This window comes from Mercurialis annua, linkage group LG3, assembly GCF_937616625.2.
Source record: "Mercurialis annua linkage group LG3, ddMerAnnu1.2, whole genome shotgun sequence".
NCBI lineage: Eukaryota > Viridiplantae > Streptophyta > Magnoliopsida > Malpighiales > Euphorbiaceae > Mercurialis > Mercurialis annua.
In genome coordinates this window covers 4402569-4545711 of record NC_065572.1, presented here as the reverse complement: position 1 = coordinate 4545711, position 143143 = coordinate 4402569, and the positions used below count along the sequence as shown (strand labels likewise).

General features: G+C 31.9%; 15 protein-coding genes and 1 non-coding gene across 18 annotated transcripts; 3 read left to right on the top strand and 13 right to left on the bottom strand.

The window, feature by feature from the left end:
- The first annotated feature begins 2473 nt into the window (after positions 1 to 2473).
- LOC130014761 (germin-like protein subfamily 1 member 13) lies at positions 2474 to 3646 on the top strand. The gene is made up of 2 exons (XM_056104988.1): positions 2474 to 2638; positions 3231 to 3646. Exons 1-2 carry the CDS (start codon positions 2515 to 2517, stop codon positions 3644 to 3646), a joined length of 540 nt encoding a protein of 179 aa, XP_055960963.1. The 5' UTR covers positions 2474 to 2514.
- A 2777-nt stretch (positions 3647 to 6423) lies between these two features.
- On the bottom strand, positions 6424 to 7645 carry LOC130015232 (uncharacterized). The gene is made up of 2 exons (XM_056104987.1): positions 7051 to 7645; positions 6424 to 6730 (listed from the first exon to the last, which is right to left on the bottom strand). Exons 1-2 carry the CDS (start codon positions 7643 to 7645, stop codon positions 6696 to 6698), a joined length of 630 nt encoding a protein of 209 aa, XP_055960962.1. The 3' UTR covers positions 6424 to 6695.
- Positions 7646 to 7728: 83 nt separating this feature from the next.
- On the top strand, positions 7729 to 15857 carry LOC130015332 (uncharacterized). The gene is made up of 2 exons (XM_056105205.1): positions 7729 to 15635; positions 15772 to 15857. Exon 1 carries the CDS (start codon positions 9358 to 9360, stop codon positions 14827 to 14829), a length of 5472 nt encoding a protein of 1823 aa, XP_055961180.1. The 5' UTR covers positions 7729 to 9357; the 3' UTR covers positions 14830 to 15635; positions 15772 to 15857.
- On the bottom strand, positions 9952 to 10058 carry LOC126676010 (small nucleolar RNA R71). The gene has a single exon (XR_007640188.1). It is a non-coding gene; the product is annotated as a small nucleolar RNA R71 (small nucleolar RNA).
- Positions 15858 to 26805: 10948 nt separating the features above from the next.
- On the top strand, positions 26806 to 28664 carry LOC126674398 (germin-like protein subfamily 1 member 13). Its single transcript, XM_050368843.2, has 2 exons — positions 26806 to 26975; positions 28067 to 28664. Exons 1-2 carry the CDS (start codon positions 26852 to 26854, stop codon positions 28612 to 28614), a joined length of 672 nt encoding a protein of 223 aa, XP_050224800.1. The 5' UTR covers positions 26806 to 26851; the 3' UTR covers positions 28615 to 28664.
- Positions 28665 to 33193: 4529 nt separating this feature from the next.
- Positions 33194 to 35348, bottom strand: LOC126675084 (pentatricopeptide repeat-containing protein At5g18390, mitochondrial). Of its 2 annotated transcripts, none has more exons than XM_050369662.1 (2): positions 33797 to 35348; positions 33194 to 33507 (listed from the first exon to the last, which is right to left on the bottom strand). In XM_050369662.1, exon 1 carries the CDS (start codon positions 35285 to 35287, stop codon positions 33908 to 33910), a length of 1380 nt encoding a protein of 459 aa, XP_050225619.1. In that variant the 5' UTR covers positions 35288 to 35348; the 3' UTR covers positions 33194 to 33507; positions 33797 to 33907. The 2 variants fall into 2 exon arrangements, with proteins under 2 accessions (XP_050225619.1, XP_050225618.1); XM_050369661.2 differs by lacking the exon at positions 33194 to 33507 and adding an exon at positions 33516 to 33662.
- A 3251-nt stretch (positions 35349 to 38599) lies between these two features.
- On the bottom strand, positions 38600 to 46467 carry LOC126672085 (probable UDP-N-acetylglucosamine--peptide N-acetylglucosaminyltransferase SEC). Its single transcript, XM_050365985.2, has 27 exons — positions 46115 to 46467; positions 45413 to 45558; positions 45229 to 45327; positions 45059 to 45109; positions 44851 to 44967; positions 44639 to 44695; positions 44042 to 44161; positions 43506 to 43568; positions 43323 to 43401; positions 42836 to 42945; positions 42659 to 42712; positions 42507 to 42574; positions 42292 to 42394; positions 41965 to 42167; positions 41666 to 41762; positions 41408 to 41479; positions 41227 to 41303; positions 40944 to 41142; positions 40664 to 40831; positions 40367 to 40477; positions 40198 to 40284; positions 39951 to 40078; positions 39774 to 39856; positions 39482 to 39587; positions 39254 to 39400; positions 38970 to 39090; positions 38600 to 38875 (listed from the first exon to the last, which is right to left on the bottom strand). Exons 1-27 carry the CDS (start codon positions 46263 to 46265, stop codon positions 38762 to 38764), a joined length of 2931 nt encoding a protein of 976 aa, XP_050221942.1. The 5' UTR covers positions 46266 to 46467; the 3' UTR covers positions 38600 to 38761.
- Positions 46468 to 48451: 1984 nt separating this feature from the next.
- Positions 48452 to 52906, bottom strand: LOC126675153 (probable leucine-rich repeat receptor-like protein kinase At5g63930). The gene is made up of 2 exons (XM_050369754.2): positions 49694 to 52906; positions 48452 to 49058 (listed from the first exon to the last, which is right to left on the bottom strand). The coding sequence occupies exons 1-2, from the start codon at positions 52617 to 52619 to the stop codon at positions 48610 to 48612; spliced, it is 3375 nt and encodes a 1124-aa protein (XP_050225711.1). The 5' UTR covers positions 52620 to 52906; the 3' UTR covers positions 48452 to 48609.
- A 6698-nt stretch (positions 52907 to 59604) lies between these two features.
- LOC126673071 (protein PIR) lies at positions 59605 to 74772 on the bottom strand. 2 transcript variants are annotated; one of them, XM_050367037.1, is made up of 30 exons: positions 74437 to 74771; positions 74275 to 74347; positions 73992 to 74056; positions 73793 to 73870; positions 73148 to 73267; positions 72973 to 73043; positions 72655 to 72747; positions 72152 to 72221; positions 71190 to 71254; positions 70780 to 70975; positions 70489 to 70640; positions 69779 to 69872; positions 69436 to 69651; positions 69140 to 69351; positions 68751 to 68889; positions 68016 to 68184; positions 67676 to 67752; positions 67156 to 67326; positions 66476 to 66552; positions 66295 to 66397; positions 65365 to 65484; positions 64928 to 65071; positions 64314 to 64463; positions 64075 to 64218; positions 63390 to 63477; positions 62850 to 62977; positions 62095 to 62302; positions 60797 to 60969; positions 60437 to 60643; positions 59605 to 60107 (listed from the first exon to the last, which is right to left on the bottom strand). In XM_050367037.1, the coding sequence occupies exons 1-30, from the start codon at positions 74488 to 74490 to the stop codon at positions 59913 to 59915; spliced, it is 3852 nt and encodes a 1283-aa protein (XP_050222994.1). In that variant the 5' UTR covers positions 74491 to 74771; the 3' UTR covers positions 59605 to 59912. The 2 variants fall into 2 exon arrangements, with proteins under 2 accessions (XP_050222994.1, XP_055960933.1); XM_056104958.1 differs by lacking the exons at positions 59605 to 60107; positions 60797 to 60969 and having other exon boundaries at positions 60478 to 60643; positions 74437 to 74772.
- Positions 74773 to 75555: 783 nt separating this feature from the next.
- LOC126673481 (uncharacterized) lies at positions 75556 to 82933 on the bottom strand. Its single transcript, XM_050367637.2, has 13 exons — positions 82498 to 82933; positions 82253 to 82424; positions 81460 to 81677; positions 81115 to 81178; positions 80523 to 80595; positions 79988 to 80065; positions 79412 to 79569; positions 78845 to 79013; positions 78135 to 78600; positions 77509 to 77928; positions 77030 to 77233; positions 76739 to 76872; positions 75556 to 76169 (listed from the first exon to the last, which is right to left on the bottom strand). Exons 1-13 carry the CDS (start codon positions 82894 to 82896, stop codon positions 75995 to 75997), a joined length of 2730 nt encoding a protein of 909 aa, XP_050223594.1. The 5' UTR covers positions 82897 to 82933; the 3' UTR covers positions 75556 to 75994.
- A 2927-nt stretch (positions 82934 to 85860) lies between these two features.
- LOC126671018 (two-component response regulator 24-like) lies at positions 85861 to 87217 on the bottom strand. The gene is made up of 2 exons (XM_050364709.2): positions 86954 to 87217; positions 85861 to 86206 (listed from the first exon to the last, which is right to left on the bottom strand). The coding sequence occupies exons 1-2, from the start codon at positions 87215 to 87217 to the stop codon at positions 85919 to 85921; spliced, it is 552 nt and encodes a 183-aa protein (XP_050220666.1). The 3' UTR covers positions 85861 to 85918.
- Positions 87218 to 88053: 836 nt separating this feature from the next.
- LOC126674059 (GDSL esterase/lipase At5g33370-like) lies at positions 88054 to 91632 on the bottom strand. Its single transcript, XM_050368431.2, has 5 exons — positions 91335 to 91632; positions 91119 to 91246; positions 90434 to 90676; positions 90096 to 90348; positions 88054 to 88535 (listed from the first exon to the last, which is right to left on the bottom strand). Exons 1-5 carry the CDS (start codon positions 91564 to 91566, stop codon positions 88303 to 88305), a joined length of 1089 nt encoding a protein of 362 aa, XP_050224388.1. The 5' UTR covers positions 91567 to 91632; the 3' UTR covers positions 88054 to 88302.
- A 2072-nt stretch (positions 91633 to 93704) lies between these two features.
- On the bottom strand, positions 93705 to 96401 carry LOC126674058 (GDSL esterase/lipase At5g33370-like). Its single transcript, XM_050368430.2, has 5 exons — positions 95977 to 96401; positions 95473 to 95600; positions 95155 to 95397; positions 94190 to 94442; positions 93705 to 94071 (listed from the first exon to the last, which is right to left on the bottom strand). The coding sequence occupies exons 1-5, from the start codon at positions 96215 to 96217 to the stop codon at positions 93839 to 93841; spliced, it is 1098 nt and encodes a 365-aa protein (XP_050224387.1). The 5' UTR covers positions 96218 to 96401; the 3' UTR covers positions 93705 to 93838.
- Positions 96402 to 97106: 705 nt separating this feature from the next.
- Positions 97107 to 101385, bottom strand: LOC126674057 (GDSL esterase/lipase At5g33370-like). The gene is made up of 5 exons (XM_050368429.2): positions 101074 to 101385; positions 100845 to 100972; positions 99516 to 99758; positions 98752 to 99004; positions 97107 to 97575 (listed from the first exon to the last, which is right to left on the bottom strand). Exons 1-5 carry the CDS (start codon positions 101321 to 101323, stop codon positions 97343 to 97345), a joined length of 1107 nt encoding a protein of 368 aa, XP_050224386.1. The 5' UTR covers positions 101324 to 101385; the 3' UTR covers positions 97107 to 97342.
- A 3057-nt stretch (positions 101386 to 104442) lies between these two features.
- LOC126675312 (GDSL esterase/lipase At5g33370-like) lies at positions 104443 to 107703 on the bottom strand. Its single transcript, XM_050369934.2, has 5 exons — positions 107405 to 107703; positions 107154 to 107281; positions 106691 to 106933; positions 105819 to 106071; positions 104443 to 104808 (listed from the first exon to the last, which is right to left on the bottom strand). The coding sequence occupies exons 1-5, from the start codon at positions 107646 to 107648 to the stop codon at positions 104576 to 104578; spliced, it is 1101 nt and encodes a 366-aa protein (XP_050225891.1). The 5' UTR covers positions 107649 to 107703; the 3' UTR covers positions 104443 to 104575.
- Positions 107704 to 124404: 16701 nt separating this feature from the next.
- On the bottom strand, positions 124405 to 127274 carry LOC126674276 (GDSL esterase/lipase LTL1-like). Its single transcript, XM_050368704.2, has 5 exons — positions 126966 to 127274; positions 126719 to 126846; positions 126297 to 126539; positions 125630 to 125882; positions 124405 to 124847 (listed from the first exon to the last, which is right to left on the bottom strand). Exons 1-5 carry the CDS (start codon positions 127201 to 127203, stop codon positions 124615 to 124617), a joined length of 1095 nt encoding a protein of 364 aa, XP_050224661.1. The 5' UTR covers positions 127204 to 127274; the 3' UTR covers positions 124405 to 124614.
- Between the last annotated feature and the right edge of the window lie 15869 nt (positions 127275 to 143143).

The following is a 143143-nucleotide window of genomic DNA, read 5'->3' as shown; positions in this document are numbered from 1 at the left end:
ATAAAGATTTTTTTTATTTAACTTAGCAACGTGCCCAAATCTGAAGTAGAATATTTAAATCGTGTATGTTATTTAAAAAAAAACATTTTAAAATAAAATATATAATCTCATGACTTTTTAAAATTTATCTTTTGTATAATTATATCTATTGAATGAAAATTATTATAGGAGATTCAAAAAAGAAAAATATCTTCAAAAATGCAGAATCAAATTTGTTTTTAAAACTTCAAATTAGAATTATATTTTTATGATGATGTTGTTAATTAGAAAATAGTAAAATACAATTATAATTAGAAATAAATTTCAAATTGATCTTACTGAATATATATTTTTTTATCTAAAATCAGAATATATATAGGGCTATAATTAATAAAAAAAAATGATGTAAAAAGAGACATGAATTTTGTTATAATATGGTAAAAGAAGCAGCCAAGTAAAGTGGATGACATTCATCTATAAAAATATTTACACAATCAAATATGAAATCTTTGTTAAGATATATTTAACAATAAAGTCAATTATAAATATATTCATCCTGTTGTTAGTCCAATCAATTAAATAAGTTTAATTAATCTCAACTTCACTTTCAATTAATCTTTTTAAAATAGCTAAGTACTGCTCCATTCTTCGAATACAATACACCTTAACCTTGTTGGCATATCCAGAGATTTCGTATTTACTAGCTAGCTAGTACGCTGAAGTCTGAACCACATAAAACCTGTCGAACATTTTAATGGAAAATATTTATGGTGTATTTGGTTTTAGTAAATCTTTTTATAAAAAAATTTAACTGGGTTCGATTTATTTAGAAATTAATTTTATAACTACATGTTTCAAAGTTTATAGCATATCATGTTATGTCTATTTCCAATAATTACTAAATAAATTATTATTCTGAGGTTCTCATATCTACCAATCAATTCACACTTTCTTATTTCATGTTTAAAAATCAAAGAATATGATTCTCTAGTTTTATTTCTGTCATATTTAGTCTCTCATTTGCTTTAGTCAACCGAGTCATAAAAACTTAATTAAAAAAATTAATTTTCAATTCTTTAAATATATTTTTGACACAAATATAGATAAAAATTATAAATTTATTAAATTCAATGGCTTCATAAATTAAGTTTATTTAACTTTTACTTTTCTTATTTTTATCATTTCATTTTAAATCTAAAAATTAACTAGAGAAATTATTATTTTTCCAAAAAATTAAAATATTAATAAATATTAAAAATTAAGTGAAGGCTAAATATCATAATATTTTTTTTTTAGATATATTAAAAATATAAATTCAAGAATTAGATAAACAGAAGAACTAAACTATTCACATAAATAAAAATTAAAATTAAAATTATGTTTTTTTAATTTTCAAATAAAAAGGCAATAGTGTGATTTGTGAGTAATGATACATGTGGAGACCTAAAGTAATTTTGTTCATTTATTTATATATGAAATGAATTTTACAGTGATTCTGTCATTATCACCTACCAGTCTATTAACAACTCCGATTACTTTAGTACAATAATGCTTTTTTTCTAAAAAAAAAATCCTTTTCTTTTTCAATTAAATTTTCCTGGAAAACTTCTAGGTAAAATTATATGGAAGTTTTTTTTCTGCATTTTCTTTTACTCTTGGTTGTTTTAATGTGTTTATATATTTATTTGTGTTAAATAGATTTCGATATCTTTAAAAATAATTATTTTTATGATAAATTAGTTAAATATTAAATAAAATTTACATGAACTGATTATATAATTTTAATTATTTTAATAAATTTAAAGAAAAAATTATTTGAAAACATATTATACATTTATGTATTTATTATACTCGCAAATCTTATAATGATTGAAAGTTCAGTTTCGCTTTTTGATTAAAAAAGTCAATTTTCCTCTCAATATTTTTTCAATTAAAATGAGTATGCGGGAGTAATAAATATAGAATTTTACTGATCAATTAAGAAGTAACTCATGAAAAGTAATTGAGACTAACTGCTCAAATTGAAAAGTAGAGAGATTTTTAGGTAGACTCAGTCTACCACGTCATCCGTGGACTAACCTATTATATTATGACATGTCATTAAAATGATGGCCCTATCGTAATTTTGTTTATTACTTATTTACACTTTTGAATAGAAATATTACGATAGGGCCATTATTTTAACGACGTGTCATAATATGATAGGTTAGTCCACGGATGACGTGATAGACTGAGTCTACCTAAGAATTTCTCTTGAAAAGTAATTCAAATGAGAAAAAAAAAAGGTCTAAGGAAGGAAAAAACATAAACATGACTACTTCAATAGGTGAAAATGCAGTGATGTAATGAAAATGAAAAAGAAAATCAAACAAATTTAGATGACTTGGCTAATTGAGATTTAATAATTAGCAAAATGGCTTGAATTGTTCTGTGATTTTTACCTATAAATAGCCATGCAAGGCTTCTCATATCTCTCACTAAACCAAACAATTAGCTTACTAAATATTAATTATAGTGTTCATCTTATAATTAAGAATGAAAAGTGTTCAATTTATGGCTTCATTCTTTCTCTTGGCTTCGGCTTTCTCATTTGCCTTGGCCTCCGATCCTAGCCCTCTCCAAGACTTCTGTGTGGCCGTAGATGAGCCCAAGAATGCTGGTATACCAACTTTTTTTTTTATTTTTAAGATAAATTACTATTGTATTTATGAAATTAGGCCAAATTTTTAAAAATTCATTGTTTTTTCTTACTGTTAAGTATTAGAAAACTAAATTCTCCGTGTAAGGAGGTTTCATTTATATAAAATCAAAATATTAAGATTTTTTAATTTCTCAGGAAATAATAATTTTAATTTAATATAGATTTATATTTTATTAGCTGGTACTAATTTTATATTAGTGATAAAGATTTACTTGCTTTTATATAGTCTCTTCTATTATTGATTTAGACAGTTTTAGAAACACCTTCAATACATAAGTCAAACAAAGTTCATCTGAGGCGAAAAAATTCTCTAAAAATAATTTAGACATTATGCTCCGTCAATTTTATAAGTTGAAACAATTTATATATTTATTCCAATTTATAAAATTGACGGACCAAAATGTTCAAATAGTTTTTTAGAAATATATTTAATAAAATGGATAACATTACGAACATAAAAATAATTTTGCATTTATTAAATTATGGTATCTTTAAGTTCGTATTTTGGCATATATTTGCATGAAATGTAACAAATAACGTTCTCATGCAGTGTTTGTGAATGGGAAATTCTGCAAGAACCCAGCTCAAGTTGTTGCCGAAGATTTCTTCTTTCCTGGACTAAACATTCCAAGAGATACTTCAAATAAAAATGGAGTCAATGTGACTCTCCTGAATGTAGATCAAATAGCAGGACTCAACACCCTCGGCATTTCTCTTGCTCGTCTCGACTACGCACCAAACGGTGGCTTAAACCCGCCCCACACGCACCCACGCGCCACCGAAATCCTTGTAGTGATGCAAGGAACTCTATATGTTGGCTTCGTTACATCAAACCCTAACCGTCTTATCTCGAAAGTTTTATACCCCGGAGATGTATTGAATTTGGCAAAAACAGATTTGATTCTCATTCACTTGCAAAGAGAAGTTACATCAGCTTTTATACTCAAGCTGCTACTGATTACCTAGCTCACACGCACAGCACATTCCTAACTGAATATGACAGCTGGCAACATGCCATAAGCATAAAAATAACTAACTTCTAACTAATTACTTAGCTAAGAAGCTACACAGCCTAAACATGCAGAAAGCATGTTCTGTTGATAGTCCCCCTCAAGCTGGAGCATGCAAGTCTTGGATGCTCAGCTTGGATATAGAAGCTTTAAACACTTGAGGAGATAGAGGCTTTGTCAGAAAATCAGCCAATTGATTCTGAGAAGAGACCGGAAGTAAGTGCAGCAATTTGGACTGAATTTTCTGGCGAACTATGTGACAATCAATTTCCAGGTGTTTAGTTCTTTCGTGAAATACAGGATTATGAGCAATGTGTATTGCAGATTGGTTGTCACAAAACATTAATGCAGGCTGAGAATGATGGACATTCAAATCTTGCAAAAGATAAGAAAGCCATTGAAGTTCACATGTAGCAGTGGCTAAGGCACGATACTCAGCTTCAGAAGAGCTTTTTGAGACAGTAGCTTGTTTCTTGGATTTCCAAGAGACCAGAGAAGATCCCAAGAAAATACAATAACCTGTGACAGACCGTCTGGTGGATGGACAAGATGCCCAATCAGAATCTGAAAAACCCTTAAGAAGTAAAGAATTCTGTGAAGAGAAGAAAATTCCTTGACCAGGGGAGCTTTTGAGATATCTGAGAAGGCGATGAACTGCTTGAAGGTGAAGAGCAGTTGGTTTATCCATAAACTGACTCAGCTGTTGAACAGCAAAGCAAATGTCTGGCCTGGTTGAGCAAAGGTATATCAATCTGCCAATTAATCTTCTGTAGATTGAAACATCAGGGAGCATTTCTGATTCTTGATGCAAATTGACTGAAGAGACCATAGGAGATGGAGCTGGTTTAGATCCCAAGAAGCCAGTATCTTGTAATAGGTCTAAAGTATATTTTCTTTGGCACAAATTGATGCCTTTAGATGAGCGTGCTATCTCCAATCCTAAAAAGAACTTTAGAACTCCAATATCCTTGATCTTAAACTGCTCATGAAGAAATTTCTTGACTGAATTGATTTCTTCCATATTGTCACCAGCCAATATAATGTCATCAACATACACTAACAGTGCAGTGAAAGAAGTTTGATTGTGCTTAATGAACAAACTTGAATCAGCATGAGCCTGTTTGTAACCAAATTGAGTGAGAGCAGTGGTCAATTTAATATTCCATTCTCTGCTTGCCTGTTTCAGACCATAGAGTGACTTTTGTAGCTTGCACACTTGGTTAGGGGCAGAAGAAACATATCCTTGAGGTAACTGCATATAGATTTCTTCATGGAGATCTCCATGTAAGAAGGCATTATTTATGTCAAGTTGGTGTAAAAACCAGTTCTTGGAAGCAGCAACAGAAAGCATGACTCTGATGGTAGCCATCTTAGCTACTGGTGAGAAGGTGTCTAGGTAGTCAATGCCTGCTTGTTGAGTATACCCTTTGGCAACTAATCTTGCCTTGTGTCTGTCAATTGAGCCATCAGGCTTATATTTCAATTTGTAAACCCACTTGCACCCTATAGCCTTCTTGTCTTTGGGTAAAGAAGTGAGAACCCATGTGTTATTCTGCTGTAATGCAAATAACTCAGACTGCATAGCAGCCTTCCAGGAATCAGATTGAATGGCCTCATTGTAAGATTTTGGTTCAGATGTAGCAGAAATTTGCACAGAAAAACATCTTTGAGATGAGGAAAGTTTATCATAAGATAAAACTGAATTGATGCTATGAGGGGTGGAATCAGTAGGTTTGAAAACATAAGGTTGTTTTAAAGTGCATTGGTAGTTTTTAAGAAAGGATGGTGCAAATCTCTGTCTGTGAGATTGTCTGACCTCAACTAAAGGTTGGTCAGGGAGAGAATTGGTTGATGAGTGATCTGTTGTAGGTTGGTTTGAAAGATTAGACTGGCTTGAAAGAGGTGAAGTTGGAGCAGTAGGTAAAGAAGTGTTAACAGGTAAAGAAGCAGGTATATTAACAATGTCATCATCATAAAACATATTTGAATTAGAAGATGAAATGTCTGTGGAAACAACAGATTTTGAAAAAGGAAAAATGTTTTCATGAAAAATCACATTACGAGATAAAAAAATATGTTTAGTTGTAAGATCATACAACTTAAAACCTTTTGTTGTTGCTGAAAAACCAATGAAAATATTTTCTGATGCTCTAGCATCAAATTTGCTGCGCATGTGATCAATAGTAGATGCATATGCAAGACAACCAAATGTTTTTAAATTTATGTATGTTGGTACCTTGTTATATAGAAGTTGGTATGGGGTTTTATTTTCAATGATTGGAGAAGGAATGCGGTTGATTAAGTAAACTGCATGAGATATGCAATCAGACCAAAAAATGACAGGAAGAGAGGCTTGAAAAAGAAGTGATCTGGCCACATTAAGAATATGTTGATGTTTCCTTTCTACCACACTATTTTGTTGTGGTGTGTATACACATGTGGTTTGATGCACAATTCCTTTAGAATTGTAGAATACTGGCATATTGAACTCTAGACCATTGTCTGTTCTTATGCACTTTACTTTTGTATCAAACTGGGTTTGAACATATGAGACAAAATTTTGAATGAGAGTTTGGACTTCTGACTTTAGTTTCATCATGTAAATCCAAGTATATCTGGTCTTATCATCCACAATTGATAAGAAGTATTTATGTCCATAATGAGATGCTGTTTTGAAAGGACCCCATATGTCCATATGTAAAAGATCAAACTCTTTATTAACAATGGAAACACTAACAGGAAAGGACAATTTTCTTTGTTTAGACAAATGACAGATTTTACAATGATCAATAGAAGTTTTTGGAACACAAGAATCAATATTGTGTATAGCATCTAATCTAGGATTTGATAAATGTCCTAGTCTAAAATGCCAAAGTTTTGAGATATCAGCAGATGAGTTGTTATTGGAAATTGCAGCAGAGGTGATATTTTGAGTAGAACTAGGAACAACAGATTTGGAATGTGGAAATGAAGGCTGAGTCAAGAAGTATAAGCCATGTTCCTTTTTAGCTAAACCAATCCTCCTCGAGGTGTTGGTGTCCTGAATGAAACAATTGTTAGAATGTAAGAGTATGTAGTATTGTTTTGAATCTGTCAATTTACTTGCTGATATCAGATTGAAAGAAAAAGTAGGTACATACATGACATTTTGAAGAATGAAGAAAGGTGATAAGGTTACAGTACCAACATGTGAAACTTTAACTCTTTGGTTGTTAGGCAAATGCACAAAACAATTTGAAACAATTTTATAACTTGAAAAATACTCTAATGAGCATATAATATGATCTGTAGCTCCACTGTCTACAATCCATCTATCATGTTTCAAACAAGTTTTTATAAAGCAGGACATAGAGAGTATACCTGAATTGTTGCCTGCTGGATTGAAATTGGTTGAGAAAGTATTTGCAGAAGCATGTACATTGTTATCCTGGTTCAGCAGACTCATCAATTGCATATACTGCTCAGTAGTTAACTGCATATTTTGGGCCATTGAATCATTATTGGTGTTCATAGGAGCTGAATAGGATCTGTTCATATCCATATTCACTGAGGATGGATAAGATGAATAAGGAGTGTTTGAAACATGCTGTTCATTCTCTACAGCACTGTCCACTTGATTAGTATAAGCAGTTTTTCCTTTGAATTTTGACTTAAATCCAGGAGGGAAACCATGTTTCCTGTAACATCTGTCCACTGAATGACCTGATAAACCACAATGAGTGCATTTGTACTGACTAGTTGTAGCTGTGAACTTCTTGAAGCTGCTGTTACCATCAGCCTTCTTAAAATTGCTGTTAGCATTTGAACTGGAAGCTTGATCAGTAACAGAATTCCCAGGGCTTGTGTTAGTATAGAAAACATTAGGCTCAATTAGTTTTGGCAACATCCCTGAAACTTGTCTCTCATGTTGACTAGCCAGGGAGAAGACTTTGTTTATGGTTGGCAAAGGTTCCATATCAAAATCTGAGACCTAAAAGTAGCAAAGTTTTCATTCAAACCTTTAAGAAACTTGATGACAGTATCATTATCTTTATATGATAGGAGTGAAATTACTCCTATATTACCGTTGTTTTACGAGTTATTTACGTGTGTTTAGTGATCTTTTTTATGCATATTAGGTCTCATTTCTTTGTTGAGCGTTTCAGGTACTACCACGTAGATTTCACGGAGTTTAGGACCTAATCGGAGCAATACGGTGAAGTCTAAGCAAGATCGGAGTTGGATAGGCGTTTCGAGTTAGTGTCGGAGCTGTTTCTGAGAGTTTGGCTGAGGGAAGATGGAAGGCACGATGGAACCAACGTGCCTCGCATCGTGCCTCCAGTCTTATACATGTTTTGTTGGAAGGCGAGATGGTAGGCACGATGGAGGCATCGTGCCTCGCATCGTGCCTTAGGAAAATGTGTGCTGAAATTGCAAGGCACGATGGCTTCAACGCGCCTCGCAACGCGCCTTCCATCGTGCCTGTCTGCTGAGTTGTCCAAAAATTACGTTTTGGTCCGATCTTTCATTCCGATTCTAAAATTATGAAAGGGCGACTTCGGGACTTCACCAAAATACGAGTCTAAAGCTGACAGCGGGTATATATAGTGGATTTTACAGCATAATTAGGGTTCGCTTAGTTCGTTTACCATTCTATTAGACTAAAAACACTAGATTAGCTTTATTTTCAGTATTAGTTCATCGTTCTTCGATTTGATTACTCTTTGAGCTGGATTTTATTCTTCGATATTATATTGGGATTTTTATGCGATTAAGGTACGATAATTCAGAGAGATCTTTTTCATTGATTATCTTATCAATTATGAATTCTATATATTATATTGTTGGTTTATCTTTGATCATGAGTAACTAAACCCATTGTCGGGGATTATTGATTGAATTTATGCTTAATTAATTAATTGGTTTATTGGGTTTTTGTTATAATTGCGTATTAATTACTGTTCTTAATGCTTAGTTTAATTTGATCACTTAAACTATTGGCTTGTGTTTTAATTGTAACTTGAGAGAGTTGAATTAAAATAGACCGTGTAATCAATAACACAGGAGTTAACAACACGAGAGTGAATTAGCGAATGTGTGTTCTTTAGGTTTGCTTAACAAACATCAATCAATTAATTATTTAGGTTAATTATAACACGAGAGTGAGTAGTTGCCTATTAATTGTTTAATTGACTGTTTTTGCCTGTAGCGGCTTGAGAGAGAGCTATAGGTGCCTTAGATCAGCCTGAACCGCAATTTGATAACGAAATCCATAAACCATGAGATTAATGGCATAAAGTAGATTAATAATCCCTGATCTTTCTCATTATTGTTTAAATCCTATTTAATTTACAGCCTCAGTTTACTTTATTCTTTAATTGTTTAATCTAACTTTTAAATTCACTTACTTCAATCCAAATTATCTTTTTAACTATCCGAATCGAGTCTCCTAATTGGTTGTCTTTAGAAGCTTTCTCTGTGGGTACGATATCCGGACTTTACAGTCTATATTACGAGTTGACACTGTACGCTTGCAGTATTTTGCCAACAAGTTTTTGGCGCCGTTGCCGGGGAAAGCTTATCTTTAACAACTAAGTTAGGATAGCTTGGCTTGTTTTAGTTTTTATTTTTCTGTTTTACGCGTGTGGTTTGTTGATTGTGTTGTTTCAGGTACCCTTATCATAGTGTATGCACAATACACGACGCAAAGGACTACCGCTAGAACCGTTTCAGCAAGACCTCACTACCTTTGAGCGCAGTGTCAGAAAATCAAAACACTCTCCTCAAAGGAACCTTAATATGGCTAACGATGATGATGTTCCTCCTGGATTCAACAATGTGGGTGATAACAGAGTGATCCCGCAGGATCCAAATCAGCAGAATGCACAAGGCCAGAACAATGATGGGCAGAGAGCGCCAACCTTGATGGAATTCTTTCAGCCAAATGTGGGCAACACTACTCATGGCTACTTTGCTCATCCTGTGCGAACGCCTCACTATGAAATCAAGACGAGTTTCATTCAGCTCTTAGAGGCTCGTTGTCAGTTCTATGGTCTGCCTACTGAAGACCCAAATGCACATCTTGCAAACTTCCTAGAGGTGTGTAGTACATTCAAGCTCAGTAACATGACTGAAGATGAAGTATTGTTGCGCTTATTCTCATTTTCTCTGAGGGATAGAGCAAAACAATGGATTCATGCATTACCTAGAGAGGGGATCGATACTTGGCCAGATTTGGCAAAAGCTTTCATGAGCAAATATTTCTCCATGGCCAAGACTGCAAAGCTGACAAGGGATATTATGCTCTATCAGCAAAACGATGGAGAATCGATTCATGAAGCGTGGGAGCGATACAAGGAGATGCAGAGGAAAGTTCCCCATCATCACATCACCAGGGAAAATCTGATCCAGAACTTCTATAATGGGTCCACTGAGTTGGGGAGAAGCGCTATAGATGTAGCTGCAGGCGGGTCACTGATGAGGAAGACAACTGATGAAGCATTCGCTTTATTAGATGAGATGGCCATGAATGGGTGTACTTGGCCGAATGAAAGGGCAAGAGTACCTGCGCAGAAAGGACTAATGGCAGTCACTGCTGATCCGGCTGTGGAGAATCTGAAAGCAAAGAATGCTGCACTGCAAGCTCAGGTTGACATTCTTATGAGGCAGGCTGCAGGGATGACTATGGGGAATGTTGCTGCAGTTCAGAGTAGCTGTGAAGTATGTGGCGATCCTACCCATGTGGCAAATGACTGCTATGTGATGGGACAGGGCTCCAATGAGCAGGTCAATTTTGTGGGAGGACAGAGGCAGGGCAATGATCCTTATGCTGCTACTTACAATCCAGGATGGAGGAATCACCCAAATTTCTCATGGAAGGATAATGGGGGTAATGCCAACAATCAGGCAGGTCCAACTTTTCAAGGAGGACAAAGGCCACAACAGAATCAAGGCAACTTCCAGAATCAAGGGAACTTCCAGAATCAGGGGAATTTCCAACATCAAAATAATAGGCCACAGCATCCACCTGGCTTTCAGCAGGGAGAGTCGCTCCACAGCAAGATTGATAAGATGATGGAGATGATGATGAAGAAGGATGCAGAGACGCAGCAAACGTTCAAGAATCATGCTGCTACTATTCATAACCTTGAGGTGCAGAACCAGCAGATGGCTAAGGCCCTGCAGAACCGAAATCAAGGGGGTTTACCATCCACTACCGAGGAAAACCCCAGAGAGCATCTCAAGGCTATTGAATTGAGGAGTGGGAAGGCATTGGATGATCCATATGCAGTGAGTGCGACAGCAGAGGCGGAAAAGGGACAGTGTGAGGGTGGTGAGCCTGAAAAGGTAGTCACTAAGCCACCTCCACCACCTCCTTTTGTGCCAAAGGTGCCATTCCCACATAGAGTGAAGAAGCCAAAAGACACTTGGAAGTTTCATCAGTTCTTAGAAACTTTCAAGAAGCTACAGATCAACATCAGCTTGGCAGACGCACTGAGAGAGATGCCACACTACGCCAAGTTCCTGAAAGACATCATCACCAACAAGCGTAGTTGGGAAGCAGAGGGCACAGTACCTATGACAGAGAACTGCAGCTCAATCATACTGAGCAATCTACCGACGAAGCTCAAGGACCCAGGGAGTTTTACTATTCCTTGTACTATTGGTCATATGCAGTCTGTCAATTGTTTGTGTGATTTAGGCGCCAGTATTAATTTGATGCCCTTATCCCTGTTTCGTAGTATGTTTGGTGATCAGCAGGTACAGGCTACACCGATGATGCTACAGTTGGCGGATCACTCTCTGAAGAAGCCACATGGGATTGTGGAGGATGTCTTAGTTAAGGTCAACAAATTCATATTCCCTGTGGATTTTGTTGTCCTTGACTATGCAGCTGACAAGGAGTGCCCGATGATTTTGGGGCGACCATTCATGAACACAGGCAGAGCTCTTATCGATGTTCATGATGGCAAGCTGACTTTGAGGATTGGGGATGAAAGCGTCGAGTTTGACATGAAGAGAATCACACGCCATCCAAATCCTGAAGATGAGTGTATGCGGGTAGACTTGGTAGATGAGCTAGTGCGAGAGCAACTAGAAGGAGACGGATCCAACATGAATGATGATCTGGATCAAGAGAAGGATTGTGTATACAGTCTTGATCTTGTGCCAGAAGAGGAAGCATGGATTGAGGAGCCAGTCACCGAACCGTTGATGAAGAGCAAGCACATCACTCCTCCTTCATCAGAAAGGCCACCTAAGGTGGAGCTCAAGACTCTACCTGCACATCTTCGGTATGCTTTCTTGGGAGCTGACAGCACGTTACCTATCATTATCAGCAATAAGCTTACCAAGAAGCACGAGCAGAGGGTCATCGATGTAGTCAAGGGACGTATCTTGGCTATAGGGTGGCAGATATCCGATATCAGAGGGATCAGCCCATCAGTAGTGATGCATCGGATCCATCTCGAGGATGAGTCTAAGGCATCTGCACAGAGACAAAGACGGCTGAATCCTAACATGAAGGAAGTAGTTCACAAGGAGATTGTGAAGCTACTGGACGCGGGCATAATCTATCCTATTTCAGACAGTGCATGGGTGAGCCCGATTCAGTGTGTGCCTAAGAAAGGCGGTATGACAGTCGTAGAGAACGACAAGGGTGAGCAGATCTCTACTCGCACGGTTACTGGGTGGCGGGTATGCATAGACTACAGGAAGCTGAACGCAGAGACAAGGAAGGATCACTTCCCACTTCCTTTTATTGATCAGATGCTAGAGCGGGTGGCAGGACATGCATTCTACTGTTTTCTTGATGGTTACTCTGGGTACAACCAGATTATTATTTTTCCAGAGGACCAAGAGAAGACTACATTCACCTGCCCATATGGCACTTTTGCTTATCGCCGTATGCCGTTTGGTCTCTGCAATGCACCTGCAACGTTTCAGAGGTGCATGACTTCGATCTTCAATGATATGATTGAAGACATTATGGAGGTGTTCATGGATGACTTTTCAGTTTTCGGTGATTCTTTCGAGCGGTGTCTTCATAACTTAGACCGAGTCCTGCAGAGATGTGAGGAGACTAATCTGGTTCTTAACTGGGAGAAATGCCACTTCATGGTGGAAGAGGGCATTGTTTTGGGGCATAAGGTCTCGAAAGAGGGTATAGAGGTTGACCGAGCAAAGACTGAGGTGATCGAGAAGCTGCCACCTCCACTCACAGTGAAGGGAGTTCGTGCCTTTCTAGGCCATGCAGGGTTTTATCGACGCTTCATAAAAGACTTTTCCTCTATAGCGCGTCCTTTGACCAACTTACTGGTCAAGGATGTGCCTTTTGTGTTTACTGATGCCTGTTTAGTTTCTTTTCTCAGGTTAAAGGAAGCACTTGTCACTGCCCCAGTCATCTCCAGTCCAGATTGGGATCTGCCATTCGAGCTTATGTGTGATGCGAGTGACCAGGCTTTAGGGTGCGTTCTGGGGCAAAGGAAGGAGAAGAAGCTGCACGTGATCTACTATGCAAGTCGTACCTTGGCAGGAGCCCAGCTGAATTACACCACTACAGAGAAAGAGATGTTGGCTGTAGTATTTGCACTAGATAAATTTAGGCCGTATCTGCTTGGCTCAAAGATTATCATATACACAGACCATGCTGCACTTCGATATCTTTTTGCCAAGCAAGATGCCAAGCCTAGGTTGATTCGATGGGTGTTGCTCCTGCAAGAGTTTGACTTGGAGATTAGAGACAAGCGAGGCACAGAGAATGTGGTAGCTGACCACTTGTCGAGGCTAGAGGTTCCTGAGCCAGTGATAGCAGGCGAGGTCATCAATGAGCGGTTTCCTGATGAGGCTCTTATGCTCATTAAGGAAACGATGAATCCATGGTATGCTGACTTCGCCAATTACCTCTCTGCCAACATCATGCCATCTGACTTGAGCAGTCATCAGCGCAAGAAATTCATGTCGGATGTCCGGCGTTATCTATGGGATGAGCCATACTTGTTCAAGGTTTGTGCAGATGGTATGATAAGGAGATGTGTTGCAGAGGAGGAGATGTTGCCTATTATGACCCAGTGTCATTCTTCTGATTATGCGGGTCACTACGGTTCAGCCAGGACGGCAGCACGTGTGTTAGAGAGTGGTTTCTTCTGGCCTACACTATTCAGTGATGTCAGAGATTTTGTGCAGCATTGTGATAGGTGCCAGCGGACGGGCAATATTTCGAGACGGGATGAGATGCCTCTTTCTTCTATTCAAGAGGTTGAGATTTTTGACGTCTGGGGCATTGATTTCATGGGACCGTTCCCTATGTCATACGGGAACCAGTACATCTTGGTTTGTGTCGACTATGTGTCGAAGTGGGTGGAAGCTGCTGCTTTGCCTACTAATGATGGAAAGGTAGTACTGAAGTTCCTGAAGAAGCTCATCAATAGATTTGGGGTGCCACGTGCTATCATCAGTGATGGAGGTTCACATTTCTGCAACAGACAGTTTGATGCACTGATGAAGAAGTACAACGTCTACCATAGAGTGGCGACTCCTTATCATCCACAGACTAGTGGACAGGTTGAGGTGTCGAATAGAGAGCTGAAGCGCATCCTTGAGAAGATCGTGAATAGCACACGCAAAGATTGGTCTCTGAAGCTGGATGATGCGCTATGGGCATATCGAACGGCATTCAAAACGCCAATTGGTATGTCCCCCTACAGATTGGTCTATGGGAAGGCGTGTCACTTGCCTGTAGAGTTGGAGCATCGAGCTTACTGGGCTCTTAAAGAGCTGAATTTTGATCCGAGAATGTCTAAGGAGAAGCGTCTATTGCAGCTGAATGAGCTTGATGAGTTCCGGCTGACGGCATATGAGAATGCTAAGCTCTATAAAGAAAAGACCAAGAAATGGCATGATGCTCATATTGTACCTAAAAAGTTTACAGCAGGCAGTTATGTGCTACTGTATAACTCTCGCTTGCGTCTTTTCCCTGGAAAGCTGAAATCAAGATGGAGTGGACCATTCCAAGTGCAACATGTTGCTGATCATGGTGCCATTGAGCTGAAAAACGCTAATGGTGAGACCTTCAAAGTTAATGGACAAAGGTGCAAGCCGTACCTAGGACCGTTGACTGACGAAGGAAGGGAGTGCTTCACTCTCACTACTCCAAACTGATCCAGGTGATTCACGGTCAACGCTAGTGACCTTAAACAAGCATATTTGGAAGCAATTCCATACTCTATCTTTATTTTTGCTTTTTAGTTTATTTTGTTGATTTTACCTTAATTCGTAGTTTTATGTTATTTTTATTAGTTTTTGCATTGTTTTATTTTCATTTTATTAGTTCAGATTGATTCCGGGGTGTTCGTGATTTTTGATGTGCAGGTTCGAGTCTTTTGCGTGCAAAATATGTCGTTTTTCGGCAGCTGCAGCAGGAGGCGCGTTGGAAGGCGCGCTGGAAGCAACGCGCCTCGCAACGCGCCCCTTTGTAAGATGGGAAGGGCGCGATGGCTTCAACGCGCCTCGCAACGCGCAAGCCATCGCGCCTCCCTGCTGTATAAAAAAAAAATATATATAGAGGCGCGATGGGTTCAACGCGCCTCCCATCGCGCCTCCCATCGCGCCTCTTTAAAAAATTGTGCATCTGGACAGTTTTGTGGGCAAATTCATTATTTTTTTCCTTACTTCTTCAAGCCGAATTAGAAAGCCATTCCATCATATCATTCTCACTGAATTACAGTTTCATTTTTCTCTTTACACCCATCCTTTTCTTAACATCCCCACCACATTACAAAGCATTTCAGCCCTTCCCACATTCCCCTCACCCACGTTCATCAATTTTCACCATGCCAAAAACCAAAAATGCCAATTATCCTGAGAGTTATGAGCCGAGCGACCAAGAGACGGATAATGACAGCCCCCCACATGCTCCGATAGTTCCATTGACAAGGGGGAGGTCACGGGCAGCGTCATCCAGTCAGGTTCCGCAAGTTGATATCTCCGATCAGTTTGATGCTCCCTTTGCGATCTACACTGAATCAGAGGGTGCTCGGTTTGGTAAACTTCAAAGTAGAGATTTTACTGATGCCAAGATTATGTGTCGTGTGGCTTTGACAGGTTTAGGCATCGAGGAGGAGATTCGTCGTTATCTGAACATATGGGGATTGCAGGGACTTGAGGATAGTCCACATGACTCGTATAAGGAGATTACCTATGAGTTTCTGACGACTCTTAGGAAACACAGTGATGGACTGAAGTTCAGGTTGCATGGGATAGAGTATGTCGTCAATCAGGAGCTGTTGCGGCGTGTTTTTCACATGGGAGTGGGTGGTGTTTGCGCAGCACCTAGTGATTTTGACTATGCAGGGTTTTGGTTGGAGATTACTGGGACTGACGACTATCAGGTGAGCAATGCCAAGAGTAGTTTGATCAGAGATGCTCCACTGCAGATTGTGTACAAGTGGTATGCCGAGAGTGTCTGCGGGAAGAAGGAGTCGACCAAGGTGTCGAAGGATGAGTTAGTTGCGTTGTATGCCTTGGTACATCCGGATGAGCTAAAGCTGAATATGCCATTCCGTATCCTGCATATGTTGTTTGAGATGGCGAAACCGCCAGGAGAATACAAGCGAGTGATAGGAATGGGGAATATCATTTATGCGTTGGCGAGACACTTCAGAGCATTCTCGCAGATAGAGGTGAATCGGATGACACTAGTAGAGGCTGAAGTGATGGATTTGAGGTATCTCAAAGCAGCCAACTTGGCTACTGACACAGCGATTATCCCTTGGTTTGACAGACGTACATTTATTAGGCGGGGGATGGGTCAGAACCCCGTAGTTGAGGAAGAGGAGGCTGCAGTCGATGCAGCAGCTGAGGTGCAGCAGAATGAAGTACCAGCGCAGGATCTTGAGCAACAGCCGGAGTTACCTGTGAGTCGGATTATGGAGCGACGATTGACAGCGATGGAGCAACGCCAGCAGCGCCATATTGCAGCTATGGAGAGGCGACAGCAGCGGATGTGGGCATCTCAGCAGATTCATGAGCGCTACTTGAGGGATTACCTGCGAGCTTCACATCCGGAGGGTGATTATCCATCACCAGTCCACGAGCCATCACCACCTCCGGAGGACATCTAGAGTTTTTTCTCTTTTTCTCCCTTTTTCACTTTTTGAGCTTTATTTTATATTTATCTTTGTTTTAGTGCATTGGGGACAATGCATGATTTTGTGTGAGGGTGGGGAGAAAACATTCTGTTATTCTGTCTTTCTTGTGCTGTGTCTTGTTTTATGTTTTGTCTTTATTTTAGGTGTGTCTTTATGTTTATGTCTGTAGTAGTCTATGGTCGTGAACCTTATTATCTACTCATGTTTGATGTTTGTTTAGTCCTAAATAGCCTAATGATAATGGTAATGTCATGATTTCAGAATTATTAGCATTTTTCTTTCCCCTACGTGATGAATAAGTTAGATGTGCTTTTGATTGTTGACAACAATTGGAGAATGTAGTTAAGTGTTTCGTACTTGATTTTTATGACATGGGTCACTGCGACTAGGGTGAAAATTCGAGTTTAATGAAATGCTTGTAATTTGATAATTGTTGTGAAATTTGGCATGTGAATTAGGATTGAGCAACGGTGCAAATTGTTGAAAACGTGAGTAAATTCTACAAATGTTTGATTTTGTAAATTACATGGTGAACACACGACTAATTTTGTGAGATTTTGAGCCTATGGAGCATACATCTTTTATGCTTATTTTTCTTGTTGTGTGGTTTGAAGCATGTCTATATTCTCTAGAACTTGCCTGTTTTCCGTCGTCACATTGCACGGTTACGTTGAAAAACATACAGATGATAAATGGCATTTAGGATTCACCTTTTCTTTAGACCACTTAAATAGCCTACCCTTTTACTTTTAGTTTACCCAAGTTGAGCCTTAGCCTTATTTTTGTTTATTTACACAATTTACACACATTTTATATTTTCTCATCTTTCCACTTTCTACCTTGATTGATTTGGCAAATTGACTGACATTGCAGGAAACTAGTGTGAGGATGTAGTAACATCCTAGCTCGTGATTTTTTTTGTTTGATGATCTCTTGATTTTTGTGATTATTAGTGTCTATTGGAGTAAAAAAAAAAAAAAAAAAAAAAATATATACGGGAAGCAAAAGCGTTGAAAAAAAAATGTATAAAAAGAAAAAAAAAAATCAGAATATTGAGTTTAAAAGAAAAAAAGGACATGTTGAAAAAGGAAAAAAATAAAAAATTTGAAAAAATTGAGAATTCGAGGAAATAAAAGAAGCGAATGAGAGATTGTATATTTAGAGAGCTAATGTGATTAATTTTCTGGTTTCCTTTGATCTATGTTGGTTTGTTAAGTCATGTTTACCCTTTCTTTTACCTTGTACCATACCCTTGCCTAAGCCCCATTACAACCCGAACAAAGTCCATTTTGATTTGTGTTTTTGACTCGACTGAGTAGTGGAATGATGGATTGCAGGCAAGCTTATGGTAGGATTAGAATGTTTCAATTTTGAGTGCTAATTTTTGAACCCTTAAACACATGAGTGTTAGAGTGTACCTTGTGAGTTATTTTGCCATGTGATTTTACGATTCAAGCATTGTTGTTTTTGCTCATAGGACTAAAACGTTTACTACCTTTGTTTTTGGTGAGTTTGCATGCTTTGTTGAACAATACGTATTAGGTTCGAGTATGAGTGAACTTGTTTGAGTATTCTTGGTGGCATTGATTCATGTCGTAATTTTAAGTAAGTTGGCTTGGTTTATATTCTCTTTGTGTTGTCGGTTTTAAAAGCACGATTTAATTGATTCGTCACTATAGGGGTTTGAAAAATGTTAATTTCTCGGTGATTATTGACATTCTATTTGATTTGGGCTATAGCATGATTCGTTTCTTGCTTGAGGACAAGCAAAGGTAAGTGTGAGGATGTTTGATAGGAGTGAAATTACTCCTATATTACCGTTGTTTTACGAGTTATTTACGTGTGTTTAGTGATCTTTTTTATGCATATTAGGTCTCATTTCTTTGTTGAGCGTTTCAGGTACTACCACGTAGATTTCACGGAGTTTAGGACCTAATCGGAGCAATACGGTGAAGTCTAAGCAAGATCGGAGTTGGATAGGCGTTTCGAGTTAGTGTCGGAGCTGTTTCTGAGAGTTTGGCTGAGGGAAGATGGAAGGCACGATGGAACCAACGTGCCTCGCATCGTGCCTCCAGTCTTATACATGTTTTGTTGGAAGGCGAGATGGTAGGCACGATGGAGGCATCGTGCCTCGCATCGTGCCTTAGGAAAATGTGTGCTGAAATTGCAAGGCACGATGGCTTCAACGCGCCTCGCAACGCGCCTTCCATCGTGCCTGTCTGCTGAGTTGTCCAAAAATTACGTTTTGGTCCGATCTTTCATTCCGATTCTAAAATTATGAAAGGGCGACTTCGGGACTTCACCAAAATACGAGTCTAAAGCTGACAGCGGGTATATATAGTGGATTTTACAGCATAATTAGGGTTCGCTTAGTTCGTTTACCATTCTATTAGACTAAAAACACTAGATTAGCTTTATTTTCAGTATTAGTTCATCGTTCTTCGATTTGATTACTCTTTGAGCTGGATTTTATTCTTCGATATTATATTGGGATTTTTATGCGATTAAGGTACGATAATTCAGAGAGATCTTTTTCATTGATTATCTTATCAATTATGAATTCTATATATTATATTGTTGGTTTATCTTTGATCATGAGTAACTAAACCCATTGTCGGGGATTATTGATTGAATTTATGCTTAATTAATTAATTGGTTTATTGGGTTTTTGTTATAATTGCGTATTAATTACTGTTCTTAATGCTTAGTTTAATTTGATCACTTAAACTATTGGCTTGTGTTTTAATTGTAACTTGAGAGAGTTGAATTAAAATAGACCGTGTAATCAATAACACAGGAGTTAACAACACGAGAGTGAATTAGCGAATGTGTGTTCTTTAGGTTTGCTTAACAAACATCAATCAATTAATTATTTAGGTTAATTATAACACGAGAGTGAGTAGTTGCCTATTAATTGTTTAATTGACTGTTTTTGCCTGTAGCGGCTTGAGAGAGAGCTATAGGTGCCTTAGATCAGCCTGAACCGCAATTTGATAACGAAATCCATAAACCATGAGATTAATGGCATAAAGTAGATTAATAATCCCTGATCTTTCTCATTATTGTTTAAATCCTATTTAATTTACAGCCTCAGTTTACTTTATTCTTTAATTGTTTAATCTAACTTTTAAATTCACTTACTTCAATCCAAATTATCTTTTTAACTATCCGAATCGAGTCTCCTAATTGGTTGTCTTTAGAAGCTTTCTCTGTGGGTACGATATCCGGACTTTACAGTCTATATTACGAGTTGACACTGTACGCTTGCAGTATTTTGCCAACATTATACACCTTCAATCTATCAAAAACACCACATTTGCATTGTGGATCACAAGCACAACCAGGAATAGGCCTCAAGTTAACCAGTTCATCCCACATTTCCTTCAAATGTGTGAAATACTCAACTACAGTCAAAGAATTTTGCTTAAAACCATTAAGTTCTTCCTGAATATCAGACACACGATATGCATCTCCCAAAGAGAATCTAGACTCTAAATCAGTCCAAGCATCTAAGGCTGCATCAATCCATTCTATGCTTTTACTAATAGTAGGAGAAACAGAGTTTTGAATCCAAGACATTACCAGATTGTTGCTCCTCTCCCACACAGAATACGGAGGATTATCCTTAGCTGGAACTGGAATCGATCCATCAACAAAACGCATCTTATTCTTTGCCAAAAGAGCTCGTTTCAAAGATCTTGCCCAGGAATGGTAATTAGGACCATTCAAAACTAGACTAACAAGAATGAGAGCAGGATTCTCATTAGGATGAATATAGTATGGGCTTGAAGGATTTTCCTCTTGCCTCCAAGCATTTTGTGCAGTATTGTTTGTCATTTTCAAAAGAAAAGGATAGATTCAGAATCGCAATGAACAGGAGAACAATAATCTGTAATTTGTTCTTGAAATGAATGAGAAAATCAAAGAGAATTGACAGAATCAGGCTGTTTGTTTCCTGAGAAAAGAAGAGAAAAAATAACTGCCAAGAAAAATCAGAGAGAGCTTTTTATGCTCTGATACCATATTGAATTTGGCAAAAACAGATTTGATTCTCATTCACTTGCAAAGAGAAGTTACATCAGCTTTTATACTCAAGCTGCTACTGATTACCTAGCTCACACGCACAGCACATTCCTAACTGAATATGACAGCTGGCAACATGCCATAAGCATAAAAATAACTAACTTCTAACTAATTACTTAGCTAAGAAGCTACACAGCCTAAACATGCAGAAAGCATGTTCTGTTGATAAGATGTGTTTGTGTTTCCGGTCGGTTTGATTCACTTCCAGTTCAATCTCGCAAAAACCGACGCGGTTGCATTTGCCGGGTTGAGCAGCCAGAATCCAGGAGTCATCACAATAGCTAATGCAGTTTTTGCGCCAAATCCTCCTATTAATCCTGATGTTCTTGCTAAAGCTTTCCAAGTGGATAAGAAAATTGTTTTGGATATTCAAAAGAAGTTGACTGCAAATTAAACAATTCTAAGGACGACATGAAATAGACCGTTACTACCTGCTATACTATATATATTAATGAATAAAATAGTAGTAGTCTTGAAGACTCTGCTAAGCTTTATCTTGATTTCATTATGTCCATGTATTGCCATCGGCAAAGCAAAGTTGCAAACCATTTAAAATTCAATAAAATTGCGTTTTCTATGTGTTTTGATATTTCATTTGACAAGAACTTAAAAATCGTTTATTAAGAGATGAATATTGGGGTAGGACAAATGAATTTATATATCTAATTTTATACTTAGTTTGTTTTATGTATCCTGAGTAAAATATCTGATAGTTGGATTCGACAAGTTTATGCTAAATGATTAAAAAAGATCAAAAAAAAAATTCATATATGTAAATCTTTTAATTTTATCTAATTTGTCTTGAAAAAGCAGGATTTCATTTCAATTATTGTCAACTCTAAAATGGCACGCGATTTTGCTTATATGACGCCTATGTGACGCTGACTTGGCATGACACACATATGCGAACATGGCAAATGTTAGATTAAAAGTGCAAATAAGTTCTGAGATTTTTTTAAAAGAATATATACACCCTTAAATTTTAAATCGTTTCAACTTAATTTTTAAATTTAATTAAAAAATAACTCATTCAAATCTAAATAAATTTATTAAAAAAATTCCAATCGTTTCTTAATTTTTTTATCGTGGAAAGAACATGTTTTGTTTTTTCCATTGGAAGAACAATAGCCGGAAAAAAATTCCGGCAGTAGTGGTGTTGGGGGCGATCTGAAAAAATTGAGGGGGCGGAAAACGGTTACGATAAAAAATTAAGAAACAATTGGAATTTTTTTAATTAATTAATTTAAATTTATAATGGGTTATTTTTTTAATTAAATTTAAAAAAAAAGTTGAAACGATTTAAATTTGAGGGTGTAAATATTTTTTAAAAAGTCTAAAAAATTTAGCCCTAATGCTTTAAAACCTAGTCTTTTCCATGGTGCATATTTTCACTTTTAACCTATTTGCACTTTTACGTCTATTTGCACTTTTAACCTAGTCTTTACCATGTTGCATGTGTGTGATGTCGCTTCCTTCAGCACCATATAAGCAAAATCGCGTGTTATCTTAGAGTTGGACTTTACTGAAACCAAATCTTGCATTTTAAGATAAATTAGATAAAATTTGAATTTTTGTGCAGAACGTTTTTCAAAAATTTGACCTTTTTTTTAATCATTTGGCCATAAATTTATAATATGTATCAATAATATTCAAGCAACAAATTTGTTGATTTTTATAAAAAAACACTCTTTTATTTCTAATCTTTCATAACTCTCATAAACTGAAGAACGGAATAGTAATTCAAAGAGATCTATAGCTACTATTTGATAAAGCAGTATACAATTTGATATGTCGCTAAAATTAGAATTTCTAGTAGTGCATAATGTTAGGAACCGGTTAATATCCACCTTTACTATTGAGTTTTATATCATCTTATTTTTAACAATATTTGCATTTGAGAGCTTCTTAATATATTATTTGAAATACATGTTGTCCTTTTAAATATAAAGCGCCGTTATTTTATGTCAATTGGACAATGTTTTTGTAATTCCGTTTATAGATGAATCATTAGTATATAAGATAGATAGTTAAGTAACAATTTGAATTTAAAATATTTATTAAAAATCAAGTGAAATAAAACAAATACTAATGATATAAAGATTCTATGATTTGCTTAGCCGTTTTGTTATAATATAGTAAAAGAAGCAGCCAAACAAAGTGGATGACATTCATCAATAAAGATATTTGTAGAAGCAAATATGAAATCTTTGTCGAATATATACTTAGCAATAAAATTAAAAAGTCAACTATAAATATATTGAGCCTGTTGTTAGTCCAATCAGTTAATTAAGTTTAATTAATTAATTAATCTCAACTTCACTTTCAATTAATCTTTTTAAGAGCCAGCTATATTCTCCAAATATACCCACCTTAACCTTGTTGGGATATACCCGATAATAAACTATTTATGATATTGAACCAAATAGTGTCCTTTAGTCGAATATTTGAAGCAAAAATTCAAAAATTCTTTATTTAGTTTAATACCTTTTTAGAACTTATTTAATTTGTAAAATAAATTTATCTAGTAATTCATTTGATATATGCATCATCAATTATATTTAAAAGTTAAAAGAAAATATATTTTTTTGGATAAATAGTTAAAAAAGAATTAATAAATAATTTTATAAGTAAATCAAACACAACTATAATCACTTACAAATGAATTGCATAATTATTTATAATTCATTTGAAGACGTATTTTGAGTTAAATTGTCAAAAAAATATTAAATTTAGGAACAGTGTTTAATTCATAAAACTTAAAGGCTATAGCTCATGAGTACATTTATTAGACTTATAAAATACTCCCTCCGTTTTATATATATAAAAAAGATATTTATATTTTAAGTTTTCCTAAAATATATAAATAATAGTTTCAATGAATATCTTGATTCTAGCCAATCAAAATTTATTAATTAAATAAATTTTGAGACTATTTTTTAAACTTCATAAAAAAGATTATGACATTAATGATATTTTTTAAATCATATGCAATTCAAAAAGTGTCAAAAAACTATATATCTATCGACCGAGTGAATATCTATTAATCCAAAAATATAAAATCACAAAAATAACAATTATATACTGATCAAACCGGTTGATGTTATATAAATATGGTCCATATAGACCGGAATCTAACAAAAATAATTCATTAAATATATAGAAAATTCTTCTATTTCAATATAATCAAAAATGTATTTATTTTTGAATGTGTTTTCTAATTTTAAATTGTTTAATTTATAAAAAAATAATATCTTAATTTACTTATTCAACTATTTTCATTTTTTTATTATTAAAAAAAGTATAGAGAGATGTAATGCATTTGATTTAGCTAAAAAATATAAAAATAAAGGTCTATATATTATTTATTAAAAAAAAAAATAAGATGCAAAAAGATATAATCAATTAAAATGAAACATATATAGTAGGCCTAATCACTCAAAAACCCCTCACCTTTAAACTTTTTTTCAATTCCACCCCGACGTTGAAAATTTGTCAATTTTACCCACTTTTGAATTTTCCGTTTTCAATTGTACCCCAATATTTTAATTTTTGTTAATTTTTTTACTTAAATGATGAAATCATTCAATTAATTAAGTCTAAACATGAAATTAAATTCTTTTTTATTCAAAAAAGTACAAATACGTCCTTTATTTTAAAAAACTAACTAAAAAGCATAATCAAATTAACACTAATTTAAATTCTTAATTAATTTAACTAAATTTAAATAAATTTTAAAAATATACAATTAATATATGCGAGACATGGAGAATGTTTTAAACAAATTTCCAAACGCAAAAGACGTTAATTTAATTTTTCAGGATACAATTGAAAAACAAAAATGAAAAATAGGGTAAAACTGACAAATTTTCAACGTCAGGGTATGATTGAAAAGGGGCTAAAAGGTCGGGGGTTTTTAAGACATTAGGCCTATATAGTATTACTATCACGACTAGTTCTCATAGAAGACCTAGCTATTTAGCTATGTTTTTTCCAGAGTTATCACCTACCATTACCAATCAATTAACAACTCCAATTGCTTTACTACGATTATGCTTATTTAAATAATTTTCCTTTTATTCGTAAAAAAATTCCTTTTTTTCCTTTTTATTATTGGAGGAAAAAATAAAATTAACGCTTGTAAACAAAATTAATTCTATAATTTTAGCAGTATATTATCTAATATACATAATATTTGTGTTATGGTTCATTGTTTGTTCATAATTTTCCTTTTCAATTAAACGTTAATAAGGAAACTTCTGAGTAAAACTTGGATGTTTTCTTTTACTTTGTTTCTATTTTGTCCTTGTTTTAATGTATTTTCTTAACCAAAGCAGTTTTGATTATCTCATCTTTTTTAGAATAGATTATCTCATTTATTATTTATTATTTATTCATCTCTCACTTGGCTTTATCTTACTTCCTCCGTCCCATAAAGATAAAAAAAAGTAGCTCTTTCACAAGAATTAAAAAATTAGTTAAGTATAGGTAATTTGAGATAATTTTTCTAAATTGTCATTTTAATTTCTTCAAGTAAATCATAATAAATTAGTGATTCACACAACCCAAAGCCACTATATAAATATTAGCCAATAGAATTTTAGATGTATAAAAAGAATACATTGAAACTTTAAATCAATTAATGTTGATATAAGGGTATTTTAATAATTTTATAGTTAACTAACACTACTTTTTCTATATTTGTGGGACAAAAAAGTAGCTACTTTTTCTATCTTTACGGGACGGAGGGAGTAATAATTAATTTGATAAAAAAATTCTGACTCTTTCATCTTCAAATATTTTTAGTGTTCCTCTTGAATTTAAAATCATTAACTATAAATTTAACTCCCTCTATTAATCCAATTCCAAATTATCAAATATCAATCTAGAATCGTTGGATGATTAAACCATTTGTCGCTTTGATCAATATATATAAAAACTTTATTGACCCTTAGAGTATTAGGTCCAATGACAAAAACTCGAATTAAAACCCATCTATCACAAAATTAATTAATTTGTAGTAAAGACTAAAATAATATTAAAAAAATCACGAATTTTATATGTTTTTTTATTTTAATCACGAGGTCTAAATTTTGTCATTTTTATACACGACCTACCACTTTTTTCCAAATTCACACACGGTACTGAGGTGTCACGGTTACATTGTTGAAATTCACGGAGGTGTAGGTCATTTTATACCAATGAATGAGTGCCATCTCAACGTCGTGTATAAATTTGAAAGAAAAAAATGATAATTTGTGCATGAAAATAAAAAAAATTAAAACTGCGTGATTAAAATGAAAAACATGTAAAGTTTTTTTTTTATAAATAAAAAAAAACATGTAAAGTTCGTGATATTTTTTGACATTAATTCTAAAGACTATTAACTTGTTTTTATTAGTCACTCGACTATCTCTTAATTGTTCAATACGAGAGTAATCCATATCAAAAATATATCACTAAATAATTGTAATTTTTCCATCTCATTTTAGAAGTTTTTCATATTATATATTAAATCAAAAACACGATAGAAGTCACGTGTTAAAGTCAATACAATATAATTAAGTAAACAATTTCTTTGATTAAGAAATAATTCATGAAAAAGTAGTTCAGAATATAACTACTCAAATTGAAAAGTAATTCAGAATGTAACTACTCAAAGTGAAAAGTAATTCAATGGAAGAAAAAAAAGGGTAAGAAAATTATTAAGAAAACAAGGGCATGACTAGTTCTATAGGTGAAAATACAGTGATGTAATGAAAAGAAGAAAAAATATAAAATCAAACAAATTTGGATGACTTGGTTAATTGAGCTATAATAATTAGCTAAATGACATTGAACTATTCTGTGATTTTTACCTATAAATAGTCATGCAAGGCTTCTCACATCTCTCACTAAACAAACAATTAGCTTACTAAATATTACTAATTACAGTCTTAATCTTAATTATAAGAATGAAAAGTATTCAATTTCTTGCTTATTTCTTCCTCTTGGCTTTGGCGTTTCCATTTGCCTTGGCCTCCGATCCTAGCCCTCTCCAAGACTTCTGTGTTGCTGTAGATGAACCCAAGAATGCTGGTATAATAAGCTCACTTGCTATCATTTTTTTTAAGGCCAAATGTCTTAAAAAGGCCAGACCTTTCATAAAAGTTTCACAAAAGTCCTGACCTTTCAATTTTGTTGATTTTGGCCAAAAACAAATTATTTGGTTTCAATTATGGCCAACTCTCAATTTGATTTCAATTTGCCTATGTGGAGCTTATGTGACGCCTATGTGGCATGCCAAATATTGAAAGGTCAGGACTTTTGTGAAACCAAATAATCCATTTTTGGCCAAAATCGACAAAATTGAAAGGTCATGACTTTTTTGAAACCAAATAATCAATTTTTGGCCAAAATCGACAAAATTGAAAGGTCAGGACATTTGTGAAACTTTTGTAAAAGGTTTGGCCTTTTTACAACATTTGGCCTTTTTTTAATGAAATTATGTCATTTTTTTGTTTTTTGTTTGACAAAATGAATTAATCTACAGATTAAGAATTAATTATAGTATATATCGTGATTTTAAACCTTACCAATTTGATTAACATTTTGTACTTATTTGCAAATATATCAAGTAAGATTAAATTTCTACACATGAATATACAACATTGTGCACATCATCATGGCAGATTTAGTTGAATTGTGGGTATATTTGACAAAGATAAAAAAAAATCATAGATCAAAATGATAAAGTTTAAAGAACGTGTATTAGCAAATTATCTATACTTGTAGGCAGATTATAAGTTTATTTTGCATTGTTTTTTCCCAAATTTTATAAAAAATCGTAATTTTTCCTTAATTAAGAAAAAACAGAAAATATCTAATTCAGTAAAAAAAATATATTTTTAATCTGTTAAAAAAATTGCCTTTTATGTTAAAAAGCTCTGATTATTCTATACTAGTATAAAAGGCAAATAAAGACGTACGTACCAAAAAAAAACTATAGTATTGCCTCTTCTATTATCAATTAGGGTCAGTTTTAGAAACAACTTAAATATAAATACATAAACCAAAGTTTGTTTATATATTTATTTTTTTGATGTATACCAAAGTTTATTTATTGTTTCTGTAATTTCTTATTCTAGCATATATTTGCATGATACGTAATAACGAACATTTCAATGCAGTGTTTGTGAATGGGAAATTCTGCAAGAACCCAGCTCAAGTTGTTGCTGAAGATTTCTTCTTTCCTGGACTAAACATTCCAAGAGATACTTCATCAAATAAAAATGGAGTCAATGTGACACTCCTAAATGTAGATCAAATAGCAGGACTCAATACTCTCGGCATTTCGCTTGCTCGTCTTGATTACGCACCAAACGGCGGCTTAAACCCGCCCCACACGCACCCACGCGCCACCGAAATCCTTGTAGTGATGCAAGGAACTCTATATGTTGGCTTCGTTACATCAAACCCTAACCGTCTTATCTCGAAAGTTTTATACCCCGGAGATGTTTTTGTGTTTCCGGTCGGTTTGATTCACTTCCAGTTCAATCTCGCAAAAACCGACGCGGTTGCATTTGCCGGGTTGAGCAGCCAGAATCCAGGAGTCATCACAATAGCTAATGCAGTTTTTGCGCCAAATCCTCCTATTAATCCTGATGTTCTTGCTAAAGCCTTCCAGTTGGATAAGAATATTGTTTTGGATATTCAAAAGAAGTTGACTGCAAATTAAACAATTATAAGGACGACAAAATGCATGAAATAGACCGTTACTATTTTATATATTAGTGAATAAATAGTAGTAGTCTTGAAGACTCTGCTAAGCTTGATCTTGATTTTATTATGTCATTGTATTGCCATTGGCATATAATTTATATTTCAAATAAAATTGTGTTTTTTATATGTATGTCTTGATATAATTAGAAATTAAGAAAATTGTTTATTTTAGGGTTAATTAAATGCATTACTGATACTTTTTTTTGACAGTCGAATAATCTTCCAATAATAATACAGTTACAAGTGTAAGAATTTAGAAATGATATAATCCATTTCTAATAACCTGACATGAAACAAGATATAAATCTTAATTCGCAAATCGTCTTACAAAATAAAATTACAATTACAACTAAATAGTTTTAAATTGGTATATAGATTGATTTCCATAAATTTTTGTTTAGTGGAAGGGACACGTAATTCGACATATAAATCTTAGATTCAATTTTCCACTTCACAAATGAAAAAAAAGACATAATTAATGTGGCAACATAATCTTAGTATATACTTCAGCCGATTGACACATCAACTTATGTTAACGTATTTTCATTTTAAATAAAAAAATATGAATGTAATGTTAAATAATAATTCAATTTTAGGTATCAATTTACTATATGAGAAAAAAATTTAGACACCACCCAATTATTTAATCTCTGTATTTCTTTTTTAGAATAAAAAGTAAAGTGGCTTCCCACGGTTTTACCGGCATAAACCTTCAAAAATGGTGATAGTTGCACTATTATAGGCTTAATTATTTAAAACCCCTCTATTTTTATCCCTTTTTACAAATATATCCTGACGTATGAATTTCTCCAATTTTACCCTAATTCGTCATTTTATGTTTCAATTGTACTTCAAAGTATTAAATTGATCTATTTTCACTTATAAAAAAATTTAAAATAATCTTTTATTTTTTATATTATTAATAATATTAGGATCTAATCGAAATATAAGCTAAAAATGAAAAATTATTTTAAACTTTTTTCTAAGTGAAAAAAGGTCAATTTAATACTTTGGGATACAATTGAAACACAAAAGGGTAAATTAGGGTAAAATTGGAAAAATTCCTACGTCAGTGTATATTTACAAAAGCGGCTAAAGAGGGGGGAGGGGAGTTTGAGTGATTAGGCCAACTATTATATACCAAATTTGCAATTTAGATTTGTTAATTTAACTGTAAAGTCACCTGTAGAGAATTTCGTCATTCATGAACTGAATCAATTATCTTAAAGCACATCATTAAGTATATAAAAATTATATTAATATCATTATTTTAATGATATATTTTAAAATGATTAGTTAAGTTCACAGATAATGTAGTAAATAAGTCTATCTAAAAATTATAATTCAGATGTTATTAGCGTTGGATAACAAATTGCTAAATTGGAGAGATTAATTGATTAAAATAAAATAAATTTAAATTTATTAATTATAAAGATAAATCAAAGAACTAAAATATTTTTTTATCAATTATATTTTTTATTTTTTATGTAATACTTAGATTATGTCAAAAAAAAATGCAATTACCACAAGGCACAAACTAAACAAATTGACATGATTTTCTGTAAAAGGCTTAAGGTATAAATAAGTCCTTCAATTTTTGATGAAAGAATGTCTACGTCTTTAAATTCTAACTCGGTTCAACCCGACCTTTAAACTTATAATATTGTTGCAAATAATTTGTTACTTTAATGGGGGAAAAACAAGTTAGTCCAAAAGGAATAATTTGCACTGATGTTATAAATTTAAGAGCCGAGTTGCACGGACTTAAAATTTTAAGATATAAATATTCTTTCATAAAAGTTTAAAGGTGTATATATGCACCCTCTATAAATTTAATTAAAAATTAAATTTGATTCAAATATAACAAATAATTACTGTTGAAATATAAGAGTAAGTAATATTTTAAATTTAATGAATAATTTTAAAAAATAAATTTTTAGTTGCTAATAATAATTTCTAAATCACCATACCGACTGGTTGGGCTAAATTAATTGAAACCAATTATTATTTATAAAGTCCGATTATATGTTAATTTTTGGATATAAAAAGAGACTCGGCAAGTTTTATCTATAGTCATGGTCAACGTCGAATCCTATTGGGCATTGAACCATGCAAAGCGCTGAACTTTCATTAAAGAGAAAATTAGGTAAAACATTCTATTTTTTAAAATAATTATAAATTATACCTCAACAAGAAAAAAATAGAAAAAATACTTCACTTTTTTAGCATTTTTATTTTTTTACTCTATAGTCTTTTTTTATTATAATAATACTTATTTCTTATTATTTTTTACTCTAAGTATTTTAATTTTACTCTAACTCTTTTTTTTCTCAGATTTACTTCTCCCTCTCTCTCTCTCCCTCTCTCTTCTTCTTCTCCATTTATTCTTCTTTTTCATTTTCTTCTTTTTTTTCTTCATTTTTTTCTTCTTTATCATGTCGCTGTCGTTCCTTCAACGATCCGCCATTGCTCCGTCTTCGCTCCGCCGTCGATTCGCCGTTCTTCCATATTTTAGCGATTTTTTTCTTAAATTGTGCTGATTATTACGATTTATTTTATCTTTCAGATCTAAAAAAATTGTTCTTGAATCTTTTCAGTTTAAGATCTGAGAATCTGCATTAAAAACGATTTTTCTGATAAAAAAACGATTTTCTGCAAAAAAACGATTTTTTGCTGAAAACAGCGTCTGATTATCATATCGTTATCACTATGACGTTATCATATCATTATCATAACACTGTAGAGAATAACAATTTTCTGTCAAGAAAAGTGTTTGATTATCATATCGATATCATTAGCATTAGCATGTCTGTATCATAACGTTATCATATCAGTATCATAACATTATGCGATTATAATAATAGTACGCTAAGATTTATGATAATAGTATGATAAGATTATGATATAGTTATAATAAAGTACGTTATTATAATGTTATAATAATATTATGATATTGTTATGATAAAGTATATTATGATAATATTATGATAATAGTATGATAAGGTTATGATAAATGGTTACGATATAATTATGATAAAGTACGTCATGATAATATTATGATAATATTTTATGATACTGTTATGATAAAGTATAATATGATAATGTTATAATAATTTTTATAAAAATAGGTTATGATAATAGTATGACAAAGTTAATAATAATAGTATGATAACGTGCGAAAGATAATTTTTTACAAAAACATTATGATAACGAGATGATAATGTCACTGCTGCTTTATGATAATATTATGAAAAAAATTGTCTTTTTACAAATCGTCTTTTTTTTTTGCATATTTTTAAATCAAAAACTAAAATAATCATTTTTTAATTAATTTCAAGCCGAAATTAACATAAATTATTAAGAAAAAAATATTAATAATCTGTATATTTTTCTTTAATATAAAAGATAAAAAAAATAAAGCAGGTATAAAATTATTACTAAATTAAATAAAAGTTAGAAGTTTAAAAGTTGAATTGAAAAAGGAAAAGAAAAATAAAGAGAAAGAGAGAAAGAGTAAAAGAAAGTTATGTCAGATTATGTCATAGTGTGTGAAAAAAAAGTATTATATAGCTAGAGTAAAGTTATAAATATATAGATACAGAGAGTAAAATAATAAAAGAGCTAAAATTGTGAAGTAATTTTGTTAACTTTTCCTTATTGAGGTATACAGCCCTATTATTTTTTTATTTTATGTAAATTCCTAAGTAGTCCTACATTAAATTGGGTGGTAGAAGCGGATAACCTACTAATGAAACTCCTTGGAAATAAATATAAAATCGCATGATTTCTTGACATAGTTTGTTCTAATTTTACTTGAGCAATGACTATTAATTAACACCAAATTTTGATTAAAAAAAGGATTAAAGGATACTTTAGTTGTTTGACATTGAACCTGTCCAAATTGAAGAAAATTAATCAGATGCAAGCAATGAGACTAAGTTTATAATACTGTCATCTCTACAAATAGTCATCCCTATATACAGATAGTATACTAGATTACTATACCACCAAATACCAAGTCATCTCTATATACAATATCTCCCGAAAGGACGGAAAAATGACACCATTCATAAATATATTTCATCCATTGGCCAAACAAATAGATAGACACTTCACAACAATTACATATGTTAAGATATGTAGTTTTTTTATTAAAAAAAATCACAATTAATATTCTTATTTAATTAAATAATGGCCTTCTGCAAAACTAATAAATGAAAAAAATAAAATTTATTGAAACTAAAATAATAAATAAGAGCATATAATTGACTATCTATAGTTTAGAGCAATATATGTTCAAATAGTGCCTACTGCCTGGTACTTACTAATTCGGAATGGAGAAAGTACAAATTAAATCAATTTTCATATAGAAATTCAGACCATCAGTTATGAAGATGGCCATGTTCCAAAGATAGTTTCAGATAAAGAAAATCTCGACGTTTGGGATTTTTTTCATGGCGAAAGATAAATGCAGAATTGTATCATCTTCACACATAAAGGATTAAGAAACATAAGAAACATTTCACAGGCTTCCATAAAGAAACTAGATGGATAATTTTATTAGGAGGCAATTTTCAGATAACATAGGTGACAGCTTCTGCAAAAATATAGGCTAATTTAGCAACTCAGCAACCAAAATGCGCTTGTTCCTAATGCAAAATTTACTCCACAAAGCAACAACACTAGCAGGGATTCAAGAAATTAAGGTTGCTGTTTTTTCTTACAGCTTTCCTCCGCATTCCTAGCCGCTACCCTCGATGCTAGACGCTTCCAAGATATCTGTTTGCTATCAATGGCATCAAACCTGTTGAGACGAGCTCCTATAATTAGAGCTCCTACAGTCCATCACCTGAAAAGATACGAATTTATCATGTGACTAATCAAATTGTGGGATATCAGCACACAAGTGCTTATGTGAGTATATCATCCGCATGAACTCATGCTCACATTTGAGCTATAAAAAAGAAGACTCAAAATCCTATTCCAATAATGAGACTGAATCACCTACAGTATAAGATAGTTTATAAAATTGAGTAAGTTTAAATGAGGCTACTAATTAGTAATTAAGCATCTCTATATAACGAATAAAGAACTAAATAACATCAAAGTGCAAAAACCAACAAAAAACAAGCATATACCTTCTCAAAGTCGGCCAATGTTCAGTCTCAGGCATCATTTCTACCAGCAATCAGCTCAAAGTAGTACCTTTTGACCAAAGAGTGAGATCAATGCTCTTCAAGTTGCTATAATCATAAGCCAGAAACGGACACTTCCAATTGTTCAATCCTCTTAGCCAAATCATGTTTCCCACAATTCTTCAACCCATCGGCAACCATATCAAAACACCTTGAAATCGGCGTCAAACCTATCTCTGTCATCTCAAACAGATAATTAGCAGCTTCAACATATTTCCCTCCACGTCCACACATAGTAATCAACATGGTATAAACAGGCCTATTCGGAGGATGGCCCTTCACCTTCATTTCACCGAAAAAACAAAACGCGTCATCAAACAGCCCTTTCCTACACATTCCCTTAATAATTGCCGCATATAAACCAGGAAACGGCTTATGTCCATCTTCAATCGAATTATTCAACAACCTAAAAGCCACATCAATCTTCCCAACTTTCGAAACAGCCGGAATCAAAATCTTATAAGTATTAATATCAGCAGCAAATCCACATTTACACAAATTATAATACACATCAACGCAAAAATCAACCTCCCCAGTAGAATTACAAATCGATTCAATCAACGCATTAAACGTATGAACATCTGGTACGCAACCCTCGGTACTCATTTTCGATACCATTTCTTTAGCAGACTCAAAACACCCCGCATTAACCAACCCTTCAATCAACAAATCCCGACCTCGAACAGGCGGATTAAACCCGTTTTTACTCATCTCCTCTAAAAAAACCCGAGCTTCACTAAACTTCCCGTTCGAGCACCACCCATTAACAAGCACACCATAAGTGTTCTTATTAGGAACTAAACCTTTCCTAATCAATCTCCTAACTAAAGCATAAGCACCATGAAATAATTTCACTTCACAGAGAGCAAAAAGCAATGAATTATAAACATCAACAGTCTGATCACAGTTTAAGCCGTTACATCTATTAAAAACCTCAACAGCTTGATCAATTAAGCCGTGTTTACCGTACTCTTCGATAATAAAACACACCGTTTCACCGGAAAGGGTAAATTGGGGATTATGAGTTTTCAACTGGGTGATCAGCTTCCACATTGAAGTGTAGCGTTTTGATTTAACTAGGGTTTTGATGAGCTCTTCGTATTCGAGGGAGGTTGGGGTGTAATAGGCGCGTGACCAGTTGAAGAAGCGGAGAGACTCGGAGGGGGAGGCGGAGCAGGCGCGGAGGACGCGGTAGACGAGCTCGGAGTTGACTTGGATGTGGAGGCGGTTGAGAGTGCGTTCTGGGTAGAAATCGCGGCGGACTACGTTTGTTATGTGGTGGATTAGGGCGAAGTAGGCGTCCTTTTCGTTGTTGGTTTGGGTGGAGGAGGTTAGGGTTTTTAAGTGGCGGAGGTGTTGTAAGGTGGTGGTTTTAGAGAGGGTGAAGAGGGAAGCACGACGGAGCATTTCGTGTTCACTGGTCGGAAAGCGCATGAAAACCGTTAACTAAAAGGATATTGTTTTTCCATTACGGGACACTGGACTATAAATGAAGAGTGTTTATCTCAACGGTTGATAATACGAGCCGATGTGTAAATTTTTAATTATTATTTATTTTTTTATTATTAAAAACTCTACAGAGCTAGCGCACACGAGTAGTTTGGTGTTACAGGACTAAATCGTCCATCGGTCTAAATAAACAAAAACTAAGGTGCTGTTTGATAAAACTGAAAATTAAGTGCTGAAAATTAAGTGCTGAATTTTAAGTGCTGAATATAATAATTGCTGAATCTTTTAAATGCTGAATTAAATAAGTCTGTTTGATAACTATAAATATCAAAAAGTATAAAAATGATTTATTTTACCTATTTGACCTTTCAACATTAGTTATTTCGAATCTAAATATTAAATCTATTATAAATTACAACTCTTAAAAGTATAAATAAATAATACACGAAAAAACACGTAAATTTAATGACCAAATTTATATCAAAAATTAGATACCATAATAAAATTACTATTACAATAAATATTTAAACTCTCCTGTTTATCAACTCATTTGCAATTTGATCTCTTAAATTCGCCATAAACATTTGATCTATTCGTCTTTGTGTTCCTTCTTGCATAACATTATTGTTAGCTCCTTGAAAAATCACCTCCTCTCTATCAAATTGCTCAAAAAAATCATCTGTAATATTCATTTTGCGTAGATAGTTATGCACAGAAACACAGGCAATAACAATGTTTCTTTGCACAGCAAATGAGTATGATGGCATTGTCTTCAAAATAGGAAATCTTGCTTTTAAAACTCCAAAAGATCGCTCAATAACATTTCTTAATCTAGCATGGGCATGATTAAAAATTTCTTCTTTTGTTCTAGCACGATCGTTTCGAAAATCTGACAACCAATATCGTGTGTTACGATAAGGAGCCATAAATCCTCTAGTGTTTGGATAGGCAGCATCACATAAATAATATTTATCTAAACAAAAAATAAAAAAAATTGTTTTGCCTCTGGAACTCTCTGTTACATTATAAAGTTAATATTAAATATTTTATCTAACTATTTTAATAATTAAAAGGATATATTAAATTAATTGATACCTTTATGTATTCATCCCATTCTTCAGGACTCCAAGTAACTGTATTTGTTACAGGATCAAATCCATGTCCGCTTTTTCCTACTATATTCGACCATATAGTATATTTTCCCTTCAAGTAGTTCCATTGATTTTTCATTTGTTTTTGATTTAACTTGAGATTTCTTTTCTCTTCAAGTGATTTTATAATTTTTAGCCAAGAATCCTTTTTCAAACTACTCCCTTATTTTCCAGCTTCACTTACTTGTTCAATGCATAAATCTAAAAATAATTTAACTAATGTAGGGTCCTTCCAATTAGCTCTATTAGAATCATCAGACGCCATTCCTATATATAAAATAATTTTAGCAATGTAATTATCAATTACGAAAAATAAAAAAATTAGATAATATAGTATCGAAATACATTGAAAAAGATAACAGTTTAATGCTCTATCAAAATTTAATAAAAATGAGACTCAAATTGACATTTAACAGATAACAGAAGGTGTTGCCCAAGGGCCAAGCTCACCATGAAATTCAAATATTAGACATACTGCAAGCTCTAGACTATATTGTATTCTAAAAATTCAATTCTTAGGTGAGAAGTTTCATATATATCATGGAAAATGTTACGTAAACCCTTTATGAGTGACTCTTTGTATTCTATTATCAAATAAAATATATTATACATGTTATTTGAAAATCTATAAATCTTTATTATCTGAGTATGAACTGTTTTCTTTTATGTAAATATGTACTTTTAATGTAAATATGTACTGATCAAATGTTTGTTTATATGCACTATCAAATTTATACAAGAGTATTAATTTTTTAGTTATCATTAAGCTTGCAGTAATAATTTTTTTTGACAGTAAAGTATTTTTTTTGACAGTACTTTAAATTTCCTTCAAACTTCAATGATAGCTCACCACAATTGTGCTGGATATAAAACAATAAAAGAACAAAATTTGACAGTAAAGTATTTTTTGCATTTAATTGAATTATGAGAGTGCCCATTTATAGTCTCATAAAGAACTGATAACAACTAAAATATCTCACCTAATCAGAAATATTCATGGAATCAGATTTTATTTTAACTAACAATTACCAAGATTCTAGGAATAAATAGAAAGACAATCCAAGACTGGTTCAAAGCACCATCAATTACGAATCCCACTTCAACAAATTAAACTTGTTGAGTAAAATTGATTTTCCAAAGCTATCATCAGTTGTAGAAGTAATGATATTAAAAATCTCAATAATTTGAATTATGATTTTATCTTTTGATAAAAAGACTTGAAGAAAGTTTAAAGATTTGTTTCTCAAATTAGCAACTCACGTTATATAGCAGAGCTAACAAAAAATAGGGTTTTGATTTACAAAGAAAGGATATATGGTAATTATTATAAAACTACAAGGACAGGTAAGTCAATTTCATAATTAGCTTTTTAAAATGTGTGGCTTAGCGTGTTCAGTAGATATTTTAAGTCAAAAATTTCAGCTTATTATTTTCAGCACTTTTCAACTTAATTGAATAATTTAAGTCAATTTATTTTTGGTTATCAAACCAGCTTAATACAATTAAGTGCTGAAAAAATTAAATTAAGTCAAAAATAAGGTTATCAAACAGGCCCTAACTCTAATATAAATTTATTTAATTATTTATTTTATTTTTAATAATTTATTTAATTATTTAATTAAGTAAAGCATGAGTTCCTTGTTTAAAGTTCAAGGATATTCTATATGTATAAATTTGCACTTGAACTTAAGAATGTGAACAATTAAAGCATTAATTGTGTTTCTTAAACTACGTGAAAAGGAGAAAGCGGACTATTATTTTAAAACGGAGAGAGTAATTTTTATTGTGGAAAGCTAAATTCATTTTCCTTAAGCTCATGTAACTCGTTAGCTTTGGATGCGGTCCCTGTACCTTGCCTATTTTAATCCATAAGGAGCATCCCCGCAAACGTATTCATTTTGTTTAATGTGAAGGGTAATTGGTTTAAAATTAAAGAGTATTATCTGTAATTAATAAAAATTTAAAAACCGGACCTTTACTCTGTTACGCTTTTGTTTACCCACATAGAGAAGCAACAACATAGCCACCAGCACATTCTGCCCAGAAACCTCAGCACGCACTCGGGCACTCCAATCCTCCATCATGATAAGTACAGCAGCCATTGGTTTTACATTTCCCATCCTCTAACCTGATGTGATCAAGAAAATAGATAAAATGCATAATTTTCTGCATTGACAATAATGATAACCAAGCACATCACACTTTGATCATCTGAATAGTTTTAACCCATGTATACTTTCCTAAATAATCTATAATTTTCTCTTGCTTTTATCTACAATGCCGACTATTCTCTCACTCTCACTCTGTTTTATCTATCACAAGGGAACTCCAAATCGTTTTCAGTCACTTTAAAGTGTTGCGGCTGCTGGCCAGAACAATGGATGTTCCACATTTTGAAATACGCCCTCTCCAGATTTTGAACCTGCAAGATGACCGCAGGAAGATTATCACCCCCATTAAGAGTGAAGCCGAACAAATAAGACATCATTAAGAATAGATTACTTGATTGGGCTTACCCATCGCGCTGCGTCAAACAGAGGACAGGTCATACGGACCGCCTTCAGTTTATTGGTAAGAGCCTGAAGCTTCGGCCGATTCAATGCCAGGGACACTGCTCTCTCTTCATATTCCTTCATGCTGCCGTAACATAATGTAACAAATCAATCAAGTTGATACATGCAGCAGTAAACATTCAAAAAATGTGTTTAGAGCTAGCTTGTGCATATTATAAACCATAAAACGCTAGAATCGAACTAGCCAGCATTCGATCAACATGCATACGGGGATTTAAACAGCCTACCTGCTAACAATCATCTCATCCCCAAGTCCAGTAGCAAGACATAGTGAGCCAGCAACCCTTGTAGCCATTTTCTCAAGAGGCAGTGTCACCATGGGTAAACCAGCCCATAGAATATCTGTCCCTGTGGTATGCGCATTACATAATGGCCTGAAAGAAAAATCAAACCATCATGGATGAAAAAAATGACTACATTGAAAGAGAGGAACAAGAAGAGCAAGGCAGTATTACGTGTCAAGGAACAGATCTGCTAAAGCACTGCGCCTTATATGTTCTTGTTTCATGGCAACATCCGTGAAGATGATTTGCTCCGGCTGCACTCCTTGTGCAATAGCATCTGGAAGAAAATGTACGTAACTTCAGTCTATAAAAGTATGAAAAAAGAAAAGGTGTTTGGTCTCTGCCTTCACTCAGCAAAGGCCATGATGGGAACTTAACAAAATCCTAGGCACGGTTAGTTACAAAGTTGACAATACTGTACCAAGTTGTCTTAGAAAAACAACTTAAAAGATATATTACATACATGAGCGCAGCCTCATTTCGCCTGCAGCTGGGAATCTAAGTAGCCACAGTGCACTGTTCGGTACACGTTTGAGAATATTGCACCTAAAAAATTCAACCATCCAGACAACAAATTAGGTACTTGAAAGTGTATCATTCCATATATGAAAAAAGGATTTTGAAGCCATCTTTATAGTACCATGTGTTAAAAATTTCAGGATCCATTTTGTACAATTGGTTGAAGCATGCAAATATAAATTTATCTTCTGGAAGACCATAATCAGATCTCTTGTGTTGGCATGTTGGATCCAAAACATCCAAATTTTTCTAAAAAACAAAGCACAGTTCCAAATATTAGGGAGTCAAAACTGAAACAGCATAAAATCTCATCAAAAGAATAGAGGAACAAATAGATCTCTTTTCCAGCAAGATCTTTAAAGACTAACCTGTTTGTAATCATTCACAAAATAGCAATGGGGCATGTGAATAAGCTTTTCTGAATAAATATGTGAATACCGTGTAGGAGAAACAAACTGAGAGCAGAGAGCACACTATATCAGACAATGAAAAACACAACTGAAAAGAGTTAGAAACAGAGTCAGATTTATCTCCCACCTCATCAGTAACCAAATAATCAATGTACGTTGCCCCTGTTGTCCCAGGAAATCCCATATATGACACTTGGATGGGAGCAGGCTGCATGGCAAATATTTCATTTCTTGCACCCTGCATAATATCATAGATGAAATAGAGTTAAGAGGATGGTAAAAAAAACTAACGAACGGAGAAATTACCCCAATTGAAGACATGACAAAAATAGACTACAGGACACATTTAACAATATACATGACCTCGTAAACCATCACAAAAAATAAGATAAAAAGATTGGGGAATAATTTTTAACAAATATACCTTGGTGTAACCATTAAGGTTGATAAGGATCTGTATTTTATCCTCATTAATCAGTTTAGCGATAGTATCTGCTGACATGGCAGAAACTTCTACGAAGTGCTCAGTTTCAGACTGAATACGCTGCCTCCATTCAGTACCATCATTTGGACTCAAGGCATAACAGAAAACCTGCACAAATTTTGTTGGCTCTTAACACCCTATTCCAAAATGAATAACAAATGCATGATCACAAGTGACAATTTTCCAACCAACAAACACAGATATATTGTCATTAACAAACCTCCACATATTCTCTGTTGTGCATGCCAAATACAGATCCCATAAGATGTGACAAGGGATGATTGCCAAAGTCACTGCTGACATAACCAATCCTAAGTCTATCACCACGCTTGTGCCGTATAGGAATTTGCGGAGGATGTTTGAACGAAGAAAGTCCAAAACGAGATGCAATAATGGAGCAATGGGCTGCATATTTACGGCTTTAAGAAGGAAAACGAAAAATCAGAATGAAATGGCTTAGTCATACAGATTAACTATATTCCAGTCTAAGTAGATAATCTTACCTGATTTCAAGAGCTAGCATTGGATCGATGGGATAGGCGATGGCATGAAAAGGTTGCACACTAGGAAGAACAGACATCTGAAATCATAAGAAAGATCAACTTCATTCCGACAATAGCAGAGATAAAAAAAATTGAATCCAAAAAGCCTGTGAAGAACACTGTATAAGATCATAACTCTTACATTAATCTGCCTCTGGATAATTCCTTCAACTTCAGTAAACATCTTATCGCGGTCTTCCCAACAGCAGACACACTACAAAATGCACCCGCATAGATGTCAGAGACAGTGTACGCATGTATTCTATGCATTATGTAAATGATTTCCCTTCAGAGATCGTCTAGTTCACTCAAAAAGCAACTTAACTGCCAAATACTAAGAGGACGCCATGTACAAAAACAAGATACAGAAATTGAAAAACATGCTGCATTATGGTTGAACCTGTAATGTGTGCAGAAGGTTACAAGTCGCTTCAGGAAAATCCGGTCGAAGTAGCAATGCTTGCCTATAGCTCTTCACAGCAGCCTCTACATGTCCACTGCGTATCTCATGATTTAATGATTAATAAAACAAAATATAATTCTATTAAAAAAAATGCTCCTATACAATCTAGATTAGTAATTGAGTTTACCCCACAGACTGGGAATAGTACTGTACAGATGAAAAGCATTTACACTATCTAATAGAGACATCACAAAATGAAAAAAATAAGAAAGTATCCGAGGAGTCCAACAACATACCTGTCTTTATAAGCTGAAGCCAAATTTGCATGAGCTTCAGCCATAGTTGGCCTGATGTTGATAGCACGTCCGTAATCCTGAATTGCGTCATTTACTCTACCAATTTCCTTATATGTATTGCCCCTGTTTACAAGTCCATCAGCTGCCAGGGGATCAATGCGAAGAACCTCATTGTAGCAAGATATAGCATCCGCATAATTTCCCTGTCACGATTTTTAAGAAGATAAATGAATATTAAGGGGAGAAGAACTTAACAAGAATTCAACAAGAATAGAGAAGCGTAATCCGCACCTAATTAAGGAATGGCATTAATCCAAATACAATTACCTGTTGTTTATAGATTACAGCAAGATTATTAAAAGGAGCAGACAGCCCTGTTGTGACAGCCAATGTCGCCTTATAATATGAAGCAGCAGTAGACGCCATGTTCCTAAATGTCAGAAAATCCAACATAAAAGTTAAATACCTTAATTCATAATATTATAAAATAACAAAAAGGGAAAATTGTTTCTTCAGACAAAAAAAAATCCAACATTATTTACCATTCCATGTATATATTCCCAAGGTTGGTGAGTGCTTGTGGATGACTTGGTTGTAATGCAAGGCATTGCTACATTAAAGACCAAAAAATAAAATGAATGAAGTCTATACTCATAAGCAATCAAGAAAAAACTTGAATTAACAGCAAACTTACGTTATAGCATTGGATTGCTTCCTCCACTCTACCCACATCCTTCAATGCATTACCCTATCAGTTAAAAGATAATTGGACAATGGAGATGTTCAAGTTAGTTAATACTCTAGTTCAACACCCCAATGGCACTGTAAAAAACACACCAAAATCATGAGGCAAAGAAGGTGAGGAACCAACCAAATTATTATAAGCCTCCAAAAATCTTCCATCGCAGGAAATGGCTTGCTTATAGTGAAGAATTGCTAAATCCAGTTGACCTCTTTCATAATACGTACTGGCCAAATTTCCTGCAACACAGTCCATCAAATAATCTCAGATCTTGCAACCCTAAGCCCAAAACAGCACATAATAGAATGAGCATAAATGATCATTGCTTCATTAAATAAATAACAATGCTAAAGCAGCAGGCTGAAAAAAACCAATAGTTGGATAGTTTAGGAAGAGGACATTAGCTAAAGTACTGAACTCAAAAAGGTCATGGATGGCATTTGTTGACTGAATTTTAGAATACTAACTCTTCTGTTCACAACTAGAAGTAAAACTAAATAGTGCCACTCCAACGGGACTTTACAAACTGACGAAGAAGAAATTTGAACAAATGAAGTAAAAATTTGTACAGCATCTCCATGAGGAATTGAAGGAACAAGTATCAGTAACGACTTACCAAAAGCTACTGCATAGTTTGGTCGTGTCTGAACAGCTCGCTGGTAGCACACAATAGCCTCTTGGGGCATTCCCAAGGCCTAAAAAGGAAAAAAGAAACATCCAGTTTGCCTCCAAAACAGCAATGCTAGTCCAGGTACATGCAACTATCCTAGCTTAAGGACAGAAAACCATGACATCTTACCCTATAAACATTTCCAAGATTTAAGTATGCATCAGGAAATGTGGGCTTCAGTTTTACAGCTTCCTGAAAATCAGTGTAAAATAAAAATCAGCCTACAATCACAAGAAAGCATTTAAAATCTTCAAACAGTCAAGTGTTCACTACATAATGACTTGCATAAAATCATCTTTACCAGCAAGCAGACATAAAACTAGAGCTGGCATTCTAAGCATCAGTTAAAAGAAACTTCAGATGAAAGCAAAAGGACAAAATAGATATTTCACTTCACCCGGAGTCGGCTGCAAACAACCTAAAAGCAATTGTTTGAATGTTAAGATATGATAACCCACAGTAACATCCATCAAAACATTAGCATGCCTAACAAAAGTTTCATAGGGTTGTCTTGGCTGATAAAAATATTATGAAATGCAAAAATCTCATTTTAACAAATAAAAGAGCAGGAAAAACAAACTAAAATACAAAAATATTTTACAATTCTATCCTTAACAATAAAAGGCAGAGTTGAATAACAAAAATGGAAACAAAATCCACCATACCTTATAATATTGAAGAGCTCTGTTCATATCACCGGACTCCAAAAAGATACCAGCAAGATTTGACCACGCAATAGCAAAAGTCGGTTGTATGCGTAAAGCCTCAAGGTAACAGCTGTATGCCTGCACAAAATGTTAGATTCTGACAATTGGGAGTCTTTCACATGGAAGTTACAACAAGACCAACCATCATCTGAGCCCTGGCCTGTAGATTACAACTTGATATCTGTATCGAACTGTGATTTTGAACAGTTCCACACATGAATTATGTGTCAGTAACTTCACTGGAAAAGGAGACGCACACTACACAATTCTATAGAGAAAAAGGACGTCTTCCTTCCATCAGATCAGGAAGGGGAAAGGTCTAGGCCAGGTGCATTCAGCAAAGGATAAATCCAAACTGGAAAGACAGATTGTCAATGGACTACTTCCTCCACCATGACTGGAAGATAAAAGAATCCATCTTTATCCTTATCATAGGATTTGGCATGGTAGTTGAAAAATTATTGACACTAGAACCAAAACCCTAAACCCAAAAGAATTCAAGCCCTAAAAAACTCGAAAATAGACAACAAGTGGCAGCAACTCATTGATACTTACTTCTTGTACCAACCCTTGTGCTTTCATTAGGTTCCCAAGGTTGCTATGAGCATCAACCTACAAGAAAATTATTGGAAGATGTAACTATTATATTTATTCAATTCTTAAAACTAGCAGGAAATTAAATTCTCAGTATCCATTTTATTTGGACCATCTAAGAAAGTGAGAGCTAACTAGAGCACCAAGTGAAGAATAAATAAAGATAGAAATACCAGTAGAGGATTCAATGCTAATGCTTGACGGCAGCACTGTGCTGCCTCATTCAGCCTCCCTTTTCGCATGTATGCACTGGCTAGGTTTGACCAAGCATCAGCAAAATTCGGCCGGAGCTGTATCATAAGAGTTAAAACGTGATGATGACCACATTAAAACAAGCACTGCAGATATCAAATAGTAAAAAAATCTGTAAGATGTACAAACCTCAATGGCAATTAAATAATAACGAATTGCGAGATCAATATCACACTTTTCCTGTAAAAGCAAATAAAAGTCACATGCATAAGTAGCAAAGACAATTTAACTGCAAAAATTAACACATAAAACAGTATTACTTCATTAGAGTTAAAAACAATTCACATAGAAAACGGTACCTTCCAAGCATTTGCCATGTTTCCATAACACTCAGCAAAACGGGGCTCAATTTGAAGAGCTTCCTCATTTTTTGCAATGCACATATCATAATCATGCAGCTACAAAAACAAATTACAGTTTCAGGTTCTCCGACAGCTTAACAAATATCCATACAAAAATCCGAAGAAAAATAAAAATAAAAACCTGATAATAAATAGCACCCAGAAGAAGAAGATTATCAGTTCGAAGTGGACTTCTCTCATAAACAGTATTGCTATGTTCTAGTGCCTGTTTATAGTTTCCAGCCTTGTACATCTGATGAGAGAGCGCCAAATGCATATCTTCATCGACTGCACCACAAAAAGAAACAACTGAATCATTTTATAAATATATTTTTTTAATAAAAATACATTCATAGCTGAAATCATCTGGAAATAAAAAACTGAGCTCTTCTTCAAATGTAATTAAGCCATAACTTCAAACCTACGTAACACCAACACTTCATTCAATCAACTTGCCGCGTTCCGAACAAGTTTCAGACACTTCTGACACGAAATTTCATTTTTTTACATCAAGAACATTACGAAATTTCAATTTTTACATCTAAACATTAAAATAACACTGTTTCGCTGTATCAGTTCCAAGTGTCTCGTTTTTTCCGTTTCCCGTTTCCGTGCTACCTAGCTTCAAACTTCAGCTAAAGACTGTTTGCTTTCACTCAATCCAACCATTAAAATTAAACTACCTTATATTTTTTAATTTTTTTTAAGAATCAACTAGCTTATATATTTTATTTTATTTTTGAGAATCAACTAGCTTATATTTGTAACAAGAAAAACACACCCTTAAAATTCGCAAAAATCTAACAATAAAGAAAATAAGTTTGATATGTAATTCAATTTTCACCTTCATGATTAAGAGAATCACGGCCTTTGAACGGCACCAAACTCAACGACGACGATGACGGCTCAAGCTTCACCTGAAAGCCACCGTCATCCCGACCCGAACCCGATCCAGGTGAAGCAGCAACACGCGGTATGCTCTGCAACAAAATCATCTTGATCTCACGGAATCAACCGCCAAACACTAATCATTCAGATCAGATCCAACGGCCAAAAAGGCACAGATAAATAATTATTTACGAAGAAGAAGCACTGCAGTCGATCAAGAAAAACCCTAGAATTTTCTTTGCTTCTTCTAATTTTGTTTTCCTTTTCTGTAATGGAAAAAGAAAGAAATCGAACTAGCTTAACTATTTTTAGTTTGGTCGAGTAAAATTTAGATATATAGTTAAGTAAAAGAGAAAAGATCTGGGCCGTTGAAGTGTACGGCGATTGTAAATTTTTTGCTTTTTTGTTGTTTTTAAGATTCGGTAAGGTTCTGACACGTATCTACCAAAGTAGTTTAATTGAGCTGGCTTCTTTGTCTTTATCTTGTACTTAAAAAATTCTCTAAATTTAATTGTTTGTGTTATTTTTGTGAAAATATGAGTAATATGATGATATATTGATATCGAAATATCTATAATTCAGTTTATAAATGTTGTTCCAATATATTTGGAAGAATATTATTTTAGACATACAACTAACAATATGAATCGATTAATAAAAATAATAAATAAATGTTGAGCTCTATAATTGAGTCAAACTATTAAAAATCAAGCTACTTTAATTTATATATATATATATATATATATATATATATATATAATAAATTATAACTATATATAATATAAAAATAAAAATTTAATTTGTAATCTGGTAACAAAAAATAATATTAATTATGTTACAATGATTTAGACACAAAATTAATCATGGTATAAAATGATTCCACTTTTAGGGGGTGTTTGGTTCAGCTTTTTGGTGGAGTTTTTGGCTTTTACTTTTCAAAAAGTTCCACTAAAGTGTTTGGTGAGGAATTTTTCAGAGTTTTTTTGGAGCTTTTTGAACCTCCAACAGCTGCTGTTTGAAAAGCTCCATTTTGGAGCTTTTTGGCAACAGTTGATAGCTGTTTCATTATTTAGACAAAATTACCCCTATTAGAATATACCGTTTTATATATATATAATTATTTAAATTATTTTTAAATACTCTAATCATTTATAAATTATATAAATTATTTTATTTATATTAAAACAAATATAATTTAATAACTTTTTGAAAAATTTATTATAAATTTATCAAAAAATATCTAAATAAATTTAAACTAAATATTGCTTCTTATAAAAAATAATTATTAATACTTTTGTTAAATAATATATGATTTAATATATTCATAATTTAATAAATAAAGACAAAAATTATGCCCTTTACGGTCATTTTATATATAAACAGCTACAGGTAATTAAATCTCACCAAACACTTATCAGCTATCAGCTATCAGCTACCAGTTAACAGCTAACAGCTATCAGCAACAGCTAACAGCCACCAGCTATAAGAAACAGCTGAACCAAACAGGCCCTTAATGACTCGAACCTTTTTATATTAAATCTAAACTCGTTTAATTTCATTTTGTGTTTATAATTTTCAGTTTTTCTAGAAAAATATAAATTATACTAAATTCAATATTGACAATTTTTACCAAAATATGAATAAGATAAAGTGAACCGAACAATTAATCTACTTTTAAAATAAAATGAAAATTTAAAGATAAATTTATGGTTGTAAATAATCAGCTAGAATATAAATGTTGAAAATTTCCAAATTAACATTCATTTACATCTTTATAATATTCATTTTTAACGTGCTACATTTTAAAAATACTTAAATAATACGGTCACAACCTTAATTATCCAATTTATTATCCATTAACACTATGTCTTCTACGATTAACTGATCATGAACTTGTGATCCATCACGCCATCAATATCTTTAACGCGATTTATAATTAGTTTGTATGATGAACTTTCTTCGAACCTGGGCTAACTCCATACCAAGTTTGAGAGCTAATAACCTCTACTGCTTAAACATTGGAAATTCCATCAATCATTCTACACCCCATCTATAAAACCCGACGTGACCGATGAGTTATAGTTCAAATGGTATATGCGTTGATTATAAAAAAAACGGACGTGAATCGTTTTTTGGCCACTGCCCCAACTGCTGCCTTCTTCGAGCAGAAAGCTACCAGAAAAGCGAACCAAAATAATCTAGTACAGTAAAATAAAATAAGAACCAAAATTCATGATTTTTTTTCCGAAAAGCAAATTATTATAATAGTAAAGACAAGCCTAGCATCCCAAAATAAAAGGGAGGTAAATGATATTGTTATATTACTATGTTAGAAATATTCTACAATATTACACTTTTTCAAAGCTAATACTAGTTAATGCTACTTACACTAATTGGATCAATTAACTGCTAATTAAAGAATTCAATCACCATCCAGTCTATCAAAACTATTCACTCAACATGTACAATCAATTCATCGCTTGAATTAGCATGATGACTCGGCGACGAATCGAAATGCGCCCCTTCACTTGAATTACCATGATCATAATTACTCGGAGATGACTCGAAATGTCCTATTGATCGTTGACTCGATTCGAGCAGCATCAACACAGCTTCTCGCATAGTTGGTCGATCAAATGGAGACAGAGTTGTGCATAGTAAAGCAATTTTCATGACAGTAATCATATGAGCTACAATGTTCTCATCTTGTAAATCAAGTCGAGCATCGAGCATGCCCGGGGATAATGTGTGAGCCCGAATGTAGTTTCGGACCCAGCTTACTAGATCACCACCTTGATCTAATGGTTGCACGGGTGATTTTCCGGTCAGCAACTCCAATAGGACTACTCCGTAGCTATATATGTCACATTTTTCGGTCACTTTCATAGTGTATGCATACTCTGCATTCGAATAATGGGAATAACTGTAAGATACCGAAGCGAAAAGACTGAATCGAAGAAGCAGCAGAAACGAAAAAATGGCGAATATTTTTCTAGGCCTAATAATGTAGAAAGTCTAAAAATATCTTCCAGTTTTATCGATACTAATCAAAATTTTGATATAATTGTAGCCTGATTTGAAAATTATGTCTCAATTATAACTAAAATCCGCTCATTTGAATCATGTAATAATCATTGAATGACTGCCTATTAAGTAATTCGCCCACTTAAGGCAAAAAATGCAAATACAAGAAAAACAAGTATTCAATAGCTGCAACGTAAGTAAAATGAATATCCATTGATTGAATTGAGCGGATTTGACTACAATTGAAATAAGACTATAACAAATCAATTAAAAATTGGATTATAATGAATAAAAGCGGTAAAAAAATAAGATTCCAAAAGCGCATGCTTCAAATACGAAAAATGAATAATTTTTTTTTAGTTTAATTTTCAATTAGAAGATTTAGCTTGATCGCGTTTCTAAGATAAAGGGGCGAAATTAAATGTCAAACCATAAGACTCGAAATTTTTTTGTGTAATAGAAAAATGAAAAAACAAGGCATGGAGAGAAATAGTGTTATAAGATAGCTTACCAGGGGCAATGTAGCCATAAGAACCAGCAACAGCAGACATAGTTTTAGAATGCGGTAAATCAATCACTTTCGCTAACCCGAAATCCCCGACATGAGCTTCAAATTTCCGATCAAGCAGAATATTATTCGACTTAATATCCCGGTGAAAAATTCTCGGTTTACAATCATGATGCAGATAAGCAAGTCCCTGAGCCGCTCCCAGGGCAATCTTAAATCTCATCCACCAATCAAGACTATTAGCTTCTCCATGCAGCATTTCTCCCAAACTACCATTTTCCATGTACTCATAAAGCAGTAAATTCGAACCCTGGTGGTAGCAGAATCCGAATAATTTGACAATATTCCGGTGCCGAATTTTTCCTAACGTCAGGATTTCCGCTCGGAAACTTTTATCCACGGCGCTTCCTTCTCTGTTAGATGCTAGTTTCTTGACAGCAATGGTTAGACCGCCTGGCAGGACTGCTCTGTATACGGTTCCGCAAGCTCCTTTTCCGATGACAAAATTGTCGTCAAAGTTTCCGGTGGCGGTTACGAGATCCTGGAATGTGAAGCCTTGTCTTGGAGAGAAGTAAAAATCGGAAACTGGAGAAGATAATGATTTATCTTGAACTGGTTGAGCTAGGGTTTGATTATTCGGACGACGTCGCATGAAGTATATAATTACTATTATTAAAATTAATGAAATTCCGCCGATAACCGCTGCGATTATCGCGATTATTTTTCCGAAACGGACATTGTTGTTACCTTGTGTGTCCATCGGAGGATTAGACGACGGAGATTCGCTGCAATTACCTAATGGTCCGCCGCAAAGGCCTTTGTTTCCGAGAAAACTGGTGTCGCCGGTGCTTAGAAACAGCGGCAAGGACGGTAACGGTCCGGTTAAGTCGTTGTAGGAGAAGTTGCATCCGAGTAAGCTTGACAGGCTTGTTAATGAGCTTGGAATTTCACCGCTCAAATGATTGTTGTTGAGCAGTAGAGATTCTAGTAACACAAGATTTCCAAGCTTTTCTGGTATTGACCCTGATAAATTGTTATAACTGAGGTTTAATGCAATCTGTAAGCTTGAAAGATCACCCAATTCAGCAGGAATCGCTCCGGAAAATAAATTTCCGCCCATTTGTAACTCGGTGAGACGACTCAGGTTTCCTATCTCCAGAGGAATGGTACCTGAAATTTGATTGTCAGAAAGCTTGAGAAGCTCCAATTCGGAAAGGCCGCCTATTTGACTCGGTAGAGCACCGACAAATTTATTGCGGCTGAGATCGAGCCGTTGAAGCATCTTACAGCTGAAAATCTCCCGTGGTATCATTCCCGAGAACAGATTTGATGAGATGTTAAATATGACCAATTGAGAAAGATTGCCAATCTCTTTTGGCAATTCACCAACAAAGTAGTTATTGGCTAAATGTAGTCTTTTCAAAGCCTGACAATAACCGATCTCAGGAGGAATTAAGCCAGTGAAGCTGTTCTGATCCAATTCGAGACTCGAAAGATTCGCAAGCTTGCATAAATCACTTTGAAAACTTCCTGTCAGATTATTCCCTGCAAGGTAAAGCTGCCCTAGTTTCTTACAGGAAACAATACCATTCGGAATATAACCCACCAGAAGATTCGACCCGAGATTCAGCAGCAAGAGATTCTGATTTCTGCAGAGATGAGGCGGAATTGTTCCGGTTAGGTAGTTATTTGATAAATCAACCACCCATAGCTTTCCATAAACTCCGAGTCCTTGAGGAATAGTATTCCGGAAGGAATTGTTAAAAAGCTGCAACATAGTCAACTGCTTCAGATATTGGAACCCAACAGGAATTGAACCAGAGAGATTGTTGATGGAGAGATCAAGCCTTGTCAAGTTAGCCAAAGTAGCGAGTTCATCAGGAATGACTCCGGTTAGCTGGTTCTCGAAAAGATAAAGCAACTGAAGTCCGCTTATCTTTGCGAACTCTACCGGTATCTCCCCAGTCAGCATATTCTCGGAGAAATCAATTTCGACTGCAGAAGAAAGATTTCCAATTGTTTTTGGGATCGTGCCGTTCAAGTGATTCCTGTAGAGGTATAATCTCTTCAGAAACAAAACCTGACCAAGCTCCATAGGTATAGCTCCGACAAGATTGTTATCATAAAGACCAATAGTCCGCAAATTAGTACAATTGCTGAGCTCCTTCGGAATAGAACCCGAAAGCGTATTACTCCATAGTACCAAATCCTGCAAATTCGCCAACTTCCCGATCTCTCTCGGAATTACACCACTCAATTGATTCTGCGCGAGCCCGAGAATCTGCAAGCTTTCACATCCGCCTATCTGCGGCGGAAGGCTTCCCGATATCAAATTCTGTCCAGCTCGAAAAATCGTCAAACTTTTCAGGTTTCCAAAAGAAGCCGGCAGGGATCCAGAAATGTTGTTGCTGTAGGCAATCAACTGCGACAACGACGAAAGCTCTCCGATTCTCTCAGGAAACGGGCCGGATATTCTATTATTAGAAATATTCAAAACTGTCAAAGAAGAGAGCTTGAGTATTTCCACAGGAATCTGACCTCGAAACTGATTATTGTTGAGACGAAGATCAACCAAACTCGAACAATTCCCGATTTCAATCGGAATATTTTGAGATAAAAGATTGAAAGAAACATCAAGATAAACCAACCCAGTGAGTCCACCAATACTTGGTGATAAAGAACCTGAAAGATTCTTGGAACTCAAATCAAGAAACCAAACCACTGGATTGTAATAATCAGAAGTACAATTCACACCATTCCATCCACAAGGAGTAGAATCATTTGGATTCCAATCAATCAAATGATTAGAATTATCAACTAATTTGCTCTTAATCTCCAAAAGAAACTGACCATCAGCATTAAGCCCAAAAATTTGACCAACGAACAAGAATATAACAAAAAGAAATACAAATATTCTGATTCTCTCCATAGCTAAAAAAACACTAAATTTTCTTGAATTCACATCAAGAATTGAAAATTCATGTTTAAATATGAAATAACAAGACTGAAACAAGAATTAAAATCCCTATACATACCTCTTAAAACATGAATTTATGAGCAAGTTTATGTTCTTTATTTGGTGGTTTGATCATATAAGTGCAATATGATCATGACATTTGTCAACTGCGATTTATTATCTTAAAGAATTTAACAGAAAAGTTGGTCTTTTCATATTGTCTTCTACACAATGATTAAAGAAAGAAAATTCTATATATATTGTGTATGACAGAGAGTCATGAAGACCATTTATATGGTTATTATTAATATTATATACTATGTGTAAACATGTAAATATATGAGAAAGATATGGCCGACAAAACATTAAAAATGCTTCTATCTTAATCCATTTCTGCATTATTTTAGTGCTTCATCAGAAAAGCAATTTTATTGCCTTTTTTTTTTGTGCAGCTTAGTTTGGCTGATTACAAGATATTTTTAATTAATAATTTTCTTGAAAGCAATACCTATTAGGAAAGTTCAGATTTAAAATTATTAGAGTTAAAATATAATATCTTGAGGGTTTTTTTAGCAGATTGTGCCTCCCAATTAACACTTTTTAAATCCTAAGAAGATCAAGTAATTCTGACTGTAACTGTACAAGTAAGTTTTCACAACAAGTAACAGGGAAATAAATTACATAAGATTACAATAATATGTACTTTTCGTAAAATTATTGATGTTTGATTTGGCATTTACACGTATTAAGCACTTAAAGACCACATAATTAATTTTATAATCACATAAGATTAGTCATTGCTGATGTCATTTCTCACACATCATTGCAACTATTTAATTGTTGAATTCTTTTATATATCTGGTGTATATTTGAATGAATAACTCTTATTTTAAGTATTCATAGTTGGTCAATAAGAATTTTAGCACTGATCTCAAAATTTTTTATATCATATTTTAAAATATTTTTTTTTATAATTTGGGAAGGGAGAGCGTTTGTGGGAGGAATCGAACCTACGACCTAATAGTTTGTTGCTCAGCGTTTATAGCATTTGAGCAAAAGCTCATTGGTTAAAAATATATTTTAAATTATACCTGTGCATATAATTAATTCTACATCTGTTATTTGGTAATTTGTAATTTTACATACATATGTTAGGTAATCACATGGCTGCAATCATGAAATCTAAGCAAATTCTTAAGTTATTGTAAAATAAAAACTTAATGCTTTAAAAATACCGAACTTTTCTGGTGAGGTCAATTTTATTTAAAATCTTCAAAAAACACCAATTTTATCCATATTCAATCACTACATTTCAATTTTAGCCAATTTTTTATTTTTCTTTCAAAAAAAAATATTTTTTTAAATATTTTCAATTTAACTAAACCTAACTATTATTCATTCACAAAATACTTATCAAAATTGAAGATAATTGACGAAATAGTCATAACTGAAATAAATAAAAAAAGATTTGGTATTTAAAAAAATGAGTGGTTAAAATTAAAACATATTTTTTTGAAAATAGACTACAATTTGAAAGATTTGATTAGAATTGATCTCAACCGAAAAGATTGGATATTTTAGAACTATCACATCTAAAATAAATAGAAAATATTTTAGTTCTTAAGTTATTGTTATAACCAACGAGTTGTAGTTCGAAAGATTTAAACGTCAGGCAACAAAAAGTTGTGGTTCATTTTCCCACAAATGTTGCCCCTTCTCCAATTATAAAAAAAAGGTTTATTATTTTAATAATTGAATAGAGTTTTTTCAAAGTGAGTGTAATGGTAATAAGGATGTGCCACCACTATTTGCTCTTTTATAATTTTAAATTATCAAAGTGGCTATTGAACTATTGAAGTGTATTTAATTAGTTTTTTACATATTATAAAATTGACCTTTTCTATATGATTCTGGCTATGGTAGGGTTGGCCCCAGAAAAAGAAATTCTAAAAGTGTATAAGGATAATAAAAATTTATTTATATAATTACTGTAGAAAAAAAACTTATAAGCATGCCACTATATAATTAGAAAAATATACTATGATTAGAAATTTAGAATGATTAGCAGAATCTTCAAATAAAATACTTGCACCATCTTTCTCAAGATTTTGTAAAATAAAACTTTAAGGGAATTAGTAGTACTTAATAAAAGCTTAGTCAAAAGAAAAAAAAATTGTTTTTCAACAAGAAGAATTTGTCACATTGAGCGGTAGGTAAGTTTACGAGTCCGCTTGTGAGCTATTTAAGATTAATTTATAATTAAAATAATAATTTTTTGTAAATTTTATTTGAGTAAATTCAGATGTTCCTTTATTCATAAGATGTGATTTAAAATGTTAATGAATTAATTTAAGTTCTTACAATATATATTATGAAAACTACTATGATTTCTTGATCACAATCTTAGTTAGAAAAAATAAAAAAAAATATTATGAAAACTACTAAAAACAATCAAATCTTTCATATAACAGACAAATTAAGTCATATGGTCGATACAAAACAGATCTTATTTTTAAAAAAAAAATCAAAGCAGACTTTCCGTTCCTAAATAAATAAAAGAGGTCAATCGGTCCATAAATTTTATAAAAATTGAATAAACTGTCAAGATTCTTATAATTTTTGTATATTAATTCAATATTTTTATCTAATAAATTTTAGACATTACAATAAAATTTCTATACACTTTTATTAAAGTGAAATAATACTATAATATTTAAATTTTATAAGCAACTTTATAATTTAATAATATTTTGAATTTAAAATATTAAAGTTTGAGACATTTAAAATATATCTTATATTCAAAAATAAGTCAATAAATACGCATATAATTTTTGTTATACAGAAATTAAAAAATTTAGTATAATTATTTTAAAAAATTAAAATAGTAAAGATGGTGATATGAATCCGTAAAATTTATAATTTTATGGATTGATTACATAAAAATATAATAAAATTTTATTTTTTATTTTTTTAATGTTTTCTAATATCATTATGTAAATATTTAGTATTTTTACTAAATTTCTAAAATTAGGCATTTTAAACTCTAAATTAAATAAATTAATGCCTCAAACTTATGTATTTGATTTAATTTTTTTATTAAATTAAAATATTATGTACAAAATTAAAATACTACAAAAGATATAGTTTTATTTTTTGATTATTTTTATTATATAAAAATAATATATTTTTTTTATCAAAAAACAATATAAAAAATTATATATTTAAATTTTAAATAAACATTGAATTAATTTATAAATATAATAAAAAAATTAATAATTTAGTCAATTTTTATATATATTCGGGAACCAAATTGGCATTTTTCTATATTTTGTTAACACTGTTACATATTAAAGGTTTGTTTTGATTTTTTTTAAAAGGTTAAGGTTTGTTTATATAAAAATTTGTTATATGATTTAGCTTGTCCATTGCAGGAAAGGTTGGGACTTCTTTTTAGTAATTTTCCGTATGTTATCTTTTTATCACTTGCACATATTTGTCAATTATAATATAATATATATTTTCTATTTTAGTTGTAAAAGAAAAAACTCAATTCAACTGAAATGGTTTTACTCATGTAACAATTATTAAATAATTTTCTAATGCAATCAAATTCATCCAATTGAATCGTAAAATGCAAACACAAGACTCAACATCTATTCAATATACCGAATAAAAAACCGAGGCTCAACTCAACTAAGTAAATTTACACAAAATCGAAGTACTTTTTCTTAAATCATATGCTTAATTGATAATTTTTTTTTAAAAAATGTTGATTTTTTTTTGGATAATTAAATTTTATTTATTTTAACAAATAATGTTATATTTGGGATAAAATAGTGAATCACAACCACGTGCAGTAATTAAACCTTATTGTGATTGATCGTATAAAATAGTTCATCCTTTCATCATTTCAGACCATATCACATTTGATGGCTCCTAGTCCTACAAAGTTGAATAAAAATAAATAAATTTCATGGAATACCTTAGCTTTTATAAAATTTATAAAAAGCTTTCATAAAAATATTATTTGTGATAATGGTAGAATCCTCATAGTCTTTATTTTCCTCATCAAGAATGTCACAATTCGACTCTGAAGACATTTATAGGGGGTGTACGCAATCTAAACCAAATGAAAAATCAAACCGATCCAAATTAAAATAGTCAGTTTGGTTTATTTTTTTGTAAATCTTAAAACTTTTTATTTGGTTTGATTGTACGTTTTTGAAAATCAAGAAACCGAAAAAACATATATATTAATTTTTTTAAGAATAACATTATTTTTATATGTTCAAATGGTTAAACTGTAATATATATTATAATTTAACTTAAATTTGATATCAATTATTTTCTAAAAGTATTATTCTTATATTTTGGTTGAATCAAAGATCAAAATAAACTTTATTTTTTATTTTAGGAAAAATGTCGTAAAAAGACCAAACCTTTTATAAAAGTTTCACAAAAGTCCTGACCTTTCAATTTTGTCGATTTTGGCAAAAAACAAATTATTTGGTTTCAGTTGTGGCCAACTCTCAATTTGATTTCAATTTGCCTATGTGGCGCTTATGTGGCATGCCAAATATTGAAAGGTCAAGACTTTTGTGAAACCAAATAATCTATTTTTGGCCAAAATTGACAAAATTGAAAGGTCAGGACTTTTGTGAAACCAAATAATCAGTTTTTGGCCAAAATCGACAAAATTGAAAGGTCAGGATTTTTGTGAAACTTTTGTAAAAGGTTTGGTCTTTTTATAACATTTGGCCTTTATTTTAATAATTAAACAATTATAATATTTTTACTACCGAATTGAACCGAACCAAACTGACCGACTAGCTATAAGGAAACACCTGTGAACCATGAAAAGTGAAATTGGGTAATGACTTTATGGTAATGGTTTATGGTTACCTATTTGAAAGTGAAAACATACAGAATGGCTATCCATCAAGAACTTAGTTGAGCCACCAAGCATGTCCATGTGGGCCAATCAGTGAAGTGTATTTTTGATGCATTTTACTACTTCAGTGGTGGGTTTGTTTGTATATAGCCCTTATTTTTAAGTCAACTTGTACATCCCCCATTATGTTGTAGCCACTTCAGAAAAGAAAAAAAAAAGAAGTTTCTCCTTTGGAATTTTCATGGAAAACAAAAATTGTATAGTAAAAGAATCACTAAAGAATGAAACAGTTTCTAATAATTTAATTGATATTTGTATTTTTTGAAAATTTATAGAGATTTTAAATTTATCCGAATACGAATATCTGTTTATTTCATTGAAACTTTAGAAATTTATCGCATTTACGATGAATTATACGGCTTGTCATCACATTATTTGTTTGTTTGCAATTTTACGTAATCCGGATTTGTTTATGGAGGCGTTAAATAGATTTGAACTCAACTCACCCTATATGTAGATATTATTTTTTCCTTTTTGCCATTATACTGAGGTTTGTTGAATTAAATTAATTAGGTTAGCTCCAATTTTTTTTCGAATTTAGACCAATCAAAAGTTGACTTTTAGAAAAATTACTTAATATTGGTTTGAGTTTTATTTTTTTACATATTAAATATATATATAAAAAAGTTTTATTTGATTTTGGAATTCAGCTAAAATTAAATTATTTCAAAATTCTTGGAGGTACTTCAAACTAATAATTATCAATGAACTATAACTTTTAGTCAGACACCTACCTATATCATAATATAAGCAACCAACTACAGCTTAATTTATTTTCCTCCTGTATCTAAAAAAATAAACATTGCTAATCAGAATCATTATTTCAGTCTTATAAATTCAGATGTTGAATTAGCACAACTGTGTGGATCAATTCAACACTGTATTTTGTTATTTAATAATAGTCTTGCTGTTTGAACCTGTCACTAATTATTGCTTTATCATTGTCAATCATAACATAACCCTATCAATCATTTTAATAATGTAATTATGCATAGAATAAGAAAAATATGTATGATTATCAAACGTATTAGGATATTAGTTAACAAAATACCGTACATTGTGCCTTTTCTTATTTTAAGGAAGAGTTCTTTATGGCTTGTCATCAACAAGCTAAGAAAATGCTTAAAAATTATGCAATGAGCAATAATTATCATTTTCTGCGACTTAGCTACAAATGTTGGTAGGTACAAATATAAAATATATAAAGTCTTTTTGAGAAGAAAAAAAACCCCATATGATTCTACCTACCTTTTTTTTGATAATTTTGATTCTACATACTTAAACATCAAATGTTATGTTACAATTTGTCAATTTTTAGTGGACTGAAAATTTCAAAAAAGTATAAAAATATTATGATCTCCTTTACTATATTAAGCTACTAATCTAATAGCGACAGTTTTTTTTTACCGGAATCTAATAACGACAGTGATCTTTATATTTTTTTTAGGATGATTATTTTTTGATTGGGGAAAGGTTCAAATTTAGTACTTCCAAATTTGAGCAATATAATCTTATTATAACACTATGCCAGCCAAAACTTGGCATAAATAATTTTTATTTTGAGAAAACATCATATAATTTTGAGAAAAATGATTTATTGTTGTTGTCAGGAGTTAATTTAATATTGAAAGATCCAATCTCGATGATTTCTTAATTAATTTAATCATTCAATATCCGGTTGGTATCGCCTAATTTAAATTCGACAAGGAAAAATCTAAATAAAGTGCAAAAAATTTCCTACTGAATTTTAGCATTGATATATTTCTTGAACTGTTACGAGAATCCAATATTGTTAAAGTAACACAAATATAATGAGTTTATAAGTGCGAGGTTCAACCGCTTAAATAGTAGTACCAGTTATAAGGTCACGGTTGAACATAAGCACATTTATATGCATGCAGCCGTTTACATGTAATCCATATATAATTAATTATCGATTCTTCAAATTGTAGTAAATTTGATCAACCAAAATAAAAATAAGAATTTTTTAACACTAACACAGTAATCTTAAGACTTAAGCTCTGCGTCCATTTCTCGTTGAAAAACCGTAAAACAAAAAGAAAACTCAACTGTCAACAAAGAACTAGAAAAAAATAATCAAACCTGCACAGATGTTTACTACACATTCAATTATACAGACACTTGATAGAATACAAATGGGAGCTAACACGTTCGGCTCAGTGTAGATCATATAAGCCGGATTTGATCTCGAAATTAAACAATGAAATGTTAAGCAAATATTTTACCCGTGTAATATATATGGATATTATAAAATGAGAAGGAAAGCAACTGAAGCTAAAGGACTTACAGGATTCTCAGGCACCCTTTTGGGGCAGGGTTTCAAATGCAGAAACAGTATTTTCGAACTTGATCCGATGCAAAGGAGCACCGCTCTGCTTGATAGCACAAGCTGTCTTGTCTTCTAGGGGGCAACGCGCTTTTAGCATGGAGAAAACATGATTATTTAATCTTCTTGCTTTCTTCATTGCTTCCAGTAAGGAGTCCCATCCCTTTGCAAAATAGAGTTAGTTCAGCTTATAGAAAAATGCTTAACTAAAGTGACTATTCCGAAAATTAAACAGAGGGTCAATTAAGCAGCCAAAAATATACGAAATGAGCAGCTAACAAAAAATTGCCTATCACTGCCCTTGATTTCACATATAATCAAATCAAAAAATGAATTTAAGCTTCAGTTCTTTCAATATGCAGCAAACAAAAGTGAAGTTTGGCTTTGGCACAACACTAAAGTGAAACAGACAATGATCATCAAATGAGTTGCATAAGTTAAATAGTATAAGATTCCGATATTACCCGAGGAATAAAACGTCAATTTAAATACCTGAGCAAGATGAGGATTCTTATGCATTTGCGAGATGGATCCAGCCTCTACCTCAGCAACATTGAGGACTTGATATGAAAAGTCAAAAAGCTCAAAATGCAGCTGTTGGCCAAGCAAGTATATTATAGTGCAACCACCCCAGGCAACCGAATCACCCAGCACTTCATGATTAATATTAGATTGTTTATCAGACTCCTCCAGGTATCCCTACAATTCAAAAATTAAAAACAAAACATTATTACCTAATCTCTTGGTTTCTTCCTTTGATCAAAATCTCATGTATGTCTAATATAGATAGACAAGACATGATAATGTGCTCCAATGTATCTTCTACATTAACAAGTAATCGATATTCCTTACAATTTGAAGGCCACTATAAATTCGATAGAAATCTTTAGAAGTTGTAATGTCGATGAACCCTGTCTTGGGAGCAGCACTCCATTTGGTACAGTATTTATCAAGAGCTGCACTAGTAAAAGCGAGAGCATATTCTAGCACACTTCCGGTATTGATGTTAGCCTTGTACAGAAGGTCTACAACAAAATGGGGTACCACAAAATAAGAATTGCGATCTTTTAAAACAGCATTAAACGAAAAATACAGTGGTAGACATATCATAGAGCAGTTAACCACTATTAAAGGCCAAGATGATTAATAAAAATGTTTTATTTTTCCCCACTCTCTTTCAGCTATCTATGCCAAATGTCAAATAATTTACATTTCAAATTCTACATGTAGTCCCAGGAGTTAATTTTTGACTTGGGGCAAGAAAAACTGTATAACATCGGATTAAGCTTTTTTCTTTTAACACCATTGTAAGAATACTCTTTGCCCTACTTTTCATAAGTAGCATTTGCTAATGCATAGAAGAGTTCTGTAAATCAAAATTTGTCCCTTTCCTAGATAAAGAACAGAAAGCACGCCAAAAGGGATTTGTGATTGTTGCATAAAGCTCTGCAGGATCTAATGTGTTATTCTTAAGATTTTTATCAGTGTCTAAAATTAATAAGTCTATTATCACAACTATGACACAGCACGTCAAATTGATGCTCCTAGATATTGTCAAATACTGATATCAGTGACTGACACAGAAATTTATATAGGGGATATCCGAAAAATACGTAAAAGTTACAAATTACTATTCAGTAATATAATTTCCATGGATTAAGCTTCAATAGAAGAAAAAAAAAAAGCATATCAATATAGCAGTAACAGATTAATTTAAAACAAATCAATATAATTGCAGTATTTATTTCACTAGAACATAGTACCAAAGCACAAAACAATATATAAAGACAAGAATTATTTAAAATTGGAAACTGAAAACTTATAATTATTTGGCTGACTGGAGATACTGAGGAAAAATTGCTAGGTAAAGGTGACCAAAAAAGTTTGAGAAAGAATTAAAAAGATGGGACTTTTTCTTGAACCACTTATTTTTGCAGTTTGAAGATAATAAATAGTTTAAAAGATTACATATAAATGGACTTAATTATATTTTTTTTGGATATTTGAGGGAGGGCGCTGCCCCCCTTGACCCTTGAACTTTTTAAGAAATTATTAGAGAATACAATTTGTAACTGATACAAGTCTTGTTTCCTGGTATATTTTAGAAATATAACAGTAATCTGTAAAATAGAAAATGGCATAACAGGTACCTGCAGCTTCTGCCTGCTTTGACATGGTGAAGAAAGACGACGGATTTGGACACCCAGGATTAGATACAATTGCAGCAATTGATGATTTGAAAATACTAACTAGAGGACTATCTCCACCTTCTTGAGAATGCAATATTTGTCCATCCGCAGCAGGAACCAACCCAAGCCAAGGAGCTGTTTGCATAAAATGCTTGGTATCAACTTCCCTCTGCCAAGAATGTCAGAACTAAATCCATAAGCAGTTGCAAACTCTGATACCGATCATAACAAATTTCTACTATCACCAGGTCCTGTGTATTACTATGTGAAATCAGTATCAACTTATACTCGGGTGTGATTTTCATTTTCTCAAGTTAACATTTATAAATTAACCTTAATTGCTATTACAACATACTACATAATCCTCAGTGTTTGAGAGGAGGTAGGAGACAGATGTAAAACACTTGGGACTATGATTCTGAATTGAATGTAGAATAATACTCGATTTCAACAGAAACTATCTCTTTACAATAAAAATAAGCAGCAAAAGAAATTAACCACTAGAAAAAGAGCCAAGTATATAGAGTAGAAAAACATGAATACAGCATCAAGCGGCAAGGCTACTGTAATCCGAAAATACCATGAAAAACTCCAATCTTTGTATCTAATGCAAATAAACTTTTACAGTTCTACTTCCAAGTCCTGTTGCAAATTGTAAAATCAAATGAAGAACTAATGATGCCTGTAATATCAAATGAAGAACTTATGATGCTAACCAGTACAATGTCAAGAAGCCCCATCCAGTATAATACACTACCAATCTCCTTTATCCCTCGAAGAACCTCTACTTTGAGCTCTGATTTTGTCCCCCAATTAAGATTTTCTTTGACAAGCCTCATACAACCTAAGTATATCGAATTAAACATATAAATTAGATAAGATAGTATAAAGTTATCATACCCAAAAACAAGCATATGATACTAAAACATTTAGTAGATTAATCATTTTTCTTCAATAAACAAGTGAAACAAAAAAATATGATCACTGCCTGAATCAGTTGTCATTCAAACGATTGTCTAAATGCCAGCTGTATCGCACTAAAAGCCATGTAGTTTGTAGCAGTCACATTTCTTACCCCTAAACACAAATTAAATCTCTCGATAACCCATAATTTGACTTGTAACTTTTACCTTTTACTACATCTGTCTTTGTATGTTAAATATGCATATGTACGTAAATGTACACACAAGTAAAAGTCCAACATCTGTAAGAAATAAAATGGAAGGCAGTTTCAGAATTGCGACACTACAATGTACCTGCGACACCCCCATCAAAAGGAAGCAATCCAATAGACTTAGGCAATGCTTCTTGTAATCCGGCAATCAATGGTTCAAGTGTGGTCAGCTGAAACGTGAAGCATATGAAACAACAGACTAATTCTCAGTAAACTTTTTTTCTCTACTGAAAACCTGATTATACAATAATAAACATCCTAAACTGAGTATAACATATACGCAGAAGAAAAGATCAATCATTCAGCATGGTTAGATTGGGAAAGAATCAAATGTGGAACATAAGCTGCAAAAAGCCAAAGTTTCATAACTTCATATCCTGCCAAAATGATCCATTCTAAGAAAGGGCATGATCAACTGCTAATACGAATAGAGATTACAAAATCAGAAGTAAGAGAAACTTGTACGACCAGAAGAAAACAAATATTCCAGAAACTAATCAATCGACAGGTTTGAGTTATGGTAAAACAAACTATTTGGATGTTTCAGCACATTTGTATATATCAACTGCTTGCCTCAACTTAAAAGTGTTTAGCTATATCAAAAGACTTCAATAAAGAGATTGGTCAATTTTCAATAAGGTATGAAAGGAATAACAAATTTCACAACCCAGTATATCCTCAAATAGGTCGAAAGAACCAACCATTCTGAAAATGCTACTTTTGATTAAGAAATGAGAATAAGCTAAATATCTGATAAGCAAGGGTACCTTATTTGATATATGATCTAGTAGGGCCCGGATGAGCCAAGGCAATGATCTAGATCCCAGAAGTCTAACAACAGAAAACATGTGGGGAATTCCAAAGAACCCACTGTGTAAGCGAGCGAAAGCCTGATGGGCAGAATTCAACTCCTATATTGACAAAACCAATAAGGTAAAGGAGTCCGCACTTATTGGATGGAATAACAATAGCAACCTCATAGTTTTAAGTTCCACGACTTTCTAACCTGTGTACCACAATAAAAGTTGGGCTTCGCATAGGGCATAGATGGTTTTTGAACAGGAGCATGCAGAACTCTTGATGATCGGACAAAACGTTGAGTGGTATTGCAAAGAACAAAGGTCGGTAAGAAATCACTTTGCATCTCTGACCAAATCTAACATGAACAAGAATAGAACAGTTATGAAAACTGGTTAAATTACTCACATAGTTTGTTAAAGTCAAGAAGTAGAAGGCTATACAAGACAAGGAAAATGTGTTCGAAAGGTAATAACTCGAACAAAAAAAAATCTTGAATGCTATGTTTTTGAAAAAAGAAAATAGTATTCTTTTTTGTTTTTCACAATCTAAATTGGCCAATAGATGGAATGAAAAATGATGAAAACAACAAGATGAAATGAAACTCTGAATTGACTACCATTGTTAGCCATTAAGAGAGACCTAACTTAAGTGAAAACTGGCTTACAGTTTCCGATTCATTTTGCATTTTCCCAGGTTCAAGTAGAAAAATCACAAAAAGGTAGCCCATCCATGGCAAATTCATGAAGAAATTGCCGCATACACATATAATAGGACATACACATATGTGCAAAATAATGGACAGAATAAGCCTTGCTGCACCTGAGAAGCAAGTCGACTTGAAAATGACACAAGTGATATGTTTTCTTGCATCTCATTTAACATGAGACTGAATGAGTCCAATGAAAGATCTTGAGAAAGTAGCTCATGAGCATGCTTTAAGATATCCAGCAATCTCTCTAATTCCTGCAGCCACAGTAGTAATTATTTATGAATTATTGATAGCATAATCAAAACAAGATTTGATGAACAAAAACATACATGACATACTCAGCAGAAAAAAGGCAATAAAAACAATAGATTTAATCAGAAATGATAAGATAAAATGGCGTCTGTATACACCCATACTATATATAGAGGAACACTTCAAGAGATCCATATAGGATTAACACCAAATTCATACCTTTTATTCAGGTAGAAAAATATACGAGATACCTATCAATTGTATTACTCTGATGACAATGAGAATGATGACTTACCACTATTGCGCAGAAATCCTGGGACTCGAAACGGTCAAAAAGAAACTCAATATTTTCTCTGAACACTTTGTTCATTCGTTCAGCAATCAAGCTTCTTAAATCAATGGTCCTCCCAAGCAACTGTACATCATAAAGGTCCAAATACTTGAGAAAGTAAGATACTTTTGAAATTTTACTTTCAATGAGAAGAAGTCCAATGAAGAACCAATATTATAAAAGCGAGTCTTAAAAACATGAGGTTCAATTTTTATAATCAGAACTCAGAAGTAATGTGCGTGCATAGGTGCATTTTGATAACTAAAGAGCAAAACTCAATTAATCATGAACAGAAAGCGGTCCCAGCGATGTACGCTAGGAGTGAGCAGTTTTAGAATCCCTTTAGAAGGCCAGCTAACAAAACAGAATGTGAAAAAGCAATGTGATTTCCAGGAAAGTTTCTATTTAGTGATACATGGTGTGTATATGGTGCCATCTACCCCTCACACCACTCAAGTAAAAATAAAAGTCTAGAGAATTGCCAAAAGGAACCAAACGGTTTATTAAGTCCCTATATAATTGTAAAGATAGTATTTATTAACTAAGACTCTCTTTTAAACAGGTAACTAGAGGTTAAAATTTTAAGAGGTTTTCCGACCAACAAAAACAATTCCTGTGGCATATGGGAACTTAGCCATCCACGTTGCCTTCTATAAAAAGAACTTCTCCTCATTCTGCCCCTGAACTAGAATCAAGTCAACTGCAAGAATTGTTTTCATACTTCAACTCATTTTAGGGCTATGCACAAAAGGAGGTCCAGGGTTGCTAAATTAATATAAATTTGGCAATCCTTAAGAGTAATTATCTATAGTAATATATTAAAAGATAGACTTTTACCTTTACTAATCCTAAGAGTAATTATCTATAGTAATATATTACAAGATAGACTTTTACCTTTACTCTAGTAATTTTAAATAGAGCAGTGAACCTCATAGGCTGCACAGAATACTTTTCTCCATTGTCCAAGGCAAAAAGGAAGGACGGATCAAGTAATTCACTGCAGAATTTGGCAAGCAACGGATGGCTCATCAGATTTTCATGGTAGATGCACTAGAGTAAATGACAAAGGGCATACCTTGCTGCCCAGCTCTTGTAATATGTGAAAATAACATCACATAGCTTTGAAACAAACAAATCAAAACAGTGGTCCACCTGTAAAGAGTGAATAGAATTTGGCAACAATCAAGCTAGTACAAAAGAAATTGTTCTATTTAGTTAATAAGACAAAATTCAGAGTACATGTGGTGATCCTTGGATGTTCATGTAAGGGATTAAGTGGTGGGTAAATTTAGCAAAATCTAGAATAGACATAATTGCAGTCAACCAAATTACAATATAAACTATACTTACACTTACAATTCAGCTTGACAGGAGTTCAAGCTCAGCTACATAACTAGAATATTTGTTATAAGTATTTTTGTTTGATTCAAATCAGCATTTGATTTCTTGTAAAACAGTTCATTTTCCACAGGTACATAGTTGGATCAGTCTTAACATATCAGTGGAGTTATTCTTCTTTCATGGACTAGAGCAGTTATTCAACCAAAATTAATGTAAAGGGTTACTTGATGTGCATAAAGAGACAATTTTTCAAACCAAAGAAAGTATCCGATTCAGAAAAGTTCAACAAACTAACTGCTTGAAGAAGTTCATCTAACAGGGCCCTCACTTTTTATCAAAATAATAAATGTGAAAGATGTGCATCCTGGCAATAGATACCAAGGAAGTGCACAGAAAAGACAAGAATTGATATACCTCAGCTTCAATTTCGTCATATAGGAATCGCTGCCTCAGTATAACCAGCGCTTGCTGAGCTGAATCATTGTATATATCAAATGGCATCAGAATACTTTCAAGAAGGCCTGCATTCTGGGATTCAAGGACGTATTCCACCAACATCCACGGAAGAGAGCATTCAATGGGAAACTAATACATAGATTGCAGACGAGTTCCAATAAGTCGGGAAAGCAATAATGTGACTAAACAAGTGTAAAACACTACATCAAATGGAGAGAGAAATCAACTACAGGATTACAGAAATGAATAGTTTATGCATACATGTGAACCAAGAATTTATAATTTGCAGTTAGCCATCTCTGCAAAATGCTTTCAGTGATCATAGAACACGGGCAAAATCTTAAATGATTATTTGACAATACTAAACCAGCGAATAAATTAAATTTGGTAATACAAGCTTTGTTGTATGCATACTAGAGTTTCACGGACCAGGAAATCACAATTCTTTGCAGTACTAACAGCACTATCACATTCTTACCTGAATAACACGAGAAGACTCCAAATAAAATTCTCTAAACCATAAGAAACCAAGATCCGTCAAAGTTGCAATGGTAACTGCAAAATCATTTCACCAAAATTAAACTTTTACATGCAACACCTAGTAAGTTTGAAGGGCAAATTTATTCAATAGTTAAACCCAGTCAAGAGCAGTAAGAGAAGCATAGTTAGTTGTAATAACCCAAAGAACCAGCATAATCATGATAATTTATAAAGGAAAATAATAAACCACCAACAATATTTTGATACTGCCATCACAGTTAGGAAAGCACAAAGAAGAACTCAGGTTAACAATAAGGGCCGCTATCCAAGAAAATTACCAGAGTAGTCCAATATGTGCAGAAAGAAACTAAGCTTGTAAAAGAAGGTCTCCAACTGCTTCAAATCATTTACAGGAATCTCAGACCCACTATTACCAAAGAGTCCCCCAGGCTTCCGAAGATTACCGCCAGATACCACTTCATAAATCAAGAATTGCAAGCAATGCACCTGAATAATAAAAATTGACAGACTCAATCCTAAGCTATGAGTACTTTACAATGTTTTAAGCCTTCAAATAAATTCTGCGTGCCCATTTACTTTGAAGTTCTCACAAAAGTAAAGTATAAAGTGGTCTAGTTCTGTATAATTTGTGAAAAAGAGTATAACCGCTGATTAACTTCTTGAACTGAAGGGGTGCCCTTTTTTAAAGCTGGAAATAAGTAGCATAACCTTTGTATATAACGTAGCTCAGCCCTGAATATGCTGATTTGTATTCTCATCATAAGATTGTATGAGTAACAACGTAATTGATCTCTTTAAGACAAAGTTGATTTTTGTGTAACAATACTATGCTCTAACCTTATACTCATCTCAAAAGCATGCTATATGAATCTAGAGGTTGATTTCCAAATCACTGAGAAACTTCAGCTGTCGAACATATTGATGGATAGTGGTAATTAAGTATTTTCCTCGGTTCACGTTGTTAGATTTTAAGTCATAACTGATATGTTCATTAAAAGGAAATGTGGGAGGGAAAAAGGAGAGCATGAATAAACAGAAAGGTAAATAATAACCTGTGCAGCTGTTGGTGCAACTGGCCTGGGATAAAAAAAATTCCCTTTACTATCTTCACCTCCATGGGATTGTAATTCTTCAGGCTTGCTTGTATTTGCCATCCAGTCTGCTGAAAGAGTCCGCATATCAGAAAGAATCCTGAAACTCAGCAAATTTACAGTATATGAGCAGTGAGAAGCATTTAATCCCATCACCCTTTTTAATTTTGTTCACCCTATTGAGAGCCCATTTAATATATTATTATCATTCCCACTGCTCTAATAACTACGAGAACCAAGTGCTATCTCAACGTATTAAATTTTTTAGAAATCAGTAAACATCTAAGCAAAATATCATATCAAATTTTTCATCCAAAAAAAAACCATATCAAATCCATTTAAATACCCACCTTGAAAGGTCCTTCTTCTTTCTAAAGGTAGTCCGCAACATGGTGGCCAGAGTGTTTTGGACAAAATCTTGAACTTCAGCATGTATTGTTTCCCACAAGGCATCAGCAACCAATGTGTCCCATCGATGCATCATTGATCCGACACTTTTTATGTAGCTTATGAGTTCAACAAGAGCTTTTCTTTCTTCTGCACTATAATTATATCTTACCACCTGCCAGATAATTTAACAAACATGCCCTGTCAAGCAAATAATGCTATAAACAATTGGATTCATCAACAGTTGAGAATTAAATACCTTCTCATAGTCAGATAATGATGCAGAAGTTCCATTGGATTCGAAAGGAATTGCATCTTTGCATGGACGAGAAAATTTCCATGCACATTGTTCCCAAATGCGTGCATTCCATCTGCTTAAGAGCTGGAAACCTTCAACAACCATATCATACATATTTCCTTTGACTTCTTTGCACCATTCAGAATCTGCTCCATCTGTTGACTTCAACAACAACAGCTGTATAAACAATTTCAAGGGATAAAACAAAGTCAGATTCATGCAAAACAAAAATAATAAGAACTTCTATTAATCTACATGGAACGAGGAATAACAGCTATGGGGGCAGGTTTCTTTAGTTATATACCTGATTCAAGGTCGAAGCAAAACGAATTGCAAAATCATCATGCTCGGCACGAATAGCTCCTATGTGATTGATGATCAGATAATGTCTCTGATAGGTAATATAAGTCAAGGAATCCTAAATGACACTGCAACTAGGGATTTTGTGAGATTAAACAAGCCATGTTTATTGCTCTAACAACCATCTAATGCAGAAACTTCATTTGATTTCTCTTTGATATTGGATGTACCATTACTTTTAAACAGAATAATCACGTAATATAAGAATTAAATGCAAAAAATACAGTAAAGCAGACAGAAAACTTAAGCTCAAATTCACCATTTATTTGTTTGCATGTCAATTAGGTAAACTATAATAACCATTTCTGAATCCATAATACCTAATTTGTAGGTGACAAGATGTACATGTATCATTTGATTAACAACTGAGATTACAGCAGATAATAAACCAATACATTATTAACATAGCAACCACACTTCTAATGCTAATTTCTATATAACTCGACAAGCTTTTTAACAGCTGGAAATAAGAAGAGTTTAGATCTATATGATAACTAGCGTTCACATTGACATTTATCAAAAGCTGTCTCCAGCTAACTTCTTTATTAATATGTGAAATAAACGGCAAAAAGGTTCATCATTCTGATAGTTAATCGAACATAAGGCTTTCAAAAAGAAACATGTGAAAAATGAAAGAAATGATGTCAAGGATATTCTTGTGCTTCCCGCGGTGGAAGTTCATGAGGTGCTGGAAGGGTTAGAAGACGAGTCTGTGAAGAAAACTTCTGAAAGTACATAGACAATTCTTTCAAAATTGCAGCAGGTGAAAGATGAAGATCTGGGAATGCAGGAATCACAGGATCATTCTGCCACCATTAAAAAATAAAAGGAGAAATTTTTAATTTTGTTCATTAGGTTCAAACAAGAAGGCATGTTCTTTTAAATTCAGAACAAATATGATGCTTAAATACCACATAATGCACAAGAAACCATTGCTCGGGATACCTTAAAAATATTGATCAATCGGTTAATTTTCACTCTCTTGTACAGAGACTCACTGTCTTTCTCTGATGATGTTGCTAGAACGACAAGAACAGGTAAAACACGCAGAAGAATGTGTCTCTCTGGAAATAGAAGTGCAAAATCCAACTCTAATGACTCGACAGCAAATACTATGAGAACCTGAAGAATATCTTCTACACTATTTTTTGTCAAGGACCTCAGAAAAAATTAAAATTATATGCAACTTCAATGTTGAAACAAAGATAAGTATATCAAAAGACACATGCATGGGCACAAACATTTGAACACATGAAAATAGCAATAATTTTTTAGGAAGAAAAGAAATTTCTAGTAAAGCAAAACTTATTCCCATGCTTTCACACTTAAATGCCAGAATTAACCAAGAAGGATACTTGTTTACACGAAACATCTCAACATGCAAGTTCAACAAGATGGCCCACCTTGTGCTTAAGAAAATCTGCAACACTTGTACACAAATAGTAAGGCAATCTGCATAATAGTTATATTGAATAAAATACAAAAGTAACAAGGAAATCTGCATAGTAGTTATATTAAATATCCAAACATAGTAAGACAACCAAAGAGGCACTAATAAAAAAGAAACTACTCCCTCCGGTCCATAATATTTGTCGCATTTGGTCATTTCACATAGATTAAAGAAACAAATTAATATGTCTTGATTTGTATATAATTTTGGCTTAATTACTTAAAAAACCCTCATCTTGAACTTTTTTTTCGTTTATACCCTGACCTTGTAAAAAAATCATTTGTACCCAATTTTGGGTTTTTATGTTTCATCTCTACCCAAAAGTACTAAAACTGCCTCTTTTCAATTGAAAAAAAGTTTAAAATAATCCTTTAATGTATATTTATATACTAATTAGACGTATGATATAATTTTTTGTTTAATTGTTTTTAATTTTTTCATCCTTTAATTCATTAAATTGTCAATTATATTTTTATATTGGGCAGAGATGAAACCTAAAAACCCAAAATTGGGTACAAATGACTTTTTTACAAGGTCAGGGTATAAACGAAAAAAAAAATTAAGGTGGGGTTTTTTTTAAATAATTAGGCCTATAATTTTACTAAATTGTCCATATTAATTGCTATTTATTTATGTATGACTAGTCCTTTTAGCCTTACTTAGTTATTTATTGTTGGGGATAAACTTGGAGAAATAGCAATTAATGCTTTCTTGAAACTCTAAAGTGACAAATATTATGGACCAAAAAAAATTCTCAAATGCGATAAATATTGTGGACAGGAGGGAGTAGTAAAAAGGGAAAGAAACATATGACACTTATAAACCATTGCATGTTAGTGGAGCAGTAAAAGAACAACAAACACACACCTGTAAGTCATCTAACTCCTCCCTCATTGAATCAATGTCTTGCCACTGAATACTGACTTGTGTGAATGTCCTAATAAAAGCAGGAATACAATAAAAAGTAAGAAAGAAGAGAACAAAAAACATACAGCAAGAATAGCTGTTAAAACAAGGCTGAACCAGTCAGCTGATCTATATATGAGAAACAATGGCTAAAAACTTTTTAGAAATTAGAATTTAAATGAAGTGTGAAACTCAATGGCCGGTAAGTAATGTTTAAGAAAATGATTCATGTGGAAAAGCTAATCTTAGCAGCTAAAAGACATGTATAGAAGCAGAAGCTCAGATAATTGCTATACGATCTTTTAGAGATCTAATTCATGAGATAATTCAAGAGGTCAAAACTGAAGAGATTGCATATTAAATCAAGACTTTCTCTTACTGTTTAATGCAAAAAATTTAACTCCTACCTAAACCATAATAAAAAGTAAAATAATGGACAGAAAACAAATAAGTTAATTTCAGACCTCTTATACCAAGAGAAGTCATTTGGTATGCTGGCTTTGGCATTTTTAAGATGATCAAGTTGCACCAAAACATCAAGTAACTTCAACATGGACCTGAAGTAAAAATTAAAAAACAAAAATGAGCAATTTTTTTCCCGTGTTAACCAAACAAGTCTCATAATCCCACATAATGAGGGAGATGTTTATAGGGTATTAAGCCACTCACAATTATATGCATTCAGAAATTGAAGGATGGATACAAGGAAAAATGACATGAATAAAATGAAGCGAAGGTTTAAAAAAGAAGCTAACAAAAAAGGAGCAGAAGTTGCGACACACCATAGGTGAGTTATTGTAGGGCCATTAATGCGTCGTTCAGGCCTCGAAAACCGCTGCATATCAGCTGCTAGCTGCATTAACCATTAAAACTTTTAAGAGGTGAAAATCTACAAGTTAGAATTAAGATTGTGTAGTAACACCAGAAACAATAACAAGCAACTGGAAGGTCATGTACTTTAGATGCAGCTGATGCTTGCCATTGCTGAATTTCACGCAAACGACTCATCTCCAAATCTAAAACTTGATATGTCTCCATGTATAAGTCAGCCTGACTGTGCTTCATAGAATCAGGAAGCTGTAATATTTGTAGAATCAGGAAGCTGTCACATCAAATATGACCTAAGATAGTTTTCAGAAATAAAAGGAAATCTCAAAAAAAAAATGATCCCAGGTTCTCTGAAGAGTTATTTGGGCTCAATATCACTTTTCAGGATTGATAATATATTAACTCAAGACAAATAAAAGAACCAGATCAAGAGGACATCCTCCCATTACAGAATTTAGCCAGATTAGATAAGCAACTGCAGAAACTTAACTTCACAAGAAAGACTAATTCTATTCTCATAATCCTATTGAGTATTTCTATGTAGTCATTTATCGATAATCACACAGTCTCCACTTTGTAACTTCTTCAGGAAACATATTTACTTTTTCAGTGGTCCGAAATATATAACATGACAACAATGCTTCAATTTAGTACTTGCACATAAAAAACAAAAGCAACTGCCACTCCCAACTAAAATGATAACATGAAATAAAATAAATATGCTCCCGCGCTCATCTCTCTGCCTGTGTAACTCGAAATGTTTAAAAAAGTTACCTGAGGTAGCGCTTTGACACAGCTGCGATATGTATAAAGCACCGATGTCATCCCTTTTCCCTCTTGAATAAGTGTATCCTACACATGTTAAAACACTCATAAAAACATATCCAATTTTCTAAAGAAATGATAATGAATACCAAATAACCAAGGAAAATTAGCAGAAGATAAATAAACAAATAAATGAACCTTAACATACCAGCTGATTAAGAGCTTTTGTATCTTCAGAAAGAGATAATCTGTATGCTGCAACATCACTATACTCTACACACAGAGATACAAAAGCAGCCAATTACAATAAAATAAAACTTCTTACACATAGTTAGAAAATTAACCAACACACATAAATTTAGCAAACTATTTACCACTAAAATCAACACACATTCATCAAATTACTGTCAATACATCAAATTAATATTTCTATAGTTAACTGAATATTTCGACAAAACTCAAAGAAATAAAAACGGAAAAACAATGCATACCTACAGGACTGGTGGTTGCTCCTCTTTCACTTGAAACAAGAGCCGCCGCTCCTTGAATCTCCGGTTGATCATCCTTTAAATTGTTTATTCAATAAGAAACAAAAATTATCAACAATAGGAAAATAATGGACTAATGAATTGCAATGATTTATAAATTGTTACCTCTAAAGAGAATGTGGAGAGAGCTGCAATTGCTTCTTCAACTGGAACCGCCATTTTTCTTTCTTCGAATAAATTAGAATTTTCGAGAATTCAGTTCTTATTATACATCAATCTGTGAAAAAGCATCAGTTCATTTTTGTAATGGAGGAGTGAAGATGAGTTAGATCGGAAAAATGTGAAATGATTTTACGGTGTCGTTTCCGGCGAGGTTTGGTGAGTCGGAGCTGGATTTTGGTTGGAAATTGAGACGAGCGTTTATTGATGATGGTGGACTACTACTACTAGTAGTACTAACCACCTACTGCTAGAAAAGCTTTGATAAATTTTAGCATTCGGACAAACGCTAAATTAAAAGAAAAAAAATTAAATTATATGCATAAAAATTAAAATCATTTTAGTTTTAAAAATGTCATTTTTAAAAATGATTAGTGTGTAATTAATACAATTTAAACTAACTATTATTTAATGCTATTTGTATATAGTATTTTAGATAAATCGTTATTTTATTGAAAAAGGCAAATATTTTGATAATATCCAAAATAAAAATAAATAGTTTACCAATACAAAAAGAAAAACAAATTGGCTCTTTTATGAGACATATATGGTATTTATTTATGATTAATTACTGTAACTACAATAAGTTTAGATTTAAAGTACTATTTTTACATCAGTTTTTTGAAAATTGCTATTTACCTCAATAAATTTTATATTTTACATAACTAAAATCTCACTATAACAAAAATTAATTAAAGAAAACGAAATTTAAATGAGAGAAAATTTATAAAAACAAGGTAACTCAGACTTAAACTCGTAGGGAATAATCTGATTCCACCTTTCTTTCAAAATATCTTATTAAAGGTTTTATTAACCTCCGGTTTTTAGCTGAACTCACTCATAATTAACCTCTTGATTAAGTAAAATTTGATTCTAAATTTCTATTGTTGGCTAACAATTCTTTTTAATTCACATAAAAATTATATTAATAAACATATTAATACAATAATTTAATACATGCAAATGCTACTCTTAATCTGCATCATCCTACGTCATCTCCACTAATAACAGTTTAATTGGGTCCCTTTGCGCCGCATCGCTTGTTCCCTGATCATAACAGCATCATGAGACGTTAAAATAATTTCTAAATGTCAATTCCCTTGCTTCAGGTTCAAGCAGGTACTTTCCTTGCTTGTACACAAAGAAAAAGTTTTCTGTAAAATGTACACATAAATAAATTGTTCTCTATCTCCAATCAAGACAAAAATAGTGCATAGCTGAAATAGACTTCCAAGGGTCCCTTCTTTTTCAACCAGATGTCTCCATTACGAACCCGGATATAGAACTTTACAAGCCAACCCGATTTTGTCGGGATTAATGGGGGCAATGGCTTGGATAGGCATCAAACACAGAGTTTATTGGCACTGAAGCGAATGAAACTTTTGTGTTGATATACATTATGAGATAATTCTACAATTGCTCTTCAACTACCTAGCTCAACTTACAAAATCTCAGCCCACGAGCTTACTGTACAAGAGGAAGATCTACAGGACACAGTTCATATCTACGAAGCTATCTCGTCGCCAGGATTGTCAACTGCTTGTCTCGCAGAAATCACCCCATCAAGTGTTTGGTCCGGAACGGTGATTCCAGAAGTTTCCAAGTCAGCAACTATTGCAATTGCAGCATCTAGTTCCCCAAGGTCCAGACACAAGGAGATAACTTCATCATATAGAGAACTACAACAGAAGACAGTAGGGTTAGATGGTAAATAAATGAATTGGAGGAATTACATTCCATTTTCCGGCCAGTCTATTCTCTTTTTTGAAAAATATTTCGAGGTTGTCAAATAACTAATTCACCCGAAATATCAAGCTATTGGACTCCGACAATAATATTACTACTTCTAAGAGGTAAATAAAGAATAATTAGTCCCCACTAGACCAAAACTTTTTTTCTCAGTATCTTTAGTTCATTTACCTACGAATATAATAAAAAGGATAATTACTATAATCCCCTGATTTTAGGTCCGAATTACTTATTCAATTTTAAAAAATTATTATTTCCCCCTTGACTTTTATATTTTATATAACAAAAACTCTTTTAACAATGAGGTTTTAGTTAAAAGAAAACTAAAATGTTAGGGGGGAAATAGTATTATTTTTTTTTCCAAAATTCATGGAAAAAATAGTAGTTCATACATAAACTTATAGGGGTAATAGTACTTCACTCTAAATAAAATGCCAAATGCAATAGATCGCCATTTTCAATTTTCATGTTGAATAAAGGGATGGGCCTAGGACCTCACCTCCCAAATGTGTAACCAAGACTGTGTGTTATCTGCAAGATCTTCAAGAAAGCTGAAGGCATAGGGGCCCTAATAGCTGCACGCAATATCATGGCACAATCTCCAATTGTGGGAGCTCCGCCCAATTCTATCACCTGAGATATTACGCAATTTTTGTTCAAAAAAGAATGACTAATAAAAAAACATAAAGACAATAAAGAAACAAAGGTGCAACGCCTAGTATTGGGCATATGATCATCATCTACGCAAAGAGAAATAAAGAAAATGTGAGTGCAAGCTTCAGATACATGCCTTCAGCATCAATTTAATTGCCAACTCAACTTCCCATTCTTGTGACCATTTCAGTGGCGGCCTCTTCTTTATTTCTCTCTCCCATGTCCAACCCCATGCATCAGCAATGGTATACATATCTTCTACATCAAAAACTTTTCTTTCCCTTAGCTCTTTGAATGCCTCGTATGGGTCCTCAGGGAACCAATCATCATCAGCATCATCCTACATCCAAAAGCAAAAAATTAATGCTAGTGTATTTATACAGCATATTGTTAGAATTAGCTGCACTATAATTTTGATTTTGTTAACAGGCCCGCAAATCAAAAACAACAGAGAGAACTAGCCATTCGAAACTTTCTATCAAAAGCACAAATTGATCATATCTGTTCAATTTAGTTGCAGATAATAAAAACATAGTGTAACAGAACCACTCATAGATCAAGCATATCCTCAGAGATAGCAAAAAACAGAAAGGACCTAGTTTGTTAATTTTATACCTCCAATGAAGCCCGGGCAGATCTCCTTTTGGTTTTCTTAAATCTTGTAGTCACATAATCAGAATCTTTCAGTAATTGAACTCCAATCATCTGAAGAGGCTTCTTAGCTTCAACTTCCTTTTGCTTAACTACCCTGTCTACATCTGGGTTCTCAGTTTGCTCTACGTCTACTTCTACTTCTACTTCTTCTACTTCCTCTTCATCATCAGCATCATCAGCATCATCATCTTCAACCTCTTTATCAGCATCTTCTATCGTATCAGCATCATCTAATGTATCTGCATGTTCTGATTTATCTACATTCATACGCTTAACATTATCACCGTTGATGCTTTCTCCAAGAAAACGACGTTTCCAGAAATCAGTATTTCCTTCTTCCAGCTGTATCTGTGAAATTATTTCATCAAGCTCTTCATCAACCTACCAGACAAAACACAAACAATTAACTCACTGTGGGATGAAACCTCCTCTAGAAACCAAAAACAGAGGGCAGTTCAAGATATGTTACTCAACAAGAGATTCAACTCCACAAAGAGCGAATCATTACATTTTTCCTTTTCCATTTTTCATGGAAAATGAGATTTAATCATAAAACGAGAAAGAGAAAATGTAATGTGATTATTAACCTCTTCTTCTTCCTCCTCCACAGGAGGAACCCAGAGGGGCCGGCCACGAGAGCGATTTATTCTCCTTGCTTTTTGTACTCGCTGGTAAAGAATATTTCTAGTTCCATCGATAGGTAAATCTTGTGCTTCTAACTCTTCTTTTAATTCAGATACTATCATCTTACTAGCAGCCTTAGGCTTTAGGACATTTTGGTCAGGACCCTTGATTATTTTCTTCAATCTCTCCACTACCCTTAAATAATCAGACTCTGATGCCTCTCCCCCCAAAGCTCCAAGGCCTTCATTCCATAAGTTTCTTAAAAGCTTTCGGTGGTGCATCCTCCAATCCTCAAGACATCTTTGCTTTAATGAGGTTTCCATTGGGTTTGAATAAACAAAGCCATCGGCATCAGGATCTAGAGGAGTTTTTCCTCTTCGAGGTACCCATCGCTTGCGTTCACCAGTCAGCCCACCTTCAGCAACATACCTGTTTTATATAAAGAAATAATCAAATACTAAATAGAAGATCAAAGATACAAAACCAGTAAAAATAATGTCTCAATATTTAGGCTCAAATAAAAGTCACAGAGTTGGGGTCCTGTTAAAAAATAAGAAATAAAATATCAAAAAGATCTCTGTAATGCATGCTTTAAATTGTGCAGTGTATGTAATGTATGTCAATGATTATAATGGAACAAAAGCAAACGCTTTAGCAGGATTAATAAGCACACCTAGCAACATAGTCAATCTCGTATCCAAGATCTGCTTCTTCTTGCAATGGTTCAATCCAAGAGCTAACCATCGTCCGGTATTTTCTGCTCAATATCATGGCTCTTGGCGGAATAGGTTGATTATCTCTGGCCATCACCTCTAAAGCTTCTAGCAAATCAACAATCCTACCTGGTTCAGTAGAGTTACCAAGCATCATATTTTGGTTGAGGAATCCAGTGAGGTTAATGGTCCATTTAAAAATTTGTTGGAGTCTACCAGACAAATCACAACATGTAAAGCAATAAACAGAGATAGGATTATTAAAAAATGATGTCAAAGACGTGCTAATTATGTAACTTGCGCTTCCAAATGTTTATTCTTCCTAAAATAATGGTCTAAGGTTGCTTGTATATCTCAAATAAAAATTGTTGATCCTTAAGCTTCCGCTACATTTACGCCAAACACAAATTTATGCATCTGAGAAATATGTTTATTTTTTAGCATACAACAAGTGTCACTAAAGAATTGTGTAAAAACACAATTCTACAATACTTAACAATGAAGAGATTTAAACATGCATCCAATACCTTCACGACATAAAGCCCGGAGATACAGAGAAAGTGGATCCCCAAAGTTCCCTCCGTGATGTAAGACTTTTGTTCCTCCTTCAAAGTTTTTGAGTGCACGGAAATGCCGAATAGCTTCACGTACTACACAGTACTTGGTAAAGCACTCAATTAACAGCCTGAACAATAAGGCATCCTGTTATCTATCACATAAAACAAAATAGAAATACAGAAAAATTGACAGTTGAACCGACAGCCATCAGATACAGACATTGCCACTTCTAGAGCACGTCAACTTTAGCATTCCTCTTTGGGAGAATGGAGCACATTTTGAAAATAAGAGATCATATAAATGATTTAATGTTTGTAATGTATCCCAAACTTACAACAAGACTGCAGGCAGTGTGTATGCATCAGACAAAACAATATTAAACACATAGAATAATAGGTCATAAAGTAGTAAAATAAATATATTCTACAAATGATAAAAAAAAACAATTTATAGGTAAGTTCAGAATAAGACGATGAATTGAGCATCATGAATTGAGACACATTAACTTGAATTTTATCACATTGTTGAGAAGAAGTTCCACTTACGCATATGTTCTCACATTAGGCTGCAAGCGCTTGTGGTCTTCAACCATCATGCCAAGCAACTCGGCAACATCCTGAACCCTATGTTTCATATCAAAATGTCAACAAAATAGTAAGGAAAAAAAAAAGAGAAACAAAATTACATTTGGTAAATGATTTATCGGTCCAATGTTTCATACTCTGGCTTCATACAAAATAACAAAAGTTAAGCCTCACTGCTCTAAGTACATGAACTCATTCCAAAGGTTACAAGTACACACTTTACAGTTTAAGCCTTGTATTACCTTCTCTCTATAAATCCCATAGTAAATTGGAATCCCTTTACTCAAAAAGCCCTTTTGACAAACAGATTTCTTCATGGTGGGTGCTTTTTATGGCCAAAATACTACTCAAATGTAACTATGACGTGACCTTTTGCAGATGTGCTGATTTTATTTACTATGGCATCGAGGAGAATCTTATACACCCCATGATTAGAAAACAACTGACGCTAGCACACACATAATTTCTTCCACTGTAGATGTGCATCAGATGATACCTGTCATAGGATTCAGCTCTTGTATATGCTTGAATCACCCAGTTATATGTCTCAGTATCAGGTTTCATATATTCTGTCATGTAAAGATAGCAATGATTAATATCCAGTAGCCGGTAGAAGTTAAAGATACATTAAATCTACATTATTTAGTTCTTCTAGATTACATAATTTTAGCAGGTTACTAATTGCCCCCATTGCTAGGACATTAGAAACTACAAGGCCTGTGCTGGGTATGATTGTTAGTAAATCTCTAGAACTGCTAATATTTACAGGACATGATAATGTGAACAAGAATTGACCGACGTAAAAAATTACTTTTAAAAAATTGTTTGAGTAAACTAATACAAAAAAGTTCTAATTTAAACTAAAATTACTCATTAAAAGGCCCTAGATAATAAATGAATTTAGCAACTGATTTAGCAAATAACACCAACATTGATATGCATTCAAGAGGATGTTTTCTCCTTCAATAAGGAAAACCCATTTAAAGCTGCCGTGACATCCATGAAATAGATAAAGTGACTGTGTTACATGAACAATGACTAAGCAACATTAATACGAAAAAAGGAAGCAAAAGTAAATGCAGGTAAACCTTCTCCTCCATATTCCATGTTCTCAAATGTAGCAAAGGCTATTTCAGGTATTCCACAGGTAGCCTGATAAAAAACCCAAATAACAACAGAGGTTAAGCATAAATATTCCAATACACAGCATGCAGCTTAAAGGAAGGAATATAAAAAAAATTCTGAAGAAAATACAAAATAGACTCTCAAAAACATTCAACTTATGGGCAACATTAAGAACCACTTGGTTCCATAGAAGAAAAAAAAGGACCACTTGGTTTGTTTCTCAGTTCATCAACAAGAACTGTGTAAGTTAAATTGGAACATTTGATATTTACATTCAAAATTTTTCTTCAAAAGGAAATCCAACTTACCTGAACACTAAGAAGACAATTGAAATGAAAAGTTGTAGCCATCCGCCCAGCCGCTTCCATTTCATAAGAAATATCTAACGCATTAGAATGATCCCCAACTTTACAATCTTCCTCAATCATAAGATCATATAACTCATCAGTAGCCCTTAGTCCACCTTTAGCACCCTTCAGGAACACCTTATTTGCATCTTCCAAATACTTATTCTTAACGAGCTCCTCTAATCACATCCAAAAAATAGAACTGCATAAGTAAATAAACCAGAACAAACATATTACACATAAATATCTCCAAGAACTTCGAACCATAAATACCTTAAAATAGTGTTTGGTTCAGTTTTACTATAAAATTCATCTTATTTCCAATGAATTTCTCATAGAATTAATTTAAAACAAGCTTTGAATGAATTACCAAGTAAACCAAGCACAATTAATGTCCACCTAAGAAAAAAAATTACAAAATTTCATAAAACCCAACTACATCAATCACACCCTAATAGGAAATTTGGTACCTATCGTTTCAAAATTAGCATTTAACAGCCCTCGTTATATTAGTACTACATAGAAAAAAGTGCATAAATCTAGGGATAAAAGTTTGTTAAACTCAAAACAGTCAGGGACAGAACTAACATAAAATTTAACATTTTAGGAAATACTTCGTATACTTATAGCTACATATAGTAGATAAACTAATAAACCTTAGGGAACATTTTACAGTAAAATGGACTAAAATGTTAAATTAAGGTATAGTTTAAGGATGCTCCAGCAATTAACCATAACTATAAAAAAGACTTACCAACAAGAACTATCCAAGCGAAGCGAATATCATAATTAAGCTTCTCCATAGCAGCAAGCATTTCCAAGCCTCGAGAAGAGTGACCTTTTGATCCAAACAAACGAATTAACGCCAGAAACGTTTCGTGTAGAGGCCTAATTCCTTGACTCAACTCTCTTCTCAGCGATTGCATCTGTAAATTTCAATTTTAAATTACGTCAAACTTTTAAACTCTCAAAAATTTAGAACTTCAAATTTTTTGTTACCGCGCCTTCGGTGTCGCCGTTGAGAGAATAGGCAACGATTAAGCCGTGAAAAGAGCGAGGTCCGGCGGTTAAACCGGCAGCAACCATATCATAAATGACGTCGGATACGCCGACAGCGTCGCCATTTCGTGCGCGTTCCATGAGTTCTTCCATGAAGTTGAAACGCAGCGTTTTTTCAACGGCGGTGGCGGTTGAAGGAAGGATTGAATTGTCATTTTTGTAGAGCTGTTGTTGTTGTTGTTGCGGCGGTGGTGGTGGTTTTTGGAGGTGGTGTTGTTGCGGTTGTTTCTTTCGTCGGGATTTCTTGTCGAGTGCGGTCGAGCAAACGACAATGTTCGTGAAGGGTAATGAGTGTCGTTTGAATAGAGGAGGAGGAGTTAATGGGGAGAGGACTGACATTGTTTGGATAAGAGGGTTTAAGAAGTAGGAATAGTAGAGCTGGTTTGTAATAAGAGTGAAGATGATAGTCACGTGCCGTCGCACGTGTTATTAGTAATAGTTACTTCCCACAAAAATTGGGTAATTGATTCTTGGCCAAATGTCTTAAAAAGGCCAAACCTTTTATAAAAGTTTCACAAAAGTCCTGACCTTTCAATTTTGTCGATTTTGGCCAAAAACAAATTATTTGGTTTTAATTGTGGCCAACTCTCAATTTGATTTCAATTTGCCTATGTGGAGCCTATGTGACGCCTATGTGGCATGCCAAATATTAAAAGGTCAGAACTTTTGTGAAACCAAATAATCCATTTTTGGCCAAAATCGACAAAATTGAAAGGTCAGGACTTTTGTGAAACTAAATAATCAGTTTTTGGCTAAAATCGACAAAATTAAAAGGTCAGGACTTTTGTAAAACTTTTGTGAAAGTTTTGGCCTTTTTACAACATTTGGCCTTGATTCTTGAGAGAATTAGCTAATTACCTAGATTAGATAAATATTAGCATTTAGTAACCCTAAAATTCTAACTTGATTTACATACCCCAAGCGTGTAAACCATTTATTTTTTTACTCTGCTCTTTATTTTTTATACTCCACTTATACCTAACATACTTTATTCAAAGTTTCTTGTTTTTCTTCTTCTTTTTCTTCTTCTCTTCTCAGCTCATTTAAAAAGAAAAAAAACAACAAATCAACAATTCAATTTAAAATTTTCAGCTTATAACAATTCAACAAATTGATTTCTCTAATTCTATCATTACTTTTTAAAAATTTATTGTGACTTTCAAATTTAATTTCGATCCGCTCGAATTTTTAATTGCTAATCAAATAGCTTCAAATTTCACTTCAAATTCAAATCTAACGATCATAACTTTCTTAAAAAATAAAGAAAACTGTAAATTATTAATTTATTTGTTCTCATTAAAAATCTATTAAAAAAGGTTTTAAACGGTTTCAAGTACAGTTTCAATTACGGTTTCAAACCGTTTACAAAGGTTTCAAACAGTCTAAAATAGTTTCTAAAAAACGCTTTTAAACAGTCTAAAAAATAACAGTTTCAAACAGTTTCAAAAAACAGTTTCGAACAGTATAAAACAGTTTCAAACCGTTTACAAAGGTCTCAAACTGTCTAAAACAGATTCTAAAAAATACTTTTCAATAGTTTATAAAATAACAGTTTCAAATAGTATTAAACAGTTTCAAACCGTTTACATACAAAATAACAGTTTCAAAAAAAAAACAGTTTCAAACTGTTTACAAAGGTTTCAAACAGTATAAAACAGTTGCAAACCGTTTCCAAAGATCTCAATCAGTCTAAAACAGTTTCTAAAAAACACTTTCAAACAGTTTAAAAAATAACAGTTTCAAACCGTTTGCAAAGGTTTCGAACAGTATAAAACAGTTTCGAGAAAACAGTTTCAAACGATTTCTAAAATTAATTTAAAACATTTGAAAACCAGGTCAAAATATCACTAATGAAGAACATTACGATTTTTTCAAAAAAAGTTGTAAAACATTCCAAAAAAACGATGCTAAAATAATTTAAAACAACATAGAAAGAAAGAAGAAGAAGAAGAAGAAGAAGAAGAAGAAGAAAAACTTTCTCATCTATCACCATCATATTATCTCTTAAACTTTTTTTTTATTCAAATTTTTTTGTCTTGGAGTTCATTTGTATAATGTGAAAAATAGAAAAATCAGATTTAAGAAAAACGAAGAAAAAAAAAAGTTGCAGAGGAAAGAAGAAGAAGAAAAAAAAGAAGAAAAAGAAGTGAGAAAAAAAATGAGAAGGAAGAAAGAAAAAAAGGAGAGAGAAAAGGAGAGAGAGAAAAAAACGAAAAAAGAAAGAAGAAAGAGGAAAAAGAAAAAGAAGAGAGAAAAAAAAGGAAAATGAGATATGCATGTGTTTAAAAGAAGGAGAGTAAAAATATAAATAAGTTATTTTACTAATTGAGGTACAACTAAAAATAATAAAAAAATAGAGTAAAAAAATAAATTTTTGAAATTGAGGTATTTAGAACATATAAGTTGAAAAAAGGAGTGTTTTGTGCAAATTCCTCTTGATTCTTACCATGACTGAACTTTCCATTTTTTTTATTTCAATCACTAAACTATTTTTCTTTCTTTTTGATCATTGAAGCTTTTTTTTTTTTTAATATTTTACTTAGGTGGCAGCCGGAAATTGACATGTGGCAATCGAATTTTTCTAGTTTTACTTTAAAAATTTATCAAATATACATAATTTCACTTTAAAAATAAAGTTTTAAGTCAAATTATGCATATATGGCAAGTTTTCAGGTAAAAATAAAAATTAATTATGGCTGCCACCTAAGCATTTTTGGCCGGACAATACCGAAATGAAAAAAATTGAAGTTCAGTGATCAAAAAGAAAAATAATAGTTTAATGACTGAAATGAAAAAATTTGAAAGTTCAATGACCTTCAGTATCAATTGCCCCATAAAAATAATACTTATAAATTATTTATTATTTCCACCAGATTATAATATTTATAGTATTTTAATTTTTTTTATCTATAATATTTATTATTTAAAAATATTAAAAAACCAATAAATAGTATATTTTTAAGAATATTATAAATGTCAATAAGTTTTAAGATATGATTAATTTAATAAAAAATTTATAAATTAAGATATTGAAAGTTAAATACGATAAATATTATAAACCAGAAAAAATATTAGACAGTTTTATTGAAATAGAGGGAGTAAAAATGAATGGACATTGGATATTGAGCAAACATGAATTTTGAAGTTAGAGAAATAGTAAATGTTGCATGCACAAGAATTGCTCTTATTAGTTTATAATTTAGCTCTTAATAAGCTTTTTATTATTCAAGGAGGAAATATCTCAACAACATTAATAAGCAAACCAGATAATTAAACAAACAAAAAAAACCAACATTCCCCCTATTTAAATAATTATAATTATCAGCAGTTTGTTCCATTAATCAATCTTTTGATATCGGAATCAAAAAATAGTATTACTGCTGCTGCTGCTGTAGTTAAGTTCATCATCCTTCAGGACTGCATAATTATAGCTGCTGCTGCCAACGTCGTCATCCTCACCGCAGCTAGTGTTGTTGGATCGGAATCGGACCGGGACTGGGAGGTAAGAGGCGATCTTATCAATGGTAAGCGGCTTAAAAATGCAGTCATCTAGGCCGGATTCCATGAACAGTCTACGCTCAGCCTCGGTGCAGGAGGTGACACCAACAATGGCGCGGTAGATACCCATGTCTCTTAGTTCCCTTGTTGCCTGCATGCAAAAATATTATTATTTGATAAACTGTTTTTCTTTTATAGTGAAATTCTTATCGTTGTTTGCTTGAAATGGTAGATCATAAATAAATAAAATTAACATACTAAGGAAAGCAAATATTCGTAACATCAGCTTCACAATTGCTTTTATATTTTTCAATTTCGTATATAGGATATATATAAAATGTTTCAAACTTGTGTATTTAATTTAAAAGAATTACAAATTAAATATTATTTACAAAATTAAATTACAACAATATAGTTTTTATTTTTATAAAATGTATTAGAGGAAAATATTAAAATTTACTTTATTTAAAAAAAAGCTGTTTAAAAATTATATTATAAAATTTACTAAAATTTTAAATAAAAATGATGGAGTGATTTGTAAAAATAATAAGAATGGAGACTGTTTAGTCCATTTTCATAAATTTAGGGATCAAACTAAACTTTCTTTTCTTTATCTATTCACTTTTTTTTTTGATGAATCTATTCACATTTTTAGGAACGTAAGGTTTGTTCTGGAATGTTTTAAAAGATTAAGGTTTGATTTATACCAAAATTTACTATAGGTTTAGCTTGTACATTAAATGAAAGGTTAGAGTTTTTTAGTAGTTTTCTCTCAGAAAATATAATAATCAAAGTACTAAAATAACAAAATTATAAAAGTACAGACACCACTAGTACAATTTGTTCTTCTAATTTAGTAAGTAAGTTCTGATACTAAATTATTCAATGCAGGAGTTACCTGATAGCCATTCATGATAGGCAAATGAAAGTCCATCAGAATGAGATCAAAAGAAGCTCCAACAACATGAAATTCAACAGCTTCTTCTCCAGTTACAGCTACATAAACTTCCATCTCTAGCATTTCGAGCAACATTTTGTGGATCGTCCTAGAAACCACATCATCGTCCACAATAAGCACCGAAAACGGCTTGTTTTTGCTGATTTTCTTGTCATCAGCAACATTTGAACTCTCTGAACTGAAGGTGGATTTTTCAGACTCCATCTGAAAAAAAATAAAGTTGCTTAAACAATGTAGATCAAGGTGAGTTTATATATGCATGTTTCCTTCAAATTCTGTGTAAATTTATATAACGTGCGGAGATATGAAAATCAATTAAGATTTATTGTTGGATTCGCTAATTGACGTGTAGTCTTGAATTGGAATTACGTATAATGCGTAGATTAATGACTTAAAAAAAATTATTTCTTATACATGTTTCCTTCAAATACTGTGTTAATTTTTATATAATGTGGCGCAGTCTGAAAGATATGAAAATCAATTAAGATTTAATGTTGGATTTGCTATATGTCGTGTAGTCTTGAATTGGAATTACGTGTAATGCGTAGATTAATGACTTAAAATTTTCTTTCTTTTAGAAATTATTTTGAGATGCCTTGAGAAAATCCGAGAAAATCTCACTTCTTTAATGTGAAGAGAGTGAAGATCACACAGCATTATAGCTCATTGTATCTGTTCAAATCTGTACTTCTATACTTTGGTATTACAGTAAATTAATCTTCTTGTGAATGCAATGAGATGCATTCACAAATTTGAGTTGGTTTTTAATGTAAACTCAGTGAAGTACCTGATGTAGCAAAGTGGATAAAATCATGTGTGTGCTATGTTTTGAAGGAACAAATAGATTTTTCATATGATTTTGATTTTGATGAAAATTACTTCGCTATGAATAATTGAAACATTAGATTTATGAATATAATTAAGGTGAACTTCAAACATAAATTTTAAAATCGAATTATTATATCTCTATTACTAGATTATGTCAACAGGGACTAAACAAGCCATCTGCAATCATACAAGACATGATTTTGGTGAAGTCGTTAAATTTGAAGTACTAATCCAACAAATTATTTTGGATTAGGATTCCATATCTATCAATCTCACCAATGCACCAAAGTAATTGTACTTCCATTACTCAAATCATAAATTATACAAAAATTCGACAGGAATACTCAGAAGTTCCACAAATTTCACGCAAGAACCCGAAGTAAAAAATGCACAAAAATACAAATAGTTTGAATAAGAAAGTTAAAAAGAAAAAAATTATTGCCAAAATGATATATTGATGATCAGGTCCGAGCATCCAGGGCCATGATGGTGCTCAAATTCATGGAGTTCATGTACTTATTAGAGCCTGTCATGATCTGCTGCACAATAATTCTGTTAGCTTTCTCAGACGGATGAAATGGATCCCAAAATGCATAAAGATCGCGATCAGGGCACAAGTTCGACAAAGAAGTGCACAGTCCAATGCCATTATTTGGTCCTTGCCCGCAACATGCAATCTTTGATGTGCTAAACCCTGCACAACCATGAATGCCAAGTTTATTGCCCGTTACATCGGTGATTCATAATGGGAGGGTTCGTATTGGATCTATTCTGGAATTCATTCTATTATCAGACACATGTTCAGTTGTTGAATTTATACGGCTCCGGCCGAGTTTATGGCGGCTTATCTTTAAATTTTTTAAACCAAAAATCCAAACTCGTACATAGAAACTCCAGGCTTATTATGGATTCGGATCAAATAGGATTTGATTTTAAAAGTTTGGAGTCTAACTGTTTGGTTCAGCTGTTTCTTATAACTGATAGATGTTAGTTGTTAGCTGTTGGCTGATAGCTGATAGACCATACGTGTTTCGTGAGATTTAATTAGTTGTTGTTTTTTATATATAAAATGACCGTAAAGGGCATAATTTTTTTATTAATTTATAAATATATTATATTACTATATAATATTCAATAAAAATATTAAAATTTATTTTTTTTTTATAAAAATGAACGTTTAGTTTAAGCTTATTTAGATATTTTTTTGATAAATTTATGATTTATTTAACAAAATAATTAAATTATAATTTTGTTAATGTAAATAAATAATATTAGATAATTTAAAAATGATTAGAGTATTTAAAAATAATTTAAATAACTATATATATATATATATATATATATATATATATTAAAAAACAATATATCCTAATAGGGGTAGTTTTATCTAAATAATTAAAAATATTGAAAAAGCTATCAGCTGTTGGCAAAAAGCTCCAAAATGGAGCTTTTCAAAAAGCAGCTGTTGAAGGTTCAAAAAGCTCCAAAAAACTTTTAGAAAATTCTCACCAAACACTTTAATGGAACTTTTTAAAAAACAAAAGCTAAAAGCTCCACCAATAAACTGAACCAAATACTCACTAAGTCCAACCCAAGGTGGACGGATTTGGATTGACCAGGCGGCTACTCGGCCTATTGATCAACAGGTTTAGGCACCCTAATGAGTTGAATTGACCTATTTTCTTTTAAAAAAAAGTTTAAATTAGTCCTTTATTTTTAATTTATATTCTAATAAAACGTTAATATTAATCATTTATGTATCTTGTTTTTAATATTTTCATCTTTAAATTAATTAAATTATCAAAAAAATTACTCTTGGGGTACAACGAAATATAAAAATCAAAAATAGGGTACAATTGAAAATTTTCCTAGGTCGTGGTATAAATGAAAAAAAATTACAAGGTGAGTGGTTTTTAAGTAATTAGGCCTTTAAAAATTAAACAGAACCAAAAGTTTAAGGAATAAATTTTCAAACCGAACCAAACTAGTCAATTATCTAGAATTTTTCAATTTGGTTTGATTTACACTAAAAGTTAATTTAAAAATTATGTCCAAAATCAATTAGAAAAATCTTTTTTTTTTTATAATTCCAAACCAAGTCAGCCGGACTTATCTTTTCATTTCAGTTATTCTACTTGATTCGATTTTGCACACCCCCTAGCACTGCCCGCTAGGCACTTGGCCTAATAAAAGTCATAATTAAGTTTGATTCATGTGTAATTTTCAAGAGCATTTTGAAAACTACATAGCATACCATATGTTTGAGGACTAGTGACAAAATCCAAGTGCATTTGCATTGTGTTGACGCCAATAAACACATCTCCGCCGTAGTTTGTGTTGAGTTCATTTAATATTTCAACAAGTTGTGGATTAAATAAAGACGCAGCCCGCTGCAATTCTGCTGAACATCCACCATTAGTCCCTCGCATTGCCAATTCCGCCGGAACACACCCCATAGGCCCTGTGCCCGTCACAAGCACTCTGCGCGCTCCAAGTTCATACAGCTTCTGCAATAATAATATACACCAAAGTTTTCAGATTAATAATTTCAATGGCTACAATTGCTTGAAACATAAGCTGTAATGATATTACCGCTAGCAATTTTTTGTACTCTGAAATTAAATATTTGACATAGTCTGGCAAATCGTACTGGCGAGACCTTGCGGAAAATGGGACCAAGTAATAGTTGTTTACAAAATCATTGCCACCGACGGTGATGAGAACGAGTGCTTCGTTGACGAGTTGTGCGGTTTGGTCAGCTCCGATTAAGGCTTCAACTCGCTGCTGATATTTCTGGAAATACTCCAATTGCCGATGCATTCTTATGATATTTAGCTGCATTTTTTTCCAGCATTAGGCCATTTCATTGCTTCGGTCACCATAGTATATAGTAGATATATATATTTATTGGCAGTGACGGAGCCAGGATTATTATATTAGAGGGTGCAATCCGAAAAATGCATTATATGGAGGAAGCAATTTTTTGGAAATTAGGATGCCAAATCGCAATATACAATAATTTCTTATATTGTTTAGGCAATTTTTACAAGTTGAGGGGGCCAAGGCCCTCTCATGACTCCGTCACTGCTAGTAAGTAGTAACGGTTTCCAAATAGTATATATAGGCCCGGAAAGAGATATGATTTTTTTTATAAAATTAATTGAACTGTTTTACATTTTACTATTAAAAACTTATCTCAATGGAGGTAAAATGTAACAGATTTAAATCAATCCTAATAGTCTAATAGATTGAACATTACTTGTCAATTTATACTTACAAACTGAATTCCAGTGTCATTGAGGATTCCAATTCCGGCAGAAGCAAAGTTAGCACCTATAAGTAGCTTATTGCCTGACAGCTCAGGACTCAGGTACGGCAATGGTGATTCTGACCCTATTTGCTCACCTGAAAAATGCATCAGACTGATTAGATCAAACGCATAGACCATTAAATAAAATGTCAAAAACAGGAGATATAAATTGAATTAATTAACTGATAAGGTCAGGAATGTTAAGCCCGTTAGAGAAACGGCCTGTCGGTTTATGCGTCGGATAATCAATCCCGTAAGGCGGTGCATCGGCACGAGCAGTTGTAACCAAGTAATTGTTGTTTCCGCTATCGACTAGTGAATCACCAAACACGAAGAAAGCTCTTGCATCAGCTTGAAGAACCAAGGCTTTCAATGCCAGTGCCAATACTAGTCCTAAAATTAAACAATTAGCCATTGATTGAGTTTATGAAACCTTGATGAAACCTTGATGAAACCAGGTATATTTATAGTTTCTGATGAAAAATGCCATAAAATTGAGCAGGCAAATATAGGTATAGAAATTAGGAGACAACAACTTGTACTAGCTTGGCTTAATTCTTGCTGCAAATTACAGATGTGGATTTATTTAGTTTGGTTAGATCGTACTGTTTCTATTTTTTATTTGCATTTGTAAACTTCAGCATAACTTTTCATTGGTTTATTATGTCTGCTACTGAGAAATTACCTTGTGATTATGTGAAACATTTTGTTTAAGATTTCCTTCATGTTAGTAATTTAGTAGTTCAATGATTGTGCTTCTGTCCTTTCAACTCATTTTGTTAAAATCAAAAAATCAAATCTAAAATAGTATTTTCTTGAAATTTCATATTTTGAAAAATCTAAGACATTTGCTCGGCTAGTTTCGTATTTAAATGAACGAGCTCGCGAGTTGGCTCGATTTTGAGCTCTTAAGCTAGATCGTATATGAGCTTTCTTTCGAACTCGCAAGTTAGCTCATATATAAATTGAGTGAGCTCTCGAGTTAGCTCGTACAAGTTCGATTATGAATTTGCAAGCTCGTTTATACATATGAGATCAACTATTAGCCGTAAACTGGCTTATTAATTATTAATAAATTAGTTTTAAATTAATAGATGTTATTTCACAAATATAATTTGATTTATTTTTATAAAACTTTCTATATTTATTTTAATTAACATTATATTATTTTCCTAGATACTAAATCTATTAATAAATTTTATAAATATATATATAACTTTAAATTTAATATAATCTGTTTTTAGTAAGTAAGTATTTAATATAATCTGTTTCTATATTTATTTTAATTAACATTATATTATATGTTTGTTCGTTTAACATTTAAATGAAATAAGTTCAAGTTCGGCTCGTTCTATATTTAAATGAATGAGGTAGAAATCGGCTCGTATAGCATTTAAATGAATGAATTAAAACTTAATTTGTTTAGCATTTCAACCAATGAATACGAGTTGTCTTCGAGTCAAAATTAAACATTTTAATATTTAAATGAATCGAGCTTGAACTCAATATTCAAAATTCGAACCGAGCTCGATTCAAACATGAACATTTCATTCATATAACAAGATAAACATGGACCTATTAAAAGTCGGTTTGGTTCGTTTCAGTTTGTTTACGGAAATAATATTAATGAATAGAAACAACTATATTTACCATTAATTTCCAATATGAATTTATGATGCCATGCGACCTGAATAAATTTGCTGGAGTTAGTTATGAACCGTAAATATATAAATAAAAAATAATAATCCACTTTAATTTATGAATTTATGGACAATACTTATACATGTTCTACTCCCAATCCTGCAAGGCGGATTTGAAGAAGAATTGAAACTGGCATTTAAAAACAGTTCAACAAACCACTAAAAACAAAAGCAGAATTTAACAATTTCTGAACTAAAATTTTCAAGCTCTTAAAACCTCAAACACTGATTTATATTGGGAGGCATAAAATAAAATATTGGATTTTTAAGCATTCGTCCTCTATTTTTTTTTTTAACAAAATCCCCCCTTCAACTTTTTTGTAAATTTAGTCATTTTTATAAAATTAGCTTTCCGAAAAAATATTATACAAGCAAGTCCCCATTCCACAAAAACTAGTTCCCACACTGCTCCTCTACGTTCATGGAAAAGTAAGCTCTCTATTTATGGTTGGCATGTTTAACATTCAAGTTTTATTGCCTTATTTTTATTTTTTTTGGTGACGAGAACTCACTCTACTGAGCCGAAATTCAATATTATTGTCAAATCCCGGAATGTGAACCGCCCGCAAACCCAGATACCTGGTAATTCCGGGCTATAATGGCCAGCAACTCAACCTCAACCACTCCATTTTTAAGAAAGAGCGTAGCCGGAGTATGAACCCGCAACCTTTGACGCTCAGATGGCTGAGTCTTAGACCACTAGACCAAAGCCATGCGGGCTGCCTTATTTTATTTTGGAATTAAATATTTTTTATTTTATGCTTGTGTGGAAGTTTATAGGCAAAAATAAGCAGAAAGCAAGTGTCATTTATACAAAGAAACTTAATTGGAACCATATGTGTTTGCAAGAAAATTACAGAGACCAACAATGAAATTCTGCAAATAAAACAATTACTACAAAAAGTTACATAAACACATTTCAATTATTATTTTCACCGAAAATAAATCATTATTGCAATTAGATTCATTATAAACAAAATGTTCGCATCATGTTGCTGCATCCAAGGTCATGATAGTGCTAAGATTCATAGGGACCATATAATTGGTGGAGCCAGAGAATATTCCTTCGACGATCAACCGATTGGCCTTTTCCGACGGATGAAATGCATCCCAAAAAGCATACAAGTCTCGGTTCGGACACAAATTTGATGCCGGTGTACATAGTCCCAGACCATTATACGGTCCTTGTCCGCAACATGCCACCTTTGATGTCGTAAATCCTGCAACACAAAGTTAGACATAATGCTGTGTTTTTCTTTTATAAATACAGAGTTTTATATTTACATTCTGTAATAGGTAAAAGATGATATTGAACTTGGTAAATATTAGAAAATGTACCATAAGCTTGTGGATTATTGACGAAATCCATGTGCATTTGTTGTGTATTTGCACCTATGAATACATTTTTGCGGAATTTCTTGTTTAACCCTCTGAGCATTTGAACAAGTTGTGGATTGAACAAGGAAGCAGCTCGCTGAAGTTCGGTTGAGCAGCCTCCATTTGCTCCTCGCATTGCTAGTTCCGCCGGAACGCAGCCCAATGGTCCGGTGCCTGTCACGACAACCCTTCGGGCTCCTAGTTTATACAGCTCCTGGAATGTACAAAACAAAAACATGTTTCAACTATTGTAAATTTGTAAATCAAAAACACGTTTCAAATTGATGAGTTACTTTTTTTACAGTTACCAAACTGATACTAATTTAAAATATATTGTCATTGTATAAAAACATTATAATTTTGTAACTATAATTTTTTTAACTCATGTGATATAAGCGCTAGGCAGCAATCTGCTAGGTCGTTAGTTCGATTTCTCTCATAAGCGCTCCCCCTCCCCAATTATCAAAAAAAAAAAACTCAATAATTTAATATGGCCTACTCATTTAAATATATCTAATATTTTTCCGGCTTTTTAACATTGTCAATTTTAATCTAACTGGGGTAATTACATTTCAATTGTAACCCAACATACATGTTATAAAAAAAATCAAATCTTATTAATTCTTTTCATTTGTGAACAAATCTAACCTTTTTTCAACCGAGTAATACTTATCAAAACAATGATACTTTTGATAAAATTAAGAGATAATATCATAGATAAAAAAATTGAAAAAGTTTGACCTTGAAAAAATTAAACAGTCTATAACAATTGAATCGAAATTAGGTCAAGATAAACATTTTAAAAAAGTTGGGGCATAAATAAAAAAATAAAAATAACTGGGTCCTTTTAGTGATTATGAAATTTCATGTCAATTCTACTACAAGTGTATTATGCCAAAATAGTAGATTTTTTCGAAATCAATTACCGTTAGTAATTTTTTGAATTCTGAAATGAGAAACCTGACATAATCAGGCAATGCAAACTGACGAGACCTATTAGAAGATGGAACCAAGTAATAATTGTTCACAAAATCATTGCCACCAACAGTTATGAGGACAAGTGATCCTTTTACGAGTCGCTTCGTCTGGCTAGCTCCGATAAGAGCCCGAACCCGCCTCTGGTATTCCTGAAAATACTGAAACTGTCTATACATTCTGATTATGTTCAGCTGCAAAAATAATATATTGTTGTTAGGCCATTATACAAACCAGCATTTCAAATTACATATCCTGGAGAAACTTACAAACTGGATTCCGGTGTCGTTGAGAATTCCGATTCCGGCAGAAGCGAAATTGGCACCATTAAGCAACTTTTGTCCGGTTAAATCTGGACTCAGGTAGGGCAATACCGGTTCAGATCCGATTCGCTCACCTAAAAATGTTTGATCAGATTAAATTATAGCTACATTGTTAAATGTTAAATGCATAATGTTGTGTATGAAATTAAATTTCTTTTCTAGATGGAATTTTCATGGCCCCTCTCTAATCACAAGAAATCCAATAATCATAATTTGTGGAGTTCACTCGTATGGAAGTGATTTGTCAGAAACCAAATATGTAAGCAAAATTGTTATTATGTAAATCCAGTTCGCCATGTAGACTTTTTTTTTTTTGATAATTAGGAAGGGTGGAGTGAGGCTCGAACACGAGACCTCTTACCAAGATACTGTGCTACAAGAGCACTGGCATGTAGACTTAAATGAGCGAGATTAGTAACCACTAGAGTTAGCAAAAAAAAAAAAACTAACTGATAATGTCGGGAATGTTAAGGCCATTAGAGAAGCGGCCGGTAGCACGATGAGTCGGAAAATCAATTCCGTAAGGGTAAGCATCGGCACGAGCAGTCGTTGCAAGGTAATTGTTGTTGCCGGTATCGACAAGTGAATCACCAAATACGAAGAATGCTCGGGCCTCAGCTTGTACAATAAAACAACTTTCTATTATCAAAGCAAGACCTAATACAATTATGATTGAAGTAGCCATTGGCATGAAAATTTGAAAGAGAGCTAAAATAATGTTGGGATGAAGCGATTATAAGATGGAGTTGGGTTTATATAGAGAGGTCGAACCAATTTTAAATTCAATGAAGTATCATCAAATTAATTTTATTTTTGATGTTTCTGTTCAGAGATCTACTTGTTTGTGTCGTCACGTGGTGTTCGGTTCATAATTCATTACAGAAGTTGGTTTTTTCATTGCTATTTCATGTGAATATCAGTTGTTAGATGGCTCTGTCAACTACATTCTATAACTAATAAGCTATCTTCAATTCATGAAATAAATAACTATGGGTTCGGCAGTTGACTGAAGGCGCGCTGGGCCTGGCTACGGATGTAGGGGGATGGATCTAAGTTAGATCAGGATCCGCTACGATGCTTAAATCAATAGGGGTACAATTGTATTGAAGTAAAAAATAATTAGTGTCACTTTACTCGGAGGCACCTATAAAAAGCATATGGTATTGGTGGGTAATTGTCCATTTTATAATTTTAATTTTTTTTTAAATATAAATATAGTTTTGTCTTTTTAAAATTTATAGTGACACCATCTTAAATTTTATATTTTTCCAATTTTACAACTTTATTAACTTTATATACAATTTTATCCGTCTTATAAAAACAATTCTCCACTAATTTGATCCTTCTCTTTTGATAAATTCTTATACAGACAAGTGCAATAGGCCTATGTTTCACCACCAATATAAAATTTTGGGGACGTACCATCAATTTTATTTTCAAACTTTGCACCTTAACTTTTAGAATTGGAATAAAATGTCTAATTACATCCCATCCCGTACCACACTATAAATAAAAAAAATTATAATCCTACATAGTGAAATTAATTTCTTGAAATTTTTTATCGATTTCTGTCGAACAAATTAAAATAAATTTATTTTTCAATTTCCATTGCTCAATAGAAGAATTCCTTAATTCTTATATATCTGATTAGATGAGTTCCTTAATTCTTAAAACAAATTCTCCACACATGAATTCCTTGTTGGGTATGGACATTTTAGACCAAGCAAGTATTCAAAAAACATTGACAATTGCAACATAAATGTAATTGTCTTATGTAACTATTTTAAACAAACTCAAGATAATAAAATTAAATTAACTAGATTCTAGAGTCCAAGGCCAAGATGGTGCTGAGATTCATGGGGCTCATATAATCAGTGGAGCCAGTCAAAATCTGGTGAACAATTAATTTGTTAGCCCTCTCTGATGGATGAAATGGATCCCAAAACACGTACTCATCTCTGTTAGGGCACAAATTTGATGCTGCTGTGCATAGTCCTAATCCATTATAAGGTCCTTGTCCACAGCAAGCTATTTTTGACGTACTAAATCCTGCATGCAATCCAGTTTAATAATTTTAGAATGCTGCAAATGTTTTTATATAATTCAATTTAGTTTTGAAATTTTAATTCGTATTAAAATGATATCAAACATTTGTTTTTCTTTTAGGACCCGGTACCTTATCGTTTCTCTATCCAGTATAGTGACCGAGTAAAGCATATCCTTATTATGTTGTTTCGAAAGACACATTAAATTATTTTAATCTAGAAAATATAAAGAACTTTGACTTGAAATAAAAATTAATATTTGGTATCATTTTGATAATTATCTTTTGTAAAATACAGTTTTGGTACGAAATAGAAACATAGAATACAGTTTAATACTACTCAAACTTTTAACCTCCAATTTAGCCATTACGCTTTTTTATGAAGGGGACGCTATGAAATAAATTAAAAAGGCACAATCAGTCTAAAATATTTAATACTTATAATTTTTTCATTTATAGTTTAATTTTTTAAAAGCGCAAATATTAGCCTAATTTTGATATCTGTATTTCAATTACAGCTAATTATTCAATTTTATTTACAAAAGCTAAATCTTTCTGGGTTTTTTTTATTTATGACTACACCTTTTAATTTTGTTAATCGAACTTATCTTTATAAATATCTTTTAATCGGAAAAAAAATTGATTATAAGTGAAAAATAGTTTGGCTTTTTATATATACACATGCTTGGCTACAATTGCCATGTACTTATCAAAATTATGCTAAAATTAACATTTTTAAAAAGTTGGATAAGAAGTAAAAAAAGTTAAAAAGATCAATATTTTTGAGTGAATTAATAAGATCTTAAGGCTTAATCTAAATAAATTAATAATTTATCTGCTTGGCAAATTTTTATAATACTCCCTCCGTCCCGTTTTATTTGTCCACTTTTTAATATCACACATATTAAGAAAATATTAAATGCTAATAATTCTTCCTTTTGTACCCTTTTTTAATTCTTGAGTTAATTTAGAATTACTATATTGAAAAAAGAAAAATAGTCAATACAATACAACATTAAATGACAACACAAATGCAAGAATAATACCATTAACATTAAGGGTAAAAGAGGAACATATATGTTTATAATACAATTGTGACAATCATTTTGGGACATCTAAATATAGTATAGTGGACAAATAAAATGGGACGGAGGGAGTAAGATTTAATTAGATCCACTTACCATAAGCTTGAGGATTACTAATAAAATCAGCGTGGATTTGGGCAGTATTAGCAGCAACAAAGATATCAGAACCAATTTCAGTGTTGAGCTGTTTAATCATTTGAGTAAGCTGAGGATTGTACAAGGCTGCAGCCTTTTGCAGCTCACTTGAGCACTCTCCGTTACTACTCCTTAATGCCATTTCCGCCGGAACACAGCCCAACGGACCTGTTCCGGTCACGAGCACTCTTCGTGCTCCTAAATCATACAGTTTCTGACCAGCAAATTTCATACCAAAATACAATCAAATATTTAGCTGGTACATAACTTTTGCCAAATTGTTGTCTAAATTTCACTTTATATCTACTAATATATGTCTTTAATTTTTTATTTTGGACAAGTATCTCAATGTTTTTTTGACTAAATTAAGTGGACATGACAAATCATTTGAAATGTATTTTCAAAATATGTTGTTACGTTCCATGTCATATTAGAAATTACTTCAAGTATATGATAATTTGACAACTTATGTGATATCATATTTTAAAAATATACTCCGATCGGTTGCCACACCGGTTTTATTAATGTCGGAAAATAATTAAATACTTTCATTCTGATATAAAAATAAAATATACACTATCAAGAAGATAGAGATGAAAGTTTAGGTGTCAATTTAAAACATATGTAGAGTTTAGGTACCATTCAGATATTTAACCCGCTGTATGATTTTAAATGTGAATTTTTTAGGAAAAAATTGTAAAAAATGTATATTAATAGAATATTACCTTGAGATGTAATTTGTACTCGGAAATTAGAAGTTTGACATAGTCAGGGAGAGCAAATTGGCGAGATCTTATTGAATCAGGGACCAAATAGTAATTGTTAACGAAATCATTTCCACCAACTGTGATAAGTACAAGTGCTTCATTAACTAGTTGCCTGGTTTGTTCAGCTCCAATTAAAAAACTAACTCGTTTCTGATACTTTTCGAAGCAATGAAATTGTTGAAACATTCTAATTATGCTTACCTGAAAATAATGAAAGTATACTTTAAGTAAAACAATTAACTTTGAACAATAATTTAAACATTGACAGCAATTCTAGCGAAATTTTTAAAAATTATTTAGGCATCTTAGTTTTAGAGAATTTGAATGATCAAAATTCATAGATTCTACCCAATCCATGAATTTAAACAATATCTATCATTAGATAGGGTAAAAAATGGTAACAATCCATAAATTTCAAAATTCCATAATTCTCCAAAATCCATCGAGAAAGGTGAAATGCATCATTTTTTTGATTGTATTGAAATTTTATTACTCTAAAAAATATCCTTATAAATCCATCAATTTTATGTTCAATCTATACGGTAAAATTTATAAATCTATAGATTTACATTCCATTTATTTAAAATTAAAGAGTTTAGTAAAATCCATAGATTCCAAAATCTCTCAATTTCAAACGATTCCGTAATTAATATGTGATATTATGCATTGAAAATTAAAAATATATGTTATGTATGTAAAAATACAAATATATAATGAAACTAAAGAAAATACATATATGAATTCATCAAGTCATTATTATGTTAAATAGAATAATTTTGAGAGGCTAAAATTACAATTCAAATTAAAAATCATGCTTCAAATTTTAGTTAGATTTGAATAAAAGAAAATACAAAAATATTGGGATTTTTAACCCATTAGATCTGCAATTTAAGTTTGATCACAAAACTATTAAAAAATCACTAAACTTTTGAAAATACGCTTCAAGTCCAGAAATTTCATCTATACCTAAAAAATAAAAAATAAAATCACTTTTTACAAAAAAAAATTTCATATATGTATCAGATATCTAAAACATATATTGCTGATTCATTTTTGATACATCTTTAGACTTTAATACATTATCTAATACGAAGCAGACAAAATAAAAAGTTTTAGGTGTTAAGTGAATTAATTTTTTAAAAAGGCATATTTTTAGAAAATTTAGCCGGTTTTAGATTATTGTTATAGTTTTTGCTAGTATTTCTCTCAAATTATACTTCTGTACTTTTTTGCTCCGTCGATTTATTACTTGTGCCATTACCGAGTATTAAGAATAGTTGCACTTACAAACTGAATTCCAGTGTCATTCAGAATTCCAATTCCCGCCGAAGCAAAATTGGCACCATTGAGAAGCTTCTTTCCGGTGAGCCGTGGACTCAAATATGGCAACAGAAAATCTGCCCCAATTTGTTGACCTATACATAAATGTAACATTTTTGTTAATCTCATAATATGTATTACACAATATATAAATATTTTGTTAAGAAAAATCAGTAAATCACAAAATGAATCTAACCGATCAAGTCAGGAATATTAAGGCCATTAGAGAATCGGCCCGTGGGTCTATGAGTCGGAAAATCAATGCCGTAAGGGGGCGCGTCTGCTCGGGCAGTGGTGACTAAATAATTGTTGTTACCGTTGTCAACTAATGAATCTCCGAACACAAAAAAGGCTCTGGCCTCAACTTGATGAACTAGTAGAGCTCCCATTGTTATAATTAGAGCTATGAACATTGACGGCGTGATCACCAGCGTCGAACTAGCCATGGAAATGGATGAACAGAGCTAGGTAATGTGTACGTTCAAGCAGTGAACTTGTAGTGTGAATTCAAGATCAGGAGATAACGTATATATACACATAAACGGGCTATTGTTTGTTAGGGGTTAATTGCACTACTAGTACCTAAACTTTGTCTAGTAAATCGAATAGGTATCACAACTTTGTGTTATTTCTTTCAGTGTTTTAAAAATCAAACCCGTGGCTGAACTTGTGTGACCATTGGTTCATAATTAAATTGTTTAAATAAAACAATAAATATATGCATACAACATATATGATATAAATATTTTTTCGATAATAAATCTATTTGCTTAAAAATTTAACGCATATACGGAACTTATATTAGTAAACTAATTGAAAAACTAAAAAATTGATCACATTAAAGTAATAAATGAAGAATGAATTGTTTTTACCGTTTAATTGATTCAATAGTTTTCGGACGTTCAAAAAATTGAATCGTATTTCCGATCTTTGAAGAAGAATCGAACTGAAAAAAAAAAGTTTGGATAATATTTGATACAATAAGCAAAATGTTGGTGTGAAAACTATAATTGACCTGGGTGCTGTTAATTACTACAAGTAGTTGTAAAAGAGACAGTAGTGAGCTCAGTGTAAAGATCAGCATTTGTATTGTAACAAGTAAATGAGTCACTAGTAAGTTTGTGCACATGACCTTACTCTATATATACAACATGTGTGTATCATGATCTTAATTTCAGGCCATTTCGTCCATTTCTTTTTAGGCAAAATAAAATAAAATTATGCAACCACTAAAGCAGAACTTGTATTGTAAATTGTAATCAAGCAGTAGAAACAAGATGAGATGATAAATTTTAAAAGTTGGAGGAGCCAAATTGCAATATATTATAAATGTAAATATTAATTTAAATAATTTTTAAAAGTTGAGAAAGGACGAGGCCCTCCTCAGCCCCTAAGTCCGTCACTGGAAACAGTTCAAACTACTAATTATCCTCCGTCCATTTTTAGTTGTCGCTTTAGGCTATATTGCTAAGATTAAGAAACTGCTTTTTTTGTCTTAAATTATAAGTATAAAGACTAATATAACCCTATTTATAAACTCCACTATTGAAAAATTTAATTTTGAAAGTAGAGTTATAACCCACTATTAGATGATTTAACTTTAAAAATTGAACTATCATTTAATGAAGTGAATTAATAAGAAGGTCAAATTTGGAATACTATTATAAAAATCACATAGAAATTCTAAAATGACAACTATTAATGGACAAAAGTATTCGTCTAAAGTGACAACTAAAAATGAATAGAGGGAGTACTAACTAGGAGTGTGTAAATAACGAGTCATATAAATAGATAAATTTAATTTGGTTCGGTTTGTTACTATAAAACAATTAATTTTTCAGTTGTGATCAGTTTAAAAGTCAAAAAAGTTATTTTGGTATAAATTGAACCAATAATAAAACTAGTTTGTTCGCTTTGATTTTGAAAAAGGAAAACGAACATTTCAATGTGGTTAGAACCCTGATACACAAAATAAGTGGCATTCAACAACTACTTGCGTGTTCAATTTTGAGGCTCTTTAAAACGCAGTCATAATCTATACTAAAAAAATGAATAAAGGATTATTCGACCCCGTCAACTTGGTATAGAATATTAAAAAAGTTCAAATTAATGAAATCGGATCAAACACACCTACTACTATGTCAAACCGGATCAAATACACTTCTTTTTCACTCTCGCCTACTCTCACACCGCGTTTGAACACACTCTCCATAAAAAAAATGATAAAAGGTCTAAAATAATCCTTAATCTTTTTAAATTCTTCAAATTATAACCTAAAAGTTTTCCAAAAAAATAATTTCTACGATTTTAAAAATTCATATTTTAAATAACTATTTTAAAAAAAATTAGGGATTCTACTGTACATTTTTCATCCCTCCATCCACCGGAAACCGCCGCCTAGGTGTGTAAACGTACCGAGCTATTCGCGAGCAACTCTGTGTTCGCTTCAATAAGAGCCCGGCTCGTGTTCGTTCGTATCCAAATGAACTAAGCTCGAGTTTGATTCTATATTCGTTAATTTAAACGAGCCAATATAAACATAATGGTGTTCGACTCGTTTACGTTCACGAACAATTCGATTAGTTGTTCGTGAACAGACTCGTGAACAAACTCGAATAAGAGTTCGTGAACAGGTTCGTGAACGAGCTCAAATAAGAGTTCGTGAACAAACTCGTTTAGAAACTCGATTAGAAACTCGATTTGGTGTTAGCGATCTAACTCATATTTAAATTGTTTTATATAAATATATTTTTATAATTTTTTTAATTACATGGTTTAACAAAACAATCGTAGTTTTGATATAATGTATCAAAACTACGTAGTTTTGATATGAGAAACTTATAACCTAATATTTTTGGACAATTAGTTGTTTTATTTGTCTTTAGAATTTTATGTTGCCTATATTCCTGTTATTTATGCTTCGATTTTTTTTACTGGATTTATCGGTTGTACTTCAGTATTTGTTTAGAAAAAAAATCATTATTAGGTATTGTTTTTTTTATAATTTATTTATCTCGTATTCGTATTCGTATTCGTTTAACGGCTAAACGAGCCGAGCTCACGTGTGTTTGTTTAGCCGCTAAACGAACGGGCTCGCGAACGAGCTCGTTTAGTATTTATAGAGCTCGCTCGTGAGCGAGCTCGTTTAGTACTTATCGAACTCGTTCGTGAGGGAGCTCGTTGAATACTTATCGAACTTGTTCGTGAGCTCATTTGTGAGCTTGTTCGTTTAGCGGCAAACGAACGAACACGAGTTTAACACGAGATAAAAATGAACACTATAAAATCTAAACGAACAGAACACGAACACTCTGTTCAAAACTCGAACAAACATGAACTGAATATGAACACTTTATTCGCTAATCAAGCTGAACATGAACACTCCAATTTTCGGCTTAACTCGATTCATTTACACCCCTACCGCCGCCCGTACCCACCGTTAACCGCCGCCCAACTTTAAATTTAAAATCTCGAATTTGAACTTTTTTCTGTTATTGTAATAAAAAAACTGGACTTTATTTCTTAAAATGTATATCATTACATTTAAAGTCTCTAAACATAATAATACATAGAAATACAACATGTATTAACTTGACAATTCAATCAAAAAGAACATGGGAACTGAACTTCAAAACAATAAACAGTAATGTATTTATGCTTAATTATAAATACACTCCACATCATATTTTTTTTGGCAACTAAGTCCTCGAGTCCAAGGCCATAATAGTGGTAAGATTCATGGGGCTCATATAGTCAGTAGAGCCCCTCAAGATCTGTTGAACAATGTATCTGTTAGCCCTTTCTGATGGATGAAATGGATCCCAAAATGCATATATTTCTCTATTAGGGCATAAGTTTGAGAGAGGTGTGCATAGTCCTAGACCATTATATGGTCCTTGTCCACAACATGCTATCTTTGATGTTACAAATCCTGCATCCAAATCACAAATATTAACTAAATGTTATAAACTGATCAAATGGGTACTCTTGTTTTATAATGTCAAAATAAAAATGGGCCGAGATTGTCCGTTCGATTCAATTATTCAATTTGGTTCTGTTATAAAAGTTTTGGAAAAATCTATTTTCAGATCTCTACACTATATATACCACTTTCGATTATTCACTTCTTAAACTAAATTTTGTCCTTTTCTAGTCCTTCAAATTACAAAAACGCATTTTCAAGTTTTTGGATGATAAAAAACGACATTATTTTATTATATTCGAAAATACTTTACCCTAAACGTTGTCGTTTTTGTCATTCAGAGACTTGAAAATACATTTTGGCTAAGTTGGAGGATCAGAAAAAAAAATAAAAATTTAGTTTAAAGATCAGATAATTAAAAGTGATATAGTCTAGGAACTTGCAAATGGGTTATTGCAAAACTTCGAACCAAAATATACCGAAAAATTCAGTTATTTAGTTTGATTTGGTTTTTAAACATCCCTAATTACTCATGTTTTGAACTTGTAAATTACAATCTAAAGATAATTTTAGGCCTTACCCCCTAATTTTTGAAATTATAAAATTGGGGAAACAGCTAGTAGGGTTTAAGGCTAATTGGACCACGAATGTGATCGTCCAGCATTTATACAACCGTAATGAAATTGACAGGCGAAAGTGAAGCTTTTGAAAGATTTTAGAAGTATGCATCAACTAATTAACCTATCATTGCCTCCACAATTTTAATGACATTCCTTGTTGTGCATGTGAATTAGTGAAAACTTTTATCTAATTTTTTATTTTCATTTTTTTTAATTCAAACAATATTTGTAGATCGGTTTTTTCCTCGACTTATACTATAGGAAGAGAAAAGACAATTAAAAATAATTATTGAATTATAGCTCAAATGTTATGTACTTTAAGCAGCATTCGAGCTTAAAAAAATTTCCCCCCTCCCCGGATAATAAAAAAAGAATAATTAAAAATGTCGATTAGATTACCGAATGCTCCAGGATTATTGACGAAATCTGCAGTCATTCGGCCAGTATTAGCAGCAATGAATATATCTGAACCGTATTGGCTATTGAGTTGATTAAGCATTTGAGTGAGTTGAGGATTGAACAAGCCCGCAGCTTGCTGCAACTCGGCCGAGCACTGCCCGTTTGTGCTCCTCATCGCCAATACCGCCGGAACACAGCCCAAGGGACCGGTCCCTGTTACGAGAACTCTCCGAGCCCCAAGATCATATAGCCTCTAAATAAGAATATCGGGTCAGAAAACATTAGTGATATTATATTCGTAACCAACGGTCCAACAATGTCTCATTGTATTATTTTTGTCATTCATTTGGCTGAAAATTGAAATTTCAAAATCTTAAAAATAATTTCAGTAGCAACTGACCTATGGTTTGATGGTTTCATATTGTGTTGCACGGAAACAAAAACGTTAACGTGAAAAATATTAAAATGTGAACAAAATAGTAAACTGTATTTGTTATAAAAATGTTATGAATATAAAAATTTCAAAAATGTTTCTGAAAATAAAAATAAAATGTCGGAAAGTAGGATTCTATAATTTTCGTGTAATACATGTCTTATTTCACTTTTAAAAAAATTGACGAAAACTGAAACTGAAAGGGTGAAACGAACAATGTTGGCGTGAAAAACGACAAAACACTTTTTTTTTATAAGAATGGGTTATAAATGCAATATTTCAAACTTATAAATTATTTTTGAAAACTAAATCAGAACGTCGAAATGTAAACCTCGAAAAATATATGTGTAATATAAGTCTTCTTATTTCACTTTGAAAATTTGTCAAGTATGAATACAGAAAAATAAAGAAAAAATTGATATGAATTGGGACAATTTACCATAAGAAGTTTTTTGTACTCAGAAATTAGATACACAACATAATCTGGAAGAGAAAATTGACGAGATCTTGCAGAGAAAGGTACTAAATAGTAATTGTTCACAAAATCGTTGCCACCGACAGTTATGAGGACAAGTGCACTATTAACTAGTTGTTGGGTCCTTTCAGGTCCAATTAGAGCAGCCACTCTCCTTTGATATTGCTCAAAATACTGATATTGCTGAAACATTCTAATTATATTTGCCTGAAGAAAAAAATTGTACACAATTTATTAATTAAATCAAATATTTAAATCGTCACTTATTCCGGTCTTATATTTCGGAAGCAAAACATGTTTTTAGAATTCTGAAACTTTATATTTATAATATGATTTAGCAGAAAATGTTTGTTTTTCGGTTTTTATTTCGGATTTGTCGTTTCCGTGCTACAAGTTACGTCACGACTTTAGTAGAGATTGTACTTACAAACTGAACTCCGGTATCATTGAGGATTCCAATTCCAGCAGAAGCAAAATTTGCACCGTTAAGCAGGTTCTCTCCGTTAAGCTCTGGATTTAAGTATGGCAATAGAAAATCTGATCCAATTGCTTGACCTATTGATAAAATGTACATTTATTTTATATTAGCCCTAACAAAGAAAAAACAAATTAACTATAATGCACACAATACATAAATGTTGTCAAGACAAAACATAAAACTACATGAATGAATCTAACCGATAAAGTCGGGAATGTTAAGTCCGTTAGAGAACCGGCCGGTCGGTCGATGAGTAGGAAAATCAATGCCGTAGGGTGGCGAGTCTGCACGTGCCGTGGTGGCTAAGTAATTGTTATTGCCATTGTCAACTAGTGAATCTCCAAAAACAAAAAATGCTCTAGCCTCAGATTGAGTTGCAAGAGCAGCTAAGACAATTGCTAGAGCTAATATTATTGAAGATGTATGAATAGTTGAATTAGCCATGGTAGCAAATTAATGTTTGTACACTAAGCTATGACTAAATTTGTTGAGTGGATTTAAGATGAGGGAAGGATTTATATATATAGGTAAGGAAAGGAATCCACGACTGTCAAACCAAACTGAAAAATCGAATCAAACCGACAAATTCACTTTTGATTGTAATTGAACCTATATAAATATTTAGTCTTTCAGTTTGCTTCGGTTGCAACAAAAAAAATTAGTCAAACTTTAGAGCAAACCACAGTAAAAAAATGGATCATAAAATATCAATCAAACTTACTAGTTCGGTTCGGTTCGATTCGATTTGATAACTTTTTATTTTAATAATTTCCTTTCGTTTTGTCAAAACTAAAATTTTAATTCAGTTCCATATGAAGGTATGCCAAGCCTGGGTGGGTGAGGGAAGGATCTATATACTAGTAAGCAAAGATTGAGATTCCTTTAAGTTCATTTAAAATTTGAGGGGGGTCATGTTAATGATTTACACCACTCATTACAAAATGACCAGTATAAATCAAAAAAATATAATTTTAATCAAATTAATCTACAAGTTCTAATAAACGTGAGGGAATGTCAATCCAGTAAGTAAAGGGTTCAACAATTGCGGTTTAATAGATTTATTTATCGGTTTAATTATGTCTCCTAAAATAAAAAGACAAATTGAAATGTTTGTTTTGGATTAATTCATATGTAAATCAAAATGGTCGGTCAACGCTGGACAGTAAATTGCTAGGTCGTGGGTTTCCTCCCACAAGCACTCTTTCTCACCCAATTATAAAAAAAATAAAAAAATTAGCAAATTTAAATCAATCATTAACCTTACTTAAAATGAATGAAATTTGATGAACTAAAATTGTCATGTGACCATCCTTTTCTAATGAAAGAAATAGTTAATGAAGATGTAACATAAAATAAAGGACTTTATTGGACAAATCTTGCGAGATCATTCAATGTTGGGAAATTTGTGATTATTAGATGTTTCCTCAATAAGTTGGAGCCAGCTTTATTGTATAAGTATAACCATTAATAAAGAGCTGCCTTTGTCATTTTAAAAAAATTAATTGTGAAGCTTACAAATGAGAAGCCGCTCTAAAAACTTGTGTCTTGATATTAAATAAATCTAAATCAAAAATAAAATAACAGCAATTTAATTAGATTTATTAGACCTAAAATTAAAAATTTATATAAAAAAAGGATTAAATATGTCTTCCATATTTAACCCGAAAATCAAACTGGCTTTTCATATTTAATAAGTTGCCGATACACATCGATATTTTTCAAGAACATCTCAAATAAACATTTTTTTAGCGGATTGGGATTCCCTCAAGTTTGTTTTGAACTTGAGGGGGTCATGTTTACGATCTACACCATTCATTGTAAAATGAACGGTGTAGATCAAAAAAGCACAATTTTAATTAAATTAATTTACACCATTTATTTTATAATGAATGGTGTAGATCGTGAACATGACCCCCTCAAGTTTAAATGAACTTGAGAGAATCCCAATCCTTTTTTAGCACCGTCAAAAAATGTTAATTATTATTTATGTATAATATGATATGGCACCTTAAACATCGGGTGATATAAATATCCTCCTTCGTGTATGAAAAGATTCAGATATTCATTTTATGTATAAAAATGATCAAATATGTTTTTAGTATATAAAAATATTTATATATGTATTTTAAATTTTGTGTATAAAAAAATTCAAATATCTCTGTAACACCATGAAGACCGCTTCATAGAGGACTGTAAATACCTATGTATACATGTTCAGAAGGATAGTGCATTTTCAAAACCTAAACACTTACTCACGGGTTATTGACATAAATGGTATCAAACTTTAGGATCTCATATTAAAATGGTACCAAACCTTTAATTTGTATCTTTTTGGTACCAACTTTCTATCATTTGTTTCAGATTTTTTTTTATATAGATTTACGTCATTTTTAATGACGTGGAGACCGGAACAATATTTTTTTATTTATTTTTACCACATCATATGCCATATCACATAAAACATACCATAGTTTGGTGGTTGAATTCTTCTCTTTCGCTTATTCTAATCATTAAAAATGGCCGAAATTTATAAGAAAAAAATCTAAAACAAATGATAAAAAATTAAGTACTAAAAAGATATAAATTAAAAATTTAGTACCATTTTGATACAAATTCCAAAAGTTTGGTACTATTTATGTCAATAACTCTTTACTTACACTTGTTTACTTTACTAAATAACCATACGGATTAAAGCATTGGAGCAGTTATCATGCAAACCGAACATGTGTTCTTTTGAGCTTTCTCTTTTAGTTGTGCAAGAAATTTGAGTAAAGTTTTGGATTTTTTTTTTTTTTGAAATCTTGAAATTTAATCATACACCGAAGGACTTTAATATCACTTGCATTAAGTAATGTAATCGAGTAGAGCAGATACGAAGCATTTTTATTCAAAAAGCAAAAAAAAAGTGAATTTGAACGCGCCTCACGTGCGTCCTTTCTTCTTCATCTCAGATGAAGGTTTTTTGAAGGCTTCCGGCTTAGGGAAGAGCAAAGAAGCCACATGGAAAACCAGTCAGTTCTCATGATCAGTTTTACTTGGTTATATGCACTACACTCAACCGGCTGTTCAATTACTTGCATTAAGATCTATTTTTCGTTCAAATACTACCAACTCTCTATCCTTCCATTCTCTTACCCCATGGCTTCTTCTTCATCTCGTTCAAAAAAATACTATTACCCATCCATATCTGAGCTCACAGAACGTACCAAAAAAATGACTGTCTCGGATCCCATCATTAACCTCCAAGCAGACGAAGAGGCAGTCCCAAAACAATATCAATGGACCTTGTTGGGACGCATCCTGACGAAGAAAACATTTGAAGTTCCAGAAGTTCAACACTGGGTCCAACTCCAATGGAAACCCAAAGGAGCTATCCTGGTCGAAAGGGTTTCTTTCAGTTTGTTCTCTTTCGCCTTTGAAAAAAAAAAAGAAGACTATGATAGTGTCTACGCCAAGCGTCCATGGAACATCCTACACCAACACATAGTCCTTAAAGAATGGCCTGCACACAAAAACATCCGCCACATCCAGTTTCGTACTACCATCTTCTGGGTACAGGTACATGGGTTACCAAGAAGTCATATAACAGAGGCTAATGCTACCAAAATTGGTGCTTTCTTCCACAGGTTACTGGAAGTTGATTTTGATCCTACTAATCCTATCTGGAGACAACAGTTCATACGGATCAAGGTGGAAATATTAGCAAACAAACCCTTCGCCACAGGAATCATGACTAACCCTGCTACTCCAGAAGCTGTATGGGTTGATTTTAAATACGAAGGATTCCCAGATACCTGTTTCTATTGTGGCCGAATGGGCCATATGATTCGTGCTTGCAGGTACAGGATGGATAATGAAGCTCAGAACATTTACATGCAACCTGGTCAACTGTTACCTTTTGGTCCATTTTTGAGTGCAGCACCACTCATCCACAGCTCTCTCGTCCAACACAAAGGAGACTATGAGTCCCATTTTCAAGCAGACACTAGAAGACCACAACATTGCCGTCAAACTCATCCACCACCAGAAACTGCAACACCCACAACTACTCAAATCCCCAGTCCGGAGGTCACAGTTTCTCAGGAATGCATGCCACAGTATCCATGCACAACTACCGTCTCTAATGACGAGGTAGTGGACAACAACATGATGCTGCAGCCGCCAAAAATCCCAGTGTCAGTAGATCTTTCTGCAAATGCTGTCACACGTGACCCGACAAAAGGTAAACTCCCTTTTGTCCACACTACTCCTTTCCAATTTACTGCAAAAAATATAACACCTGTCCCAAGTCAGCACAATCACACAACCACCTTGATTACCAAAGCTTTACTGGATTTTTCTAAGGGTATCGTCATTAACCCTACTTACACTACTATACCCTCAACCCACCCTATGCTGCAAAACCCAATTCCAAAGAAATTAAGCCCACCCAAAAGCCCAAAACCTGTTTACTTACCTCAACACCTTATCCATCTTCTTAGCCCTCATTTAAAAGCAAAGTTTATTAATGGAGGCCCACAAATAGTACTAGCAGAGATAGAATAGATTGAGGTGTGTCTGGACCTCTTATACCGCAACAATCCACATCATCCCCAAGTCTCAGATGATTGTAATGAAGCATATCAAGAGGAAATACTCAGTCTTTTCCAGGAAGCATGCATCGATGGCTATCACATGAATCCAATTCTGGGTATGGCTTTAAGAAACAAGTACTCCCAAACAACAACTGCCTCCAGTAACCAGCATCAACACAGGTGGACCCGTTTTGTTAAGAAGGAATCTACATTTGTGTACCAGACTGAGACCCAAAGGTTTCAAGTAGCGGAGGGCAAACGGAAGTTTGATTGCATTATTGGCCATGACAGTGAGCAACTCAAAATCAGTAAATCATTCCAGTCTACGGCTGAAATCTCCAACATACTTCCAGAATTTTTTACATCTTCACAACACCTGCCAGTTATTGAGGAAGAACTTGAGGAGGAGTTTAACCCAGACATTTTCTTCAGGGATGAGGAGACCACCCCTCAAGGGTCTCCTAGAGCACCATGAAGATACTTTTCTGGAATTGTCAGGGGTTAGGGAACCCCCTGACAATTCAGCAACTAAAGACTATGAATACAACGTCCAAGCCAGACATGGTCATTTTAGTTGAAACGAAGAACACCACTTCAAAAACCCTAATGCTGACAAAGTCCCTCAAATTTCAGAATCATTTTGCAGTTGAACCCCAAGGTCTGTCAGGAGGCATGATCATCTTTTGGAACTTGGATATCCAGGTTCATGTTCAGCATTATGATACTTATTTTGTAGCTATGTCCTTAATAGACCAATATGATGCCTGTTATGACATAGTTAGCTGTCACCTAAGTACAAAACAATCTAAGAGAGATGGGCAGCTTCAATATTTAGCTAGTTTGAAAAATAGTCTTTGTCAGTCTTTTGTGTTTATGGGGGATTTTAATGACTACTTAGACCAAGCTGATAAACTTGGAGGCTTACCTTTTGACCCCCAACAACATGTAATATTCCATAATTTTATTTTCAATATGAATCTACATAGCTTAGCTTACTTGGGTTGTGATTACACATGGAGCAATCGTCGAGCTCATCCAAATTTAATCCAAGAGAGAATAGATCGTGTCTTAGTCAACACAAATTGGCTTCAACACCATACTCATGCACAGGTTCACCACCTGGATGTCATAGGCTCGGACCACTGTGCCCTTTTGTTTACTACAGACACTACCATTCCTAAACCAAAGGGGAGTTTCCACTTTGATAAGCAGTGGATCAAACATCCAGAGACAAAAAAATATAATTGAAGCCGCCTGGAAAACCAATGCCGAAGGTTCACCAATGTACCAAATTCACCAAAAAATGAAGTCTGTGCGACATGCCCTTGTGGCATGGAATACAACATTCAAATCAAACGCAAAAACAAATATCCATCATCTAACATCTCAACTTCAGAGTGCCAAATCCCAACCCCCTACATACATTCATTGGCCTTTTATTCGTCAATTGGAGCAAAGGCTATATGAGGCACGGAAGCAGGAAGATGATTTTTGGAGACAAAAATCAAGGCAAAATTGGCTTCAACAGGGAGACCTGAACACCAAGTATTTCCATGCTAGTACCATGCAACGCCGAAGACAGAATACTATTTTAGGGCTAACGGATACAAATGGAACCTGGACAAACCAACCTCAGCGGATTCAACAGTTGATCTTGGAGCACTTCAAAGATCAATTTACTACTTCACACCAAATACCACAATCTGAGGTAATTGCTCCCTTCCCTAATCAGTTAAGCATGGTTATGAATATAGCATTATGTCAACCACCAACAAACCAAGAAATAACAAATGCAGTTTTTTCCATTAACCCTTCCAAAGCCCCGGGCAGTGATGGATTCACATCCCTTTTTTATCATCAATTCTGGTACCTAATTCATGATGACGTCATTCTCGCAATTAAACAATTTTTCCAAGGAGGTCATATTCTTACCAGTTTGAATCATACCATCATTGCCCTAATCCCAAAAATTAAAAAACCAATCATAGTTTCAGACTTTAGACCCATAAGTTTATGTTCTGTTTTCTACAAAACAATCTCTAAAATCCTCACCGCCAGACTTCAAAACATAATTCCTATCCTAACATCTCCACATCAGAATGCATTTACCAAAGGAAGGTCAATATCTGATAATATTCTACTGGCTCACGAAATTATCCATTACTTGAAAACTAGATCATCAGGCAACTCTCACTATATGGCTCTTAAACTAGACATTAGTAAAGCTTATGATCGGTTAGAATGGCATTATATCCAATCCATTCTACATGCATGGGGCTTTCATGAAATGTTTATTACATGGATAATGAAGTGTATACAATCAGTGACCTATTCTATCCGTATCAATGGATCTTCTTATGGCTACTTCAAACCGTCTAGAGGTATTAGACAGGGAGATCCATTATCCCCTTTGATTTATGTCCTGTGCTCGGAAGGTTTAACCCAGATAATAAGCTCAGCAATCATTAACCGATCCCTTCAAGGTATCAAGATTACTCCCAGATGTCCCCCTATTACCCATCTTTTATTTGCTGATGACACCATCATATTTTCAAAAGCCACCCTCTCTGATATCAACCACATTCAACAAATGCTTAACATATATGCATTGCACAGTGGACAATACATCAACTTCAAAAAATCTTCAGTTTTTTACAGTGCAAATCTAGATTGCTACCAGAGAAATCTATTCACAGCAATGCTAGGGATTCCCCAAAATGCAGTACAAGAAAAATATCTAGGGCTTCCATACCAGATCCTACGATCAAAAAATCAAACCTTTTCTCATATCATATCCACCATTGCTACCCAACTAGAAGGATGGAAAGAAAAATTTCTATCCTCAGCAGGAAAGGAAATTATGATAAAAGCTGTAGCAACAGCCATCCCCATCTATGGTATGATGTGTTTCCGTCTTCCTAAATCCCTTTGCCATCGTATCCACCAATTAATAAGACAGTTTTGGTGGGGCCAAAAAAATTCAGAGAGGAAAATGAGTTGGATAGCTTGGAGTACAATGAGTCACAGGAAATGGGAAGGTGGTCTGGGTTTCAAGGATTTGGAACACTTCAACCAAGCTCTTTTAGCCAAGCAGTTCTGGAGAATAATGAAAAACCCTAACTCCCTTTTATACAAAGTATACCAAAGTAAGTATTTTCCATCTACCACAATTCTTTGCGGGAAATTATCCACCAGACCGTCATGGGGATGGAGAAGTCTACTATGGGGCAGGGATCTTCTAGTCAAAGGTTTACATTGGCAAGTTAATTCTGGAAATTCGATTAACTATTTCTCTGATCCCTGGTTACCAGGAACTTTCCCTTTCCTGCCCAAACCAGCAAACCCTAATCAGAATCTATCATGGAAGGTTTCAGACCTAATTAACCTTTCAGCACGAAACTGGAATACAGAATTGGTATTACAAACTTTTATCCGGGAAGATGCCATTAAAATACTTGCTCTACCTCTGCCATATTGGCCTCATGATGACAGGCTAATTTGGCATTTCAGTCAGGATGGGAATTACACGGTCAAATCTGGATACCACATTGCTGTTAACAATGGCTTTAGAGAATTCCAATCCATTGTACCTCTATTATCCAAACAAGATTGGAAACTGCTTTGGGACATTCCAATTCCAAATAAAATAAAAAATTTCATCTGGCGATGCATTCATAATGGACTGCCCACGGGAGTAGCATTACAACAAAGGCTATTATCTTCACCAAATTGCAAAATATGTGATGAGCCGGAAACTTTAATGCACCTGCTATTTTTCTGTCCTTTGGCGAAACAGGTTTGGTTTCTAGGCCCTCTGACTTATCGACCAACATGGGATACAACCCAAAGTTTCGCTGCCCGCTGGAAAACAACTGGGTTTAACAAGTCAAGCATAATACTAGACCATAATTACATCTTTTTAATTTGTTTAATTTCTTTCATTTCTCGGTACTCTGTATTAGTTTTTCATCTAATATATCTCTGTTAAAAAAAAAAGATACGAAGCGCAATCAAGTTCGAAATCCATTCAATTCTAGAATTTTAAGTTTTAAACTCGATAAAAAAATTATTTTAGAAGTTTAACCTCTAACCCGGTAAAATAATTAAAAATTGAGCTCGACTCGACTCAATTATCTGTATAAATATTTAAAATTTAAATTAATTATTAAAAAATAAAAATATTATTATAAATATATATAATTACAAAAAATAAAAAATAAATTACTAAAACTCTATTAGGTTGCGGGCTTATCAGGCATGTAGTATTTTGATGCTCAAATTCATTTATATAATTAATTCAAGTAGTTCGAACTTAAACTCGACTATTTATTAATTCAATTGATTTCGAATATTTTTCGAATCAATCCTAAATAACTCGAATAGGTTCTGAGTGGATCAGATTAGGTTAATCACCTAAATAAGCCGCTCTGTTTCAAGTTGCTAAATAAGTAATTTTTATTTGTTATATGAATGTTTGAATTTTTTCATATATGAAGGGCATTATTTATATCTTTTCATACATGGAATGGTATATATACACATTTTCATACACGGAAGACATATATCAATTTATTTTTGAATAAATTATGCTAAAGTCCCTAAGTTATACCATAATTAACAGTTTGATACCTCTTGTTTCAAAAGTCTATTTAATGGTCCCTCAGTTTTAATTCTTTTAACTATTAGGTCCCTCCGTTAATTTCGACACTTATTTTCAAACGACTTGGTACCCCACCTTTTGTTTCGTGAACGATTTGGTGCTTCACTTTTAATTTTACTAAACGATTTGGTCCCTCACTTTTAAACGATTTAGTACATGAGTTTCAATCCGTTAAACGATTTAGTCCCTTAAATTAACAGAAGGATCTTTCAGTTGACATAATTAAAACTGAAGGACCATTAAATAGACTTTTGAAGTAAGAGGTATCAAACTGTTAATTATGGTGTACCTCAAAGGCCTTTAAGTAATTTGCTCGTTATTTTTTATATAGAAAAGGGCATAGTTGGACCACGAGCCGAACATTAAGGATATATTTAAATCATAACAAGTTCAAGGCGCCATGTTATATTCCACACAAATATAAAAAATAAAAAATTGGTGTTATTTAGAGGGACTCATTTGAGCTATTTTAAAAAATTTAGTGTGTTTCAACATCTTTTAAACTTGAAGGGCTACAGTGGTGTACTGTACAAACATTATAGTCGATTGTTTAATTCTAATTGTAAGAATTTGTGGGAATTGATCCTGAAAATCACTGAACTTTTAAGTTTTTTTGTTTTAGTTACTAAACTATTTTTTTTTTCATTTTGATCACTGAACTTTCATTTTTTTTATTTTGGTATTTTCCGGCCAAAAATGCTTAAGTGGCAGCCGAAATGAATTTTTTTAACCTAAAAACTTGCCATATATGCATTATTTGATCTAAAAACTCATCTTTAAAGTGAAATTATGTATATGTGATAAATTTTCAAAGTAAAACTTATAAAATCCGGCTGTCACATGTCAATTTCCGGCTGCCACCTAAGCATTTTTAGCCTGAAATACCATAATGAAAAAAAAAATAAAAGTTCAGTGATTAAAATGAAAAAAAAAATAGTTTAGTGATTAAAATAAAAAAAAAACTCAAAAGTTCAATGATGGCCAGAATCAATTACCCAGAATTTATATACACATTATTTTAAACAATTATTAAATAGAGCTTATTTTTATTTTTATATCTGTATATTACATTACATTCTCACATTTTACTAAATGCCATATTTTTAAACTAGTGGTAACAGAGGATAACATTTTTAAACTAATGGTAAAAGAGGATAAATTATAGTTATAATTTTAATTTTCTTATTCTATATGGATAATATTGTTATATTAATGAAAAAATTAAAATGAATTTGCAAGAATCAGAATGAATTTGCATAAATCAGAGTATGAGTTAGCCTATTTCATTAAAGAATAAGTGGGACTCAGTAATTTATCCAATTAGAAACCAATAACATTTTTTATATATGCTAGTGTTGCTTTTCGTGTTTCACACGTGGCTCATAGTGTGACTCGTTAAATTATCAAATAAAATTTAAAATAATAGTTAATTTGAAATAGTTTATCTTATTAAAAACTTTAAATGACTATTTTAATTGTTTAAAAAAAAATTAATTGGTACTCAAATTTTATAATAATAGATAATTTTAATAAAAAATATAAAATTAAAATTAAAATAGTAGTTCATTGAAATAGTTTACCTTATTATAATTCTATACAATTAAAAAATTATTAAAATAGTAATCATTAAATAGTTAAAGTAGTCTATTTTAATTAGTACTCTATAGTCTATATAAATATCTCAACATAATATAGTTTATTTTGTTTAGTACTCTAATTTATCTTAACATAATAGTTTATTTTAGTTAGTACTCTGATTTTAATAAATAATTAAATTTTATAAGTGAAAAGGACATTAACGTAAGTGTGCATGTTCCCCCCCCCCCCTCCATCCGTACTTTTATATATAGTATGGATAATTGCGAGAAGGGGATCAATTGTAGGAGAATTTAAACTCACGACCTAACAGTTTGCTGTAGAGCTGGCCACGGTTCATAACTCGTCGATTCAGGTTCGGAACCACCGGGTTGCGGTTCAAGAAAAAATAGAGCCAATGAAGATCCGTCTACGTGATGGTTTCGGGCCGGTTCAGACCCGACCGATTCCGGTTCCGAGTTCGGGGTGGTTCGAACAAAAATTAAGAATAAAATTAAAATTCAATTATTAAAAGCTAAAAAGAATAATTTAAAAATATAATATAATATTATAATATATATACAATATAACTATACAAATATATAATATATATACAAATCTATTAAAATTAAATAACTTTTATCGACGGGTTCGACCCTTAAACTGCCGGTTCCGACCCAAAACCGCCGATTCACGATTCAAAAAGTTTGAAACCGACCCGGAACCGGTCTTTCGACGGTTCAGGGCTGGTTTTAGTCTGATTCCGTATTTGACCGGTTGCGGACCGAATTTTACCAGCCGGTTGCGGACCGAATTTGACCGGCTGGTTCACGGGCTGACTCCGCCAATAGTCAGCACTCGTTTGCTGCTTAGTGTTTATAATATTTGAGTTATAGTTTAAATTATTGACATTCTATTATTTTAATTTAGTTGCTATATAGAAAAAATTCATCATTTTCTTTCTTTTATTTATTCGGGTACAGGGGAGTGGTTCATGTTTAAATTTTTGAATCGACTATTTTCTAATAGCTTATAATAAAAAAAAAATCCTTATATTTTTAAATTTGTAGATACTGCCAACAAGAATATATTTTTCTTAAACTTTTCTAAAAATCAGATTCAAAGAAAAATCAATTGCCGACAATGTATAAGAAAAACCTGTTAATATTTTAAATGAGTTTCAAGAGGGAAAATATGTCTTAGTTTAATTAGGACCACAAAACAAAATGAAACAAAATCTAATTTCTGTCTTTAATTTGTAAGAAATTGTAGATTTTCGATAAATCTGCATGCAATTATATCATCTATTATTTAATTAATGATTAACAAAATACTTGATTCTTTTTTATGAATAAAATACTTGATATTTAATTAATATTGTATAATTAACTATTCATTGGGCCTCTAATGTATATCAATAAAAAATAAATTTGATTTAATGCCAACTACTTTACAGCAATTTATGTATGCATAATGCAACTCCAATTAACATATTGTTGGAGAACAGTTGAACAACCTTTACCCCCACACAAGATTTTCAATTTATTTAAGTACTATTACCCAACCTCCTTTTCTTGCCTATTAATTTTCTTATGCTAAACTATACCTCCCTACTCTTTAAGGGCTAAACTCACAAAAATAAAGATCAACTTTAAATTTAATAATTGAGTAAATTACTCTCAAACTCTCATGTATTTTCATAATTCACAATTTTATTATTTTTATTTAAAAATTAAATGATATAATTATTCAATTTTATTTTCGTTAACATCTTAATCTTTTCATTTATCTTTTATGAGATTCAATGGCTTAATAAACTCAAATTTTTTTAACTTTTTTATTTTTTTAATCTATTTTTTTAAAAACTTTCTTACTTAAATTACTTTTTAAAACTAAAAAATAAAAAAAGTTGTTAAATCTTTATGACTGTGGTTTACCAAAACTGAATGAAAGGAGCAACATGTTAATAAAAATAAAAGTTGGGAACCATATCGTTTGATTTTCAAATAAAAAATACAAAAATGTGAATTATGCATATGTGGGAGATCTAAGAGTAATTTACCCTTAATAATTTTTGAATGGTCATAAGAGGTTAATTAGTTGAGTATGTATAAAATTAAAATCTCATTACCCTAAGTTTTAGGTGTACATTCGGCTCAAACCGAATCAAACTAAATTTGTTTATTTTTATATTTCAAAAATCAAATTGAAAGTCTCATTATTAAATAGAGGATTTCGTAGGGTAATTGATCATGACCATTACTGAACTTTTAAATTTTTTTATTTCAAGTCACTAACTTTTTTTTTCTTTTACATTGAACTTTCATTTTTTTTTTAATTTTGGTATTTTTCGGCCAAAAATATTTAGGTGGCAGCCGGAAGTTGACATGTGCCAACCAGATTTTGCTAGTTTTACTTTAAAAATTTATCACATGTATATAATTTTACTTTGAAAATGAGTTTTAAGGACAAATTATGCATATATGGCAGGTTTTCAGGCAAAGAAAAATAAATTTCGGCTCAATCTAAACATTTTTGGCCCAAAAACACTTAAATTAAAAAAAAAAGTTTAATGAAAAAAAATTAATGACTAAAATGAAAAAAAATGGAAATTTCAATAATAGTCAGTGATCCGGATTTCGTATAGAGAAAGTTTCACATAATTCTTATTTCTGAAAAAAACAAAGAAACAAGATGAATTTTTCTCATATGGATAACTAGGGGTGTGCAGTATTCGGTCGAAATTGAATTAACCGACCGAACCAAATCGAAATTTTAATTTGGTTCGATTTTTAGTTAATTCGGTTCGGTTTCGGTTTTCATTTTTAAAAAGTTCGGTTAATTCGGTTCGGTTCATTTTTGACTATGGAATTTTCGAATTAACCGAACCGATCGAAATAACCGAATTATATATATATATTAATAGTGTTATTTTTGTAATATTGTTTAAAAAAATTAAGGTAATTTTGTATTTTTTTAGGATTTAGTTACTAAAACCCCTAAAATTATACTTAAATTATAAATTAGCATTAAAATTATTATTTTTAATTTTATTTTTTAGTTTTAATAACTAATTTTAATAAAATTTAGTTATTTCAGTTCGGTTTCGGTTCGATTTCGATATAATTCTGTTTGGTTCCGAATTTGGAAAGTTCTAACATTTTGGATTTGATTAATTCGGTTTCGGTTCGGTTTTGGTGACCGAACCGACCGATGCAGACCCCTATGGATAACAACTAATTAAGGGGGGATGATTCAGGTCTGTAATTATTTTTGACTCCTGTTAGTCGCACTGTATACACAATTAACTTATATGTTATTCAACTTGCATATACATCCTAAAAAAATTGCATATACTTAAAAATTTAACCTTTCTAGCTAAATTTATATTAACTACATATAATATATTTATCAAATAATTCATAAAAAAATACGTTTATCAAATAAGTAATTCATTCACCATTTTCATACACTTTAATTGAATAGTGATTTAAAATAAATACAAAATATCAAAGTACTTTTATTACAAAAATTATTAAAAAATCATTAAATTCATATTACCATTGAGCACGTAATGATCGATTGAACAAGAGATTGACGCTTAATTTATAACTTTTTTTCATTAATTTTTCACCATCAGAGAAACTATACATGAGTTAATTATGGGTAAATTTTTAAAATTATAGAAAGAATATGAATAAAATTGTCTTTCAGTGGTTTATCATTTCATACATGAATAATCAATAGTATAGTTTTTCGATCACTTACGAATTACGATAGATTTGGATTAATGAATGGGAAGTTTAGGAGAATACCTAAAAAACTAAAATATTTGTAAATTTACCTCAAAAATTGAAAATTTATAAGCGTACCTAAAAAAATAAATATTTATTTTTTTACTCCGCAATTTATTTTTTTATTCCGCAGTTTCAAACGGTTTCAAATACAGTTTCTAATAGAGTTTCAAACGGTTTATAACGGTTTCATAAAAATAGAGTTTCAAACGGTTTCAAATACAGTTTCAAAAAACACAACTTGAAACTGTTTTATAAAAACGTTTCAAATAGAGTTTCTAATAGAGTTTCAAACGGTTTCAAATAGAGTTTCTAATAGAGTTTCAAACGGTTTATAACGGTTTCATAAAAATAGAGTTTCAAACGGTTTCAAATACAGTTTCTAATAGAGTTTCAAATGGTTTATAACAGAGTATTTTTAAAAAAAATTGACATCTTTGAAACCGTTTATAATACAGTTTCAAACAGTTTAAAAAAACAGAGTATTTTTACAAAATTTTTCAGAGTAAAAAACTAAATTTCGAAGTAAAAAAATAATTTTTTCTAAAAAAAAGGTAGACAAATAATTTTTCAAAAAATGAAGTATTTTTGCAAATATTTTAAAAAACGGAGTATTTTCTGCAAATTTCTCTTAATGAATAAGTAGCAAGCCCATGAATTGAAGCCTAGAATCTGAATCCAGACCAGGGTATTGCATCATCGATTTTGTGACATCATTAATAAAAAAATATAAAAGTACAGCTCAATAAAATATTAAATAAAAAAAAGCAAAATAAATTTATATATCTACACCTAGGTTAATACTAATTACTTATGGACAAAAGTATTAGTGCACCTCAATCTTTAAAAACGACCAACAAATCTCCTAATTTTTATGGCGCCGTCAATGACGGTTTTTATGGACGAAAATACTCCTAACATCATCCTTTTTTAGAGGCTGTCATGCCTTTTAAAAGAATAGCGGTGCACGTGTCAGTTGACACATCATCAATATCACATATATCTATAGTATAAAACTGAATCCTGAAATGAACAGTGTTCGATTATTCCTTTTATATCCCTGATATGTTTTTGTCGTTTTACAAGATAGCTTTAAATTGGACATGCCCTTTATGGAAAACTTCAATGCTACGTGGTTGTTTCTGTTAATTTTACCTTTTTATCCCTTTATTTGTTTTCTATTTGAGGCACACAGCCTTGCCCTTACTGTAAAAATAAATGTTGGTCCCACACATTAATTATTTTCTCATTCCTATTATATCCCTATCTCTTCTTCATAACATATAAAAATTTACCTACCCCTATTGGAAAAAAAAAACACTTGCACATTAGCAGGCATCCAAAACATAGCAATCCCTTATATTAATCATTAAGTAAACATTGCTACTGAAATTTGAATCTACCACTAAATTCAACTATAATTGTTTTTAATATGCAAACATATTATAATAAAAAAAAGAATTTAAAATTAATTACGAATAAATTTTACTTAACTGACATAAAACATAATATTTAGAGAAAATTATATTGAACATTCTTTGCTGATTGTTGAATAAATTTTCAAATTAAATATATGATTATGGTTTATAATAATACATTCAATTTTTTTTTTAAATTTCATTAATGAAAATAAGCTTACTTTCATGTAGAAAGACCACTCATTAAATAAAAAAATCAATAGATTAAAATAATAATAAAAATATTTTTTTTGTTGAATAAATAAACATATTTTTAATTAAATATTTGTAAAATAATTTTTATATAATATAATAAAAATTATTTTTTTTAATTATTTTTCCGAAGCGAAGCGAGGGTTTCGTACTAGTATCATATAAAGTTAACACATCAAAAAACTCCCAAAACTATTAAAATTTAGTTTTTTTTTAAATAAAAATCTAGCTCAAACCCATCAAATCCAAACCCAACCACCCGATTAACCCATCCATCACCGACCTCAACCTGCCGCCGCAGGTCGTCTTCTCCGGCCGTTTCTCTATTCTTGCAAGAACAAAGATGAAATTGTTCTTGAAGAACAGATTTGAATCAGTTCTTCAAAAACAAATCTCTATTTGTTCTTGAAGAATAGATGAAAAGACTTGAGAATTCGTCTTTTTAGACGAGCGCTGCTCGTCTTCTCTGGTGTGAGAAGACGATCGGAGGCGGCGAGGGTGGCGACGGCTGCGGGTGAGGTGGATGGGTTAACCGGCTGCACTCCTTGATTCTTTTGATTCGTCAAAAAAACCTTATCTTGTAAGAGTATGAAATATTTTAAAATGAACCGAAATAAATCAATCAATTTGATTCGAGTTTTTATGTTTAGTTGGTACCAATATTAGAGTGAAATTGTTAGCGCTGAAATCAAACCGAATTAGAAAAATTATAACTAAAACCAAATTGAATTTATCGGGTTAGTTTGGTTATCAGTTTTGTGTTAGTTTGGTAAATCTTTTAAAGTTGTAGTGATGAACACTATCAAAATCATGAAAAATTATAGAAAAACAGACAATGATTAAATTTTCAGTAGGATGCAATAAAATCTGGAAAATCAAGACATGTAGTTAATATTACTATAAAAGAAGGAGCCAATGGGCCAATAATTGAAGCATGAATTATTGAGAAATAGATATGGATCTTATGAATTTGATACACATAAATATATAATCACCCACTAAAATTTAATTGACACTTGATCAATACCAATAATAATAATAAAATAAAAGACAAACCCATCAAATACCTAATAAGGAACAACATGAAAACAATGAAGTAATTAAGATTTGTGGATGCATGACTTGAATAGAAAATTTTTAGGTCCTAGAGTCCAATTTGATGATGGTGCTGAGGTTCATTGGGTTCATATATTTGTTGGAGCCGGTCAAAATTTGTTGAACAATGATCCTGTTGGCTCTCTCTGATGGATGAAATGGATCCCAAAATGCATATATTTCTCTGTTAGGGCATAAGTTGGAGGCTGGAGTGCACAATCCTATTCCATTGTATGGTCCTTGCCCACAGCATGCAATCTTTGATGTTACAAATCCTGTCACAAAACAATTGCATTATTTTTAAAAAAAAAAGTATACGAAAAGAGAGATTTCGAATAAGAAAGTGGTTTAATCAGTATTTATCATATATTTTTTACTCATATCACTAATTGGACGTCCAACGAACAAAAAAGTTACTGGGTCGTATTTTTTTTATTACAAATATTTTTTTGCGATTAAGACGTACATGACTTACAATCTAAAATTTATATGAATATCCGGGTTCTGGTTGGGAAAACATAAAAAATGATAATATATACTTTTATAAATTAATATGGTGGGTCTTTTTCATATCTAGCATCAATAAAGCTGTGTGATGCTATGGGACCAATAAATCAAGGGGGTTCATTGTAAATGGTCCAATTGATTTCTCAATTTAATGCCTTTTGCTTTCTGGTCTCCTCAACAAGACGCTATTGGTCTACACTATTAGATTAAATTGCCTAAATGACATAGAAAATTAATACATGTTGCAATTTAGACGATGGTCCTCCAATTTCTAAAATTGCTTAAATAATGTAAAAAATAAATATATATTGCAATTTGTTTCTCTTCAACTTCTAAAAATTGCTCCCCAACATATAATGTATTTTGTGATTTGACCGCCCTATTATGATAATCACTGCCCCGTTACATATAGTCTAAGTGATTGATATGTTATATAACTTAAATGTTTAAATGTCAATTTTGATCATACATATAGTCTACGTGTTCCGAATATTATTATTCAATTTAATTGTTTAAGTTTCGATTTCGATCTCCATTGTATGTAACGTACCGTAAGCTTGTGGATTACTGACAAAATCCATGTTCATTTGGTAGGCATTTGCAGCTACAAAAACATCTGATCCAATCTGAGCATTGACTTCATTTATCATTTGTACAAGTTGTGGGTTGAACAAACCAGCTGCTCTTTGCAATTCAACTGAACATTCTCCATTTCTGCTCCTCATAGCTAGCTCTGCTGGAACACACCCCAGTGGTCCGGTTCCGGTCACCAAAACTCTACGTGCACCTAACTCGTACGTCCTCTACATTTAATTCAATAATCTCACGAATTAGTAACGTAAAAATAAATAATACATTTAAATATTTAATATATATATATAAACAAACTCAATGTGCACATGCCATACATAAAGGTCTTTAATATAACGTACAAACCATATCTGCCACATTAAAATTCGACATTAATATGTCCCCACTTTTCTTTTATTTTTTCTCCTACTTTTTTGGTCACATTGCTACACTGTGCTTCTAGATAGTAGTGGTACTATTTGATTGATATAATTGAATGATAATTATCTGTCTCATTGTGTAAGAAAATAGAAATTAAAATCTGACACTTCCATTCTTTTGTTAAAAGTATGAAGCACAGAAGCACCATTAAAAAGTTAAATTGATATTCAAATATAATAAATAAAAATAGAAGTGATTGAACGTACGAGGAGAATTTTCCGGTACTCGGAAATGAGATACACGACGTAATCCGGCAACGAGAATTGACGAGATCTAGCGGAGAAAGGCACCAAATAGTAGTTGTTGACAAAGTCATTACCCCCAAGAGTCATGAGGACAAGTGCTTGATTCACTAGTCTCTGAGTTTGCTCAGCTCCAATTAGAGCACTAACCCTTTGCTGGTATTGTTGGAAATATTGCAATTGTTTGTAAATTCTGATAATGTTTATCTGCATTAATTAAATAAGTTAGCAATTAATACATAAAACATTATTTAATTATATAACACATACCAAACTATCACTTTTCATGTTAATTTTGTATTTTTCTTGCTTATTAAAGAAAATATTTAGTTATATAGTTAAGTTAATAGGACAAAATGTTCCTAAAATTTTAATTTAAGACTTACAAATTGAATTCCAGTATCATTTAGTATTCCAATTCCGGCAGAAGCAAAATTGGCACCGACGAGTAGTGCTTGTCCAGTGAGACGTGGACTCAAATATGGCAATGTGGGTTCTGAGCCAATTGCCTCACCTTATTATATATAACATAAAATTTATCAATAATTAGTCTAAAAATAAAATCATAAATTTTAGCGCATTTTGCATAATAAAATGGAACTTAAAAATGTGAACATGAAAATGAAAGCATACTAATAAGGTCAGGAATGTTGAGGCCGTTAGAGAAACGGCCGGTGGGTCGATGAGTCGGATAATCGATCCCATAAGGCGGAGCGTCGGCACGGGCAGTGGTGGCAAGGTAGTTGTTGTTGCCATTATCAACCAAAGAGTCACCAAAAACAAAGAAAGCCCTAGCATCAGCTAAGTGAGCAACATTTGCTAGGGTTAAGACAAACCCTAAAATCACCATGAAACTTGAAGAGCAAGCCATCTAATTTGGTATTAGGAGGCTAGAAAGCAATAGTATTTGAGATGTTACTGAGTAGATGAATGAGCAAACGGTTGCTATTTATATAAAATGTGACTGATCTGCCTTTTTTCACTAACATTAATGGCTCTGTTCTACCACCAGAGAGGTTATAGATGAGGGCGGCCATTATAAGAAAAGCTAGTAAGATAAATACACCATAGTACATTTCAATTGTTCAGTAAGTTAATATGAATTAGACCTTGCAATTTGTGTTTGCCCGTCGTATACCCCTCGTATTTGTCATTAGGCTAAATACAATTACAACACGGCTAATAATCGTGTTTGATATATAAAACTCAAATATGATATGTTTATGATACAAGTTACATGACACGTATAAATATTTAATTGAACGTGTTATTGGATCAATCTAATTAAATTCACTTAATTATCTACATAATAAATTTATATCCATAATAATATAAAAGGCATCCATAACTTTAACCGGTTTAATAGATAAAACGTTTTGACACTCTCGTATGTTAATTTTATGATTGGAATAATTATATCCATAATTTATCTGGTCAGACGTGAATTGCTTATAATAAAGAAAAAGATCTGAAATTGGTAATTAAATTAAGTTTTGATATAATTGTTTCTATTTGTCAAATTTACTAATCAAACTGTTGAAGTTTTATTTTCAGGATACATCACTAATTTGATTAAAATTATGAATATATATGAAATAATTTTGCCAATATAATACAAAATAGAATATAGATAGTTAATTTGTACTATAATGTTTTTTTAATCAATCATGCATGACAGGACATGCACTTGCTCCACTGTTTATAACATTAAAATTTAGGCAAAATCCCTACCATTTTTATTCGCAAAGTCCCTACACCAAAGTTCGTCACGTCCGAGTCCTTGTATTTTGCAGAATCACATTTTGATATCCCTTTTTGTGTTTTTTCAGTTCCTCTATTTACAATTTGTGATTTTTCCGGTACACACAAAATGACTTAAAAAATCATAATTTATAATTTGAAAGACTGAAAAAACAAATAAGGTAAGTAGAGGGATTTTACGAAAAAGAAAAAAATACAGGGACTATCTAAATAAAAATGATAAAATAGAGAAGTCCCCGTATAAATTTTGCCTAAAATTTACAGCTTTTGCTGCATTATGTACTATTGATCATGATTTAACGGTGGAAATGGCAATGGTTGATAGGTTTAGAGATCAATGCTCCATTTGTATAACTACGAGGCAATAAAAGGAGTTGAATAAAATGAGCAAATTACTCGCCCCTCACGTTTGTCATAATTCACAATTTAGTACCTCTTATTTAAAAATCAAACGATTTGGTACGTTAGTGTTAATTTATTAACATAAGACCCTTCTGTTAAATATAGGTACTAAATCATTAACGAAATTAAATATGAGGTACCAAATTGTTTGAAAATGAGGTACCAAATCGTTTAAATAATTGAAACTGAGGTATCAAATCGTTTATATAATTAAAACTGAGGTACCAAATCGTTTGAAAGTAAATTTTAAATTGTTAATGAAACTAACAGAAGAGGCTTATTGTTTACAAAATCAAAGTTGAGGTACCAAATCGTTTGATTTTAAAACAAGAGATAACAAACTATAAATTATGACAAACGCGAGGGATCTTAGAATAATTTGCTCTAAAATTATTGAAGAAAAAATAATTTCTATTCTAACCAACAATTTTATAATTTGTGTCAATTTTATCTAATCAATGTCTAATCAATAAAAATTAAACATATTTTAATTATTTATCTTATTCTTGTGACTATTTATTCCGCAATTGTAGAAAATTCATTGAATTTAATATCTACCTAATTTCATGAAATCTTATATATATCAAAATTTATCATGAATTATTTTTTCAAATATGGACTAATTTATTATAAAAATAATTTAAAATATTGAACTGTAATGTATTTTTATCAATTAAACCATTCCTCTTTTTTATTTTTTGGTTGCATATAAATGACTTAAAATATAAAATTATTAGACCAAATTGATTTTTTTTATTCAATATGCATTTAAGGCTGAGTCATTGAAAAATACCTCACTTGTTCGACTTTTCTATTTACTGCTCAAACTTTCAAAATCATTAATTTAATTTAATTTCTCATTTTTTAATTTCAATTATAATAATTTTTTAAAATTATATAGAGTGGAAATAGGTTTAGATATGTTCATCACATTGCTGTATTTTGTTCTAGTTTATATTTTTATTATCAAGAATTTCAAATATAAAAAGTAAATTTGAATTTTTTTCACCTTAATTTAAATAAAGGCCTAATGCCTTAAAAAAAACTCTGACCTTATAGTCCCTTTTTGATCCTACCCTAACATTGAAAACTTGTTAATTTTACCCTAATTTGCATTTTATCGTTTCAATTGTAACCTAATTTTTTAATTTTTTTTCTAATATTTTTACTTAAATGATAAAATCATTCAATTAATCATGTTTAAAGATAAAATTAAATTCATTTCCATTTAAAAAAGTACAAATAATTCCTTTATTTTAAAAAACTAATTAAAATCATAATCAAATTAAAACTATTTTAAATTCTTAATTAATTTAACTAAATTTTAATTAATTTTAAACATGTACAATTAATAAATGCTATACATGGAGAACGTTTTTGAATTTTTTTCAAATGATAAAAACATCAATTTAATATGCAAAATAGGGTAAAATTGACAAATTTTCAACGTTAAAGTAGGATCAAATGAGCTATAAGGTCGGGGGTTTTTAAGATATTAGGCCTTACATAAATGCTATAGTTGAAATTGCAACGATTAAAATTGACGGTTTTGAAAGCTTGGACTACCAAAAAAAAGTCAAAATGATAGGGTGTTTTTTAATAACTAAACTTATATTTAACAGTTTTATTACAATATTTTGAATATATTAATTCATTTCACCATAAAACATAACTTATCTTTGATCAATCTATTAAAATTAGACAATTGAAGATATTGATACGGTATAAAGTGTTCATGAATTAGAGTCATGATCGTGATTTTTATGATCAGAGGAACATTTGATGATTTGAAAGCTTAGTTTTTTTTTTTTTTGAAAGTTATGAAAGCTTAGTTTTAAATAACTTTCTTTATTAAGGCAATTTGATGTGATGTATTAGCTGCCTAATTATTGTATAGGCTATAATTTAGAGACAAAAAGAATTTTATTTTCATTTATCGACAATTAAAATGTAAATGATGCTAAATCATGACATTGATACTCCAATCCACATCAGCATATATGCAACAAAATCATTGATCATCACCTATTTAATTTTTGTCATGATGAATATCTTCTTTTTCCCTAGTTTTAATTGGATATTATTGCTCTGAACATTGTATTCAATGGACCAAGAAAACGATACATATAACTATTCTGTTAAATACATTTAAAACTATAAATATTTGGCTTAAATTGACTCTTTTCAAAACATTTTCAAGTTTTGTAGCGACTAATTTTGGCATAAGAATATCTTTTCCAATTTATAAGTAAGTGATATGGTGATGTTAGGGCTTTTAAGTTCAATTCAAAAGTATATCACCATCATAACTTTTAATCATTTAAACAACAAAAATATGTGCTATACCTTTTTATCAATGGCTTATCCCCTTAAAATCCCCCCACCTTTTATCCCCAATTCATTTGTACCCTCACGTTGTAAAACCACCAAATATACCCAAATTATGACCTTTCACTTTCAATTGCACCCTCAAGCATTAAATTGACCTCTTTTCACTTAAAAAATATTCAAATCAATACTTTAAATTTTAGCATATATTTTAAAATAGAACTTAATATTTTATTTAAAACAAAAATAAACCTATTTTTTCAAGTGAAAAGAGATCAATTTAATGCTTGAGGGTACAATTGAAAGTGAAAGGTCATAATTTGGGTATATTTGGTGGTTTTGTAACGTGAGGGTGCAAGCGAATTGGGGGTAAAAGGTGAGGGTTTTTTAAGGGGATAAGCCTTTATCAATTAGAAAACTTCCAATATGCAAAAGTTATTGGATTATCTTTTAGAATATATTGGATCTTTGGCAAAAAATTTGTGATATAATATATATATTGTAAGTTGGAGATGAACAAAATATCTATGTAGAATCCATATTAGATGACCCGTAAATAAGATATGTTATTAAAAAATACATGATAATTAAATGAATTTATTCTCAATAAAAAATTATAAAGAATTAACCAATTTATAAAAAGTGAACTATCAAACCCCCCGATTTTGACAACCAGACCCCTAACATCTCACCAATGCTTAAAATAGAGCGCCTTGTTGTTCACATTTTGAAACATTATGGGCATATTTAAATTTTTCCGAACGTTAAAGGTCTATTTGATTTTGAAGTAAAACTTTAAGGGTATAGATAATCCTTTTTCCTTATTTCAACCCTTTCATAACATGATTGCGTCTAATGCAAGCTGCCATATTAGGCACAACAACCAAATTTCATACTTGAGGCTCAACTGTAAAACACTCACTCCTAACCATATTTTAGGGTAAAATAATTTTTTGATCTATGTGTTGAAATCAAATACTTAACAAATTGGTCCATTGTAGTCGTAAATTTAAGAGTAAAGGATCATTCAAGTCCCAAAATTTATACGTCAGAATCGATTAAATGACATTTAATTATTAGAATAAATTAAAAATAATAATTTCTATTTTAAAATCAATTAACACTCATATTGTACAAAATAAATAAATTTAGGGGTCGTGATAACTCATTTTAAAAGTTAATTGATTTTAAAATAGAGATTATCGTTCTTAATTGATTTTAAAAATAAAAAATATGGTTTTTAATTAATTAAAATAATTAAGTATAAATTAATTAATTTTAACTTATAAATTCAGAAACCGCAGAGATATTTTATTTATAAATTTAGTAAAGAAAAAGAAAAAATTACAGAAAGTAGTGAAGCACATGGTGGTCTAACAGAGCTTTCACTTAAACATGGATGTGTAAAAAATACTAAGGCAAGAAAGCAGAACCTCAAAGGCAGCATTGAGATTAAAGAGCCATGTGATCAACAATAAATAAGGTGGGGTTGCTTTCTATCTACTACTAAAGAATGATAATTTAAATCTCCACGTAAAATGATTTCATGTTTTAAAAATCAGTTAATTAAAAGTTAGTTAAGGTCAACTTATATTATAGAATAAATTAAAAGAACCTATAATTTTTAAAAAAATCAGTTTAATCATTTATGATCAATTTTGTTTAATTTTTATTAGTATTGTCCTATTTATAACCAATTCAACCTATTTTAATCAAGGGTTATTTACAAAATAAAAACATATATATTTTAATATTCTTACCAATTTAACATGACATTTAAAAATTAATATCCTACAACATTTCTTTTTATATTTTGACATTTTATACCCTAACATCATTTGTCGGTGTCGTTCCATACATTACAAATTATATATATAAAATAATAAAAAGATATCGTTTGGCGGAAAATGTCATTTTAATTTAAACTAAAAATGCCAAAAAAATAAAAGATGAAAGTATAGAATGTCAACTTTCAAATAGCATGCTTAAATTACTAAAAACATAAAAGATTAAATTTTTCCTTGCATATATTCCTTGATTAATTAAGGCCTGATGTCTTAAAAAAAAACCCGACCTTATAGCTCCTTTTTGATCCTACCCTGACGTTGAAAATTTGTCAATTTTACCCTATTTTGCATTTTATCGTTTCAATTGTACCCAATGTTTTAATTTTGGTCAATTTTTTTGCTTAAATGATGAAATCATTCAATTAACCATGTTTAAAAATAAAATTAAATTCATTTTCATTCAAAAAAGTACAAATAAGTCCTTATTTTTAAAAACTAACTAAAAACTATAATCAAAATAAAACTAATTTAAATTCTTAATTAATTTAATTAAATCTAAATAAATTTTAATCATGTATAATTAATATATGCTATACATGGAAAACGTTTTTGAATTTTTTTCAAATAAAAAAGACGTCAATTTAATATTTTAGGGTACAATGGAAACGATAAAATGCGAAATAGAGTAAAATTTATAAATTTTCAATGTTAGGGCAGGATCAAAAAGAGATTACAAGGTCGGGGTTTTTTAAGATATTAGGCCATTAAGTATGATTTTTTATTGGGTTAATTGCAAAATAATGCACGAACTTTACCCTAATTTGCAATTACAACACGAACTTTGAAACTTGGCAAATTAATACACCAACTTTCATTTTTTTGGCAAATTAGTACACCGACCAATCATATAACAACACGTGGCTGTATATGACAATGTCCACGTTAGTGTTTTTTCAGTTCGGTGTATCAATTCGCCAAAAAATGAAAATCGGTGTACCAATTTGCCAAGTTTTAAAGTTCGTGTTGTAATTGCAAATTAGGGTAAAATTTGTGTATTAATTTGCAATTAACCCTTTTTTATTTGTCACTGAATGGTTGTTGGTTTTTGTATTTTTAATTTAATTGACAAATTTAACTGCAACAGACAATCATTCAATAACTGTTACAAAATTAAATTTAATTAATTCAATTGATTGTATTTGACTATGATAAAAATATAATCCTCCAAATTATATAATAATTAAAAAGTTACAAATTTATAAACATGATAAACATTGGAACTTTTTAAATCATTATGCTAATTACAATATAAACTAACTGATGAAATTCATTCAATAGTATTGCAAATATTTTTGACTGTGAAATTTTAAATCTTAATTAGAATCGAAATTAATTAATACAAATAACAATAATAAAATAGTAGTAGTAGTAGTATGAAAAAAGAGTGAGCTGTATAAGAATAAATGCCCCAACAACTCCAACAACAAACGTATTGAAGCAATGTGACATATGAGAAGGAACAACTCAACTGTCCAAACAACAAATAATATCCAGCAAATTCCTGAACTACATCCTCATTTATTATTTCTATTTAATAAACAAATTTTTCAGGCTCTTCAATTCTGTGTTGCTCATCTATTGTACAATGGCAAAGGGGCAGACTAAACTACCATATCTTTTCAATTTACTTTTTCATTTTTTTTAAATACATGGCATGTGAGATATCGCGATTAGATTTGAATTATGAAACGACATCTTTAAGTTTTCTACATTCAAACTAATCCACATTTAAGCCGGATAGATTTTTTTACGGAAACCAAAATTTTAGTCTCAATTTTTTTCTTTTATCAAAATCTCAAATTTTAAACGGCTGCATATGTAAATACGATTCGAAATTATAAAGAATGTTTTACCAAATCACATACATCTTATATTTTTTTAAACACAACACTTCCTATTCTTTTTCTGGACCAACTTGTAGTCGTCCTTTTTTGCTACAATTTAATCACTTTCCTTTGTCGGGGAAAGTAGGAATTGGTAGTTGTTTTGATATTCTATGTGTATATGTGGTTCAAATTAAATTAATCGACTTGAAATCAGGTCAAACCGATTTTATAGAACATATAAATTTAAAGTTGAATCTGGTCAAATTAACTGGGTTGATCGATATTTTAATTTAGTTTATTTTTTAATTCGATTTGTACCAAAAATATATTAAAAATTATGTATTTTTATATTTACTCCGACCCAACAATTTTTTTATATAACTTTAAATCAAACAAAATCTAATCAATTTCATTTGTTTATTATATCCGGTTTGATTCAATCCTTGCACATCTAATTCTTCACGTTATTTTAGTCTTTGAGAAAAAAAATTTGCGTCCTCTCTCACCGTTCTTCTTTTTTCTCTTCTGGTGATGTTTTTTGATCTAACTGCTCACTCTCCTTTCACTCATATCTCATTCTTTTTTTGCATTTTTGATTGTATTGTTGTTTTTTTATATAGTTATTACGTGATTAAATTTTAATCTAATCATTTTAAATTTGATAATTAGACAGATTCGGTTTGAAATTATTGTTTAGGGTCAAAAGTTTGTTGGTTTAATTTTCTTATTTCTAAAAAATTCCAAATCTGTTTTTAAAAAAATTAAAAAATGATATTTTATTTCTGAAAAGGCCTAATTGTAAAAAAAATTCAAACATTTGCGTGTGTTTTGAATTTAAATGATTTTTTTTCCATTGTAACTCCATCCAAAAGATATTAATCAATTTAATTGTCTTAATTTTCAGTTGAATTTATTTAATAACTCCGTAATTAGCAAATCTCAGTTTTTAAAAAATTTAAATGCAACTTCTAATCTAAAAAAAATCAAATATAACGTTGAAATCTTTCTAAACTTCTCTAATTTTCGATAGTTGAAATAAAGAAAAAAATAAGCTCGGAGTTAAAAATGATAAAAAAAAACAAATAAAGTAAATAAGTATTGCACTTAGATTTTCTTAAAAAATAGATAAAATTGCGATATATTATTAATTATAAAAAATAAAAAATTTGGTTTAATTTGCAAATATATATAAAAAAAAATTGGATTTTTTTTATAATTATACCTTTTGAAAACACAGGTCTTCTTTTGGAAACTTTCATTTTGTTTTAAATGGACATAAAAGTACTCTGAACATTAACAAAATACAATCAAAAAAATACAATTAAAGATTATGGTTATGATGAATTTGATCATTTTCATAGTTGTAATCACTCAAAGATTTGCTTCCTACACAGCATACAAAATAAATTATAAAGAATCATATGCATGTTTTGTGATTCAGAATCCTTTTGATTGCTCCATTTAACTATAAATCATTGCTCTTTTGTTCAAACCAAATTGCCTTATTTTAACATCCTACTCACCAGGCCATCTAATAGGCTAATAGCCATTCGACACAAAAGTCACAAATTGATTTGAAAATGTTTTAAAATACAAGCAAATTAATATTTTTGTTCGAATTATATAAATAAGTAATGGATACTGAATCCTACCTTAATTATAATGGAGCCGAGTCGCAGGAGATCTACTCTCAGGCGATACCGGACTCCCATCGGAAGAACAATGCATATAAGGAAGATGGCCGAATCTATAGGATTCGCCGTTATATCATTCAACAAGACGAAGACCGAATCCCTTAGAACTCGGCCAAAGCGCACTGATCCTGGAATTCGGATAGATCGCCAGATCTACTACATTATCTTGAAGTACCTTCCTATTTGGATACAAACTCCAACTTAAGAAGATAAGCTCTAAACTAAAAAGACGAGACTATTTATGAAGACGTTTCTGAATAGGGCTTATGTCCGAATAAGGTAGATTACACCAAATCAGGGCTAAACCCTACAAAGTAAGATTCACTTTTCTACTGCAATTATTAGGTATGCAATCATCTACTATAAAAAGAGTATAAGGTATGTTTGAAAACACAATTATATTCATATACTCAAAACGCTGCTCAAAGTTCTAAACTGACTTTAGCATCGAAAAGTTAATCAGACAATTACCATCCGGTTAACTTTTATCCTGTTTTATAGGTACAGAAGACAGACTTCATCGATAAGTAATCAAATTAAATTGTCAACATTGCTCCGCATGTGGATGAATGCGATAGAGAGTATGTAAAATACTTATAGAGTGGGACTTTATAGCAAACCTATAATAGGACTAGTCTAATTTGCTGAAAAGTTCTCATACCATTCGTATATACCAAATCAATAAAATTAAAATACATTATTAAATGTGTTAATTTTTTAACAAATAAAACATCCAATTTGATATAAGCGGAATGCTATTTAGCGCTTATAATTCACTCATCGCATTAACCTATTCATTAATTAGTTGTCCTTATGATGTCCTTTCTCCTTTAATTGCCTAACAAACATCCATAACTAGTCGAATACCTGCGTAATTGCGCGCGATCAATATAATATTATTATTATGTTGATAATTATATTAGAATTTGATTTATATTTATTTATTTATATAAAAATATTATATAAATTATTGTTTTGAATTTAACTATCACGTATTATATAATGTTAAATAAATTCATAAACTATACATGTTTTCTCAATTAAATCACAAACTTTAAAATGTCTCAATTGTATGCATGAACTTTCATTTTTTTCTCAATTTGATGCATATGATGACGTGACACTCATTCATTGGTGTAATTTTATTTACGTGGACATCATTTTTGGCAGTCGTATTATCATATTATGACCCCGTGTATCGAATTGAGAAAAATGAAAGTTCATGCATACAATTGAGACCCTTTGAAGTTCGTGTTCAAATTGAGAAAACATGTATAGTTTATGCACTTTTATAACATTATCTCTAATAATTTTGCTATATATTATTAATCAAGATAATTTGTAGATAAAATTGGATATAAAATAAAATAAGTATTTGCAATTATCTTTAAAACTAATAAAAATGTATAATGAAATTTGTTAAGTTTATTGTATTTTAATTCTGACTTGGATTAATTCTAACAATTGATATGTTTAGCAAATAATATATCTATTTTTTTAAATCACTTATAAAAGAATTGTTAGATTTTTGGATTGATCTCTCCAAAATACTTTTTATATTTCTCGGTAATACTATTTGATCCTGATTGAATTAGATTAATTCTAATTATTGATATTTTAATAAAATAATATATCTATATTTTATTTGTTTTTGAATTTTTCACATTTATAAAATATATTAATCGGATGTTTGGAATAATCTCTTCAAAAAACTATTTTGTATTTCTCTGTATTTTTTTTTATAATGCCTTCTTGTTATGAACCATTGATTTTTCTTTAACTAATAATAAAATTCATTTTTTTATTATAAAGGCAAGTTTTGAATTTTGACTTATAACATAGAATTCAAATATAATAATAAAATTAAATAAATAATATTTCAATCTATTAACAAAAAAAATTACACTATGAAAGGTAAGCTTTTGAATTTTGATATATGTCATATGATTCAAATGACATGATAAAAGTATATAAAAAAATAATTTTTTTATCTATAAGTAAATTATTAAACTTGTACTAAATGTAATGTTGGAATTTTCATAGTTTTGATATAATTTACATATTAAAAGGACAAATCATAATTTTTATGCTCGCTTAGGTGAATTAAATTAGTATTTTCATTGTTGTTATCAATTAATTCTTTTTATCCAACAAATTGAGTAAGTTATTGCCGTAAAAAAGTAATTTATAAAAATTGAAACTTTATTAAACTAAATAGTTTATATAGAATAGAAGTTTATATAATTAAACTCTTAAAAATAATATAATTAAAATAAGTAGTTTAAGAAAGATGGACACTATCAGAAAGCTCCGTTGGTCCCCTCAATTATATAAATTCATAGATTTTAGATTTACCATTCATATTGAAGAAAAAAAATTAAGAGCAAATTATATTGAAATCTCTGAAATATATTAACTGTTTGTTTATTTTTATTTCAAAAGTCTATTTAATGGTCCTTCAGTTTTAATTCCGTTAATTGAGAAACTCTTTCGTTAATTTGAGAGACTAATTAAATTGTTTTTTTATTTCAGATCTGCAATTTTTTTTATCATAAAGGGGTGAAATGAACTTTTGTTGAATCCCGCCCACAACAGCCCTAAATTTGAATGGGTTTTTTACACAATTCCCTCAAATGTGCTATGGTGTTATGTTTTTACCTCACAATTTTCATTCTGGCAGTAATCACCCAAAAAAATAAAAAACTTTGCACAAATCCCTCATAATTTAAAATAGGTTGGTTTTAACAATAAATAGGACAACTATACCCCTTCTTCATCTTCTTCTTCTTAACAGAATAATCAGTAATAGCCACAGATCATAATCTAAGGATTCAACGCTTAATTGCAAGTAAAGTTAGAGAGTTGGAGAATCGATGAAATTTCAGAGAAAGATTTGAAAACGTCAATTTTAAAAATAAGACTACAACGTGATAGAGACAATTGGTTTGATGTGGCGGTGCGGTGATCGGACCGGCGACATGGAGGTTGGATCGGTGGCGCGGTGGTTAAATCGGTTGTGCGGTGGTTAGATCAGTGGTCCGGTGGTCTGATTTCTTCGTATTTAGTGGAAGATATTGAATAAGTTAATTATTTTTTGTTTGTCCAGATTTGGTGGGATGGGTTACTTGATGTTATATTTGTGCTAAGACTAGATCTGAGGTTGAAGATGATGAATAAAATGCTATTTTGATTCAAATGGTGTTAAGTGATATTTTAGCCAAAACTAAGAAAAATCATCATTCTTGTCAATGTTATTATTTTCTAATTTTCAATTAATACAAATATCAGTAAATAAATTAAAGTTGATTTGGATTCTACATGAACTTGATATTAAGAAGAAATTATGAGTAATTTAGTATTGAGTTCCCTTTCTAATGTAATTTTATGTGCATCATGCATTCAAGCACTGTTTTGGACATGTGTATTTCATCTGTGGAGGAATGCAGGCTGGTTGGGGTGAATTCAATGAAAAGATTGTAAAAGGGATGTTTGTAAAGCCAAATAAAGAGATATTGGGGCGTGGTTTACTTTTTTTTTGTAGAACATACAATATTATTGCAGAAGTTTGTATTAACTCCATTGCTTATCTTGGTGTTTCAAGGGCTGAACAAACAATTAGATTCAAAGAACTTACATGGAGGATGCATTTACAATTTTATAGCCTAAAAAGATAGGTTAACAGTTAGTGCAGCAAATGGTAATGGAAATTGTGGTTAGATATGAATAAGTGGCTAGTGGTGCACATGGCAAGCAATTATAGGTTAGCTAATAATATATAAATTTTTATAATTCTAAATAAAAATGAACAATCATATTTTATAAAAATATGACCTAATAGTTCACATTCAGTTTATATTTGGTTATTTTTTATTCAAATTCAATTTAATTTCATTAAAATCTTATATAGTTAACCATTAGTTTATTCATGAGTTTACAAGTTTATTTTGATAAACTAAATTATCAATAAATTAATTTTATTAATTAATTTAATTTAAAAAAATATTAAAAATTGAATGCAGGTAGTTCGGTTGATATAGGTTCACATAAGGTTTATATCAGGCTGATTTTTGATTTTATAGACTGCCAAACATATTCCACAAGATATTAAATTTGTATATTACACTAAATCTCAAACTTCTCCCAATATAAAATGTCAGTTAAAATTGTAAAGAGCAGTAAGACAAATTTTACAAAAAATTGAATTAAGGTAGTTCAGTTGATATAGGTTCACATCAGGTTGGTTTTCAATTTTATATACTGCCAAATATATTTCACGAGATATTAAAATTGTATATTATACTAAATCTCAAAATTTTCCAATATAAAATGCCAATTCAAATTGTAAAGACCAGTAAGATAAATTTTATAAAAAATTGAATTTAGGTAGTTCAGTTGATATAGGTTTACATCAGGTTAGTTTTCAGTTATATAGGTTGTCAAATACGTTTCACTTAAAAAAAGTATTCAATTTGTATATTGCATTAAATTTCAAAATTCTCGCAATATAAAATGTCAATTAAGATTGTAAACAGAAACAACACAAATTTTATTAAAAATTGAATTAAGATAGTTCAGTTGATATAGATTCACATCAGGTTGATTTTCGATTTTATAGGCTGTCAAATATATTTCACTTGAAAAAGATATTTAATTTGTTATTACGGTATATCTCAAAATTCGCTTATACAAAGTGTCATTTAACATCGTAAAGAGCAGTAAAATAAATTTTATTAAAAATTGAATTAAGATAGTTCAGTTGATATAGTTCACATCTGGTTCACATCAGGTTGATTTTCGATTTTATAGACTGTCGAATACATTTCACTTAAAAAAAAGATATTCAATTTGTATATTACACTAAATCTCAAAATTCTCTCTATATAAAATGTATTTAATATTGTAAAGAGTATTAAGACAAATTTTATTAAAAATTGAATTAAGGTAGTTCAGTTGATATATGTTCACATTCGGTTCATATCAGGTTGATTTTTGGTTTTATAGACTGTTAAATACATTTCACTTAAAATAGATATTCAATTTGTATGTTACACTAAATTTCAAAATTCTCTTTATATAAAATGTATTTAAAATTGTAAAGAACTACAAGACAAATTTTATTAAAAATTGAATTAAGTTAGTTCAGTTGATATAGGTTCACATCAGGTTGATTTCTGGTTTTATATACTGTCAATATATTTCACTTAAAAGAGATATTCAATTTGTAATTACACTAAATCTCAAAATTCTTTTTATATAAAATGTCATTTAAAATTGTAAAGAGCAGTAAAACAGATTTATTAATAATTGAATTAAGGTAATTCAGTTGATATAAATAAGTTCACATACGGTTAACATCAAGTTGATTTTTGGTTCTATAGACTGTCAAATGCATTTTACACAAATTCATGTTCCATACATAAATACAAAATTAAAAGTAAAAAATAAACCAAAAAATAACAAAAAGATGTTAGAAAACTAAATATTCAAAAAAAAAAAATTCAAAACAGAAAAGTGAATAACTACAGTGTATGGTTCAATATTCTTGATCCATTCAAAATGAAAATTAACATCATCACAAGACAAACCCAGCAAATTACACTTTTTTGTTACCCAATTTTTGAGCATAAGTAACCATTTATTTAAATTTAGTGGTACAAATTGGAGTGGAATCACATCATAGAAGAAATAAGACAAACAATTATATAAAACATCTGTAATGTTTAAAGTTATTCAATATATCTTTTAAAATTATTAATCATGATAATAAAAATATAACAATTGAGGGCAGACATCACCACCATAAAAGAGAGAACTTTAGGGATCTTTTACATGTTTTCCCTTTCATTCAACATAATTCAAGAGTCTAAGATTAAAAAGAACAGAAAAAAAAAATTGTTGCCTTAAATTCATGTCTAGGCAAACTTGTTTTGCTATAAGATGTTGATTTTACCAACCAAGTTTGCAGTAAAATGGAAGCTTGTGTCAAGATCTGCAATCAAAGTCCCCTTTAAAAGAGTATTAGTAAAAAAAAAGTAAGATCAAAAACTGAGTTTAGGAACACAAGGCCAGATTCATTTGCACCTAATCCAAACAACAATTCCTTCAACAAACCAAAATCAATTTGGACAAGAAATTTGCTACCAAAATCTCTCTCTACCAATAAACAAAAACCCCTAATTCAATTAAAATCAATTTCAACAAATCACAAGTAAAACTAAAATCATTTGAAACCTATTATCACACTGAGAACAGCAAAATTCAATTCAAAGTAGACAATCAATGGCGGAACCACCACCGACCGGCTGACAAGCCACCGCCGACCATTTTTGATCGAACCAGAAACCATCATGATCGGAGAATAAGTCATCACCTACTGGACCTGCACTTCCAGCCACCATAAACTCTAATTCCCAAGTAATCAATGGTGGAACCACCACAAGCCGACCGACGAGCCACCGCCGACCATTTTTTATCGAACCAGAAACTACCATGATCGGAGCAAAAATAATCACCTCATAAGAAGTGGGGTGTAATAATTCAGTGTGTCAAATACACAATAGGCTATATGTATAATAGGGTTAAAATGGGAATGAAAAATATAAAAAGGTAGGCATGAAAAGCATTTTTAAATTTTGAGAGATTTCTGCAAAAAATTAAAACATGGGTCACTAACATAAACTTTTCAATATTTGAGGGATTCCATGTAATTTTCTCAATTTGAATGACTACATACTGGATTTTAGCCCAAACTCATTTGAGCAAATATTTAAGATATACAAACATTTACAGACTTTTCCTGCAGGAGGCAACACTTTCTAGTTTCTAGTTAATGACCAATTCCCCTGACGCTCTTTGTACATAGGAATTACATGATGTGAAAATTGTCAATTTTTATAATTTTATATATTAATGGTAATATATTTTGAATATTAAAAAATTACTTTATTTATAAT

Bases quoted from the DNA above. Each gene is read 5' to 3' on its own strand.
- LOC126673481 (XM_050367637.2), bottom strand. From the start codon at position 82,896: ATGTCAGTCCTCTCCCCATTAACTCCTCCTCCTCTATTCAAACGACAC. The intron at 80,596-81,114 runs GTTTACCTGCAT...TTTACATGACAG, and splicing joins CATGGAATATGGAGGAGAAG to AATATATGAAACCTGATACT. The intron at 77,234-77,508 runs GTATAAAATTAA...TTTTGGATGTAG, and splicing joins CTGCCCGGGCTTCATTGGAG to GATGATGCTGATGATGATTG.
- LOC126671018 (XM_050364709.2), bottom strand. From the start codon at position 87,217: ATGGAGTCTGAAAAATCCACCTTCAGTTCAGAGAGTTCAAATGTTGCT. The intron at 86,207-86,953 runs GTAACTCCTGCA...TTTTGCATGCAG, and splicing joins CTATCATGAATGGCTATCAG to GCAACAAGGGAACTAAGAGA.
- LOC130015232 (XM_056104987.1), bottom strand. From the start codon at position 7,645: ATGGAACCTTTGCCAACCATAAACAAAGTCTTCTCCCTGGCTAGTCAA. The intron at 6,731-7,050 runs GTATACTCTCTA...TGTTTCATTCAG, and splicing joins TCCAGCAGGCAACAATTCAG to GACACCAACACCTCGAGGAG.
- LOC126674057 (XM_050368429.2), bottom strand. From the start codon at position 101,323: ATGGCTAGTTCGACGCTGGTGATCACGCCGTCAATGTTCATAGCTCTA. The intron at 99,005-99,515 runs GTAATATTCTAT...TTTGCTGGTCAG, and splicing joins AGTACAAATTACATCTCAAG to AAACTGTATGATTTAGGAGC. The intron at 97,576-98,751 runs GTAAGTGGATCT...GATTGCATGCAG, and splicing joins TAGTAATCCTCAAGCTTATG to GATTTAGTACGTCAAAAATA.
- LOC126673071 (XM_050367037.1), bottom strand. From the start codon at position 74,490: ATGGCGGTTCCAGTTGAAGAAGCAATTGCAGCTCTCTCCACATTCTCT. The intron at 69,873-70,488 runs ATATCCTTGACA...GACTTATATTAC, and splicing joins CCACCGCGGGAAGCACAAGA to CTATCAGAGACATTATCTGA. The intron at 60,644-60,796 runs GTAAGGAATATC...TTTGAATTGTAG, and splicing joins TTTATAGTGGCCTTCAAATT to GGATACCTGGAGGAGTCTGA.
- LOC126674398 (XM_050368843.2), top strand. From the start codon at position 26,852: ATGAAAAGTATTCAATTTCTTGCTTATTTCTTCCTCTTGGCTTTGGCG. The intron at 26,976-28,066 runs GTATAATAAGCT...ATTTCAATGCAG, and splicing joins AGATGAACCCAAGAATGCTG to TGTTTGTGAATGGGAAATTC.
- LOC126672085 (XM_050365985.2), bottom strand. From the start codon at position 46,265: ATGATTTTGTTGCAGAGCATACCGCGTGTTGCTGCTTCACCTGGATCG. The intron at 39,588-39,773 runs GTATGTAATATA...ATTTTCTTCCAG, and splicing joins CGAAATGAGGCTGCGCTCAT to ATGCTATTGCACAAGGAGTG. The intron at 38,876-38,969 runs GTAAGCCCAATC...GTCATCTTGCAG, and splicing joins TGTTTGACGCAGCGCGATGG to GTTCAAAATCTGGAGAGGGC.
- LOC126675312 (XM_050369934.2), bottom strand. From the start codon at position 107,648: ATGGCTAATTCAACTATTCATACATCTTCAATAATATTAGCTCTAGCA. The intron at 106,072-106,690 runs GTAAATTGTCCC...ATTCTTATTTAG, and splicing joins AGTACAAAAAACTTCTTATG to AGGCTATATGATCTTGGGGC. The intron at 104,809-105,818 runs GTAATCTAATCG...ATTTGGATGCAG, and splicing joins CAATAATCCTGGAGCATTCG to GATTTGTAACATCAAAGATA.
- LOC130015332 (XM_056105205.1), top strand. From the start codon at position 9,358: ATGCACAATACACGACGCAAAGGACTACCGCTAGAACCGTTTCAGCAA.
- LOC126675153 (XM_050369754.2), bottom strand. From the start codon at position 52,619: ATGGAGAGAATCAGAATATTTGTATTTCTTTTTGTTATATTCTTGTTC. The intron at 49,059-49,693 runs GTAAGCTATCTT...ATTCGAATGCAG, and splicing joins TTATGGCTACATTGCCCCTG to AGTATGCATACACTATGAAA.
- LOC126674276 (XM_050368704.2), bottom strand. From the start codon at position 127,203: ATGGCTTGCTCTTCAAGTTTCATGGTGATTTTAGGGTTTGTCTTAACC. The intron at 125,883-126,296 runs GTACGTTCAATC...AATTAAATGTAG, and splicing joins AGTACCGGAAAATTCTCCTC to AGGACGTACGAGTTAGGTGC. The intron at 124,848-125,629 runs GTACGTTACATA...GTTTTGTGACAG, and splicing joins CAGTAATCCACAAGCTTACG to GATTTGTAACATCAAAGATT.
- LOC126674059 (XM_050368431.2), bottom strand. From the start codon at position 91,566: ATGGCTAATTGTTTAATTTTAGGACTAGTATTGGCACTGGCATTGAAA. The intron at 91,247-91,334 runs GTTAATTAATTC...TGCATTTTTCAG, and splicing joins TAACATTCCTGACCTTATCA to GTGAGCAAATAGGGTCAGAA. The intron at 90,349-90,433 runs GTAATATCATTA...TTATTATTGCAG, and splicing joins AGTACAAAAAATTGCTAGCG to AAGCTGTATGAACTTGGAGC.
- LOC126674058 (XM_050368430.2), bottom strand. From the start codon at position 96,217: ATGCCAATGGCTACTTCAATCATAATTGTATTAGGTCTTGCTTTGATA. The intron at 95,398-95,472 runs GTAAGTTTCTCC...TTATTTTTGCAG, and splicing joins ACGACACCGGAATCCAGTTT to CTGAACATAATCAGAATGTA. The intron at 94,072-94,189 runs GTACATTTTCTA...TTTGTGTTGCAG, and splicing joins CAATAATCCACAAGCTTATG to GATTTACGACATCAAAGGTG.
- LOC126675084 (XM_050369662.1), bottom strand. From the start codon at position 35,287: ATGCGCTTTCCGACCAGTGAACACGAAATGCTCCGTCGTGCTTCCCTC.
- LOC130014761 (XM_056104988.1), top strand. From the start codon at position 2,515: ATGAAAAGTGTTCAATTTATGGCTTCATTCTTTCTCTTGGCTTCGGCT. The intron at 2,639-3,230 runs GTATACCAACTT...GTTCTCATGCAG, and splicing joins AGATGAGCCCAAGAATGCTG to TGTTTGTGAATGGGAAATTC.